Source organism: Urocitellus parryii, chromosome 9 (genome assembly GCF_045843805.1).
Source record: "Urocitellus parryii isolate mUroPar1 chromosome 9, mUroPar1.hap1, whole genome shotgun sequence".
NCBI classification, from domain to species: domain Eukaryota; kingdom Metazoa; phylum Chordata; class Mammalia; order Rodentia; family Sciuridae; genus Urocitellus; species Urocitellus parryii.
The window spans coordinates 18,928,049-19,069,234 of record NC_135539.1 but is presented as its reverse complement, the minus strand read 5'-3'; the positions used below and the strand labels follow the sequence as shown (position 1 = coordinate 19,069,234).

At 53.1% G+C, this 141,186-nt stretch overlaps 2 protein-coding genes across 4 annotated transcripts; one reads left to right on the top strand and one right to left on the bottom strand.

The window, feature by feature from the left end:
• The first annotated feature begins 19,762 nt into the window (after positions 1-19,762).
• On the top strand, positions 19,763-49,271 carry Nsmce1 (NSE1 component of SMC5/6 complex). 2 transcript variants are annotated; one of them, XM_077802520.1, is made up of 9 exons: positions 19,785-19,813; positions 26,460-26,505; positions 26,928-27,074; positions 42,491-42,612; positions 42,805-42,882; positions 43,930-44,076; positions 47,649-47,765; positions 48,560-48,680; positions 49,071-49,271. In XM_077802520.1, exons 3-9 carry the CDS (start codon positions 26,939-26,941, stop codon positions 49,148-49,150), a joined length of 801 nt encoding a protein of 266 aa, XP_077658646.1. In that variant the 5' UTR covers positions 19,785-19,813; positions 26,460-26,505; positions 26,928-26,938; the 3' UTR covers positions 49,151-49,271. The 2 variants fall into 2 exon arrangements, with proteins under 2 accessions (XP_026247968.2, XP_077658646.1); XM_026392183.2 differs by lacking the exon at positions 26,460-26,505 and having other exon boundaries at positions 19,763-19,813.
• Positions 49,272-53,828: 4,557 nt separating this feature from the next.
• On the bottom strand, positions 53,829-73,823 carry Kdm8 (lysine demethylase 8). 2 transcript variants are annotated; one of them, XM_026392173.2, is made up of 8 exons: positions 71,989-73,823; positions 64,626-65,153; positions 63,053-63,222; positions 61,405-61,537; positions 58,744-58,788; positions 55,972-56,121; positions 55,217-55,309; positions 53,829-55,131 (listed from the first exon to the last, which is right to left on the bottom strand). In XM_026392173.2, the coding sequence occupies exons 2-8, from the start codon at positions 65,130-65,132 to the stop codon at positions 54,967-54,969; spliced, it is 1,263 nt and encodes a 420-aa protein (XP_026247958.2). In that variant the 5' UTR covers positions 65,133-65,153; positions 71,989-73,823; the 3' UTR covers positions 53,829-54,966. The 2 variants fall into 2 exon arrangements, with proteins under 2 accessions (XP_026247958.2, XP_026247959.2); XM_026392174.2 differs by having other exon boundaries at positions 63,053-63,219.
• Between the last annotated feature and the right edge of the window lie 67,363 nt (positions 73,824-141,186).

The following is a 141,186-nucleotide window of genomic DNA, read 5'->3' as shown; positions in this document are numbered from 1 at the left end:
GATAAGCCGGAAACCATTGAGTTTAAAGGCTTTTATGCTTTACAGGACTCGGCCATGGTGGGTGTGGTTTTCCCTGGGCTTCATATGTTGGAGGTTTGACTCGCAGTGTGGTAGTGCTCAGTGGTGGGAACTTTGTTTTATTTTTGGTACCAGGGCTTGAACCCAGGAGTGCCTCACCACTGAGCCACATCCCAGCCCTTTTATATTTTATTTTGAAACAGGGTCTCACTAAGTGACTCTGGGCCTGGCTAAGTTGCTGAGGCTGGCCTCCAACTTGTGATCCTCCTGCTTCAGCCTCCTGAGCCCCTGGAATGGTTTGTGCCTCCATGCCTGGCCAGTGGTAGACCTTCAAAAGACAGGGTCTAGTGGAAGGTCCATAGGTCACAGGGATATGCCCTTGGAAAGGATTAAGGCAGTTCTTCTGGAGCCCTGAGTTAGTTCTTCCCAGAGTGGGGTATTATATAAGTGTTCCTCCTCACCCTGGCTTCCTGTCTCACCTTGCGATCACTTCCTGCCATGATACCATCTATCATGATATTTGAGGAGAATCTGGCACCATGTCCTTGAACTTCCAGAACAATGAGTTAAATAAGCTTCTTTTCTTTATAAGTTACCCAGCCTCAGTTATTTTATGGTAGTAATAGAAAATGGACAAATACAGACACCATCAAAGTGAAAAGAAAATCCATGGAACAGGAAAAACTATTTTTGTAAATCACATATGGAATAAAGGACTTATATCTAGAATATAGAAACTGCTGTAATTCAATAATAACAATGCAAACCACTGATTTTAAAAGGGGCAAAGAACTTGAATAGTTCTCCAAAGAAGAATAGCTCTCCAAAGAAGATACCAAAGGGGTCCAGGAAAAAAATGCAAAAATGCTTAACCTCATCAGAGAAATGCAAATGAAAGCCACAATGAGATCATATGGCACATCCATGAGGATGGCTATTAAAAACAAAACAAACAAAAAAACAGGTAATAACAAATGTTGGTGGGGAAGTGGAGAAATGACCACTGGGATTGGAAAGGGTCTGGCAAGTGCTCACGTGGTTCATCCTGTAGTCCTGTGCTCCTAGGTCTAAACCAGGAGAAATGAAAACATACGCCCACACAAAGTTCTAAATACAAATGGCCTAGCAGCTTGACAGCAGGCGGAAGGGGAAAGGACCTGGATGTTCACCAACAATAAATAAAAGGTGATCTACACACAACAGAGATAGCATTTGTTGATAAAAAGACACATGTCATACGATGAATCCTTAAAACATCATACTGGGTGAAAGAGGCCAGGGTAAAGGGCCACCAGTTCTATGATTTTTTTTTTATGCAAAATGTCCAGAACGGGCAAATCTATACCAACAGCTAGTAAGTTTGTGGTTACTTGGGCCTGGGAGAGTAGGAGACCAAGGGCGAGAGGTCCAGGACTTCTTCTTGGGGTATGAAAATGTTCCAGCTGGCCGCAGTGGTGCACGCCTGTCATCCCAGCAGTTTGGGAGGCTGAAGCAGGAGGATCACAGATTCAACTCCAGCCTCAGCAAAAGTGAGGTCATAAGCAACTCAGTGAGATCCTGTCACTAAATAAAATACAAAACAGGGCTGGGGATGGGGCTCAGTGGCTGAGTGCCCCTGAGTTCAATCCCCAGTACCCACCCCACACCCCACCCGCCCAAAAAAGAAAAAAAATGTTCTAAAATTGGTGGTGATGATGTGGACACACCAAGGCCATTGAACAACCTTCAAAAATCAGTAAGAAGCGTCTAGTGTGGTGGCACACGCCTGTAAATCTCTGCAATTTGGGAGGCTAAGGCATGAGGATTGTGAGTTCAAGGCCAGCCTCAGCAATTTAGCATGGCCCTAAGCAACTTAGAGAGACCCTGACTCAAAATAAAAAGGTCTGGGCGTGGCTCAGTGGTGAAGCACCCCTGGGTTCAATCCCTGGCACCAAACAAACAAACAAACAAACACCTCAAAACTCAATAAGCAGAAAACAAAAACTCACTTTTTAAATGGGCAGAACTTGTAAGCCCAGACATACAAACATGGACATACAGCAAATAAACACACAAACAAAGGCTCCACATCATCAGCCATTAGGGACATTAAAAACACAGCAACAGGGCCTGAGCTGGGGCTGGGGCTGGGGCTGGGGCTGGGGCTGGGGCTGGGGCTGGGGCTGGGGCTGGGGCTTGGAGGCAGAGCTGGCACCTAATATGTGTGAGGCACTGGGTTCGAAACTCAGCACCACATAAAGTAAAATAAAGACGCTGTGTCCACCTCTAGCTAAAGAAAATTTTTTAAAAATACAATAAGATACCATTGCACAAATATTCGAATGGCTAAAGACTTTTAAAATAGTGACAACACCAGGCAACAGTAAAGGACTGGCGGAACCCGAATTCCCATCCAGCGCTGATGCTGGTGCAAACTGATCCAGTTGTTAGGAAAAGTTTCTTACGTAGTAAAATACGAGACCCTTGCCCCCTTCTAGGACTTACCCTGGAGAAAGGAAGACTTAGGCCCCTACACAAACTCTTATCTGCAAAGGTGCACAGGGATTTTAACTGTGAAGAAACGGGAACAATTCAGATGTCCCTTAGCTAGCAACCGGGACAGAGAAAACGATCCATGCACCCAAGGGCATGCGACATGGCAATATAAGGACATTTGTGGTACAGAGGACACCCCACACGCACTCATCTCGGATGCTTGATGCATTACGCAATCCCCGGGAAGCCGGACTCACTTGCTCCATACCATGTGGCTCTATTTATAGGGCCAAGTATAGGGACACAAAATAGGCCAGCAGCCGGGGGGTCAGGGGTGGGAGGCAGGGTCGGCTGCACAGGGCATGGGAGAACTTTCCGGATGCAGTCAACTCTTCTGGGTGGCTTACGTGGCAGCTGCTGCCCTGGGTTTCTCAAGACCCATAGAAAGCACCGTGCGTAAGAGGACGCGTCCCACTTCAATTGCACAAATGCGCACTCACGGTGGGGAGTCTCCGGGGAGGGGACACGGGGACTCACTGGACAACTCTCTTGACGTCTTAGTGGGTCTGAACACGTTCATAATCATAGGTTTGGTGGGAAAAAAAAAAAAACAAAACATCAAAAAGGTGTTGGGTGTCGGATGAGCATGGAGAAATGCCCGAGGACGCACTGGAGACTGGGAGTCACTCCGCCTTTCCCAGTCGTGGCCGTGACTTTGAAACGACTGCTTGAGACCAGATGGTGGCCTCTGACCTTCCCCTGGGCTCCTGGTCGGTGCACTGCACAGGGCCGAGGACGTCCCCCTCTCCAGGCCCCCGGATGGTGGAGGTCCCGTGGGAGGCTGGGACGCGTGCCCGGCTCCTTCCCATCCTCCGAGGGGCGCACCTTAGAGCAAAATGCCACATCCTTCCTCCACGTCAGCCTGGGTGGAGCGCAGAGGGCAGGGATGTCCCCGGAAGTCACCAGTGTGGATGACAAGGGCGCGCCCTGTCCCATCAGCTAGGTCAGATTTGGGTGTCTCCCCTTCTCTCTGGGTGGACAGAGGGTCCCTTTCTCCCCAGCCTTATCTCAGGGGACACAGGGCCAGGCTTACTTTGATGTATTGATGGAACCCGTCCCTGTATGTGCCACCTTATTGGAGTGGTGGGTAATGTCAACTGATAAGGGGGACGTGAGCCAGGAGGTGTTCCCATTGGGGAGGCCCCCAGTGGGTCGATTTCTGCCTTTGTTTTGTTTTGGGGGTGGGGGTGCTGGGGGTGGGACCCAGGGCCTTGCACAGGGCTAGGCCGATGCTCTGCCATCTCGTTCCATCTTCAGCCCTATTTTTTCTTTTTATTTAGGGCCAGGGCCTCCCTGAGCTGCTTAGCGCCTGGCTGTGGCTGAGGCTGGCTTTGAACCCACGATCCTCCTGTTTTTCTCAGCCTCCCCAGCCGCTGGGCAGCCCTATTTTTAAAAGCTGGTCTTCCTGCCAAGGATTTGCATGCCCTCCTCACCCGGCTCATCCCTGCACACTCCAGCTCTGAGGAGGCGCCGTACCTCTTCCCCTTCCCATAGACCTTTTCTCTGTCCCCACCCCCGCCCTGGAGAACTCCTATGCACCCTCCAGTGGCCCTGCTCAAATGGCCCTCCCCGTGGCATCTGGCTGGACTTCCTCTCAGGGCGGCGGCAACGATCCTTTTTCTCGGCATCTCCACCAACCTGCCCTGGCGGCTCGGGGTTGGGCTGGGTTTCTCTCTAAATTCAGGAAACGCCCTAGGAACTTATGGCTCCAAATCAAATCAAGTCTGCAGCTAAGCCCGGGAGCTCAGAGTATAATAAATTACTCTCCGTGCCTGGCTGGGCTCCCCGGTGTCACCAGGGTGAAACGGGGTGGGGGCAGGGCGTCATATTATTGAAACCCTTGGGTGGGGGCCCTCTGGCCACTGATCTGCCAAGGACACGGCTGCTGCGACTCTCTGCAGTTTGGGGCCTGCTCCCCCCAGCGGAGGCCCTGCATGTCCCCTCCCCCCCCCTTTCCTCCCTGGGAGGTTTCCCTAGAAACAGACCTTGGCCTGGCTGCCCAGGGCAGGGGGCCGGGTCGCCGAGGCCCACACCCTGCTCCTGTGGCCCAGCGCTGACCTCACCACGTCCCTTGTCACCCTGCCTGGCCTTCTGCTGAACTGTGAGTCTTTTGAGGTCCAGGACGACTCATTGGTCTTGGTCTCCAAAAAGTCTTTCTCCCTGTGGGACAAGGACACGTTTCCGTGAGGCTCTCTGGATGTCCCCTTCCTCGTGGTCAACCTGGGGAGAACAATAACTCCCTGATATCGTCGGGACGGGCCGAGCGAGCCCTCAGAACTGCACAGCTCACACTAGTTTACACCACGGCTTTTTCTTTCCATGATTGTGACTCGCCGTGACCTGTAGCTGCCCACAGAGCAGCCATTCCCTCCCCCTTTTCCAGTATAGAGGCTAAAAATGCAGGGTGCTTACCTTCCCAGCCTCCCTGGCAGCTCGGGCACTAGCAGGTGACCTCCATCTTGGGCCATCGGGACTTGAATGAGACTGTGTGGGAGACTTCTAGGAAAGATTTTCCTCCCTGGTTAAAAAGAGACAGAGATAGAAAGAGAGACTTTGGGCATTGTTATGGAGGAAGGAAAAGCTTGGTGCTGTGGCATCCATTTTGTGACCAGGAGGGCAGAGGGCCCTTGGGACACTGTTGAATTTCTGCCCCAACCCCAGAACTTCCTACCTTAGAACGTTTTGTTTTGGTTAAAAATGATCTGAAATGTCTTTATGATGAAGGCCCAAAGCATTCTTTGGAGCACATTGTCGTAGAAATTTATACTCACAAATGGTTGAAAGAAAGTGGTAGCACCAGGATGGAAATCTTGGACTCCTCAGGCCCAGTCTCCGTGGGTCAGGGAGGGCCCCTGCACCCAGCCCCGCTCTCCAATTCAGGTTCCGAGCAGCACAGAGCCGGCTGCCCAGGAGTCAAGGCTAACACTTCTTGGTCCACAGACTCCTGCTTGGCCTCATGGGAAGTTCTGCAGTTTCTTCATATGAAAAGAGGGTGAATACCCCCAAAAAATAAAGTATACAGCTGGTAGGGCGCTTGCCTAGCATGCAGGAGGCCCAGAGTTCAATCTCTAGGACTACAAAACATATATTTAAGAACAAGAGGCTGGGCACAGTGGCACACGCCAGTCATCCCAAAGGCTCGGGAGGCTGAGGCAGGAGGATGGCGAGTTCAAAGCCAGCCTCAGCAACTGAAGGCGCTAAGCAACTCAGTGAGATCCTGTCTCTAAATAAAATACAAAATAGGGCTGGGGACGGGGCCGAGTGCCCCTGAGTTCAATCCCTGGTACTTCAAACAAGAAAAAGGAAGAATAAAAGACACAGGAGACACAGAGACAAGCACCGTGAACCATCTGAAATCCTCGGGCTGTGTTTCCATCCAGTTCCGCTGGGCCACCTGGAACCTGCGTCGAGCCCTGGTGACAGTCTGCTCTTGGCCCACAAAGAAACCCCTGTCTGTCCCTGACCCTTGCTTGTCCTTCCTCTCTGCTGCAGACCCTGTCCCCGTGTGGCTGCGGAGGGGCTGCTGGGCTCTGCTTGGCTTGTTTCTGGTTAACTCTGTGGCGAGGAGGCATTTCACGGGAAAGACCCTCCAGGCATCTTTTTACCACAACAGCTGCTGGTCCCACGAGGGGCAGGGGGTTCCAGGAAGAGCCCACGGGCTCCCGCACAGGTGAGTGAGGCTGACGGTCAAAAACAAGCTGGAAAGTGAGGAGTGTTTGGATGTGGTTTGAGAGTCTTGGTTGGTCTCCACCAGACCAAGGAGCAAGGGTCTGGGAGTGCGAGAACTACTTGCCTGGCAAGTTCAAAGCCCTGGGTTCCATCCCCTACACCAGAAAACAAAACCCAACCCTGACCCCTGAGTCCCTCTAGCTTCTCCCTCTTGCATATGCCATCTGCCATATTTTGATGCAAACAGGAAGGCCCTCACCAGAGGCTGAACAGATGGGGCTGCCCAGTCTTGGACTTACAAAATTGAAACAAATCTCTTTTCTTTATAAAGTACTCAGCCTCGGGTATTTTGTTATAGCAACAGAAAACAGACTATAACAAATGGTGTCATAATACATTGAGAGCATCTGATGGGCCTCCTGGAATCAAGAAATGTCATTTCTCTGTTCTAAAATTTTCAGTGGCTGGTGTCCTCTCTTTTATGTCATCACACTTCTGTACCATGTGACCATAGTTCATCTCCTACACTGATGGCTGCCTTCCTGTCACCTCTCCTCCTGGACCATTCTACTCCAGCTGTACTTTCTGTAGTCAATAGTGACAAGCATCACCAGATTTATTTTCAAATTCTCATCCAACCTCCTTCCCTCTGCACCCATTCATTTTTCATGAGACGGTCTCTTCTACTAATTCACACAATATGGCCTCTCTCTCTCTCTCTCTCTCTCTCTCTCTCTTTGATGGAGGGTACTGGGGATTGAACTCAGGGGTCAATGCCTCTGAGCCCCATCCCCAGCCCTATTTTGTATTTTATTTAGAGACAGGGTCTCCCTGAGTTGCTTAGTGCCTCACTGTTGCCAAGGCTGGCTTTGAACTCGCGATCCTCCTGCCTCAGCCTCCTGAGCCGCTATGATCACAGGTGTGCGCCACCGCACCAGGCCCCCACTCCTGACCTCTCTAATCAACTCTTCCTCTGACTTCCCGTCTGTCTTCTAAATCTCATCATTCGCCACATCCTTTTCTTTTCCCTATAACATTCTCCTTGTTCTGCTCCTCTGTAGGTTTACTTTTCCCGTCTTGGACACACAACCACTATCAAAGCCATCGCAACACACAGGAGATGGAGTCAGCGAGTGTCCCCCCCAGATCCACCCGCCCCGGCTCCTCTTCCCAGAATGAACCTCGGTGAGTGTTGGCTGACCTTGTTCTCCCAGGGCACGATTTGATGCTGTGGTGTTTGTCACGACAGCTCTGTGGGTCGTTTCCTGGGCATTTCCCGTTGGCGTCTCTCCAGCCCCCTCAACCTCAAACCTGCCTCAGGCCAAAGTCGGTGTCTTCGCAGGCTCAGTTCTTTGTGCCAAGCCTCAGTGCAGTGTCACCATCCCATTGAGCAAGCTGGAGATAATGTTGTCATCTTTGACTTCCTTCTCTTCCTCTTCCGTGTTCTCTCTCATGGAAGACAGTCATGGTTCCTCAGGGCCTGTCCATGATTTCCCCACCCTGCAGCCATGTCCTGGTCTAGTCCTTCACCATCTCTCACCGGCACTGGAGTGAGGTCCTCCCACCTGCTTTCCCTACTTTTCATTGTTTTTGGCAGCCTCTGTCAGATTCCTATGCAGTACCACGACTTAGACATAATGATTTGGGGGATGTTTGTTAGAGCGACATTACCTAGCCTATCCTGACTAACAGATACCCAATACATTCAAATAAATTTTGGCTTAAATGATAAACTTTACCAGCACTGAACGGTTTTGTTCTTGAATCACAGTGACTCATGGCTTCTCTCCTTCTCTCACACTCCATTCAGGCTACAGTGGTGCCTGGGCACCTAGAGGTCCTCCTGCCTCAGCCTCCTGAGCCACCGGCGTGACACTGTGCCCGGCAGAAGTTTCAGTTCTGTTAACATCAGTAAATCCGCCTTCTCACCCACACTCATGCTGGGACAGGGGTAGGAGCCTGGGAGCTAACTCAGGCACAACATTCACAGTAGCTGCCCTGCCTGCCACCGTGGCCCCAGGTGAGTCTGGCGCCCAGGATTCACCCTCTTGGGCCGCCTCCCCTTACTGTGAACCTGCACTGAGATACTTTAACGGATAGAATGCGAAGGAAATGCAGCTGCTGATCTGGACCTAAGCCTTCAGCAGGCCTGGTGGGTTCTGATTTCATATTCTCTCCGGTACAAGACACCCAGCCACCTTGAGGTTACCACGCGATGGGGAAGTGCACACTGGCCGCAGCAGCCTTGGGGAGGAGAACCGAGAGTCCTGGCCAGCGCTGTGGGCAGAGGCTCCAGCTCCATGAGGTCATCTGAGCCATGCCCATGGGTCCCACCCACTGGTGTCCCGACACCCAGAGGAGCCAGAGCCCCTGAGTGAGTCAGGGTGAAAGAACAACCGCAGGTCACCGATCCTGGTCCAGTCCAAGAGCCTTCTCCTCCCCGCCCATGATGGCCATTCCTCTGCAGCCGCACTTGGTGCACACTGCCCTCAGCCGGGGTCAGCTCTCCTCCTCACCAAACAGATCCTGTTCTTCAGGGACTCATCTTGGCTGCCACTTCTTCTGGGGAACAGTCTGGATTCTGTCCACACTGAATGCTGGGTATTTTGACCTGTTTGGGAATAGTGGGTGTTTTCGGGCACAATCCACTAGCTCGCCCTTTCTTATTTTAACAGCTCATCAATTTTGTTTGGATGAACTCTCTCTTAAAATACATATATATATATATTAGTGGAACTGTCAATCAAGTAGTTCGTTTTAGGCCCTTGGGGTGGGACCTAAAGCCTGGCTGGGCCAATCAGCTGCTTTCTCTCCCTCTCTCTGGAGCAAATCCTAAGAAGAGGGGACAGAGAACTGAAGACGGATGCCAAGCCTGAGCTGACCTCCGTGGGCTGCTGCTGGCGGGCCTCCCAGGCTCCTCTGACCTGTGGCCTTCCCTATGAGCCCGTGAAGCGGTCTGGAACAGACAAGGGTGCTCCCCACGCACCCCATTTATTCCTCTGCATTTCCCAGGCCCTGGCTGTTAGGTCGGGCCATGTGACCAGTTCTGACCCATGACATCTAGCTTTCAGGCTGAGGCTGTTAAAAACAAACAAACCAACCCGGTGCAAACCTGCCGTCTCCCTTGCCCCTGCTGCACTCACGTGGGGCTGCATGCCTGCGGTGGCGTGTCTGCAAGGTGGTGGACTGTCCATGGGTGTGGGCCAGAGCCTCCTGGCTCTAGTTCCGAAGGCCTGGTCTCCACCGCGGTGCTCTCAGGAGGTGAGGGGAACTGTCGGCTGTGGGCCTCGTGGGAGATCACTAGGCATCACTAGGGGTATGTCCTGGAAGGCACAGGGGGACCCCACTCTCTTCCTCTTCCTCTCTTTTGCTGTCTGGACAGGATTCAGTGGTTTTGCTTCACTATGTGCTTCTGCCAGCTCTTATGCCTCACCATAAGTTCAAAGGTTATGGGGTCCAGAAATCATGGGTTGGGCTTCCAGAAATGTGAGCCAAAGTAAAATGTTTCTCTTTATAAGTTGATTATCTCAGGTATTTGTTACAGTGAAGGTAAGCTGACCCACATGGGCTATGTACCATGACTTACATATAATGATTCGGGGGATTTTTGTTAGAGCAGCATTACTTAGTCTATCCTGACTAATAGATACTCAATACCCTTCCAATAAATTCTTTTAGCTTAACTTATCTGGAGGCAGTTTCTTGAACCTAAAACAACAAATAAACTCTAGCAGCACTTCACAGTTTCTTTCCTGATCTCACTTACTAAAGTGCATCTATTTAGTTTTTGCTTATCAGCTGAAAACGACTTGACCACAGAGGCTATTAAAGTCCATCCTCACAGGGCGGGGGATATTGGTCAGTGGTAGAGCACCTGTCTAGCATGGGCAAGGCCCTTTGTTCAGTCTGTGTATTGTAAATAGTTCTTCTTTGCACCTAACCAAGCTGCTGTAGACTTACAAGGCTCTTGGTAAATATTTATTGTGAAGAAGGCAAAAAGTGAATGAAAATGAAAAATTTGATGAGTCAACTAGATACTTCCCTTTCAACTGTGGTTTCTTAATCCATTTTCAAGTGAGTTTTAATTAAAAGAGATTTAAAAATATGATTGTACTTCTACTTGTGTTATGATAAATGGCATACATAATAAATTAACAATAATTTTTTTAGTTGTCAGTGGACCTTTATTTTACTTATTTACATGTGCTGCTAAGAATCGAACCCAGTGCCTCATGCGTGCTAGGCAAGTGCTCTACCACTGAGCTACAGCCTCAGTTCCCATAATAATTTTTTTGTGGGTGCAGGTACTAGGAGATGAACTCAGGGTCACTGAACCACTGAGCCCCATCCCCAGCCCTATTTTGTATTTTATTTAGAGACAGGGTCTCACTGAATTGCTTGGTGCCTTGCTTTTGCTGAGGCTGGCTTTGAACTCACAATCCTCCTGCCTCAGCCTCCTGAGCCTCTGGGATTACAGGCGTGCACCACCTTGCCTGGTCATAATGAATATTTTTAATCATTTTATAATTTTAAAGATTTTGTAAGAGATTACAACTCTATTATTATGAGAGCAGCATTCATACATATATATGTATATGTATATATGTATGTATATATATATATATACATATTTGATCACATATAGTCATAACTTCAAAAAACTTTAAGTGCCAAAAGAGTAAAATGCTTTGAAACATCAGAACAAAATTCACTGAGCTCTTAAATCTGTTGGACACAATATAGAGGGTTTTTACTCTTCCATCTTCCAACCCAATCCAACTCCTAATCCTGATGACTATCTTCTAATTATTGGCAAAAGGAAAAGTTTTGTTTTGTTTTTGTTTTTTTTTGTTTTGTTTTTTTTGGGGGGAAAAACTTTGAAAATCATGATTAAATCAGGAAACAAAACCCAGGACACTGAAACCATGAAGATAAACCCTGGAGAAGAGGAAATTCTACATTTTTGTCCTTTTAAAAAGAAACACATGTAAAGAGGGAATGATTAACAACCTGCTCCCAGTGAGGGAAGAAGAGCGGAAAGAGACCTGGCTCGGCTAGAATAAGCTTTAAGAGCACGGGACTCCCGTCTAAGGGATGGGTGTAGGTGTGTTGAGATCAGTGCTTCCCCAGCCTTCACCGGCGTGTCATTCACCTGCAGAGCCTGTTGAAACAGAGCAGGGAGCCAGGAGCAGTGGTGCACGCCTATAATCCCAGGGGCTCAGGAGGCTGAGGCAGGAGGATCTCAAGTTCACAGCCAACCTCAGCAAAAGTGAGTCAATAAGCAACTCAGTGAGACTCTGTCTCTAAATAAAATGCAAAATAGGGCTGGGGATGGGGTTCAGTGATTGAGTGCCCCTGAGTTCCATCCCTGGTACTACCCCCAAAATAAAATAAAGCTAAAAACAGAGCAGAGCCTCAGATTCACCTTGCTAGAAGTCTCTCAAGGTCACAGGTGAAACCAATGCTGCTGGCCCATGGACCATACTTGGAAATTAAAAGCAGAAAACTCTTGGGATTATGGACACTGCATTCCAAGAGCTCTTCCAGGGCCTGATCCGGGCTCTTGATCAGCTTGCCCTAATTCAACCTTCAATCGCTTTCTTCAGGTTGCTTAGGAAATCACCGATACCTTGTGTCTTATCTGCAAATTGATTCTCTGGAAACTTCATCTTTTTTAGATAAGAGGCAAGAACACGGAAGTGGGCGAAACAGAGGTCTGAGAAGTCAAAGCAGACTTAACGAATTTTCTGTACTAAAACGTGTGCCCTTGACTGATATTGAGCTTTATTTTTTTGGCCACTTTTCTAAAAAGACCTGCCATTGGTTTGTTTCGTCCATACAGCATGAAAAGCAGGCAGATTAGTGGTGCCCCTCCCGGGGCTGAGGCCGGAGGCAGGAATCTCACTGCAGCCCAGGCGTTCAGGGCCGGCCTGGGCCACATAGTGAGACCCCACTTAATAATAATAATAAAAACGTCCTCAATCATAAGGAGAGACCAGGGCCACTGCTAGCTGGCGGAAGGAAAGAGATGGAATATTATCAGAAACTGACCCCAGAATTAAAAAGTCAGGTAATTTGGGGTATTCCCTGAGCCACTGTTCGGATCTGGAATGTCCCTCAAAGCCCCAAGTATTAAAGACTTGTTCCTCAGAGTGCTGCTATTAGGGGACCGCGACACTTTCACAGGTGGGGCCTCCTGGAGGTCTTCAGGTCACTGGGGTCATGACCCTGAAGACCATAGTGGCACTCTTCCTCTCTTTCTTTTTCACTTCCAGCTAAAGAGGTGAAGGGCCATGGGCTCTCACCAAGATGGGCTGCAGCCCCTACGTCCACCAGCAGAGGCATAAAACCAGTAAGACCACCCAAACAAACCTTTTATCTTCGTAAGTTGATTATCTCAGGTATTTGCTATAGTAACGGAAAGCTGACTAGGACAACCTGTAAAGGCAAAATACTCTAGTTGTTTGTTCTCATCACGAAGAGATATTGTGTATTGACGTATACGTTTTAGACTTATTAACACAGACCATTAAAAAGCTTTTTAAAATGTTGGGGCTTATAAGGGTATATGGAAAATTCACTTATGTTAACACTCAGAGGATACTAGGTAAATATGGCTGTAACATTATCCCAAATATACCTGTATCTATTCATCTATCCATCATCCATTTATCTGTGTTTATATGTATATGTACACATATAGTATCAATTTCTTGAAATTAAAATATATATGATCACTGACTCAATTACTTTAAAATAACATATCTTATGATTATAAAATGAGACATGTTCTTGGAGAACAGTTAGACAATATAAAAAGGTAACAAAACATTTTGACCTAAGTTACTCTCAATCAGATAGTTGGCCTATAATATTTTGATGTATGCCCTTCTAATTTTCTTTCTCTCTTTAAGTTGCTTTTTTCTGACATCGTGTTTTTCTGAAACACAATTTTTCGTCTACACAGTGTTCCACAAGAATTTGACTCACGCCAACCATTCTCCTTTCTGGACATTCTCCCAGGGAGACATTTCCACTTCTGCCTGAAGTGGCTAAGACGCGACGCACTTCCTTAGACACCAAACTCTGTGGGCATCTCTGATTACTCGGATTCCCAGAAGTGAAATCACGGGGTCAAAGAACATGGGCGCATCTGGGCTCTTGATGAGCACAGCCCTGCAGAAACAGGGACCCTCTAAGCTGCCTCTAGCAGTGTGCTTGCTTCCGAGCCCAGGGTTGAGCCTTCACCGACTCTCAACTCAGGAAGTGTGCTAACAGTTGACCTTGGGCCACTGTCACCATCCTTCTGAGATGTTAAGATAGGTTTAAACCAGAGGAAGTCATTGTGCTTGAGCCCTTCTGTAGAAAGGGCTTCTGCAGCCTGGTGTGGTACCTAACCTGGCAGAACCCTCTGGAAGCAAATGGCTGAGTCTAGCAGCCCAGCCCCGGCAACAGGCAGGCAGGAGGGCTGATTCAAATGAGCCCATCACCCCAACCTAACCCGGGAGCTGCCTCTGGATCTGGTTTTCATCTTCTGTCCGTCCTTGGTCTGACCTATGACCTTGGAGTTCTTTGAACCTGTTCTGCTTCAGAGGGCAGCTCGCTTTAGATCTGTGAATTCAGAGGCCCAGCAGGATCTTCAAATCAATTTTTTTTGACTTTTGGAAAAGACGGCAGAGCATACCCAGGGGATAATTTCCCCTTCTTCCCATCAATTTGGATCCGTCACTTCTGCTGGATCAAATTTAAAATGTGCTGAATCCAAAATCATGTGAGTTACAGGTACTGACCAGGATCGTCCTGGGGAGGGTGGCCCAGGCTGCAGCGAGAGCTGCTCTCCAGTCTTTCCGTTCCCATTTGCTTCTCTACTATTGGGCGCTTAGAAAATAAAAAAATAAAAATTTTCATTCTTCCTATTAGAAATTTACAACAAACGACAGAAGAGTAGAAATGGGGGGGGGGACTGAGCCTCCATTTTCTACCCCCAACACCAACTGCTGTTGACATGTTGGCCTATCGGCCTACATCCCCTTCCTAAATGCAAACTTGGAAAAATTACACAGACACGGTAAGAATAGTTTTATTACTTTAATTTAAAACTAGAAATTACAGATAAGACAGAAGATATTTTATTCTTTATTCCGACTCGCAATTCCCCTAAGAGCCTTTTAGTTTGAATTCTATAACCATCTTTTCAAGCCTTGAACCTCATTTCATGTGTATGCACAAATCCACTGAAAATACCTAAAATCACTATTTTGCATTTTACCAAATTTGCATGAACGGTAACACTGCTTTATCATTTCTGTATTGTTCTGCCTCTCCACTCTGTGCTTCCAAGATTCCTTCAGGTAGATATCTGTGAGTTAACTCATTCTGTCAGGCATGCACATTTGGCTTTTTCGTTTCCTTACTAATGGGATGTAGAAGGCCCCATTTCCCCCTCCATGGCAGATATCATGGCAGCAAGTCTGGAGTGCGTGAGAAAGATTTTTCTCTCATTAAATTCCTAGAAATGAAATTGCTAGATGAGCCTTTTCAATTTCAATAACCCTGGATTGCAATTCAGAGTGGTTCTAAGAAATACTTACCACCCCAGTAGGTGCATATGAGAACATTGGTCCCACCTCACCACCATGACATCGTGCCATTCTCATGGGGGAAACATCGGTATCTTTGTTTCCTTGTTTTATTTCCAACTAACAGGAAGGTTTGTTAGCACAAAAGGACCAGGCTGGACACAAATTTTTTTATTTAGCAAATGGAGTCACAACTCTGACGGACCCACTTTCCTTGTGGAAAAGGAGCCACCAGCCGAAGGGGGAGTTTATGCTTATGCAGGTTACACTGAGGGGTGACTTTATTTATGAGCACGTCAGTTTGGGCTCTCAGGAATTTGAGATCTGTTCCTACTGGGCGAGATGGGGGTCTGGGGTCAGTGGTCAGCATCTGAAAAGGATTTGTTTGGGGAAGAATCAATGCTTTGGCCTCTTCCCAGAGACTCATTCCAGGCTTGGTGGACATCTCCTCCGGGGGCCGTCTTGTCACTGCCAAAGGTATTGGGAGAGGATCATGTATGGCCTTCTCCCTCCTCCACACAGCTCCCCAGGCCACACTATCTGGGGGTCTGTCACTTTCCATATCCAATAAAGTTTAACAACCTTTCATAAATATATATTATTAGCCACTTGAAGTTCCTCTTCTGCAAGAGATTCTTTTGATACACTCGTCGACTCAATTTTTGCCTGAGTTTGTGATATCAATGGACCTGCCATTTCCCTTAACTTTGCTGTTGCTTGATCTTTGCAGCTTCAGGACTAGACTAGCCTCATAGAACGTACTGGAACGCTTCTCCTCACCACTCCAGGGCAGTGTGCACAGTGCCATCTCTGTGTTCGTGGATCACTGCTGTAAAACCTGACCGGGGCATTTTAGGAGTTGGAGCAGATCCTGGAAGATCATTTCAGTTTCGTCAAAGATTATGAAGTCTGCTTTTCTTCAAGTTTTGAAGTTGGTCTTTTGGTCAAACAATGACCTCTTTAGGGCTGGGGTTGTGGCTCAGCGGTAGAGCACTCACCTTGCACGTGCGAGATCCTGGGTTCAATCCTCAGCACCACATAAAAAAATAAACAAGTGAAATAAAGGTGTTGTGTCCAACACCTTTATTTTACAACTAAAAAATAATTTTTTAAAAAATTACCTCTTTATGGCTGGGGATGTGGCTCAAGCGGTAGCGCGCTTGCCTGGCATGCATGCGGCCCGGGTTCGATCCTCAGCACCACAAACAAACAAAGATGTTGTGTCTGCCGAGAACTAAAAAAATAAATTTTAAAAAATTACCTCTTTAGTCTAATTTGTCAAATATGTTAGCATAAAGTTGCTCATAGTATACGCTCACATTTTCTAAAATTCTTACTTTATCTGGAATGTTCTCTTTGTCCTCTATAATATTGTTTGTTATTTTTTTGATCAATCTTATAAGAGGTTTTTCATAGGCTTATTAGTCTCTAATAGAATACCAGCTTTTGGTTTCTATAATTAACTTCAGTTTTTTTTTTTTAAACTTATTTTTGCTTAGTTGTTCTTACATCCTTCCTTCTGCTTTCCTTGGGTTTATTTAGTTATTTTTCTGACCCTTTACATTTTTTTTTTTCTGTAATAAGTACACTTCAGGCTCTAAATTCCCCTTTCATTATTGTTTTAGTTGAATCTTACAATTTTGGTGTGTTATGTCAGACTTTCATTGTTCTTCATTTCTGAATATTTTGAAATTTCCATAATTTTGGTTTTCTTTTTAATCTGTATTTCTCAGTTTCCAGAGTATTCTATTTCTTTTTAAAATGGATGATGAGATCTTCCAACTTTCAGCAAAGTAGAAAAATTAATATACTGAACCCTCGTATGCACACCCCTGTACTTATTACCTAGCTTAAGAAGGAAAACTCAAATGTATGCTGACAGTTTTTAGCCTTATTTTTCACAAGTTATAGATGTGCATAGAAAAATAAATCATCCTGACTTCCTGGCCCCTTCTTGAGAAGCAACTGCAGTTACTAATTTAAGGTGTGTTTTCTGTGTGGTGTGGGTTTCTCTTTGGATCTCGTCTTGTTGTTGATTTTTAACTTGGCTGTGTTGTGGTTCATGAGTGTGGTCGACGGATTCTTTGGAATTTACCAAAGCTTCTCCTGTGGCCCAACATGCAGTCAATTTCTGTGCATGTTCCAAGAATGTTTGAAACTAGATACACCAAGTTCTTGCTCTAATATACGAATCCAATTTCATTATTTCTTCTCCGATAGGATAGTTTCTATGGTCCCAGGAGAAGGAACAACCCTCTTGGCGTATTATATGACCCTGACCTTCCTCTCCAGCCGGAGCCTTGGCCACTTCCCCAACGTACAGCAAATTTATGTGCACGTGGCTCTGATGTTAGGGCCAGCTTTCAGAAGAACATTTAAACTATCAAGAGTTGTCCAGAAGCCGGGTGTGGTGGCGCATGACTGCCACCAGCAGCTCGGGAGGCTGAGCCAGGAGGATTGCAGGTTTGAGGCCAGCTTCAGCAATTTAGTGAGGCTCTGAGCAACTTAGTGAGACCCTGTCTCAAAATAAAAGATGGAAAAGGGCCGGGGGCGTGGCTCAGTGGTTAAGTGCCCCGGGATTCAATCCCTGCCACAAACAAACGAACAAAAAGAGTTGTCCAGGAGCAGGTGGATGATCTCAGGCCTGGCAGGTCAAAGCTCCTGTACATACTCACTGAGGCCACAAGAGTCACCGGGAGGCAGGACGGTCACCCTGCTGGAGCCCCCTGCATTAGGAACTCCAATCCCTTCCCACCACCTCTTCCCACTGAGCTGGAGCCACCTCTTGGAGACCTCTGGCTGCACTGTCCCTTCTGGCTGTTTCTGCCTTCCCGTGTCCTGGGGGATCACTTCAAAAAGACATCCTCTAGCTGCTCTGCCTTCTGGAGTCAGCTGACACCCCACCGCAGTCCTTTATTCAGCAGAATATGCCTGGCTCCTCTGTGGAGAAAACACAAGACACTGGGTGTGAGCCTTTATTTAATCGTTTTTACCTACCTTCCTCTTTTCTCAGAAGTGTGTCTCTCTCTCTTTTTTTGGTACCAGGGATTGAACCCAGGGTCACTTAACCACTGAGCCACACCCCCAGCCCTTTTTATATTTTATTTAGAGACAAGGTCTCGCTGAGTTGCTGAGGCTGCTTTGAACTCGCGATCCTCCTGCCTCAGCCTCCTGAGCCACTGGGATGACAGGAGTGCACCAATGCACCTAGCTTAGAGGTGTCCCTCTTGCTCTTTAGGACAGGAATAATCCTGTGTCCATACACCCTTCAACCTGTCACTTTTCATTGTATCCATTTTCCCCTCTTTAGAAAGATAAGACTCTTATCTTCCTAAACCCTAGGAGTAGGCCGCACTCTCCCCCAGTTCCACTCTTCATTCCTCTTGGACTCCAGTCTAGCTCCCTCCCCTCTCTATTAACGCTGCTCTTATTGATATCAAACTCTAGATCAGTGACATTTTTTTCTAGAACTCTCCAGAGCATTGACAATCCTGACCACACCCTACCTGGGTGTCTCTGGAACCAGAACTGATTCTCTGGCTTCTCTCTTTACCTTTCTCTGGCCCTTGGATCCCGAAATGTCACTGTTCCCAGCTTTCCCTAGTCTTGATCTCAACTAGCCTCTCTCTATACACCGAGAAAGCACAGGCTTTGAAATAAAGAAGGCAGCTTCTCCCACGCTCTGAACTAAGGCGGCCAAGGGAGGACGGTGGCCCACTGTTACCAGATTTCCCTGTTCTTTAAGAGCAGTCAGATCTCTCCAGGTTTTATGTGAAACACCTCAACTTTAAATACTGATCCTTGGCAAACAAAACACACGTGTTCCTCCTTAGGCCCAGAGGGCAACTGGTAAAGTGCTCTCTTGGTAAAGATAGTTCACACTTATTCAGGGGTCACCATGCTCCGGACACCTAAGTGGTTTGTGGTTAATCTTCAGAACAACCTGATCAACAGGCCGCCGTGGTCATCCCTGCTTTACAGATGAACAAACCGGCCCGGGCTTGAGGGCTTTCTCCGGAGTTAGACATTTTGACTTCAAAGACCAGGATTCCATCTGGACCATCCAGCTCAGAGTTCCAGCTTTTAATCCCACTCAGCAGATGAGGAACGAAGGTCCAGAGGGGCGAGGGGGTTGTTGTCCCCACCACTGGGGTGGTAAGTGCCAAGTAACAATTGTTGAGCCATCCTCAGTGAGACAGATCCTGCACTTACTACTATTGTATAGAACACAGCGCTAGGCTGCTGTGTTCCCGGCTCTCAGACTAGGGTCTGGAATACATTTATAAAAATGAATACCTTGGAAATTCAAAGCAGCTCCTTCACTTCCCTTTACAACCTCATTTACTTATTGCAACAGCCCCCAGGTAAGATGCTAGCTGACGTTTAACCAGCACTTGCTGACAACACTTTCCAAGTGTGCGCTAACCACGGGCCACTAACCACGGGCCACGCAGTAAATCTTCAACCTCGGGGGCATCTTCAATAGGGACTGTTATTCCATTCAACAGAAGAAGAGCCTGAGGTTCAGAGTGGCTCGGTGACTTGGCAACCAGCAAGTGGCAGCGCTGGGATTCTAGCGCAGGCTGCACGACCACAGGGCCCTCAGGCTTTGCGACGAGGCCAGTGGGTCCCCAGATGAGGAAACGGAGGTCAGTTCAGCTGCGGAATCGCGGCTTTGAGGGGAAGCACAGGCAGCGAGCCTGCTTTTCCCGGCTCTCGGTCGGGGATGCCTCTGTGGTGCCGCAGGGCGATCAGCGGAAGCCTTTTCCCGTAAGTACCGGGAGCCGAGCGGGAAAGCGCGTAACTCCGGACCCAACCCACTGCTCTGCGAAGCCAGGCCAGCGGCGCGGGCGGGAGAACCGGAAATGCGTCACCCAACGGGCGGGGCACGTTTGCCAGGGTCCACCAATGGGAGCGCGGCGTTCGCGTCAGCCCCGCCTCATAGGCGTGCCCGAGCCCGCCTTCCGGCCAGAGCCGCCGGCGTAGTTGGGCTGCCTGGGGTGCTGTGGCGGGTAATTCGGGGCGCGCGAGCGGGCGGCCCGCGGGGAAGGAAGAGGGGAGGACGGAAGGTGGGGCTGGGCGGGTCCGGCGGCGGGGTCGGTCCCGGTGTGCCGTGACGGAGCGCGGGGCTGGGGACGGGAGGGGCGGGGGCTTCTGTGCTGCTGAGGAAGCCGCCCGAGCGGGGCCGCCGACGCGGGGAGACCGGCCCCGGTGACAGGTCGGTCCACGCCGGCCCCACCTGTGGCGCACCCGGCCGGGCCGTCCCCGCCCCGCCCCGGGCCCCGCTCCTGCGTGCAGAGCTGCTGCCGGGCCGCGAGTGCGCAGCCCCCGCCAGAAAGCCCCGCGGCTGGGCGTGTTCCGAATCCAGAGCTCCCCGGGGGCGGCCGAGGGCCGTGGTGCACGTGCGTTTCCCCGTCGTGTCCCACCCGCCGGCCGCAGCCGCGTCCCCGCGCCCCACACCGCAGTCCTTCCCGTGGCCAAGGACCTTGCGTGTTCACGTGGTGGGGACAGAACCCTCCAGAGCCCCTCTTCAGGTCCGCTCAGGTTTTCACACAGAAGAAAGTGCTGCTCTCAGGCTCCCTGAGGTCAGACACTTGCAGATAAGGGACCTAGGACACGGTTTTATTGTTCACGCGTTCACCCGTAACGTTCACCTGGACTTGCAAACCTCCAGCGCCCTCCCTGTCACCTGGGCCTCAGTCTCCTTATCTGTGAAATGGGGTCAGTCATGCTTCCCTAAGGTTCCAGGGAGGAGTGAAGGAGGCTAGTCGAGCACAGCGCTTTGTCCAGCACGCTTTGTGGCACACAAGCATTTTGATTTTTAAATTGTTTGGCCCTGTCACAGTCTTTCATAGAGGCCGCTGACATGCGTGAACACGCATGTCTCTCCCGCTCCCACTTTGCCACCCCTTTCCCCCAGATGATAACATTTGAGCCCCGTCTCTGCTTCATTCTTCTCATGAACGTTTGTGTTGGCTGTTAACATAGTCACACGGTTTTCTTTATTATTCTATGTAACCATCTATAAAAGCACGTGGGAATGTCAGCTTGAAGAACAAAAATGAAATGAACACCCATATACCAGATAAGGAAATATGGTATCACACCCCCCTAAACCCCGTTAAGTCCTTTTCTCCCCATCCCCAAAGAAAGCCACCGCCATAAATATTTTGTTACTCATTCTCTTGCTTTTCGTGTTAGTTTGTGTTTCTCTAAGGAGTGCAGTATGTGGCTTTGCTGGTTGGGGGGTTTTATGTAATGGGATCCTGATACACAGATTGGTGTGAGTAGTTCTTCATTCACCTGCATTGCTGCTTTGAATATCATGATATAATGATTTTATGTAGCCATTCTTCAGTGGGCAGCATTCATCCTGCTTGCTGTCAGGCTTTGGTTGTTACATAGTGCTTCTAGAAACATATTTCCTGGGGCACAGGTGAAAGTTTCTTTCAGGTGTATACCTAATAGCGGATTCCTGGGGATATAGCAGATTGTTAATTAAGTGGCTATAAGAATTTGTAATCAGCCAGTAGTGGATGAAAGTTTGACCCTCAACCATTCTTTAAAATTTTTACCCAGTTGTTGGTGGGTGAGACGTTACTCGGCTCTGATTTTAGTGCTCATTGGTGCGTTAGCCTTGAGATGGAGCATCTCTTAATGTGCTTACTTATCACTTGTGCATGTTCTTTCTGTGAATTTTTTGTTGCTCATTTTTCTCTTATAAGATTTTCTTTCCCATTCTGATTTGTGGGAGTCTTTTATATATGCTGAGTATAAATCTTTGTGGATTACATGTATTTTATATATCTTCTAGTTTGTGACCGTCCCCTGCCCTTTTCTTCCTCTCTCTCCTACCCTTTGGTGTTTTGGTGAACAGAGGTTCTTAATTTTAACAAAATAAAAAATTTTAATTTGTTTTTAGATATACATGACAGTAAGGGTGTATGTTGACATATTATACACACACGGGGTGCGACCCATTACAGTTTTGATCCCATTCTCGTGGGTGTGTAGGATGTGGAGTTTCACTGGTCGTGTATTCATATGTGAGCAGAGGAAAGTAATGTCCCATTCATTCCATTCCACGGCTTTCTTCTTCCTACCCCCCATCCCTTCCCTTCATTCTTCTTTGTCTAATCCAGTGAACTTCTATACTGGCCCTCCCTACCCTCCCTTGCTATGGGTTAGTATCCTCTTATTAGAGGGAACATTCAAGTTTATCAGCATATTTGTTTCTGGTTTGTACCTTTTCAAAGAAAATTGTCAAGAAATTCTTTCCTATTCTTGGGGCTGGGATTGTGGCTCATTGGTAGAGTGCCCGAATATCATGCAGGGACACTGGGTTCGATCCTCAGCACCACATAATTGTAAAATAAAGATATGTGTCCACCTAAAACTAAAAAATAAATATTAAAAAAAAGAAATTCTTTCCTACTCTTGAAACGTAAAAGATATTCTCCTATATTGTTAGCTAAAAAGTTTTATAGCTTTTCCTTAGTTTTTAATTTTCCAGAATCAATTTTTATATATAGTATGAGATCATATTTAATTTTTTTTAAACATGGATGACCAGTTGTCCTGACATTCCATACCATTGCCATCTCTATTCATTACTCCAGTCTTGATATCTTGATATCCATACAGTAACTATTGTATTGATACAATAAGTCTTGATATCTAGTAGGACAGGTCCTCCCACCTTCTTCCCCAAGAATGTCTGCTGTTTTGCCTCCAGGTGTTCCATGTACATTTTAGAATCATCTTGTCAAATCATATACTGACATATACACCGAGCCTGCTGGGATTCTGATTGGAATTTCATTGATTGAATTGTAGTGGATTAGTTTGGATTTTTAAATGTTTTCAACATTTTATGTTTACTGTAGGTTTTTTTTGTAGATGTCATTCAGTATATAAAAGAAGTTTCCCTCTATTCCAAATTTGTTGTTTTTAGTATGAATAAATGTTGAAATTTGTCAATTATTTCTGCATCTATTAAGATAATTGTATGCTTTTCCCCTTATAATGTGGTGACTCACAGTGATTGATTTTCAAATGATAATCATTGCTGGAATAAACCCAAATAAATAATAATGTTTCATTTTCATGTTGCTGGAGTTAGGTTTAACATTTTTGCTTAGGACTATTGCAGCTGTGATCCTGAAAGATATTGGCTATTTATGTTTTCAAATTTTTTTCATCACTTTTTAATGAGTTTCCTATGACTTTGTACTTATTTAAAATTTCAGATTGTTATAAATTGTTTTTCTTTTAAAATCTTTGTGTCATCTGCAATTAGTTTTTCTTTTCTCATTCCAAATACTGCTTATTTATTTGTAAGTGTTCTCTTGGGAAATCTCATCAGAGTCTGTTCACTATGTTGGTTTTTTAAAGAATATTTTTGGTTTTGTCTTAGGTATAGCTTTATTTTTTTTATTTTATTAATTTTTGCTGTGCATTATTTTCCTTTAACACTTATTGTTCTTTTTATAGCTTATTTAGATGGATTTCTAACTCATTAATTTTTTAGCCCCCCTTTTATTAGTGCATTACACATGTTTTCATAGTGACATATTTGTAAATAATTATACACAATAGAGGTGTTCATAGTGACATTTGTGTATACACATAACATAATTTGTTTTATTTCATTTCCTCCTTTTAAAAAGAACACAAATACTTAATGCTGTTTATTTTCTATTTGATTTGTTTCCCATCACTTTTTATTGTGTAATGTTTTGTGATTGTTCAGTTCAAAATATTTCCTGATCCTCACTAATAATTCCTCTTTGATAATGGATTGTTTAGAGTGTGTTTCTTAAATTCTAAACAAATGAGGGTCTTTGTGGTTTCCAGCTTCCTTCCTTTAGGGTCAGAGCCGCAGTCAGTAGGAGGCCCATTGAGATTTGCCAAGGCCTGTTTTCTGGCCTCCTGTTGGGCAGTTGGCATGATTACTTTGGGTGTGCTGGTGAGTGTATTCTAGCTGTCAGGGCCAGTGTTTCATGCTCGCCTGTCAGCTTGAGCTGTACTGTGTCCTGCAGATCTCCTCTCTGTGCTGGTTGTTCTGTCCACTTTCATCTGGGGCTGTGTTGACATCTCCCACTGTGCACTTCTAAGTTTAGCTTTGTAGTTGGACAGTTTTATCTAGAGTGTTTTTGAGGCTCATTAATTAACTGCCTAAACGTTTTAGATTGTTATGTCTTCTTCTTTTTTTTTTTTTTTTTTTTTGAGAGAGAGAGAGAGAGAATTTTATAGTTTTCATCGGACACAACATCTTTGTTGGTATGTGGTGCTGAGGATCGAACCCGGGCCCCACGCATGCCAGGCGCTTGAGCCACATCCCCAGCCCATTGTTATGTCTTCTTGATGAAACTTTTTATCACTTTGTGATGACCTTCTTTATCGCTAGTAATCTTTTTTTTACCTTTAAATCGATTTTGTCTCATCTTAAAAATCACACCAACTCTGTCAGTTTGCAGAGTATATCTTTCTCGACTGTTTTGCCTTTGGTTTTTCAGCATTCTTATATTTTGCAAGTAGCTTGTAATATATAGCTAGATTTTATTTATTATTAACTTTAAAAGTTTTAAAATTGGTCTGATGGTCCTTTTCTTTAAATCAGAATATGTAGTCGATTTTTGTTCATTGTGATTACTAATCTAATTGGATTTATTTTGTCTATTTTTAATGGTTATTATGTGTGCCTGTTCTCTGTTCTTTACTTCTTTGTTGTATTCCTTAGGATTAATTATATTTTTCTCCAATTATTTTCCTAATTTTGAAAATGTATGCTACTTCTGGTTTTTAAAATAGTTATGCTAGAAATTGTAAAATGCAAGTGTACAATTCATAAGTATTTTGATTCTTCTCACAATCATCATAAGGAACAGAAATTCTAGTGGCCAGTTACCTCCCAATTTATATGATATTATTTTCATTTATCTTAATTTAAAAAGATCTCAAATCCTCTTTTTACTGTTTTATACACTTAACAAATCAGCTAGAACGTGGTCATACATTTACCACTTTCACTCTGTCCTGCATTTTAGACCTTTCAGCTGGTATCCATTTCTTCCTGAAATTTGTACTTTGACATTTCCCATAGGGAGGGTCTGTTGGTCACTTACTCTTTCTGGTTTTTTTTTTTTTGGGTATTTGGAGATGTTTTTATTTCACCCTCAGTGTTTAGCTGGGTATCAGATGGTCTGTTGAAGGACACACCCTCCCAGCACATTGAAGATGTGACACACTCCATTTTTACTGTTGTGAAGTCAGCTGTCAAGTCTCCTTGTTGCTCTTTTGAAAGTAACCTTGCCTACTCTTTGGTTGTTTTTAATCTTTGTTCTTCTGTACTTTTACTAGGATGTGCCTCGCTAGGTATTTTAAAATTCATCCTGTTTGGATTTGATGGCGATGTCATGGTTGTGATCATGATTCCTATTCTTTGTCCCCTCTGTCAAACTTCATTGATACCCTCGTCCCCAATTGCTGGATGTGTTGGGCAGGTTGCTTACTGGGCTCTGTGTCTTCCCTGCTGGTCCACCTCCACAGGGTGGCTCAGTCGTCTTCCTCCTCGAAGACCCTTAGTCTGGAAGGCCTCAGTTCCACGGTTTCCAGGATAAAAGCCCAAGTCCCCTGGCCTGGCACATCGAATTCCCGTGTGCCCTGCAGGCCAGAAGGTGCTGAACTCATGAAATCAGTACAGGTGGACGAAGGCTCCTGACCCTCTTGGTGGGTGATGCACCTGAGGACTGCTGGGTTCTGAGGCTGGGGGAAAGGAGGACAGGAGTCTGAGTTGAGGTCAGTGGACTCTAGGGCTGCGTGGCTGGGACCTTCCAGGTCAGATGATTGACAGAGAAACTCAGCAGGGAGAGGGGCTGAGGTGCTATGAGGAAAGGATGGTCCAGTTCATTTGAGGCGGAGATGCTGGTGAGGTATTCTGGAAGCCATCTGGCAGGCAGGCAGGCAGGCAGAGACGCTGGACCTGGGCTGGAGGTCCAGCTGATGATGGAGCATTTTTGTGTATCTGTCACGTGCTAGATTCTTGGCAAGCCTTTGCTAGTCACCTCCCTCTTGAACCTCATCTTACGCCTTGAAAGTACTTAACTCTACTCCCTGCTTTATAGCTGAGTAGACTTAGCCTCAGGGATACTGGGCACTTAGCTGAAAATGTCTCTGTGCTGTGGATTCCCTGAAGTCACAGCGGATCTCTTGTCCTGAGTCATGGTCTCACCCAAGGTGACTGTTAACACCTTAGAATTTTGAGTTCCACCGCAATCACACCCTCCAGGACTGGGCCCTGGAATCTGCATTTGAATAGCATTTGAATACACAAGTTAGATGATTCTTCCTATCTGGCGGGGCCTGGCCAACCCAGGTCCCAGGGCTGCCTGTCTGGTTCCAAGTCCTTGCTCTTGGTCCCTGCACTGTGCTGCCTCTTTGTGGTGGGAGCAGATGTTTAGATCAGGCCTTGTGTCATTTGTTCTCTGTGGTTTGTGGAAAGCCCATTTTATTGGCGAGCAGGGATGTTAAGAATAGCCCACAGTCCGACTGTGACAGGTGATTTATTGGAGGTTTGTGGAGAGGAAAAGGAAGCTAACTTTTATTAAGTGTTTACTAGCAGTTTTCTAAGCAATGAATGTTATTATAATTTTATAGGAAGAAAACAAGGCCTCTGCTAAGTTTCTCCAAGGCCATAAATCTGGTAAGTGGCTGAGCCAAGGGTCAGATTCAGAATTATAGTAAAAATGGCTCGCAGTGATTTAGTGCGTACTGTGTTCCCAGACTGTTATGTGTATGAACTCATTGTGTCTTTGTAGCAGTTCTTTGGCGGCTGTTTCTGACATGATTCCCACTTTGTAGATTGGAATGGAACCCGGGGAGACTCTAAATGGCCTAACTGCACACCCTAATAAGTGGCGGAGCCGGCTCTGGACCCAGGCCTCTGGCTCCAGAATCCCTGCCCGCTCCCCACCTTAGGACCCAGCCCCTGCCCCTTGTGTAGTAGTTGGCGTGCAAAACTTAATTTCCAAAACCATAGTAAAGTTATATTAACATGAATTAATACAAACCCGGACAGTGCTTGTGGTGTGCTTAGGGTGACTGGGTTCATTCGTTTCTTTCCAGCTCCTCCACACATGCAGGGAAGCACGAAGAGAATGGGCGTCATGACCGACGTCCATCGACGCTTCCTGCAGCTGCTCATGACTCACGGTGTGCTGGAAGAGTGGGACGTCAGGCGCTTGCAGAAGCACTGCTACAGGGTCCATGACAGTAAGTGTCGCCTCCCTGTTCCCAGCACGTCCTGGTTCTGTGTCAGTTGGGACTGATAATACTGGTATAATGCCAGGTGACGAGTTGCCAGTAAGTCTGCCGAGAGCATTCAGGTCTCTTCCATCAGCTGTCTCTCTAATCTCCTCGCCCACTTCTCCGCAGCCCCCCAAGTCAGTCTGACATTCAGCTCAACAGAGGAGAACTTTTGGACTCTGAAGCCGTAAAGTCGTGGTTCACACCAAGGCACCAGCATGTGCTCGGTCTCAGTTTCCTGGACTCTTAAATGGGGATAGTAATGCTATGCAGCTCGTAGGGTGGTTCAGAGCGCCAGGAGAGGTGATGCGTACAGAGCACCACGGGAAAGTCCTCAGTGCTCTCTTTAGCAAGAGGGGAGCGTAGCACAGGCACCGGGCACAGCCTTACACCCAACAAGACCTGAAACGAGTGCCGTCCTTGCCCTGTGCCAGCTGGGAGCACGCCTTCTCAGTGGGTCTTTGGGAGGAGTCGGAGGGCAACGTGTGGCATTCTGGAGACAGGGCTTGGTTCATGTTCTCAGGACCTGGAGAGAGCAGTCAACCATCAGGGTGGATCCTGAGGGATCAGTAGAATCAATATTGGCAGATCTCAGCCAGCTGTTCGGAAGGCTGAGGCAGGAGGATAACAGGTTCAAGGCCAGACTCAGCAACTTGGTGAGACTCAGCGCCTTAGTGAGATCCTGTCTCAAAATGAACAATTAAAAACAAAGGGCTGGCGAAGTTGCAGAAGGACTGTGAAGCACCCCTGGGTTCAATCCCAGCACCAAAACAAAACAACCAAACAAATGCAAGATCTGGCTGAGTGTCAGTATGAGTAGATCTTGTTAAAAAGGAAGTCGAGGAGTTAAACTGATTGTGTGCTGTCAATTTGTTACATTTTTTTGTAAAGTACAAAATAATTTTTGTTGTTTTGGAATTCATCCACAAGGGAAGTGAAGCAGAGACCAGGAGGGTGAGCGGCCGTCAGGAGGGTGAGTGGGCATCGGGGAGGGTGAGAAGGCGTTGGAGAGAGTGAGCAGGCATTGGGGAGCCACTTGCTTTTGATGAGAGGAGGGAGTGAGTGGGCAGTGGAAGTCGGAGGACTCTTCATCTTCATCCTATTGTGTCTTTTATTAAAAAGAACACTTGAGGACAACGTGCCATCCTAGCACAGTCTAATGGCTGCCACTTCTGATTTGTGAGAATTAAGAGATCTTTCTTCTGCATTTTTGTCTTTCTGCATCTCTACTTTTCAAGAGAAAAGTAGAAAAATAACAGCGGTGAGTCAAGGCAGGAGGAGTGAGAAAAAGGGGCTGGGGCGTGGGGTGCACAGCACACAGGTCCCTGCCCCGTGGCAGAGGGCGCCAGGCTTCCAGAACTGAGTCGGTGCAGCATGATGGAGTCAGAAGGCGGGTCCCAGGTGGCTGATCAGTGCGGGGTCAGCAGGGGAGCGGGCCGGCGGGCAGGCACAGAGACTGTTCCTGCAAATTGTGCAGAAGGAGGAGGAGTGTAAGGAGGTGGCGGAAGGTGTGTTATCCAGAGCTCTGGTCCCGCTGAGCCTCTCTGGGGGCCTCCTGGAGCTCAGCGATGCACAGGAACACGTGAGAGACCTGGAGGGTCCTGCAGTAAGGAGCCCTGCTTAGCTGTGCTCACTTGTGTGTACCCAGATGTCGTTGACCCACTAAAAACATGCCTTGGGACCTGAAGAGCAGTTGTGACCTGTGGGGAGGGAGTGCGCGCTCCTCAAGTGCAGGTGAAGCCGTGAGAGCCCGGAGCCAGGTAGTGGGCTGTGGCTTAATTCCTGGGGCAGTGCAGACCTCTTGGGGAACTTGAGGGAGGAAGAGGCATAACCCACGCTGAGGTAGAGAACTGTCCCCATGAGGATCTATGCTGAATGCTGTGTCTGTCTGAACTGTGGGGGGCAGGGATTTTAAATGTGAAACTTTTATACTGAAAGAGAATATGATACTTGTCAATCTGGCTTCTCCTTCTCTTCAAAAGCACAATAGGATTTTAAAGTGGCCTCTCGGTCCTCCAGAGATAGCATGAGACTGACTCTTAACTCTTTGACAATTCATTTCTCTCCCTTTTAGTTTCTTACACAAGTCCGTTTGTGAGCTTCACTGTCGATGGGGAAGTTTCACAGTTCAGTGCAAGGAGCAACAGAGGCCTGAGTAGTCAGAATGAAAGTGTTTTTGCCTTTTCTTGACCTTTAAAATAGTTATGATCTAATTTAGGAAAGTCCTATAGACTGTGTCTAGGAACTGATTTATGGTTTGTTTCCCCCCTTATCAACAGGGGATACGGTGCACGATCCACAGTGGTGGATGCCGGAAACTAGGTGTCGTGCTGAACTGTGTGTGTGAGTGTGATGGCTTCTCCTATACTGACATACACATACACCTGTGGTAACATAAGTCAGACAGTAGTGATGGACAACTGATGATAAAGACAGCAACTTGAACAGTACACTCCAGGGGCTGGGGCTGGGGCTCAAGAGAGAGAGCCTCGCCTAGCATGAGGCGCTGGGTTCGATCCTCAGCACCACATACAAATAAAATAAAGATAATGTGTTCCCCTCAAAACACTAAAAAATAAATATTAAAAAACAAAAACAAAACAAAAAACAGTACACTTCAGTAAAGTTATGTCAATGTAGCGTCTCTTTCTCTTTCTCATGATACCTGTTGTTTGTACTGACCCTGACTGTGGTTGACCTCAGGTGAATAAGACTGTGGAAAGTGAAACTGTGGATTGGAGGTGAGGGCTGGGCTACTGTATTTTTCATACTTTATGTTTGATTTCTCTGCCCCAAATGTGGTCATGGCGGGGTGAGCAGGACATAGCAACAGTCTGTCTTCTCCTGTCCCTCATTAAATATTTATTCCCATGTGGTTTTGTTACTAGAGAGATTTTAAAACAAGTAATGATGAGAGGAAGCTATTTAAAATCAAGTCAATATGTCCCAGACTCAGTCTCATTGCAGGACTCTCCTGTGTTGTGAAGAGACGCCCTGGAAAATCCCTTCCAATCAAATGGGAAAACATCTCCCCTCTAGGAGAGCCGTGAGGCCGCGGAGTGATTGAACCTGCAGGCTCATCTAAGCACTATTGCCCGGGGTGCATCCAGCTGTCAAAGCACTTCTTTTTTTTTTTTTTTTTTTTTTTTTAATATTTATTTATTTTTTAGTTCCCGGCGGACACAACATCTTTGTTGGTATGTGGTGCTGAGGATCGAACCCGGGCCGCACGCATGCCAGGCGAGCGCGCTACCGCTGAGCCACATCTCCAGCCCCTGTCAAAGCACTTCTAGTTCTGGGATTTTGTAGGGGCTTTCTTCTTCCTGTCTTTCAGGGGAAACATTCCCAGATTCTTCGGGCCAGCGAAGAGTTTAGATTCTTTTCTGAAGTTCCAATGCAAAGCTTTGGGCCTGACCTTTCAGAACGGTGCTGAGGGCCTGTGTTCCTAGAGACTTTTGATTTTGAGCCAGAGCTAGCTTCTGTGCATGTGTCCCCTTAGCCAGCAAAGCTGTGTGAGAGCCTCATGTATCTGCTAGTTTTTGTTTCTCCTTGGGTCTCCTGAGTCACCAGACAAGGGGGTCAGAGGGTTCCAGCAGAAGCCCTTGGTGGTAGCAGGCCCAGGAGGTAGAGAGCAGTGGGTAAGAAGACTCAGGCTTGGGCTGGGGATGTGGCTCAAGCAGTAGCGCGCTCGCCTGGCATGTGTGCGGCCTGGGTTCGATCCTCAGCACCACATACCAACAAAGATGTTGTGTCCGCCGAAAACTGAAAAATAAATATTAAAATTCTCTCTCCTCCCTCCCTCCCTCTCTCTCTCTCTCTCTCTTAAAAAAAAAAAAAAAAAAAAAAAAAGACTCAGGCTTGAGGATTTCCACTTTTGGCCCAGAGGGAATACAGGGACCAGTGTACTTACCTGCCTGAAACAATCCAGAAGTGGGCAAATGTATGGAATCCTGGACGTTAGTCAATGAAGGACAGTGGTCCCTTGAGAGACGGGCAGTTTTCCCTCTTGACCTTAAACACACGATACCTTTTGTAACACCACTTCTCCTGTTCTCCAGATACCAGCTGAGTATCCAGCAGTTTATTTTACTGTCCACCCAGAGTTACCACCAGAGTCCCCAAGTTAAAAGGATTCAGTCTGTAGATTGCCACAACCTCAGGTGGCAAGTCCTGGGCCATCTGTTCTTGTGGCTGACAATCTGTGAAGCTTGGGTTTCCACAGCCCCTCTCCTTGTGTTTGATAATTTGTTGGAATGACTCACAAGACTCAGGAGGACAGGCAGCATCTATTTATTGGGTCATTATGAAGAATTCAATTCAGAAAGCTTGGAGGACTGGCACCACTGATTTCAAGACTCGGGTAGCTCCTGTGTCGTAACAATGGGACAGTGGTACAAAGAGACACATAGGTCAGTAGAACAAAATACAGAGTCTAGAAATGGTCACACGTAGTTTTTGAAGAAGTGCGAAGGCGAGTCAGTGGAAACAGTCTTTTCCATGATGGTGCTGGAGTAATGGGATCTCCAGATTTAAAAAATGAATTTGAGCCATGCTTTACCCGCTGTACAAAAATTAACTTAAAATGAACCAGAGGCCTAAAAGTAAAACCTAGAACTGAAACTTCTAGAAAGAGTCTTTGTGACATGGTGTTAGGCAAAGATTTCTTAGACTCAGCACCAAAAATATGATCCATAAAGGACAAATTAGAGGGCTGGGATTGTGGCTCAGTGGCAGAGTACTTGCCTCACAAGTGTGAGGCACTGGATTCGATCCTCAGCACCATATGAAACTAAATAAATAAAAGTTTTGTGTCCATCTACAACAACAACAAAAAAAAAAATGTAAAAAAAAGAACAAATAGGGGCTGGGGTGGTGGCTCAGCAGTACCGCACTTACCTGGCATGTGGGAGGCACTGGGTTTGATTCTCAGCACCACATATAAATAAATGAAATAAACGTCTATCAACAACTAAAAAAAAAATTTAAAAAAGAACAGATAAGATTTTGATGTAAAAACTCATGTTCTTTAAAATATACTGTTTAGTGGATGAAAAGAGAAGCAAAATACTGGGAGAAAACCTTTACAAATTCTGTATTTGATAAATGACTTACATGCAGAAAATCTGGAGAACTCTCCAAACTCAGTAATAAAACATGCAACCCAATAAAAAATGGGCAGAAGATTTGAAGAGACACTTCTAGTAAGTTATACAGGTGGCCTGTGAGCACATGAAAAGATGCTCAGCATTAGGCATCAGGGGGTGCAAACACAGAGGGAGACCCCGCTGTGCACCTGTGAGAGGGGTTGAAGTTGAATACTAAGAATTGGCAAGGAAGAACTCAACTTTCCATATACCACTATGAGGAGTGTAAAATGTGACAGCCATTTGGGGAAACACAGTTTCATATGCTCCAGCCATTCCTCTCTTAGGTATTTACTCAGAGAAATGAAGATACATGTCTGTGCAAAGTCTTTTTTATTTTTAATTTTTGGTACTGGGATTGAATCCAGGTGCAGTTAACCACTGAGCCACATCCCCACCCCCTTTTTATATTTTATATTTTATTTATAAAGGGTCTTGCTGAATTGCTTAGGGCCTTGCTAAGTTGCTGAGCCTGGCTTTGAACTCGCCATCCTCCTGTCTCAGCTTCTCAAGCTGCTGGGATTACAGGCATGTGCCACTGCACTCAGCGCATACACAGAAATATTCAGAATAGGTTTACTTGTAATGGCCCCAGAGAAACACTAGTTGCCCATCAGTGGGTGAATAGATGACAGATTATGGTATGTACATCCAATGGTGTGCTACTTAGCAATAAAAAGCTACATGGTACCATGTGAAAGAATCCCAAAGTGGTTTTGCTAAGTGGAAGAAACCAGGAAAAAAAAAAACATACCATATGAAACCCATTATGTATAATTCTAGGCAACGCATAAGGCTACAGAACAAAAAATAATTCAGTGATTGCCTGGGATGGTGGAGGGAGGGTGGAGGGAGGTGGGAGAGAGGGGTTACAGAGAGGCCCAAGGAAACTTGGGTGGTGACAGGTATGTGTTATCTTGACTGTGGTGTGGTTTCATGTATATATGTCAGACTTTATTGTACATTTTAAATGTGGACAGTTTATTTTGTGTCAGTTGTACCTCAACAAAACCCAAAAATCTGAGCTTAAACTCAGTCTGCTACTTGGTGTCTGTATAGTGTTGGTCAAGCCCCCATACATGGGTGCTTCAAGTCCCCAACTGTAAAGCAGGCAGGAACTGTCACTGGCTAGTTATGCTGTGGACAGCACTGACTGATAGAAATATAATGTGAGCCACGTATGTAAGTTTCCAGTAAAAAGAAACAGGTGAAATGAATTTCCAAAAGAATACTATTTCTATATATTATCAACATAAAAGGTTACTGATGAATTATTTCACATTTAAAAAAATATGTCTTTGGAATCCAGTGTGTATTTTATACTTCAGATCATGTCTGAATTTAGATAGGGCACATTTTAAGTGCTCAGTAACCACATGGGATAATTCTAGAATGTCAAGCCCTATGCTGTCTGCATGGGACTCCAGGAGGACAGGTGACTTATCAGGAAATGGCTTTGTGCAGGCCCTGACCCAGGCCACCTGCAAGAAGCACCTTCCTGAAGTCTGCTCAGAAGAGAGCCAGTAGGTACAGTAGTTACCGGAAGTGCCTTCTGTTCTGTTTTCTAAGCATAAGAGACACGGAGAGCCTGGACTCTGGGGCCTTCCCAGGGGCCAAAGCTCCTCGGGGAGCAGGTGCTCAGGCCTGCCCATTCTTTGGTAGAATGTCCCTGCAGTGAGCCGTGTGGTGTGTCCCTGTGTGGGGTTTGAGTGTGCCCTCAAGCCTGAGCCCCACTCTTGATTGGAGTCTCTACTCCGTTTATCACGTGTGTTTACTGAGGGGCAGAGGCACAGAGTCACCACAACCCACAACTGGTAACAGCTCCCTCTGAGTTATTTGCCTTAAGATGTTTGGGAGCTGATCTTCCTGTTCTTTGATAGAACAGCTTGGGCAGCCAGAATTTTGTGGTGGGCATCATCAGGTCCAGTTCCCTCACCTTGCAAATCAGGAAGCAGAAATTCTCAGGGTTTGGTGTGCCAGCCAGTGGGTTCACAGGTGCCAGGCTTACCACAAGTGTTGCTTCCTGCCTCCTGGTCCAGTTCTTGGGGGGCCCCCTTGCCTGATCCCTGGTGTGCTCCTCAGCTTAGGTTTGTCTGACGCTTCCTCCTGATTAGATTCAGGCTTTGCCTTAGGAGTCTGCAGAGTGGTGTGCTTTCCCTGCCCGGGGCGCGATGCTGAGGAGGATGTGCCTGCCAGGGTCCTCCACTGCAAAGCTCTTTCTCTGGGGGTCAGTGTTTTGCAGGATGGTATTTTGAGACAAGGTCAAGTATTCCATTCCCAACTTGACCCACTAGTTTTAGCATCTGTTGGTATTTCTTCCTTTTAAGACGTGTTGCCACCTGCTATGAGGTGCCTGTCCATATTCTCCAGCCCAATGTTTTGTGACTGGTTTTGCTATATTGTTACATTTCATGTTAATTTTAGTGACTTTTTTGAATTATCTAGTGTTCTAAAGACAAATTAGGTACCATATCTAAAAGTTTAGAGTAAAAAAATTAGGATCTGGAATTTTTCCAATGAGTGTAATATGTTTGGACAAACCCAGCCACCTGAAGTGCGTGTGCACAAGAGTAGGTCAGTGAGGACAGTGTCACCGGAACATGTACGTCTGCAGATCTTTCTGGTCTCTGTGGGATCTTCCATCTGCTCCGCCCAGGCCACAGATGCTCACTCGCCTGCCTGCGTTGGCTCCAGTGTCCTCGCGTGATTTTAGGCCTGTGAGCATCATCAGGCTGTATGTGGTCGTGGTGGTGATGGTGCTGGTGACGTGCAGTTTACCGCGTCTGCCATCACATTTATAAGCACCTTCTCTTACCAAGAAAGACTCAGTCATGATTAGAAGCTCTGTCCAAATAAAACCACCTTGTGTTTCATGATTCCATCGTTCATTTCCCCTTTTGGCCACGAAGAACACAGCTCGCTACCGTCAGTGCCAGCTGCTTCTCTAGTTAATCGGGATCAAATCCAGGACCACAACTGAAAAGTGGCAAATAATGAGCATGAAGAGTGACATCTGTGACTTGAATTTTTTAAATGCCCAATTTACAGCAGGCAATCGTTACGTGTTGAGACGGGATCCTTTGGGTCTAGGAAGCCCTGTAAGCATGGGAGATGGGGGGTCCCATATCCCCAAGGCCCCGGTGACTTGGCTCTGCCAGCCCCACCACCTACAGGTCCCACATCTCCCACGTTCTGGGGATCAGGCCTTCAGCAGTGGACCTTTGGGGGGCGTTCAAGACCCAAGCATGGGACTCGGTTGGTGAGCACGTCAGACCTTGGCTGTGCCCCGGTGTTCTCCAGGTCAGGGAGACCAAGACGGCAGCCCAGCCTCAGAGCCCTCATCACAGAGAGCAGAGTGGGCGGAGGGTGAGGGCTCTGGAGAGCAGGGAGGGCGCAGGTGGCCAGTGCTGGCAGAAGGCACTGGTGGTGCGGGGAGTGCGCCTGGGTGTGGCCACTGGTGGGCCTCCTGTGGAGGTGCCCTGGGGAGTGCCTGGTGACCAGGAGCAGCCCTGCAGATCCAGGGAGACCCTGTACCCCGGAAGGACACATGCAGAGGGGCTGAGATGGGGGGGGACCTCAGGCAAAAGTGACTAAAAGGTCAGTGTGGCAGTGGGAGAGGGACCCTGTGAGGGAGCGGTTGGGGCAGGTCGCGCAGCAGTGTGCAGGGCTCAGGGAGCCACCTCGGCTTGTAGGCGGGATGCTGGCATCTGTCTCTGCTTAGGCTGCCTGCGGAGGACAGATGGAGGGGACACCCAGAGACCAGAGGAGGCTGTTGCACACTTTGGGCTCAAGGTGGGGACTCAGAAGAGGGCTGGGTACAGGGGCTGGCATGGAAGTGGCAGGCTGGTGCCATCTCTCTGACAGGACCACACAGCTGCACTCGCAGGTCACTGTCCCTCCTGGGAACGGGCCTGAACTGGGTCCTGCATGTAGACCGTGATTGAAGACAAGCAGAGGCCACCATCCTGAGCCTTCTCCAGCGGGAGCCAGCGCACTCCTGTATTTCAGTGGTGACATGGTCAGGCGGCAGATCGGGGAGGCCTCCTAAGGGAAGCAAGGCTTTGGGCTGCTCTGACGCTGGAGGCAGGTGGGTGACCAGTGGCCGTCCTGTGGGACTGGTTAGGGGTGGGCATTTACCTTTGTCTGGTGGTCCTAGGTTGGGAACAGGGAAACGGTGAGTTATTCATCCAGTTATTATCGGGGCTCTCGTGGGGCTCCCTGGACTGGTTGCTGGAGGTGGTGGTCTGACTCCCAGTCGTCTGGCCTGGCGTGGGGAGCTGGCCCCCCCGACAAGCACTGCAGCCATGGTGGGTTCCTAGGCTGGTGCTGCGGATCGTGGGTCAGAGTTCTGTTTCTATGTGATCTGGCCGTTTGCCATCTGCCGTCTGCCTGTGTGTCAGTCCCTCCAGGGAATGAGTGCGGTCAGTCTGTCCTTTGAGGTGCTCACCTTCCGGCCTGAGAAACAGCCGGCTTGCCTGGGGGCCAGGGAGCTTCTCTGACCACCTCCGCTCCTCAGCGCAGGGCCGGCCCACACCAGGACTGGGAAGCTGGTGAGGCGCGGTACTGGAGTCTGGCCAGGGCATGGCTGGTTTGCCCTAGGGGGTTTCACATTTTCAAAAACTACTCGCTGTGTTAAAAACAACCAAGCACCAGGTTTCCTAAAAGCCTCCTGGAGAACCTGGGGGCAGAGCAGCCCTGTCTTTTGGGTGGGACTTGTGGCCGCTCGCTGTGCTTCCTGTCTGGCGCGGTGGCGGGGTTGTTAATTTCAGCAAGTTTGGCGCCACTGGGATCTGAGGAGGAGCTGCGCTGCTCTGCTTTCAGCTGTCGGGGCAGCCAGGAAGCTTCTGACCCTTCACCTGTGGAGTCCTCTCATCAGCTCCTTGAAGGCTCAGGGGTGGGCAGGGGCAGAGCATCACAGAAGGCGCCCAGGTGGGTTTACATTCAGAGACAGCAGGTGTGTCCCTTCACCAGCCAAGCCAGGGGTGCTCTCCTAGGGGCCCTTAATCCAGGCCGCCAGGATGCAGGAGCCCTGCTGCGTGCTGCACGAAGTTCATGCCCCGCTGCAGCCGGCAGAGAGCGGACTTTCCTACTGAAATGAGCTCTTGATTTTTCAAATAATGGTCTGTGTGCTGGGCTCGGAGCTCAGAGCGCTACCTCTGCAACAGGGCAGCCTGTAGGGTCCGCCCCTCCAGAGCTGTGGGCCCGAGCACGGCCACCTGGGCCCTGGTGCTCATCCTTCTCTCCTTTGACTGATTCCTGAGGGCTCGGAGTCAGCTTATGTGGCTGGTGGCACCAGGATCTTTTTTTTTTTAAGTATGTACTATAGAGAACAGTAGAGAGAACAGTACCGAGAGCCCTGTCTCCACCTCCCAGTCAGAGCCATGGCTGACCTGCCCTCCTCTGTACCCCTGCGGCTCACACCCTGGAAGTGATTCACCATTTTGCAGAAATTCCGGCATCATTGCTCATCTAAGAAAGATTTTTTTTTAATGAGGGCCCAAGTCTTTGTCATTGCATTAAACCAGTGGCCAGTCATCTGGTCAGGACTGTTACTTTGTGGCTTTGTGATCTTGGGTGAGTTCTTCACCTCTCTGACACTTGTCCCCCACCTGCCGTGCTGGTGTCCCTGGGGGTCTGCTCCGAAAGTGAGGGCAGTGCTCATGTGTGGTGAGGCGCCTGCTTCTACAGAGGGTTTGCCAGTGCTCAATTATTTGCCACACAGGAAGTGGCCCTCCCTCCAGCCCTGCCGCCTATCACTGTGCACTAGCTCTGCTCTAAAAGTGCCAGTGGGTGGGACGCTTGCCTGCTCAGTGGGCCCAGAGTGCTCCCGCCAGCCTCTCTTCGAAGCCAGGGCTCTGCATCTTGGGGCCAGTTCTGCCCAGTACCTGAGTCCCGTGTAGGATGTGGCTTGCTCCATCCTTAGTGTGGAACTCAGCAGGGCCACCTGTCTGTCCAGTCAGATGAGAGGGCTGTCATAGCACCAAGTTGGCCTGCGCGCGGTTCGGGCCCCTGGGGCTTATTATTTGCTCTTATTTTCTCTGCCTAAAAATAGCATTTTCCATTTTGGTGCCTGGTTGAGAACAGAGCCATTTTGGGGTCAGAGGTTAGGCCAGCCGGCCTCCTGATGCCTGCTCGAGTGGACGGCGAGCCCTAGGGAAGCAGGGCCCTGTTTTAACAAGTGGTTCACTGCTAACGTTAAAGTAAGGTTTGATTTTAAAAGAAAAGGAGAAAATATGTTCATAGCCAGAAAAAGCAGTGTGTCGGAGTGAGCGGAGCTGGTGCCCCTCCTGGAGGGCGCTGCTGGCACCACCCATCAGCTGCCTGGACCCTGCGTTCACTGCCCACTGCCAGGCATTTCCCGGTCAGGCCAGTACCGCTGTACTCTGCTGGTGTGTGCTGACCACATGGGGGTTCTGACCCAGGGCTCCAGGCTGGACCCAGGGGAAGAGGATGTCACAGGGCTTGGTTTCTGGCAAGTCTCCCATCAAGTGCTGCCTCCTCCTTCCGAAGCCCTGGGGTGTCTGACCTTGCTGCTCCCGCCCCCCGCCTTTCCGTCTCCCAGCTGGAGTTATAGGAACCGGCTGGTGAAATGCGCCGCTAATGAGTAACACCTGGCCCATGGCGAGGCAGGGCACGTCCCGTGCTGCAGGTGCTGCAGGCCTGCCCACTCCAGCCTGGTGCTGCTGCCCTCCAGGTGGTACCCCAGTCCCACAGACCCCGTGCTTGGCTCGGGCCCAGTGCTGGCTGCCCTAGTTTGGGTGTCTGCTCCCTGAGAAGAGAGACACAGTGCTCTTCTCTCCTCAGCTGGACCTGCAGGACGCTAGGTATTTTGGTACTTCCTGAAGCCTGGGTGTGTGTGCACTTTTGTGTGTGTGTTTTGATTTGGGATTCTGAAGAGAGGAGCAGTGTTACTAATTAATTCTCTTAAATCCCTCAAAGTGGCGTTTCTAGGACTGGAAGCAGTTGCCCCAGGTCACGTGACGTTGTCTTTGTCTCGTGCGCTTGACATCTCCGTGGACTCATAGGATATCAGGGCCAGATGCCGTTAGCCCTGTGTGTCCTTGCAGATCTGTACCCTGTAGCTTCTCCACCAAGGCCTCCAGGGACAAGGAAGCAGTGGGGGCCAAGCAGGGGACATTGGCTGGTCTAGAGACTGGAGGTTGGGCAGTGCCGACCTGGTGTGGCCTTGACATTTGTGGGCATGCCAGGGATCTTGCTCACAGCAAGAGACCCCAATTCTGGCCAACTTAGAAAGGAATTTGCTGGGGAGGCTATTGGGCAAAGGACATAGGGCTGATTGGCACCTGGGTGACGGGCTGAGGATGGACAGGAAGCATAGTGACATCTCTTTCCTCTCTAGCTTTGAGGCTGGAAGCAGCTCCAGGCAGCACTTTGTCCCTTGCTTAGGGTGACCTGGTTCGGAGCCCATTCCTGGCTGATGCTGGCTCTGTTCTTCTCAGCTCCAGCTTTCTGGGACCCAGGTGTGGGCGCTGGGGATTGCTCTCCCAGCCCATGGGTTGGGGGGAGTTCAAAACAAACCCAAGAAAAGCAGCCGGGTTTGTTAGGGCGGGAGCTGGCTGTCAGGCACCTGGATACTGACCGCCATGTGGGACACTGACACGGGGGCCCTGGAGTGCCTGTGATGAGAAGGTGCTTGCCACCAGGGGAGGGCAGAGCTGGTCTGGGCAGGAAGGCCCTGGACAGGAGGAGGCTGAGGATTGGGAGGTTGGGGTTGGGGTTCAGGGAAGAGGTTTAGACCCAGTTGAGGTTGGAGGTAGTGAGTTTGTGGCCTTCAGAGGTGACACGGGAGACTTTTCCAGGGCCCACAGAGAGAGGGCAAGACCAGGCTGTGCCACAGGCTGCTAGAGTTGCCACCAGAAAGCCATCCAGGTGAGGGGTTGGGGGCTGCATGGAGGAGCTCGTGCCTGGGCAGGGTCAAGGGGCAGTGTGGGGCACCAGGGCCTCTTTGAAGAGCCTCCACGGGTCACCAGCTGAGGAGGACACGGTGGGCTGCGGCTCTGGTGTGGAAGGAGGGGCTGGAGCTGGAGGAAGGGGGCCTCTGCTTCTGCGGGTCTTGTGCAGGGCCCAGCCCAGAGCTGCCGTTTCTTCTCTCTCTAATGAAGACGCAGTAAGACCCTTCATGTGGCAGACCTGGGGCTGGTCGTGAGCCAGAGGCGGAGGGCAGGGGCGAGGCCTGCGGCTCCTCTGCACGCAGACGCCGAAAGCCCAGTGCCTTAGGTGCCTCTGATCTGCCCACGGAGCACACGTTTCTGCCCGCACCCCGGAGGGACCTCTTGGGTGGAAAATGTGAATTGCCACTCAGGATTTGCCACTGTGTCATACTGGGTGGACACGGGTGCTTCCTGCCTTGTGTCCAGTCTAGGTGGGTTGTGAATGCCTGGCTGCCTCCCTCCTGAGTTTCCAGAGCTGGGCGCTCTGTGGCCTTCTGCTCACCGAGGGGTGGAAGCTGTGTGGAAGGCTGCTCCAAGGAACCGCTGGGCACTGTGACCCGGACAGAAGAGCCACTTCCTGGACAAAGAGCCATTTGCGTGGCTTGTGATGAGGAGCAGGAATGGGCGCTGGAGGGGAGGACAGCCCAAAGGAAGGAGCCAGAAAGCAAGGCGCGCGAGGGAGGCGGGAGGCGCGGCATGTGCCTCCGTCCCAGCAGTGTCCAGCTGTGGGTCCAGGGGGTGTCCTCATGCTTCCTGCTCAACTTTGCTACATCCACGTCCCACCTGTTTATTACTATCACCTTGAAAACAAAAACAGCAAAACAAAATCAAGGCTTAGCAACTGTGCTGGGTGGGGCAGGTGAACTCCGGTTGGGAGCTGCAGTCCTAGACTGTGGGGAGCCGCAGTCGGCCTGTGCTGGGGCGTCTCGGCCTGGGCTGGTCCACTCCTCTACATGGCTGCGCCCTCTGCCACCAACATGGTCTTTTATTTTTTAAACTTAATTCACTTTAGGTACGTAGGTAGCTTAGAGACCCCTTCTCTCTGTAAGTAGCCAGATACGGACAGTGCTCAGGGTCCCTGTGAGGACCCCCATCGCAGACCCTCCCCCATGGTGGCCCAGTCATGGCTGCCCGCAGCTGCTGTGTTGGCGGTCCCTGTTGTGGCGGGAATGGGAGACGTCTGCTTTGTCCTGCGGTTGTTTTCAGAGGATCTTTTACACACAGATCTTTTTAAATGGCTTTAATACATGAAAACAGTAACGCATTCAGTAATGCGCCCAGTGTAACAGGGAGTCCTGCGCCAAGGGGGACTCCACGACAGAGCTGGCCAGCCCCCTCCTCTGCTGAGTCTTAAAGCGGCCTTCTGCCTGCAAGAGGAAGGGCACCTGTCCCGTGGCCCTCCGCAGCCTCCCTGTCCTTCCTCTCCAGCTGATGTCCATCCCCCTCATACTGGGTGCTGGGGACCCCCTTCTCAGGCACGTGGGCCCCGCTGGCTCTTGCTCCTGCAGGCAGAGGCGTGGGCAGGCCAGGGCTGGGTCCAGACTCTCTGCGCTCCCTGCTGGCTCTGCGGGCCTGGTGGTGTGACTCTGGACTCGTGTCTCCATCTCAGCCTCGTCACCTGTACTCAGGAGGTGCCAAGGCCTACCTGGAAGGGCTGGTGGGACCCATCGGTCACTGCATATGAGAGACGTCTAGAACAGGCACCCGTGCGAGCCTTCTCCTCACTTGGCAGCTGCTCTTTACAGTTGCACCCCAGGACGCAGCTCAGGCCCGGCCTGCAAGTGCTCTATGCATGTTTGGATGTTGAAGGAGGGGACAAAGGGATAAGGAGGTGCCTACCATGCGTGTGAGAATGTGCAGCGACACAGGCTTTGTGTGGGGACACGGTGATGATCTGAACACGATGCTGTGTGCAGTGGGAGCTCACTGCAGGCTCTGCACACACTGAGCAATGTCTTGAAGGTGTGCATTGGGGACAGTAATTGGGATCAGGGGACTGTGAGGGGATCACAGCTGTTGGCTGTGAGCAGAGACAGGAAGACCCCAGCAGTTGCGGAGGTCTCAGATACCAACTCCAGGCCCTTCTGCCTTCCTGCAGCCACCGTCCGGCCTCTACTTATCTGAATACTCCAGGAAGACAGAAACCGCAAGGTGTGGGCGTCCACCCCGCAGGGCGGGGCCTACACTCTTGTCTGCTGGGCCGCCTGTGTGTTCAGGTGCCATGGAATGGCGGAGATGGGCCACACATTTTGATGAAGCCCTCCACCTCTTGCGTGTTGATTCCCAGGCAGTGCCACCGTCGAGAAGCTGGAGGACTTCATCAACAACATCAACAGTGTCTTGGAGTCCTTGTATATTGAGATCAAGAAAGGAGTCACTGAAGATGACGGGAGACCCATTTATGCCCTGGTAAGTGCAAGGCGGTGCCCTCTGGTGGCGCTTCGAGGAGCTGGAATGGCCGGCTGGACAGGCTGCGTCCCCTGGGCGGTGGAGAGCTCCCTGCTTGACGGGGCTCAGGGGGAGGGACACGGGAAGAACTGACAACACGTCGCCCCTCAGGTGATGGGCACAGCCTGATCATCGTGCTGACTTATTTTTTAGGTCAATCTTGCTACAACTTCGATTTCAAAAATGGCCACAGATTTTGCAGAGAATGAACTCGATCTGTTTAGGAAGGCTGTAAGTACAGCGGCTCTGTTGCCTGTGCTGCTCATGGGAAACTCCACCTCCACCTCTAGAAAGGGGACGACAGTCTTTGAGGGTCACCGGGGGACGCCACAGGCCACCGCAGCTGCCTGGGAAGGAAGCACTGGCCTGCGTGAGCAGGGCCTCGCGGGAGTGACAAGTGCCGCCATCTGGGTGCTGTCCAGGGATGGCAGCACCTACACCCGGGGGCTTGGTGGGGACTCTAGACCCCTGGCCCACTCACACTGACAAACCTGAATTTGCCTGGTAACCAGTGCCCATGGAGCCACCTGCACAGCCACACTTGGGAGGTGACATTCTCCAGGCCGTGGAGCTGCTGGCTCAGCCCTCTAGTCACACGCCTGGGTGGGCACCTGGCTGAGACAGTGGTTCTCAGCCTCGAGCCATGGCGGTCACTGGGGAGGTGAACAAGGCCACAGTCACCTCCCTCCAGCTCTGTGGAGTCCGACTCTCTGAGGATGGGGCCTGGAGCCAGTCCTTTACAGACCCGGGGGCCGGGGGGGGGGGGGTTTGCCAGTGGCCATGGTTGAGAGCCAGGCTCTAGGACAAGAGGCACACAGCTGCGTGCGTGGGAAGCCACTTTCCTGTTGGCTTCTGTCCTGCTGTGTGCAGGAGTTTCACAGTGCTTGCCTGGCCCCGAGTCCAGGTGGCCAGTGGGCTCCTGCGTGGCCTCTTGCCCTGGCCAGCTGTGGCCCGCTTTCCTGCCCACACACCTTTAGTGAGGAGAGGCGCTGCCCCATCCAGCACTCCTCCTTTCCTGCCTTTTCTCCTTCAGGGAGGTGGGTGGGGCGTGAGAAGGAGGCGACGCTCCTGGGTTTCTGGACACGGAGATCACTGATTTGGGATGTTATAGGAGTGGCCCTGAGTCCGCAGGACTGGACCTGCTTCAAGCTTTGGATATTATGGAACTGCCTTCCTGAGGGCTGTGTGCAGGTGGCAGGGACGGAGCGGTTGTCCTTCCAGAACTGAGAGTTGTTCTTCCAATTGAATTGGTGACTGAGGTGCCTGGCTCTCTTCCAGCTGGAGCTGATTATTGACTCGGAAACTGGTTTTGCATCTTCTACAAACATCTTGAACCTGGTTGATCAACTGAAAGGCAAGAAGATGAGGAAGAAGGAGGCGGAGCACGTGCTGCAGAAGTTTGTGCAGAGCAAGTGGCTGATCGAGGTACTGCCCGTGGCCTCCACCTGGGCACTTTCTACACTAAATGACGGTTTTTTCTTTAAAACCATATTTGTGTCCAGCTGATGTCTGTTGAGCCTGGCCCTTTTGGGTCCCTTGTTGCTCTAATGCCCTCGGGGGCCCTGTGGGAGGGACTTGGGCCCCTCATGTTCTCTTGATGCCACAGCCAGAAGTGCTGGAGCTGGGAACTGCACCCAGGGTTTGGGATCCAGGGTTCATTTGAGTTTCTGGTCCACGGACAGTGAAGTGGGTAGGTCAGGGACAGTGAGGTGGGTAGGTCAGCGGGGACAGTGAGGTGGGTAGGTCAGCGGGGACAGTGAGGTGGGTAGGCCAGCAGGTGTGAGCACAGTTGTGGCGTCTGACCTGAGCCTGACCTCTGGTCCAGGTGACTTACTTTACCACTTGTGACTGGGTGTGGTACAGTCCCCTCCTGGGAGGACAGGAGCGAGGAACAACGAGAAGGAGGGGCAAGAGTAAAGGGCGTGGCGCTGGGAGCAGGTGCAGGGTCCTGTTAGTGTCATCGTTGGCGTGTGCAGGGCCGGGGCTCTTGGCGCTTTTATTGAAGCCGGTGGCTCTGAAGGAGCGGAGAGGAAGTGTGGGCACGCTTTTGGAGGTGACTGGACACCTGGGAGCGGACGAGTCTGGTACTGAGGCCCCCTGGGGAGAGCTTGCCCACGTGTCACTTCTTTTTCTAGGAAGGCAGCACCGTTTCCCAGGTCACCTGAGGGGCTCAGTGGCCAGCTGCCACAGCTCTGTCACGCATGGCCTGCCCCGCGTCTGGGGGACTGAGCCCACGCAGGCCCCGCTTCCTGTCTGGTGGGAACTGTGGCTGGAGGCTGCCGTGGCCTCCGCAGTCCTCCAGTTCCTTCCCACAGAGCCGCCCGTCCCGTCCGAGTGCCTCACTTCTTCGTGGGGAGTGGCCACCCTCGCAGTCTGAGCTGATTCCATCTCTCTGGTGCCTCTGGAGAACAGGGCAGGGGAGGCCCAGGGGCCGAGGGCAGGGCTGAGGGTTCCTGGAGAGTGTCTGGGTCTGCTGGGCACGTCCTGTGCATGGCCCCGAGAGTCCTGCTGCCCCGACAGGCTCGTGAGCTCAGTGCTCGCGGCTGCAGCTCTGGGCTGGTTGCGCTGGCACCCTGCCAACAGCAGCCGTGTTCAGGCCTGGCCTGGCGGGTGCAGCGCTGTGTCACAGTCTTCCTTCCTCTCTGGGTGGATTTGGCAATCAGAGATTGTCACGGGTGGCTGGCTTGTGACCAGCGGTTGTGTCTGGTGTGGTTTCTTTTCTGGTCAAGCACTGTAGGGGCAGGGCTGGGCGTCTTCGTTCCCGCCATGGCAGAATGCACTGCAGACACTCAGGAACTGCTGCTGAGTGGGCGAGGGGACAGGTGGTGAAGTTCCAGAGGCACAGAGTTGTTTAAAACTCACAAACCTGGTAGGCAGGTGCCCGCTCGCTGTGTGCAGCTCTGCCCTGGCCTGTCGCCTGGCAGCCTGTGGGCGGGAGCAGAGGCGTTGGGGCCGCACTCTGGACCGGGCTCCTGCTCTTCCTGTGCCTTCCCCCGTTGAGTGGAGGTGGCTCCGAGCTGGGGCGGGCAGACGGGGAATTCTGTGAGCTTCCAGGCGGGGCCTTGGCCCTGGTGCGCCCCCCCCCCCCAGCCCTGGCACCCTCCTGGCATCTCAGCTCCTTCTTGTCACCCTGGCACTGGACAGTCCAGGTGGGGCTCTGCTTGTTCACCGTCTGACCTGCAAAGAAAGCTCCAGACCCGGGGATGGACGGGCTTGTAAGGGACCCTCCATGTTCCTCTGCCGCCTCTGGGCCTGTGCTCTCACTTGGACGGCCTGGCCAGGGGCCTGGGGTTCTATGGGGACAGCTGAGGGGCCTTCATGGGGCCACGTTGGTCAGAGGGACCACGCTTCACAGCCTGATCCTCAGCCTCAGAACTGGGACTCCCCCCAGGAGTAGCCTGGCCGGCGCTGACTGGAGTCCTCCTGTGGGGGACGTCTCTCCAGGGACACTTTATCCTTGGTGACTGGAGGCTCTGTCCAGTGCCAGGAGAGTGCTGTCCTGTGTGGAGGCCGCAGCAGCCGGGCGGTTGAGCAGGCATCTGGAGCAGGGGGAGCCCTGGGAGGAGGCCCTGGGGGTGAGCTTGGCCCACGGACCGGCTGCGTCTCTGAGTCCCCGGAGCCCCCCATCTTGAGGTGTTCTGAGGCCGGGGAGGTCACTTGGAGTTCGGGCATCAGCTTATGTCCGGGGCCTTGGGAGAGGCTCCTGGGGTCCAGGCGAGGTTCACTTAACCTTCTGCAGGTGTTCCTCATCCCAACTCGGCTGTGGCCCTCAACATGGCCCCTGCCAGGTGCCCGGTGCCAGGAGTGAGCAAAACCAGACCGGGCCATGGCGCTCAGGGGACTGTCTGGCGAGGACCCCAGAGACGCTCGCTGATTGCCTCACTGAAGTAGTGACAGGTGGAAGGGGGATAGGATTTCTCTGACAACTCTATCTGGAACTGGCCCTCAACTGAGGAGTGACACCAGTGCTGAAGTCGCTGGAGTTCCCTGTGGGGCGCCTTGCCAGCCTGTGCCAAGGCCCTGGGGTGGGGGGTGGTGGGCCTGTCTGAGCCTAAAGACTGGGGGATGGGCTCGGTAGGGACTGGGCTCTTCAGCCTGAGCATGGAGGGCAGCTCTGGGAGGCAGAGTAGGGCTGCTGCGGGGTGGACAGGGGCGCTGTGCCCCTCCAGGTGTGGGGGAGCTACTGACTGACCCCCAGGCCTCCTCAGTCACAGGCTCTTCTCTCCTCAAACACCCACCCACAACGCCACCACCCTCTGCTGCCCCCTCCTGCCATCTGCAGCAGCCTGTCGCTGGGGCATAGGCCCTCCCTCAGGTTCTGCCCACCCAGGGCTGCCCTTGTGCTCAGGCTGAAGAGCCAGCTCCCTGCAGCGCCCGCCCCAGCTCGCCTCGGCCCCCTGCAGGGCTCCCTCCACCTGGCCTCTTCCTCGGGCTGTGCTGTGTCACTGTGCCCAGGCGTGGGGCCCAGGCAGCCTGCCTTCTTTGGAGGTGCTGCCATTGTGCTTGGGGCCTGGATTCCTTCCAGCTGCATTTGTAAAGTGACACGGCTGGGAGTGAGCCCAGACGTCTCTGAAGCGGTCCTACTTTCAGAGCGCGAGGCAGGTGCTGGTGCGAGGGTGGGGGCAGCAGGTGCTTGGCAGGGCTGGTCTGTGTCCATCCCGGGGAGACTCGTCCCCCTGCCCAGCCCTGTCCTCCCCTGCCGGAGGTTGCCAAGACTCTTGTCATAGGGCTGCTGTGCGGATGGAGCAGTTGTGTCTGAGCACAGCAGCACGGGGACCACACTCCCATTGTCTTGTGGGTTCTTGGCCTCAGTTTGCCTTTCCTGTCGAAAAGGACACCACTGACCCTGGCCGGCTGGGCTGGTGAAAAGCTGCCGTGGCCACGGGTGTCTGACCTTGGTGTCTTCCTGGGCTGCAGGCTGTGGGCAGCAGAAGGACAGAGACACTGAGCCAGGCGAGCCCTGGCTGAGGTGGCCGCCACCCCCTCTGTCCCTGCAGAAAGAAGGGGAGTTCACGCTGCACGGCCGGGCCATCCTGGAGATGGAGCAGTACATCCGGGAGACGTACCCCGACACCGTGAAGGTCTGCGACATCTGCCACGGCCTCCTCATCCAGGTACCAGCGGCTCCAGGCCCACCCCAGGCCCTCCTGTCCTCCTGGTGCCGGCTCTGGCACTGCTGGACGTCCTCCCTCAGGAGTGCCCGGAGCTGAGGGAGGCCGCCTCCTGGACAGGGCGTGGTGGCCGTCTCTGCTGCCCGTGGGAACACAGCTCCTCCCCTGTCCCTCGCTCTAGCCCAAGGGCTCCTGCTTAGGTTTCTTTCTCCAGAAAGGCCGTCACGATTCTTGGGTGACAGGTGCCTCTTGGCAGGCTTTTGGCAAATGCCTTTCTGTGTCAGCGTCGTTTTCTGAGTTGTCTGTTCCCGCTGTGTGCGCTGCAGGGCTGTCCCGCCATGGAGCCAGGCTGGACGTCCGTGCTTCCTGCCCTGTCCTCCAGCATCGTTCTCAGTGCAGTCTGTGTGCCGCCTGCTGTCTGTCCACGGCCCTGGGGACACTGCCAGAGCTCTGACTCCTGCAGTGTCGTCTCTGGGACAGCGCATTCTTGTGTTTTGGCTGTGGACGCACATCGCCAATTTGCAGAGCTGAGGGGACAGTCCTCCCCTGCGGGATCTGCGAGCAGGAAGCCCAAGTGCCGCAGGTGGCCTGCAGGGACCTCAGCCCTCTGCCTGGGTGTATGTGCTCAGAGTTCCCCCGTGGAACCCCGGCAGGACTGGGGTTATTTTCAGTATTCTTTTGGGGCCTGGACGCTCAGACTGGACAGCCTGCTAGCCATTTGCACACAGCCTCCTGAGGTTGGTGAGACTGGAGGTCTGGGGGGCCTGGGCTACATGGAGGCTGGCCTTCTGTTGCAGGGTCAGAGCTGTGAGACCTGTGGCATCAGGATGCACCTGCCTTGCGTGGCCAAGTATTTCCAGTCGATCTCTGAACCGCACTGTCCCCACTGTAATGACTACTGGCCCCATGAGATTCCAGGTTCGCAGCCCGGAGGGCTGGGCAGGCAGGGCTGACCTGGCGCTGTAGGCCTGGCACCAGGGGAGCCCTGGGAGGGCATGTGCAGGTCAGGGTGAGCGGTGGGCGGAGGCAGCAGGTGGAGGCCCCTGGGCACGCGTGTCTCTGGGCCAGGCCTGCTGCCTGCAGCCACCTCAGGCAGGGATGTGACAGCAGTGTCTGCAGCTCCCCGAGGCGGTTGTTCTGTGAACGGGGCTAATGCCAGCCTGCCCCTGGGCAGGGGGAGGGACGCAGGGAAGTGCTTTGGAGAAACAGGCAGCGTCCTTGGCGTGGGAAGCGCAGTGTAGCCGCCGCTGGTGGTGATCGCGGCCAGCGTTGCCGTTCACCGTGCCTTCTGGTCTCTTCTGTGCACAGAGGTCTTCAACCCTGAGAAGGAGAGGGAAGCTGGCGTCTCCAAGTCCAACAAAAAGTCCCTGCGGTCCAGGCAGCATTAGCTGGCACGTCCTGCTGGAGGTCCCTTCAAGGCCCGGGTCCATGGAGGGCATCAGCGTTTCCCCGGCTTCTCTGTTTTTTATGTTTGTTGGTGACAGGTTTGGAATAAAATTGTTCCCAGGAGTTGCTGCCGCCTTGCCTGCGGCTCGGCCTCGGTGCGTGGGTCCTGCGTCCTGGCCTGTCCTCTCTCAGAGCTCACCTGCCCTGGGTTTGCATTCCAGCTGGTGAGGATGGCCAGCTTCCCCGCCTGGTGGCGCACTGTCCAGGGCCACCCCTGCCTGGCAGCTCTGTCCTTGCTTGGGTGGCTTTGCCTTCAGCCCCCGGCTTTGGCCAGTCACCCCTGCCGGACTGGCCAGCCCCTGGTCTGCACTTGAGTCTTGGCAACCCTGTTCCCCAGTTTGGACCGTCCTCTGACCTGGGGTGTGAGGCCTGCGGCCTGGCTGGACTCGCTCTTCCCCTGGGGCTCCTTTGTCCCCTCTTGGTGACTGGTGTCTGCCCTTCCTGCGCTCTGAGTCGGCCCACACGCCCCTCCTGCGTCCGGCCCCTCGCCCCACCTCAGCAGCTGCTCTCCCCACCCGCTCTGCTGGAGCCTGTGCTCCTGTCCCCTGCGCCAGACCAGCGTGGTCTCCCCGAATGACAGGAGGGCAGCTGGAGGCTCCAAGGTGGCCTCTGTACCTTCCTCCCTGTGCCTGTCCCCGGCCTGCTGTTCAGGGTGTGCCTCCCGCCTTCTGGGTGCCCCTCTGCTCCCCTCCTTGCCTCCACCCTTGGGTCTCAGTTCTCCTCACCACCGTGATGCTTTGTCCCCTTCCCTGCGTTTCCTTGGTCACCACACTGGCCACGCTGCTGTGACTTCCTGTCCACCTGCCTCTTTCCCACCCCAGCAGGCCAGGACCCTTCAGACCAGCTCCAACTAGGAAGGGCTTGGCCATGGCAGCCCTTCAGGGGAGGCTTGGTCTGTGGCCTCACTCTGGTGGCCCAGTGGCCTCACCTGGCCCCTTATTTCTACTTCTGCTCTGTGAGCTGGCCTCGTGCTGAGGGCCTGCAAGGTGCTCTCCCAGAGCAGAACACGGCCACTTCATGGTGGCAAAGTGCGCGCCGTGCTCTGCCCTCCCACCTCAGTGCCCCAGTGCCAGGAGGGGGAGTGAGGGTCCCATTCAGTGGCTCTGCGCCTCTGCACATGTCCTGGCTCCCGTGTGGACACTGCTCAGCTGGGATGAGTTCCAGCCCTTGGGCGTGGGAAAATCCAGGCTCAACCTTGGGCCATGGGAGGGTGTCCTGCCAAGCCTGGGACAGAGTGGGAGGGGCTCCCTCAGCCAACGACAGGTGCTCTGCCAGACCAGGGGAGAGGACGAGGACATGGTGTACAGGTGGCCTCCCCCAAGGCAGAGGGAAGCTCCGCCTTCTCCCTCCACAGAGCAGGCACCTGGACCCAGTGGGCAAATGACATGTGGTGGGAGAGGCTCGCGCTTCAAGCGCCAAGTTCTGTCTCCTGGGCCCTGTGTCCCCTTCTTGTCAAGAGGGAGCTGGCCTTAGTGGTGCCTCAGGCAGCAGGGGGGGGGCCACTTAACCAGCAGGGGGAGAGGCTGGGGGAGACGGGGCTGGTCTAGAGAGAAAGGCCTTGGCCTGGCCCCTGGGGGGAGGGGGCCGAAGCCAGGGGGTCACAGCCTGCCACAGAGGCGGGGACGGCACCCAACATGCATTGGCAGGAGTTTGTCTGGTCACACGGTTCCAGTGGTCACATTCCTGTGACAAGGATCTTGGCCTGGGTCGCTGGCCGCCTGGTTCGCTGGCCCTCTGGTACCCTGCCTGCAGCCTCCCCCATGACGCATACCTGCCAATGTGCCCGTCCCCATCCACGAGGCACTCCCTGGCCAAGCCCTCAGTGACTCCCAGCTCCTGGCTGGCGTCCCAGGCCCCGCCCCACCCCGCCCTTCGCTGCCCTCTGCTCCCATGGCGCCCTGACTCACTCCAGGAGTCACGGACAGGACCAGAGTGACTCACGGCTCTCCTGGTCCCCAGCCTCCCCCTCCGGGCCTTTGTGAGGTGCCGCACGATCAGGCTGTGGCGCCAGCTTGGCACTAGCACTTCCCCGCTGGGCCTTCCCAGCCCCTCCCGTCACCGTCACCGGGGCTGGGCTTTCCTTCCCACTGTGGCTCCCTGCTGCGCCCACAGGCCTGGGTCTCTGCCCACTCCAGCTGCTTCCTGCTCCCTGTCAGCCACCAGTAAACCTGTCGCCCAGTGCCCGCCTCGTGCCGTGTTCTCCGCTGCCCTCTGCTCTGAGGTCTTCGTGGACCTTACCACCGACACTCTTGATCTCTGTGGCCACTGTCCCTGTGGTGGGCAAAACCTCCACTCACTCGTCGCTGTGTCAGTGTGGTCCTGGGCAGCCCGCCGGGATGGGTGATGGTGGGAGGCCAGTCCCTGTGCCTCATGCTCTGTGGCACTCTGCTTCCCGGCCAGCCTGGGGCCCTCTTTCTCAGAGCTGAAGCTCGCCCCACGTGACTCCAGCCACCCTGCGACCTCTGCCCCAGGCAGGGCTTCCTCTCCCAGCCCGCTGTCCACCATCCCCCATCCCCGCACATTTGCCCCGGCAGCCCCCACCTGCGGCATCCACTGGCCTCCGGCGCCCGACTTTGAGTCCCACTATTACAGGCTGCTCGTCCTAGCAGGGGCTCGGGACAGCCACAGGCCGTCCAGCCGCAATAGGGGACGCCGCAGGTTGGGCCACTGGTGGGAGCTGGAGTCCAGGCCTGGGTTCCTCGGCTAGGAGAGGGAGCCAGGTGGCCACACTGCTGCCACCAAGCAACCACTGTCCCTCGAAATGGTGGCTTTCCTGCCTCATTCCTCACGACCTTCAGTGGCCACGTTTGGTGTAAATTTCATACGAAAACATAAAGAACTTCCTAAGTAAGTCCCAGGTAGGGGACGAAGAGTCTCCTTGGGAGCAGCTCATCAGAGCTGTGCCAGTGTCACCTGAGGTCAGGTCGCATGCCTCCCCTCCCCCACGCCCACTCTGCCTGCCCGCATGACTGTGTGTCCCCCTCGCGGTTCCCACGGCCTCGGAGGCCTCTGCCTGCTCCCCTGTTTCTGGTTTCTAAAATGCATATTCTGATGGCCTCTGCTCAGAGCTCTGGGGCCCAGGACCTGCTGACAAAGTTCAGGTCCCTTAACCCTCACTGTCCGGTTTCCCATTTCTCCTAGTGGCCACCTGCGAGCTGGGCCAACCAGTCAGCGGACATCCTGTGGCTCGGGGTTGTGCCAGGGTGGGGTGGATCCCGGGCCTGGCACAGCTTCTTCCCTGGGTCTCCTGGTTAGCAGGAGCAGCTGCTGAGCCTGGCGTCTCAGTGCAGAAGGGTCAGGGTGTCCACCCTGCTAGGGCCACCCTCCCCATCGAAAGGGAAGAATGGCACCGAGGAGAGAGCCCGAGAGCCAGGTGGGTGGAGGCCTTGCGCCCGGCCTGTTCCCAGGCGCCCTGCTGGTCCATTTTTCTTTGTTTTTGCCTAAACCAGTTCCAGTTGGGTTCCATCCCGACCAGATGGGTTCCAGACCCCCTGGCGCGCGCCCGGCCTCGCCATCTACACTTACTGGACCTTTAATTGCTTTTGTGTTTATTTTTCAGTCCTGGGAACACTGCACTTTCCCACAGAGCCGCGTCCCAGCCCTTTTTATTCTGAGACAGAATCTTGCTAATTTGCCCAGGCTGGTCCCGGACTCCTGATCCTCCTGCCTCAGCCTCGAGCTGCACCCCTCACCATTTCCATCACCCTGTCCTGGGCTCCCTGGTCTTGACCCACCCGTCATTCCCTCGGCACTCCCTGCCCTGGCCCTGCTTCCCGCCTTCCTCCCTCTGTGGGGCTCTCCTATGGCTCCCCACCCAGCACTGGGGGCCACAGACATGCGGGGCTCCCACGCCACGCGCCCCCTGGTGGCTGGGACGGGCTGCCGCTCTTCCCTCCTGGGGCCTCCTACACTGCCCACTCGGGAATTTGGTTGAACAAATGATTTTTAAAATATATTTTTCTTGTTTATATTATTGAAAAAAACTGAAATCACTGAGAAATGTTATAAAAGGTAAACACCCACAGCCTTCCTGCCGGCCCCGACGTGCCCACAGTTCACCTGGAGCCTTTCCCTTGGGACACGCGCACACGCACACTGTCATGCCCGCAGGCGCACGCCTAGACAGGTGTGCACGTGAGGTCGCTAGCTAAAAATGAAGAACGCTGCATCTCACTTAACATGACGCCTCTCTCCATGGCCTTAAAAATTCTAACTGTTCAGAACAAAAAGCAAAAATCAAAACAAAACCAAAAAAACCAAAAATGGGAAGAAAAAAAAAAAAAGGACTAACAAAATTAAAAAGATAAGAAAAACTGCCCTAGGTCCCAGGGGTGAGCAACACTCCTTCCCTGAAGGCCACTCTCTACCCCATGATGTCAGGCGTCTCACGTCACCGCAGGACGTACACCTCCATCCTCCTGCTGCTTCCTCAGGGTAGGTTCCCGGCGCCGGGTGGGCCTGAGTGTTGGAGGCGCTCGCTTTTGCTGACCTGCTAAGGCCCACCATGGGCGCTGTTCCCTCCCAGCACTGAGCGCGAGGTGCTGATTTAGTCTGTTTTAATTTGCCTGAGTATTAGTTGTATTTCTGTAAAATACTTTTTTTAGATGTATGGACCTTTATTTATTTGTATGTGGTGCCGAGAATCGAACCCAGTGCCTCACACGGGCTAGGCATGTGCTCCACCACTCAGTCACAACCAGCCCTGTATTTTTTTAACTCCCCCCCACATATTGCCACCAAAAACTGAATATGATTAACATGTTGGCATAACACCTGGAGGTTTTTAGTTGAAGGAATGAGATGTTTTACATAAAGGTTCGTTGGCTTTTAAGTTTCTTCTTACGATTGGTTTGGAGCGGATCCTCCACCTCACGGTCACCTGGTGGACGGATGCTGTCCAGATCCAGACCCTGCTGCGAGACGCCCACCCTCGGCCCTTCTCCTGTCTGCAGCCGGAGGCAGGAAGTTGGCGGTGGAAGGAGTCGGGCATCGGCACACACAGGTGGGAGGCCCGGCTCTGCTGACCTGCTGGCCCGAGGGAGAGCAGGTTCTCCTAGGGGTGTGGCCCTGTCCTTCCCTGGGCACCTGTCCTGGGTGTGGCCCTGTCCTTCGCTGGGCACCTGTCCTGGCTGTGTGCTCAGGAACACCCTCCACTAGCACTGAACTGGCAGCAGTCTGTGCTTCAGTAAGGAGGACAGAAGTCTCCCACTGGGTTTAGGCTGCTATGCAGGTGACAAGGACCCTCCCCTGTACCCAGGGCCTCGCCCACCTCTCCAGAGCCTGCAGGCTGTGGTGCTCCCCAGGCCTGGCCATGATGAAGCCCACATCACAGCTGAGTGCCAGAAGCTCTGGACACGGTATGAGCCTCTGCGGCCTCTGGAGGAGGCCAGCGCCACTCTGTGTTCTAGAGGGGTGGGCACCGGGGCCAAGTGTCTTGGCCACCACGCAGGTGCAGCAGTGGGACCAGCTGGGACCCTACAGCCACGCTCACCCCCACGCTTTCCACCGGACACACTGCCTGCCCTTTCCCAGACGTGTCCAGCTTTCCAACATGGGCAGCTCCGTGTGGGTGGACAGCCCAGAATGTCCTCCTGGGCTCCTCCCGCCTCCTGCTGCCACAGTGGGCCCGGGGCACAGCCGCTCATCCCAGGTTCCCGCAGCTGGGCGCCCTCTGCTCGTCCAGAGCCCTGGGCTGGAACCACACCAGGCCCAGGCCCGGGAGCGAGCGAGCGGTCAGCGGACGCCGAGTGGCTCCTGGCTACGACCACCAGAAGCTGACGGAGAAGCTCAGGTCCAGGGCCCGCACGTAGTGCCAGTGTTTGGCGGGGATGAAGAGCATCTCTCCAGGGGACAGGGTGCAGGCCAGGAAGGGCGCCTCGGCAAACCGGGGGAACCTCTCCAGGTCGGGATCCTCCACGTCCACCTGAAGAAAGCAAGAGATGTCATTCTGCTGGAGTCTGGGGACCGCAGCAGGGACCGCCACATCACCCCGGTGCCCGCGCGCCCACCTGGCTGGTGTTGTGAAGAAGGTGCGTTTCGTGTGGGTACAAAGCCGCCGAGTCCCGTGGGGAGTAGAGCTGGATGTACTTCCTCCCCATCACCTGGAAGAGACCCAGGGCTGCTGGATGGCCTCACAGCGCTGCAGGCCCCTTGGTCCCTGTCCCCTGACCCTCCCGCACTGCTCCCTGGGCCTGCACTGCCCCTCCTGACCCGCACCTGCTTAGGTGCCCAGAGGCCAAGAGCTGTTGTCCTCGGAGCATACGGTGGGTGGCAGCTCGTGGCTGTGGCTCAAGCCTGGCTGCTGCTCACAGCGCGTCACCTTGGCTAGCCCACACAGGCCTCAGGGGTTATTCTGCGCCCCCGATTTCCAGGTGAGGAAAATGAAGCACTGAGAGATTAAACCAACAGCCCAAGGTCACAAAGCCACCTGCCTGGGGATGGCGCTGGTGGCTGCTGGGCAGGCTGTCCACCTCCCCTGGGCAATGCCAACCTTCCCACCCATTCAGCCAGTCAGAGCCAGGGGGCTTCCTGGGCAGCACCGTGTGCCCCTCCCCTCGCAGGACCTCCCAGGACCAGCCCCTCCACCAAGGCTCCAGGTGGAGGCCATCCTCCCTGGAGGGGACCCTCCTCAGGCCTGCGGCTCTCGACCCTTTCAGGGTCCCTACAACTCTTTGAGGATCTGGAGTTTGAAGGTGGACCCTGAGGTCAGCCCCATGCCTGGGCCAGCAGGAGGTAGAGCCACTGGTCTGGTGGCAGCTCCTACCTGCACCAGGAAGTTCTGCTGCGGGTCTTGGTGCAGTGGGGACACGGTTCCTTGGGGACCGAACCAGGCGTTGATGGTGATCTCATCCTCCTCCCCGTCGCCCAGGCAGCAGTAATCAGGGATGCCGATGTCCTGTTTCAGCTCCGGGATCTGCGGGTGTCAGAGCAGAGATGGGGGGTCGAGGAGAGGCCGGCACCTACAGCCGGAAGTGACTGACAGGTGGGCACACGCCACTCCTAGCTAGGGCCATATTTTAAAGGAAAAGAATTTTAAAACAATGAAAAAACAAATATGTAATCAGCAGATAATAGTTGTAGTCTTATTTTCATATCTTTTGCCATGTCTATGGATTTCTTATTTATTTCTTTTTTAAAAACCTGATGTTAATGCTTTATACTAAAAACAAAAAAACACACAACAGCTTGAAATACTCTAGCATTAAAGTAAAAAAAAAAAAGGAAAACAAAAAGAAAATAGTTTTTAGGAAATCCAGAGAGGATTTCCTAAAATTCACTACTGGTAAACAAATCCCTATTGGCTAGGTGCGGTGGTGCCTGCCTGTAATCTCAGCTATTCAGGAGGCTGAGGCAAGAGGATTACAAATTTAAGGCCAGCCTCAGCAACTTGGTGAGACCCTTTCTTAAAATAAAAAGGGCTGGGGATGCAGCTCATTAGTAAAGTACCTCAAACAAACAAAAACCCTATGTTACATTTTATAAATTAACAGCCCTAAAGACTGAAGCGCCCGAGCCCCTCCCTGCTGGCTGAGGTGGGAGGTCAGGACACGGTGCAGAAGACATGAAGACCTCAGTACATATGTCACACAAATAAACCAAAAGCCAGAAGCAGATGGACACAGACATGACAGAGGGCTTCTGTCTCAGCAAATAAATCCAAGTGAAACCAAGAATGAGTCATCGTTCCTCGTTAATCAAATAAGAAAGATTGAAAGCAGGATAACCCAGCCGTGGCGGGACATGGTGTCTGGCGTGTGGGCAGGGCGCGGGCACAGAGTGGAAGGAGTGGTAAACCTGTGTGACGGGGACAGGCTCGTGATCAGGGCTAAGAGCGTCTGCATCTGACCAGTGGGAGTAGCTTGGTGCCCGGCCCCTCGTGGCCAGCGGGACCTGGAGGAGCCTGTGATGGGAGGGCTTCCAGGTGGACGGGGCCACACTGTCAGTGCACCTGCCTGGTGGCCCCAGGACAGGCAGTGCTGAACATGTCCCAGGCAGAGCTGGCAAAGGCCACACGCTGTCTCTGTGGTGCTTCCTCATGAACCCTGTCCCCCCCAGTCCCTGCGCCCTCTGGGACAGCGAAGCGCCCCCAGCAGAGGCCTGGCCTCCGGGGAAACGGGCCTGGGGTGAGCACAGCGCCGTCGGGGTGGACCTCCCAGAGCCCCAGAGGACTGTCACCAGCACACGGGGCCACCTCGCAGGCCCAGGGTCTCAGAGTGAAAAGCCACTTGCTCAGAGGCAACCGCAGCCTGACCAGCCCTCAGCAGGCACTGGGCCAGCTCAGGGCAGGGCCCAAGGGAGAGGCCAGCCGTCCCTGGAGGCTCCCACCCCAGACCCCGTGGGAGCTGCTGGTATTTTTCCCGCTTGAGAGGAATGAAGCAGGGCCGGGCCTGGGCCTCGGCCTCTCCAGGGAGCAAGGCGTCACCTGCCACTTCGCCAGCAGCACCTGGGAAGGCGGGAATGGCCCCCTGCAGGGAGCTGGGCCCAGACGCTGCCCTCTGTCCTGTAAGGGCCCATCTCCCGGGGCCAGCGTAGAGACGAGGAGTAGTGGTGTCCCATGCTTTGAGCTAAGACCCAGATTCATGGACTGAGGCCCCCCAGTGCCACAGGGGGGTCTCGGGCCATTTGCAGGATTCTCAAATGCTTCCAGTAACCTCAGGCTCCCTGTCACATCACACTGCTGCTTCTGCCTGGGGTGCCATCTGCCCTGACCCTGTGGACACTCAGCAGAACTCTGATTGGTTCCTGATGACATCATCAGGATTTCTGAGAGGTGATTGGTTGAACCCATCCTGCAATCCGAATCACTGACCAAAGACTCGGAGACCCCTCGAGAACCAAGCAGTTGGAGACAGGCCTGCAGCGGGGGCCAAGCTTAGAAACCAGTCCCTGCGAGGAAACCAGTGAAAGGTCCTGAGGCAGGAACCTGGGGGGCGCTGGAGGCCGAGAGGTTCCAGAACAGTCTGCGCCACTCTGCTTGCCCCGGGCCTGTGCTGCTGGACTGCCAGACACCTCTCAGCTGGCTACTGCTGGCGCTGGGCCCCGCTGCCCCCACGTGGGGGGCACCTGTCACTGGGAACGTCCTGCCCTCCTCTGGTCTTCAGCAAGTCTGCGCTCAGGGTCTACCTGGCCTGTCAGGGCTGGACCCAGAAGCAGCAGGCCAGGTGCGGGCAGATGGCCACAATCAGACACCTGAGGTGGGGACGGATGAAGGCGGCAACTCGCCCCCTCCTGGTGGGCTCAGGTCCCGTGGCCTTGTGGCCTCGCTGGTCCTTTGGGATGTGTTCCTCGGCTCTGGCCGCACCTGGACTTGTGACAGCGTCCCACCCCCGGGGACTGCCAGTGGCTTCCCTCTCCCCTTGCTGCAAGCTGGAATCCCTCCTCACTGGGGTCCTGGGACTCAGGCCTGCGGCCTCACTGCCTCCTGCTGGCCCTGGTGAGGAGGGGCAAGAAGCGGCACGAGTGGGCAGCAGTGAGCCAGCAGGCTTCCCTGGGGGGACGGGGAGAGGGTGAAGGACAAGAGCGCAGCCTCACTCACCTGGTCAAAGAGCTGGTGCTGCGCGAGGTACCCGATGTCACTCGCCTGGGCAGACACGGAGGAAGAGAAAGCACTGTAAGCACGAGCCTGGCGGCTTCTTCCAGAGGCTGCCATTGCTTCTAGAAGGCTCCGCCCCGCCCCACGAGGCTCCGCCCTGCCCCACGAGGCTCCGCCCCGCCTGAGCGCCTGGTCCCCAGGGCGGCTGCTGGTGGGTAAATGGAGGCAACCATGTATATAACGATTTTTGTTTTTCTGTTTAAAAAATCATTTTAAAAAACTGATAAATACACATAATTTCCTATTTTAATCTCTTTAAGGCCCAGGGCCTGGTGTTCAGCACACCCACATGGCTGCACAGCCATGGCCACCACCCACCTCTGAACCTTCTCCACCCTGCCAGGTGGAACCGCATCCAGGAAACACTGGAGGAGTCACTTTGACTTCTTTTTTTTTTTGTTGTTCTGGGATAGAACTCAGGGGCACTAGACCACGCGCGGAGCCCCATCCCCAGCCCTACTAGCCCTACTGTGTGTTTTAGAGTCAGGGTCTTGCTGAGTTGCCTAGTGCCTCATTAAATTGCTGAGGCTGGCTTTGAACTCGTGATCCTCCTGCCTCAGCCTCCTGACCTTGACGTTTCCTTTTTACAAGTTTTTTGGTCTGCTGATGAGAAGCTGGGGCCCCCACCTGAATCTCTCCCAGGTCAATACGCAGGCAACTGCTCCTGCTCTTAAGGACTCCACGATGTTCTATAAACAGGATTTGAGGTCATGAATTCGGGGACATCCAGGGTGTTTTGCTACAGCATTTCGACTAACAGCCCCAAACACTGTGCTTATGTTTATGGGACATGCGCTTCCAAAACTACCGTGAGTCACGCGTACGTGTATTTAAATTTTCACACTTCTGCCAGGTACTTTCCGGAGTTAGACCCTTCCTGCTCCTGTCGCCCTCCAGTCGGCCCACGCTGGGGGCATCACACTGTGACAGTTTTGCCAATGAGCTGGAGATGAGGGCTTCACAGCCTGGGCCCCCAGGGCTCGGGTTCTGCTCAGATGCCAAGCTCTCCAGGGGTCCCACGGCAGGGGAGGGACGGGACTCAGGGCACCTCTCACCCCCCTGCAGGCAGGGCGGAGCCGGCGGGCGCTGGCAGCTGAGGCCAGGCAGTGCAGCAGGGAGGCCCCTCTCCAGGAGGCCCAGGGAGCCTCGTCCTTCCGTCCTTCCACCCTCTGCTGCATCTGTCCTCTCCACAACAAGCCAGACCCAGGCTGAGCACACACAGCAGCCCTGACACCATCTCCATCCTGGACAGCGGGTCAGGAGGACACCGGGTGAGTGCTGGCCACGCACTGTGCTCTAATCCCCACGGGGACACGGGCATCGCCACCCACAGCCCTGAGTCACCCACCACACTAAAGCCGAGCTTCCCAAAGTCGGGCCCTGAGGACAGGCGAGGCCCAGGACACCGCCAAGGCCCAGGCCAGCGAGGGGCAGCCTGTCTAACCCTGCGCCGGTGCTGCCTCTGCCCTGGGCCTAGCCACGGCCTTCCCGGCCAGGCTGACGCTGAAACACAGATGGCCACGGTGTCACGGGACTCTTCTAGATGCTCCCTCCCAGGCCTCAGGGATAGCAGGAGGCGGGCTGCCGAGGCGGCCGAGCCCCCGAGTGCCCACGGAGGAGGCTGGGCCCCGGTTGAGGAGATGGGGCAGGAAGGGCACCGAGGAGGGGCGCTGGGGTCCCCCAGGAGTTCACAGTGAGCAGCGGACATGGACAGCAGGGACGGGGACGGGCCACCACAGGTCTGCAGACTTCTCTGAGAGGATCCACGATCCAGTCTGCTCGGAGGTAGAGGCTGGGCCCGGGCTGCTGGGGACGGGGCGGGTGGCACGTGAAGCACAGCCCGAGGCCCACAGCCCACAGCTGTCCCCTCACTCTAAGGGTCTCGGCCCTGATCTCGGCCACATGAGGCCACAGTCACACTCTCTGCCACCCACGGGCCTCACTGCCACGAATCTCTAGTGGGAACTGGGGACAGCTGGCTGGGAAAGCTGACTGGTCCCTGTGCGAAACGTCACCTGAGGGATTCACTGCGGGAGCCTCAACTCCCCTCCTAGTGCAGGACGGGGATGGAAGGGACAACCCACAGGAATTCGCATGTGAATGAGGAGGGGACCCGGCCCGGAGCCACCAGTGGGCGGAAGGCGAACCCAACGTGGCTCACACGATGGGACTCCCAGCCGCTCACAGGGACCACGGCTGGGAATGGCACGGCCCGAGGGCCTTGAGGAGTGAAGGAGAGGGACAGAGGCCACCCCAGCGGCCATGCGCTGTGCCATCCCTTGGTGTGAAGTGCAGAGAATGGACGCGTGCACAGGGACAGGGAGCTGACTGGAGGTCACGGGGGTGGGGGAAGGGAGACGGGAAAGGACACCGATGTGCAGGGGCGTCCCCAGGGCGGGAGACTTCTGGAAGGGGACTGGGGGAGTGGGGGGGGCACCATCACGCACCTCCTCAAAACCCCCAGGGCACCAGCAGGACAAATCGGCCTGGAAAGAGGAGCCCTGGTGCAGCCACCCGCCTGCCCGCCCGCCCACTCTGGCCAGCCGCCGCCACAGCCCAGGGACGCTCCTCCCACCACTGCGCCCCAGGGAGAGCCCTGCACACCTCGCTCACGACGTGCTTGCTGATGAAGTCCCCCACGGTCATGAGCCTCTGGGACCATTCCTCGTCTGTGTACCGGGAGCCGACTTCCACGGGCACCGTCCGGCAGCCAGCCACCTCCTGGATGTATTCCAAACTGTCAGAGACACAAGCATCGTCCTCGTCAGGGTCGCTACCGCCCGCTGGGCATGGAGAAGAGCGAGCTTCACCTGTGGTTTCCTTTAGTTCCCACAAAACCTCATGAGGCAGAGACTACTCAGGCACAGAGAGGCGAGGTTACTTGCCCAAGGTCACACAGCCAATGCACAGAGCCGGGTCTGCTGGGCTGCTCCGCTCCCTGTGGGCTGTGGTCCCTCTGAATCTCCCTCTGCTCATCTCGTCACTGAGCTAACAAATGGTGGGCAGTATGAGGTGCTGAGGGGGTGAGGTGCCCGGCTCTGAACTCTGGTGGCCTGAGATGGAGTCCGGGCCTCACCAGCGATAGACCAGGGGACCTTTGGCAAGTTGCCCAGCCTCTCTGAGTCCCTGTGCCCGTGCAAAGTGGAGGTGACAACAGTGCCTGACCCACAGGGAATGAGACGAGGCAAAACACACCACATGCCTGACACAGGGACAGAGGGACTGCACGAGGGAGGCCTGCTGTGCGACGGCTCCGGCAGCCCAGCGCTCCCACAGGCCCAGAAACAACAGAGACAAGTGACCACGGACTGGAATCATAAAAAAATTTTTTTTTCTCCTTTAGGTTGATTTTCTCGGCTATTTTGTCACAGTGATGAAAAGCTGCTCCAATCAGCTTCCCTTGAGCTACATAGTTGGACCTGTGCACCACAGGGGATTGGTTCCAGGTCCCCTGCAGATGCCAAAAATCCAGTGATGCTCAAGTTCCTTATTTAAAAAACAAAAACAGTGTAATCCCAGCAGTTTGGGAGGCTGAGGCAGGAGGATGGAAAGTTCAAAGCCAGCCTCAGCAAAAGGGAGAGTGAGACCCTGTCTCTAAATAAAATACAAACCAGAGCTGGGGTGTGGCTCAGTGGTCAAGTGCCCCTGAGTTCAATCCCTGGCCCCCCAAAAAACAAAACAACAACCCAGCATACACCTGCCCGCGTAAGTCACTTCCTCACTACTCAAGACACGGCATGCGCTGTAAAACCTGTCGGTAGTTGTCCCACTGCCTGGCTTGGGGAACAGTGACAAGAAAATAAGTCTGTGTGTGATCGGCACAGAGGTGACACGGTAGCTCTGCATCCAGTCCTGACCCGTGGTTGGTGGACACCCGCGGCCATGAAGGCCCACTGTGCCACCTCATTCCCAGGGTAGGCCCAGCCAGGGCGCGTGGTCACTGCCCAGCGCCTGAGTCTGGGGAGCGGCTGTCTCTGGGCTCTTCTGGGCTGGGCCTCGGGGCCCTGAGGAGGCTGCGGGACTCCTGGACCCTGCGGGAGGACAGAGTGGACCTATCTGGAGACCGCCACCCAGACCCTGTGGAACTCGGCTCAGGGCAGAGCGAGCTGTCACAGGGCCGTGGCCCGGGGCTGCTAGTGAGTGTCTGTGGGGACTCTGGTGACGTGTGGGTGGCTGGAGGAGTGACTCAGGGAGGCCTGGGGACACTGGGTGGAGGGAGGGGAGTCCCCGTGGTGCCGCGGTGACCACCCACCTCCACTTCTTCATGCACGGCCAGTGGTCAGCCACGCCTTCCAGGACCACCGGCCTCTCGGGAACCAAGAACTGCTCCCGGAAGTGCTGCAGGGACGGGCGGCGCAGCCGGGGCACTGCCCTCTCGGGCTCCAGCTCTGGAGTGGGGACGCGGTGGCGCCTGGCTCTCTGCTCAAAGTCAGAACACAAGGCACCAGCTCAGGCGGCGGCCGGGGACCCACACCGTGGCAGCGGCTGAGGTGGCCTTGGTGACACCACAGCCACACAGCCCTGATCGCTGCTGCTGCTGTGGTCACCAGGAGACCCGGCGCCACGGTCCCCCGCATCTCAGGACAAACGTCTGTGGACTCGCAGGCAGTGCTGCCTGCATGGACGCCACCTCAACCACCGTGTCCCCTCCTCACAGCCACCCCTGGGAACCGCATGGTGACAGCATGATGAAGAGTCCCCTGTCACCAGCACTGGTCACTAGCGTGTGGCCACGCAGCTTCCCTTGGCCTCTCCCACCTGGGGACCCGACAGGAGTGCTGGGTCCCTGGGCTCTGTCCACACGTGCTGGGCAAGGTCACAGTGCCCAGACCCGGGACCAGCCGGGGCACACTCGGCTCCCGGCTCCTTCCGCCACACACCGCCCCCCACCCAGGACGACCTTGGGCAAGGCCACCTCCACGTTCTCGTGGGACACGAGGTGGGCTGGGGGCTGCACCCGGGGTCAAGGGGACAGACACTGGTTCCTGATCTGTGCGCCTGTCCTGCTGTCTCGAGGCCGGGTGCCATGCCCGGCCCTTGGCCCCTGGAACCCTTGGGGACACTGGGACCTGCGTGGCCTTGCGGCTGAGGAAGGGCCCGCGGCTGCCTGGCTGCTGTGCCGACCGCGTCTCTCTCCTCTTTAACCAGAGGCGGAGTCGACCCCTTCCTGGAGCGTGGTCCCACGGCTTCGGTCCTGCCGTCAGCAGCGTCCCTGGCTGGAGTCCCACAGGCTCCCAGGCCCTGCTGACCTAACTTGGCAGGTGACAGGGACGGTCCCTCTCTCTTCCCAGTGGGATCTCCTTTTCGTTGGGCTGTGTGACAAGGACATCCATTCACTTACCTGGTGTAAAACCCTGCTCACGTGGGGAGTGTCCAGGCCACAGGGCCAGCCACGAGGCCACTGCTGGTGCCTGACAAGCTGGCCTTTCCCTTCTGGGGCTCAGGACCCTAAGTGCCCCTTCACAACCAGGAGGGGACGGAGGCTGGGAGCGGAGCCGTCCTGGCTCACCCAAGGTGGCCCGGGGTCTGGGACGGGCTGGGCTCTGACGCCTGCTGCGTCAACTCAACCGCGTGGGCCTGTGGGACGTCGCCCAGCCCCCCTCGGCCCCCTCAGCTGCTTCTCCGACCACAGGGTCCCCACCCCGGCTCCACGGGGCGCTGCTCTCGCAGAAATGGGAAAAAGAGGGTTTTTGACAAAACAAACCCGGGGCTCGTTCCCATCAGCCGAGAGGCTACTGTCAGGGCGCCCAGGTCCCCGTGGGGGGGGCCCTCACCCAGGGGCAGAAGCGGACAGGGAGAGCGGGGCAGGGCGGACGTCCCTGTACCTTGGCTCCGGGCGGCTCCGGGCCGGGGCGGGCGGGCCTCTTTCCAGAGCCGAGGTGCGCCTGGAGGACCGTGGCAGCCCTAAGGAGGACGTCCCCCAGGATGGCCGCCCCCATCAGCAGGCCCATGTCGCACACCCGCAGAGCCTCAGTGACCACGGTGGCCTCGCGGGGCGCCCGGCACAGGCACAGGGCCTTCAGGAGGCAGCCGAAGGCGTAGACCCGCCGCCAGTCCTTGTGCACGTCCTGCCAGGGCCCCGTGTTGAGCCTCTCCCAGGCGACGTCCAGGAGCGCCTCGCTGTCCTGCAGGCACTCGGCCAGCCGGTCCCCGTAGAAGTGCTCGGTGGCCTGCCGCAGCAGCAGCACCACGCTCCTGTCCACCGTGTCCCCGAGCTCCAGCCTCAGCTCCTCCCGGGTGCCCGGCAGCAGAGCCCTGAGGGCTTCCCAGAGCGCACCAGCTGGCACCCCGGGGCCTCCGTGACTCTGGGTGCCTTCTGTCATCTGGGCCATCCAGCGGGGTCAGATCAGCGCCTGACAGGGACAAACAAGCGTTAGGGACCAGGAGGGGCCTGGACGCAGCCCACAGGGGCCCTCTTCAGAGCGGCCTTCTCTGCAGCCATGGCCCTGCAGCCCCCGTCCAGGTCTGCGATTTCCAGGGCCCAGTACACAGTCAGCACTGCATAAGTGCATGCTCGGGGAGGGAGGGTGCGGCGGGGCCTGGATCCCCAGCCCCCCCCCAAACCCCCACCCACCTCAGGCCCACCTCCACGACCCCTGTTAGGCCTGCAGGACCCTCCAGGTCCCCGGTCCCCACTGCCCTTGCGCTTGCTTACACCCCCGCCACCGCCAGGCCTTGAGCCCCCCGGGGCGCTAGCACAAGACCCCCCGGGACTGCAGTCCTCCCTCAGTTCATGTGCGTGATTGGCACGTGTCCACCTCCCAGAAGTCCCCTGCTGGCAGCGTGGTCCCTGCGTGTCGATGCTCAGGTGGTGGACCTTTAAGAGGCGGGGCTCCGTGGGAGGTGACAAGGTCACTGGGGACTCCCATTGCAAGGTGGGCCCATCACCACGGGGCAGGTTGTTAAGTGAGGTCCCCTGCGTTTGGCCCCTTGTACCTGCTTCCCCTCCACTTGTCCACCATGCTGTGATGCAGCCAGGGACCCTCACCAGATGCTGGCACCATGTTGTTTGGACACAGAGTCACCAGCATCATGAGCCAAATGAAAACTTTTTTCTTCATACATTCCCTGGTGTCAGGTATTCTGTTACAGCAACACAAAACAGAACGAGACGCATCCCTCATCTCATTTGAGCTAAGTGACAGGGGCCATGATGCTCTTTGCAGAGAATGTTTTAGGCTAGGGGTGCCATGCACTGTTGCTGCTCCTCTGCACAGCAGCATATAAATGGCCATACACCATTTATGAACCAATAGGCATCACTGTGTTCCAATAAAACTTTATTTGCAAAAGCAGATGGTGGGCTAGACTTGGCTTGCCAACCCCTCCTGTATGCTGCAAAGTCCTTCATCTTCTTCAGGCACAGAGTTAGGCTGTGTCTCCCAGGCTTACTTGCAATTAGTTGTCACCTGCTGTGTGCTGGTGACTGTGAATGCAGGGATGTGTGCCGCTCCCAGGCCTGGCCCAGAAACAGGTCCCACAGGATCCCACACACTTTACCTGTCCTCTGGCTGCAAGTGAAGTTCCCTGAGAGAGCCACAGGATGGCAGGAAATTGGCACTTTAAGAAAAGAAGCCTGGGAAGGCCACCCAGCCAGGAACAGACAGGCTGGAATGGTTCGTGAGCAAAAAATGAACTTGTTTAGGCACAAAGGTGCTGGTGATGCTTGTTACAACAGCAACCCTGCCCTGATACAGGCTTATCATTTCTGAAAATGGCCCCCTGCAGATGTCCACACCCACCTCCCTAGAACCCACAATGGCCTGTAGGTGATTAAGAATAATGACCTGGAGATGGGGCAACTGTTCTGGGTTATTTGGATGAGGCCATCCCAATACCTGAGGCCTTAAGGAATGGTTTCTTTAACTGTGATTTTGGAAACATGCTCAGGGTCTCTACAGGGGTACCTAGCAGCACTGGCTGTGGACACAGGAAGAGGCCACTCCCCACAGGAACGTGAGCAACTTTCAGATGCTGGGAAAATCAAAGAAATGGATTGTCCCCTGGGGCCTGCAGAAGGGAGGTCCTGCTGAGTCCTTGACCTTAGCCCAGTGAGACCCACGGCACACTTCTAACCCCCAGGTGTGACAGGTGATGAATCTTGTGGTGATCTGCCCAGCAGTCGTGGAGAGTACGACTCGTTTTAACCAGCAGGACTGGGTGAAGCTGGGGCACCACTTCCGTGATGAGTTCCATGAGACTGAGGGGCACCCTGTCAGCAGACCGTCTGCCCACCGGCTTGCACACGTTGATGACACAAGAGGCCACGATGCAGGGGCCTGGGTGGCCACAACTGGGGGAACCTGTGGTCAACAGTGAGGCGCTGAGGCCTCTGCCCAGCAGCCCTGCAGGAACGGCACAGACTGGGAGCTGGACCCCTGTCCAGTTGAGCCTTTGGGTGGGAACTGGCCTTGACTGACAGATGACCATGGCTCTGCCAGCGCTCCCGTGCAGAGGACCTCGCTGACCATGCCACACTCCCGACCCACACACTGAGGTCCCGATGGTTGCTGTTTCAGGCCACCCAGTTATGACTTGCTGCGCAGCGACAGAGCTGGTCCAGATCTCAGGGACACCTGGTCTTCGTGTTCTGTCGCGGTGACTGAACACACGGTGGGGCATTTAGAACTAGGGGTGCATTTAGCTCATGGCTTCGGTGGTTAGAAGGTCCAGGAGCAGGGCCCAGCACCTGCAGAGGGCTGTCCTGCCGCTGGAGACTTCCTCCACATTGGAGAAGGACAAGGCCACCAGCCACAGCCAACTGGCTTTTGTAGCAAACCCGCCCTGGAGGTGACTGCCCGCTCCCTCCCTGACCCGTTCACCCCAGGGTCCACGAGTGGGTCCCTCTGTCCCCGAGTGCAGAGCTTCTGTGCGCCAGCCTCCAGGAGAGGCCCTCACCTCCACACCGCGTCTCCAACACGTGGACTTTCAGAGACATTTTTTTCCCTGTGGTGCTGGGGACAGAACCCAGGGCCTTGTGCACCCGGGGAGCGCTCGCCCACGGCGCTGCGGCACCCAGCCCAGCCACACCCCTCCGCAGCAGCCCGGGCCTCGTGGGCCACTCACAGAAGCTCGGGAAGGCATGGCCCCCTTCAGCCCACACGTGCCTGGTGCACCCAGCAGCCCACGGGGAGCAAGGGCAGTGAGGGCGCTGCAGAGGTCCCAGAAGGTGCCCCCCCCCCCCCGCTCCTCCTCAGCTCGCTCCCCAGCCCCAGCTCAGGAGCAGCCCCCGCGGGCAGGGTTCTGAGAGCAGCAGACGCCCTCGTTCAGCCTCACTGTGACCCCCTCACCGTGACCCCTCACCGTGACCCCAGCTGATGACACACACAAGGCCAGGGACTCGGAGCAGTCGCTGAAGCCCTGGGGAGAATGATCGTCCCCACGTCCCAGATCAGCTGAGGCGGAGGAGGACCACAGGGGCCGCAGAGACTCCACACAGGTGGCACGTCCCCTGGACCCGCGACCTGGCGGATGAGGAAACCGAGTCGTGGAATCTGAGGCGCGGGGGTCAGCTGCACACAGGGCACCCCGCTCCTCACCGCAAGGCCTCCGTGCTCTGCAGTCCCTCCTCCTGTCCCAGTCACAGGTGGCGTCAGGTTGCTGGGCTTCTGCGCCCACACCTGCAGCAGGGCCTGTCGCCGTCCTGGGCTCGCAGTGGACGGGCCTCCAGCTGGCGTGGCTGGATGGGGGACTTGGGGAGCCCCGCTGGCCTGGCCAAGCCGCCAGGATGGGTCTTACTGCCAGGCCCCTAGGAAGTTCCTGGGGGTCTAGTGCTGGCCCCATTCAGCTTTCTTGGGGAGAGTCACACCCAAACCTCCAATGTGGTGTCCCCTGGCAGGACAAGGGGACCCACCAGCTGGCCTCCCCAAGGCCTCCTGGCTCACGGCCTGAGCGCCCCACACAAGTCTCACCTTGGGCCCAGGAACCCAGAGGCCTCACCCCCAGCTTCTCCTACGCGTCTGTGAGAAGGTCCCCAGGAGACCCCGCCTGACTACAAAATCGGCCCCCACTGGGGACGTCCCTGGCAGCTCTGTGAGCTGCTCTGCAGAGCCACCGTGAATGGTCCCCGGAGGGTTTCCCATGGGCTAGGACGAGTCCCCTGGGCGCAGACTAGGGGCTTTATATACTGGTGTCACGGTGGCTTTCTGCAATGGCCCCTTACAGGGTCACATGGGCCTTACAAAGCCAGCTTCCCAGGGGCCCGTGTGTCTTCTCACTGGTCCTCCCCAGGTGTCCTGTGCCCTTTGCCTCTGGGAGGACCTTGCAGACCACATGAACTGCCCTCTGGGACAGGGGCCCCGAGCTGGCCATACAGGTCTCCTCTGGACCAAGTAAAACAGTCTTTCTCTTGTAAATGTGGAGACGCATAGGGGGTGTCTGCCAGCGGTCAGCCCTGATGGGCATGAGCCCAGAGCTCCAGGCCAGGTGAGTCGGTTTCAAAATGGCTTTCAGAGCACCTCTGTGGCTACCCGGAATGGTCTCCCAACAGGCCTCACGGCTGACGGTACCCTTGGCCCCCAGCCAGGGCTGTATGGTGGCAGCACGAGGAGACGGTCACAGTCAAGTGGCACGCTGCACCTGCCAGTCTGCTCCCAGGGCCTTCCCACAACCTCTCACACTGCCACATCAAGAGGGGCCACAGCCTGGTCAGTGGAACTCCTCCGAAGTGGCCTTGTGACCTGTTTTTAAAACTAGCCTCCTTACAGATTGAGGCTTGAGGACAAAATCGGATTTTGTCTTCACTTTACAAATCACTCTTTCATGGTTGCTTTATAATCAAACACCTGAAATGTTCCATTTGATTTCATCTATTGAATCTCCAGTCAGCTTAGCGAATGGCCTTACAAGAGGAGGAGCCCGACGGGCAAGGTGGCACACATCTGTGATCCCCACAGCTTGGGAGACTGAGGCAAGAGGATCGCAAGTTCAAAGCCAGCCTCGGCAAAAGTGAGGCGCTAAGCAACTCAGTGAGACCCTGTCTCTAGATAAAATACAAAATAGGACGGGGGGTGTGGCTCAGGGGTTGAGTGCCCCTGAGTTCAATCCCTGGTACCACCCCCAAAAAAGGAGGAGCCTTAGACTATAGGTTCAACACTTTCTTGTTGGCTCTGAGAGTCTCCCAGAGGAGCCGGCCCCATGGGGCTGCAAGAAGCAGGCTCTGCACAGGCAGCTGCTTGGACTGGCCCCACAGGGCAGGGCAGGGCAGGGCAGGGCAGTCCAGGCTCAGTGGAGCTGCCGTTCTGAACGGTCTTTTGTGCAGGCTTCAGAAACAAACTCTGAGCAGTCACCATGTGTGGATCTCGTAAAAAGATTTCTTGATGGTTGAAGCCGTTTTCCAGAAGGCACCAGCCTGAGTAGCCTGGTGAGCTGGCCTCATGGATCTTCTCAGTGAGATCCTTTTAGAAGAGGTCATAGTCACCCTTCCCAGGGGGGAGACAAGGTAAGATGTGGAAGTCGTTTTAGAATGGCAGTGCGGACTGGTTCCCAGAGCTTCCCATCAAAGGGTTTACTGTGAGCTGCACAAAGAGCCAGGTGCACACTAACTCTACATACCACTTATCATCTAAACCAGGATGTTATTAATTTAAGTGTCTGGAAAAGGAAAGAGCTGCGGTTACTCCAGGCAAAATGATACCTCCATCACCCAAGAATGTAACCTATGAAAAAGCATCAGTGTCCCATGTCCTCGCTTAACAAGCGGTCTCCCAGAACTCAACAGGTATTGGCCTTGAATACCTCGAGTTTTTTTTTTTTTTTTTTTTGGCAGTGGTGGTGTCTGTTATAGAGATAACCTGAGTGGTCCTGTGTCCTGGCTTTGCACACTGGCCTGCAGGTGCCACGTGTAATGGGGAAAGGTCAGGTACAGGCTGCATCAACAATTTTTCTCAATAGACTTAATAATTCAGCTCTAAAAGGCCTTAAATAGAGGCTTGTTGGCGTTCGAACCTTTTTGTTAAGAGGGTCAGATAAAGATGGTGTGAGCTGGCCGGAGTGGTTTTACTGGGCTTTATAAACAGTGGGGCTTTGTATTAAACCAAGGAGCCAAGGGCAGGTCTCGGCTTCCTAAATCCGCCATCCAGAGTTCACGGTGCTGCTGGAACACAGTCAAAGCAAGTTCCGGTTGATTATAAGGCACAGCCTTCTAGGAAACCACTGGGGCCATGATTTTTAAAACCCCACTGCTCTGGAGCACCCCCCCCCCCGCCCCAGCAGCCTTGAAGCAGGCTGGTGAGACGGCCTGGGTGGGGGTGCGGGGAGAAGCCCACCAAGGCTCCGGAGGTCTCAAGCCGGCCTTATGCAATAGCCAGCACCACTAGGCCATGAGGAAGCCTCCCAAGGGGGACTTCCAGATCTCGCAGCCTCCGTCTGGCTTTCCAGGGGCCGGGCGGCTTGGTGACGTCTTCAGTTCCAGGCAGCATGGCACAGGGAGAGCCCTGTGACACCCTGCAGGGAGGTCTGCACGGCACGGGGCACCTCCGGCTCTCTAAGGGCCACGCAGACGTCTCGGGTGTGCAACGTCGTCGTCCTGGCCCTAACACCTGCCTTGACCTTGCTACCTGACACTCGGGGGCAGGGGCCTCCCTTGGCTGGGTCTTGAGTGGGCAGGGCGACACGATGCTGAATTAACCCATCAAGTGACAGACTGTTGTCTTTCCTCCCGGGGCTGCGGGCGGGCTCCACAGCAACCGTCCGCCTCCCGCTCCCCAGCGCCTTCCAGCGGCTGCACTGCTCGTGGCTAGTACTCGGGGCCGAGCGCAGGGTCTTCAGTGGGCCTATCTCCACGCGGACAACCACCGCCCAGCACCGCAAGACCCGTTTCTAGAGACGCTAACAAACAGCCGCGCAGGCGCACTGGCGTTCCACTAAGGCCACCCACACCGCTTCAAGAACAGCGCAGGCGCACAACAATGCAGTCGCGAGGCCGGTCTGGCGCATGCGCAATTAGACTGCCACGGGACGCACACTGCGCACGCCTAGGTTTTTCCCCAATCCTCCCGCAGCTCAGGACAGCGGGATGAGCAAGCTAAACTGCGTTCTCAGAACGCACGCGCTGCGTCCAGAGGCTTCGCGTGCGTAATGCCGTACCTCTACCCCCTTCGGTTCCTTATCTGGACGCCTGCGCAGTCTTTCCCGACCCCATTTCTTAGAAGCCGGAGGTTCCGGCGCTTCCCAATGGCTCAAACTCACCCCTCTCGCAGGTGAACGATGTCTTGTCCTCCTCGGTCCGGACACTGCGGCCCTCTCCCGGTGGTCAGGCCGGCACACGGACTATCGATCGCTCACTGCTCCTCTAATCACGACCGACTGCCTAGGAGCGCCGAGCAATGGATGCGGCGGCCCCGCCCTCCCTACGGAAGGCGGGAGGGCGCCTTCGGGCCTGAGGTGCGGCGTCGGACCGCCAGGTCACGCCCTCCGTTTACTCTGACTCCCGCAACGAGGAGTATTCTCCATTTTATAGAAAAGTAAACAGGCTGGGTGAAATAAAGTGGCCACAGCGCCAGAATTTGAGCCCTCAGTGGGGCTGCGTCCGCGGCGGTTCCGCGGGAAGGACCCGGCAGATGGCCAGGGACAGGAGCCCCGCTCGGCCTCGGGTGCGCTCCCTGGGAGCAGAGGCGGCTCGAAGCGCGGCCCGCCCTGGGTCGGGGCCGGTCCGCACGGGGGACCCGTGCCGGCTTCCCACCCGGGAGGTGGGTTACCGGGCCTTAAGTAGCAACGGGGAGCCGAGGCTCCAGGCCAGCGCAGCCGCCACCGCCGCAGGACACCTCGGAAGTGTCCAAATCAGCCGGGACGGTGGCGCACACCCGCCGTCCAGGGGCTTCGGAGGCGGAGGCAGGAGGAGTTCAAGTTCAGAGCCAGCCTCGGAAATTAGGGAGACCTTGTCCGAGAACAGGCCGGGAGGTGGCCGGGTGGTGTGTGTGTCTGTTTACACACAGAGAGCTGTTGTCATCAGGGCCTCCCGAAGCACGTCGTCCCCATAACCTGTCAGGCTCACTGGGAGCTGGGGACTGATTCCAGGGTCATGCATCCAGAGTCCCCGGGGATGACCCCACCATTGAGCGGCGCAGTGTTGCTCGTTGTCCCTGGAAAACTGCAGGCAAAGAGGAAGTGCTCTCGGCCATCTGCGAGCCAGAGGAGACTCACTGAAAGCACAACATTGTTCCTGGTAGGATTTTGGTGATAATCGGGGAAGCCCAGCTCTGGGCTAACCTTCCTGCGTCAAGGGCAGACACAGACCATCCCCATCACCACTCTTCGGTTTTTAGTTGGCTTTTCTTGTTACTGTGAGCAGAAGACCTGGCAAGAGCGATGCAGAGGAGGGAAAGTTCATCTTTGGCTCATGGGTTTTCAGAGGTTCAGTCCACTGTTGGCTGACTGCATGGCCCTGGCCCAAGGGGAGGCAGATCACGGCAGAAAGGTGTGATGGTGGGAAGCACAGGACGTGACAGCCAGAACGCAGAGCGAGCTCAGCTTGCCAGGAATTAAATATAAATTTATACCCCAGGGACCTGCCTCCTCTGGCTATACCCTACCTGCCTACAATCACCACCCAGTTAATCCATATCCATGGATTAATCCAGTGATTTAGGTTACAGCCCCCATAACCTGATCACTTCTGAACCTTCTTGCATTGTCTCACCCGTGAGCTTTTGGGGGACACCTCACATCCAAACCATAACACTGTATCTCACAAGTGATGCACAGAACTACTTGTCCCCACAAGTCAGAACAAAGTGCTTGTGCACCAAACTCTGGTTTAGCTCCTCTCCTTCCTCCAGACCCCTGGACATTGGCCCACCCTCAGCCTGGGACAGCAAGCAGCCCCAAATGTTTTAGCTCTCAGGATAAAATACTTAATGGCCTTCTAGCCCACAGCTCTTTACGTCTCCTGTTCTTCTGTTTAATCCCACTAGCCTGTTCCCTATAAAAGCAAAGTTCTTTTTGCCTAAGTCCCAGGGTGCTTGCAGACCCAATGGCCACAATAGTGTCGCTATTCCAAGTTTCCCTCCCCCAAAGCATAGACCCTTTCCTCCTCGTAATAATCCTCTCAAATAGAAATCTCTCTTTGCTGAGTCTGAATTTGGTGTGTACTGGACAGTTCAGGGCTTTTACTTTACAAGGATTACCCAGTCGGGTGCACATTGGCCCCCAAGTTGCCAAGAAAGGCCTCATGATGGGGGCCATAGGAGGTTTGTTTCCAGGGCCTCCTTCCACAGTGCTCAGGAATGGAGCCCAGCTGTTTACAGAGACAAGCCCTTTTGCAGATTTCTTTTGTGTTTTTGTTTTGTTTTCTGGTGCTGGGGACTGAGCCTGCCCCACCACCGAGCTCCGCCCCCAGGTTTGCTTGTTTCCAAGAGTGGCTTGGTGAGATGAATCATGGGCATGAGTGAAATGTTTTCTTAATAGAAAAGAACCACGATTTTTCACGGTTGGGTTTCACTTCCCACAGTCTTGTTGCCACCCCCACCCCACCCCTTCCCCTCATTCCTGGTGGCTTTGGAATTGGCCATGAAGCTCACGGACCCATTTGAGTGCTGTGGAAGGCACCACACACACAAAGAGCCATCGCTTTGGCCCATATTTGTGATTTTTCTCCATTAGATCAAAAGCTTGTAATTTAAATATATGCAAGTGTGCTGGGAGCATGCGTGGCTTAATTATCAAATTTATTCAAAATATACAAACAAGGCTCCAGACTGGAAAACAACATTTAGCTTGCCACGGAAGAGACATTGGATTCATTCCAATTGCTTAAAGAGGAGAGTGAGACCTCCCACTTCTGGGATCCTCCAGCTACTCCACCCAGACCTTCCATTGCACACGGCAAGGCGTGGCTCACCTATTATGTGCCTTAATTCCTCTATGGCATGTGACCATCCCTGCTTGAGCTAGGACCTGGTGACCTAAAATGACCTTTGTTGTTTATTACACAAGGTACCATATTGTGTGGATTCCTCTAGGGTGCAAGCAAGACCTTCCAAATGGGATACTTGCTTTGTCTCTGGGGCTCAGTATCTTCCTGAAATGGGTGTGACCACTACCTTCCTAAGGACGTTGTGAAGGTTAGATAAGACAAGCTCTTCTCCTTGCTCTGTCTGTCCCAGAATGCACATGATCCAAGCCTCCATTTACCTGCTGGTAGCGGCAGTCTGCCTTTCCTGTTCCAAGTTCAAGGACCCCCCAAGCAAGTGCAGAACTTCCTAAAATACAGGTTCTTGGGCATCTCCTCTGGAGATTTTGATTCAGGAGCTCTAAAGTCAGACCCAGGATTCTGAATTTTCACTAACATTTTAGGAAGCTCAGAGAGAGATGGCAACCATATCTTGAGAAATAGTCCTGGGGATTATAGAGGTCCAGAGACAGGGAGTCAGAAGGTCTAGAGGGTCTGGCAACTGCATCAAACTGACCTGAGGTTCAGGGCCTGGAGCCTTGTGGCCAGGGCTGGCTCCTAGCTCTTCCTGTTTCGAAAACTTCTCAGGTAGTACCTCTTCGTGTTGCACACAGAGCCCTTACCTGGGCCACAGCCGGCCCAAAGCTCCTGGTCAGACAGGCGCAAGCATTAGTTCCCTTCTAGATGAATGATACTGCCTTTCCCGCTCAGATACTATTTTAAGCCCTTGAAAGACAAATCTTCTTTGATCTCTCTCATCCCCACCCCACCCCACAGTAGAACCCTGGAATCATTCTCTACTCATTCATTCAACAAATATTTATCAAAGACTGTATATGGAGTTGGAGTAATAACGACCAATAAGGTGAATGTATTCCTTCTCCTCATTCATTGATTCATCTGTGTTGCAAATTTTTATTGAGCATGATTCTATACCAGGAATGGGGCTAAGTGTTTGTATCAGTTATCTAGGACCACAGGTGATGCTGCGTAACAAACCATTCCCAAACTCAATGGTTTAAAACAATAAATCTACAGATCACCTTTGTGGCAGGCTTGGCTGATCTTGGTGGGACTTGCTCACATGAGTGGCCAGCTAGTCGTTGGCTAAGGCGATGAGTCATGAGCCTGTTATCATCCGTTATCAATCCTGTTCACATGAATGTGGCAGGATTTCAAAGAAGGAACAGGTGCTGTATGCCTCTTAACTCATCCATGACTTGAACTACTTCTGTTGGCTAAATCAAATCACATTCTCCTGGAAGGACAAGTCACAAGGGTGTGTCAGCCAACTTTCCACCACTGTGCAAATACCTGAAATGAATCAACTTTTAGAAAGAAAGGTTTGTTTTGGCTTACATTTTGAGAGGTTCAAGTCCATGGTCAGTCAGCCCTGTTGCCTTGGGCCCTGTGGTGAGGGAGCACGCTATGGCGGGGAAGAAATTGGTGCAGCAGCGATGCTCACGTCAGGCCAGCCAGGAAGTCAAGAGAAAGAAAGAGGAAGAGCTGGGGTTCCAGCATCCCTTTTGAGGACACGCCCCTCCCCAGTAACTCAAAGATGTCCCTCTAGGCCCCACCTCCTAACTATTCCACCGACTCTCAGTAGCCCAAACTAGAACTAACCCTTTAACACATGTGCCACTAGGAATATTCAGGATCCAAACTCTAGCACAATGTTAAAAGAGAATCCACTGCTGGAGAGCAGAGACGCGAAGTCACAACGCAAGAATCTTGGCTACAGAGAAGTTGAAGAGTCATAACTATGATCACAGTGAGCAAACAGACACATCCCTGCCCACATTCTGGCAATGGGAAACAAAGTTTAAAAAAAATTTTTTTAGTTGTCAATGGAACTTTATTTTATTTATTTACTTATATGTGGTGCTGAGGATGGAACCCAGTGCCTCTCACAAGCCAGGCAAGCGCTCTACCACTGAGCTACAGCTGCAGCCCGGGAAACAGAATTTTTAAAAAAATCATAATTATATGTATAATTATCTACACAGTCATCTCTTGGTATCTGTGGGAGATTGATTCCAGGGACCCCCTTTACCAGATACCAAAATCCATGTTGCCCTAGTTCTTTATATAAAATGGTGTAAGACTTGCATACTCCTTATACACCCATCCAGTATATTTTAAATCGTTTCTAGATTACTTAAAACACCCAATGCAGTGTAAATGTTATGCAAAGAGCTATTATTCTACATTGCTCAGGGAATAACAACAAGAAAAGAATTTGTTCAGTATGGATGCAATTATTTTCCCCTTGAAAACCTCCTTCATGAGGTTTTCTACCTGAGGTTGGTTGAATCTGTGCACGCAGAACCCATAGATAGGGGGCGTGGTGACACATGCCTGTAATCCCAGGAATTTGGGAGGCTGAGGCAGGAGGATCACGAGTTCAAAGCCAGCCTCAGCAACTTAGCAAGGCCCTAAGCAACTAAGTGAGACCCTGTCTCAAAATAAGATATAAAAAGAGTTGAGGATGTGGCTCAGTGGTTAAGTGCCCCTGGGTTCAATCCCTGGTACCAAAACCAAACAGAACCCTTAGATAATGGAGGCTGGCCATATTATAAATAAAGTGGGAAGGGAGGTCAGTAGTGTCAGGTGGGTCGGGGAACTGCACTCACCACACAGGACGCTCAAAACCTCTCTGATAAGGTGACACCTGAGCAGAGACTGAGGCAGGGAGAGCCTGAGCCACGTGCTCATCTGTGGGAAGAAAGACTCCGGCCAAGGGAACAGAAGGACATTCACGGGGCGTCTAAAGGCACAGCGCAGAGGCTACGAAGGCTGGAAGAGGGCCTGGGGGAGCCCTGGGGATGGCGGGGAAGCTGAGGCCACGTGGAGTTTGGGAGAGAAGAGCAACATCCCCGCAGGAGTGAGGAGTTCACAGTGTGGAGGCGAAGCCAGGTACAGAAATATTTAATAAAAGAGTCATAAATAGCAATACCTGCGAGCAGTTGTTCCGGCAGGTGACGTAAAGGGAATGTCTACAGACAACATCAGAACAAATGTCGTTTAAAGACCTTCGTTGGCTTCATCTGCCATTTAGAATTGGGCCACTCTTCCTTCCCTAAGATAGAACACGTGTTCTGAAGAGGAGTTTGGTTTTATAGACAGAAAGGCCGGAGAAAGCAGAAGCAAATAGCAAAGAGTGGTTGGTCACTGCGTGTCAAAGCCGCTGTCCCGCAAGCTGGGACGGGGAGAGGAGACCACAGCCGCTGGTTGGTGGACATCAGGATTAAAGCAGAGGGGACCTCATCATCCTGCCCGTGAAACTGGGCTGTGGGGAACCTTGATTCTCATGAGATCAGAGGAGAGCTTCGTTTCAGCCTAGAGGGCTGAACTGGAGCGTGCGTGGCTCCATGTTGATTCTTAGCCAGTGGGTCAGTGCCTGGTGAAGAACTTAGTCCAGATCATGCCTCCTGCGATTTTTTTTTTCCCCAGCAGGAACCATGAGCTCACATCACAGGTTCAGCGCAGAGTTAAAGATGGCCAGGAACCCTGGACAGGGTCTCCCCGTGAGAGGTGCAGTCTCCGTGCCTCCCCTGAGCTCGGCAGGCTTGCGGCTGCTTCAGCCAACAGAACATGCAGAGGTGATGCGTGGGACCTCGGAGCTGGACCATGGGAGGAAATTCAGCTTCTGCTTTGGTCACAGGTCACAGTTAACAAACCAGTATGGAGACAGAGTCACACCACAGGCGTGCTTTCTTCAGCCCTCCTTGGTTTTTACCTGTTGTCCAGGACCCCATGTATGGCATTTGTCCCTCCAGTCCCTTAGGAAGGCTGTGACAGTCTCTTAGATACCCTTTGTTTTGTAAAATGTCCCTCAGTAGGAAACTTTTGGAACGTTTTTCTCCCGATTAGACTGGAATGATGGGGAGGAAGGGCACAGAGAGGGAAGCCATCTTCTCACAGCAGCACAGCACATCCGCCGAGGCTTCCGTTTTGCTGCAGAGACACTCTTTCCCTGGTTGGGGTTTTCTGGAAGGTATTTTTAAACTGAATCAGGGACACACATTAAATCACCCTGAGTCACACGGTGAGGAAGTCATTTCCGTTTTGATGCTTTCCTAAATCCTTTCACAGCGGGTAAGGAGAAAGTTTCAGCTTGGGGCTAAGCACGTCTTGAACGTATTTGTGTCTCTTGCTATTTCTTCTTTTTTAATGTTCTGGCCCAGAGCGTTCTCATAAAGCTTTCTGGGGAGAACTTAGTCACATTGTCTGATTGACTCTGTGGTCACCCCCTGCAGCACAGACATCTGCTGTGCACCTCCACATCTCCTGGTTCTGGTGCCCTTAGGCAGGATCATGTGACTAATCTTGGCCATTGGATTCTGGGTCCAGGATTTAAAAACCAGTGAATCACCCTCTAGTGTTCCCATCTGCTGTTCAGTGACCAAGGAGGCCACATGTCCTAAAATGGCCTCACCTCCCTCTACCCAACTCTCTAAGTGGACACTGAATATGAAATATTGATTATATATTAAACCTCTGAACTCTTGGGACTGGTCGTTATTGCAGCATTGCTTAGCCTTTCCTGACTAACACATTTTCTAAATAAGGCAAGTGATACTAGATTTATTCATTTATGTAATGATGCCAAATTTGCCAAAAAATTAAAAAGTGAGTTGATTTAAAAGAAAAAAAAACCCTAGGGGCATAATTTGATAGGCGATATTCAGACATGGTGGAAATACTGAGCCCAAAGACCCACATGACCAATATTTTGGAAAATAACTACCATCCTGTTCTCATCTTACTCTCTGTAGGAGAACTCTGGACTTTTTCAGAATTGCTCAGAAAATAAATCTCTTCTCATTCCCATGTGTTCACCGTACATTCAGTGGGTTAAACAACAATCACCAAAATCTCTTTATTAAAGCTGATCAGTCAGAGGTTACATTAAGAGATTCAGATTTTCTATTTGATTTTATTGCCCAATAACGTGCGGTTGCCTATAGTGTTCCACAGACATCAATCAAGGGCATAAACCTGGCGAGAAGGGGCTTTTCAAATTTTTCTGAGCACGGGGTGCTCTTGAAAGGCAGCACAAATGACAAGGGACTTAGAACGAAAGCCCATGGAACACTGCAGCCATGAGGGAGCCGTGGGGCATGGTTCCCACCTGATGTAGCAAAGCTGGGCGTGTGCTGATGAGCAAGCAATTGGGGCTTGGCTCAGTGATTTGCAGGTTGGAAACTGCTAAAATATTCATGTACTTGACTGTGTCTCTTCCAATTAGATGTAATAAATGCAGATGTGGATGACCATATGCTTTATTTTGATGGAATGGTTTTAACCTTTATGAAGTGTGTGTGTGTGTGTGTGTGTGTGTGTGTGTGTGGTTTGAGTTCTCTAAGGCTGCCTATTTTGAGATGAGCTGGTATTTTAAGATGCAAGGTAATTAACTTTTTATTAGAGACTCCTTTTTGGGGTCAAAAGAGCAAGTAGTCTTAACTTTGTAGTTGCTCAGCTAAATTTTATTTATTATTTAATAATTAATTAATTAATCAATCTTTGTGGTATTAGGGATTGAATCCAGGGATAGTCTACCACTGAGCTACATCCCCAGCCCTTTTTATTATCATTTATGATTATTTATATATATATATAAATATATATATAAATATATATATATATTTTTTTAGTTGTTGATAGACATTTATTTATTTAAATGTGGTGCTAAGAATCGAACCTTGAAGTGGGCGACAGCGAATCCGATGGCTGATGAGACTCACAGAATAATAATGAGTGGATCTGATTTGATGTCATTGTCAAGTGGAGGAGAAGGGGAGGGCAGGTGCGAGGGCAGGCTCTGTGGTCCTGGAGGCCGGGAGTCCCCGCCTTGTCCTTGTCCACTGCTCCTTTGGACCCCCCCAGCCGGCTCCGTCAGTGTTTTCCCGATTTCATTAACATGCCACCAAGACACCCGCTCTGCGGCGTGCCATTTCAGTCCTAAGTGGGGCATTTTGCGAGATGAATCGGTCCTTTAAACGGAGCATCTGTCTGTGCGCGGTTACCTCCAATTCTTCCCTGGGCGACTGCGACAGGGGCGTCGCGGGCGCCGACCGGCTGTCGGGATCGGCGGGGCGGGAGGGGGCGACTCGATCTGGGAAGGGGCACCGAGGCCAGCCGGAGGCAGTAAAGGGGACAGCTGCCCACCCCCCACACAACCCGGGAGAGGCTGGCGAGTCACCAGCGCTGCCGCTGCTGGCCCAGAGAGAGGCCCACAGGCGTGTGGCTCCCAAGCCCCCAGGGACCTAAGGGCCCCTCTGCACCCAGGGAGGCAGCCGCTGAGGGCAGGGGGCCCTGGTTAGGTGGCCCCCTGATGAGTCCCAGTGTCACCCAGGGTGAAAGCCAGAGTCCTCCCCATGGTGCAGGGGGCCCTGTCCTCTCTCCTGGTCCTGGCTCCTGCTCCCTCCCTGTTCCTGTCCCAGGGTTTCTGTGGCTCCTGGATCAGGCCGGGCAGGACCCCTCCTCAGGGCGCCCGATGTCCCTCTCCTGTGCCGCTCACACCCTCACCCCCTTTCAAATCCAGACTCAATGCACTCGCAGCCTTTCTCACAATACACAACTTTTCCCCCTGGATGATTTGGTGTCTCGTGGAAGCCTCACGATGGGGGTCTCCTCTGTCCTGCTTGCTGTGGAACCTGGCTTGGCCCACAGTAGGTGCTTCACTACTTACTGAATCAGTGCGTGGATTTTTCTTTTGGGGAATACACTGCCCCATTTTTGTCCCTCTTCTGAAACTTGGGGGTCATAGAAAGCCCAGGTTCTTGAGGGTAGCTGCCTGGACACCACCCCATTTCCTAATTGCTGTAGCTCCCCAGGACTTATCCCAGTGACTGGCACAGAGTAGGTGCTCAATCAAGAGAAGACTGAAGGACCCGAATTGACACGCAACCGTGTTCAAGGTGGGGCACTGGGGGGAGTGGCTCTAAGGTATAGTTTTTGTATCGGGGAGTGGAGTCTCTGCTTCCTGACCATCATGTGACCCGCTTCCCTCCAACGCACTCTGGGCCATGATGTCCTGTCTCACCTTGAGCCCTGAGGAATGGAGCCGGCTGTCTGTGGACTGAGACCTCTGAAACCAGGAGCCCCCAAATAGCTCTTCCTCCTCTACATTCCACAGTGAGAAAGCTGACTAAAACAACGTGCAGGGCTGTGGCCGAACATCACTGTGGCAGCCAGGCTGAAGGATTTCGCATTCGTTTTCCCTGAGTGGCGAGGCTCTGGCCGTCACTACATCTCAGAGTGACCTGGACACTGCCCCAGTCCCGGAGGTTGAGGACGCATCTTCAGACATAGGCGTGTGGCCCCATGGATTGAGCTGCGCTCACCTGTTCCTTTGTGATATTACCCCTTTGCTCAGTTTGGAATAGAATGTTCTATGGAAACGCCTTTTGTGTGTCCCCTTCTCTTGCTCTGCCCTTGGGTGTGGCCTCCCTAGATGTCAGTCAACCTGCTGACAGTGGACATCATGAAGCTAGACTCAGCCCCTGAAACCTGACCCCTTGCCTCATTTGGATAGCTTCTCCCCAGTAAAAGGGTTCAGCAGTGTGAGTCTCTCTCTCTCTCTTTCTGTAGACCCTTAAGGTCAGAGGAACCGTCACAGGACCCCAAAGAAAAAGGTCTCTCTGCCTCTTTATGGTTATTTCGTGCAGCCCAGTTCCCCTGGAGTGACCCTGAGGGTTTTAGAAGATCGCAACAATGACTCATTCTTCAGGGTCAGTGCACCCCTGTCAAACTATACCTTTCCAGGAGGGCTTGTCACAGAACAAGCACAATGGCCTGCCGGGCGCTTCCCCAGAATCCTTTCACCAGTGTGCAGATGGCAAAGCCCAACCCCAGGTTTGGATGCTCCCAAGAATCTGCATTTTCCACAAGTTCCCAGGGAAGGCTGGTCTGCGGACCACACTTTGAGAAACACTCTTTTATAGAGAATCCTCTTAGTTTTTCTACTCTTCTTATGCAAAATTGGTCATTGTTAAGAAGAAAAAAGCCAAAAAGGTTAACTTGCTCAAAGTCGCAGAGCCCTGAGTGGCCGAGCAGGTTTGGATGTGGGTCTGTCCACCCGCCCCCCTTCCTAACCACAGCCCATTCCCTGTGCCTTTCCAGCGAGGCCCGGCCCAGCCACCAGCAGAGCACATCCCTGACCTCACAGCCCTGAGCAGAGAACAGAGGGAGCGTTTGCATTTTTACGGTGCTCATGAGGTGGCATGCGCTAAGTCCTCCTTGTAGGGACCCTCACAGCCCTCTCTACCCCATTGCAACAGCAGCAGGGGAGACAGGAGCCTCCTCATCCGGGAGGTTTCAGTGGGCGGGGCCGGGAGATGGTGACATCACTTCTGCTCACTCCCATTGGCCAGAACTCAGTCACAGGAGCATAGCTAACCGCAAGGGACGCTGGGAGGTGTTCCCAGTGGAAACCGGAAGTGGGGCTTGTGGGCCACACCACGGCCTCTCCTTAGGGTTTTCGAGAGCCGGGTTGTCATTAAACCTCATGGAGGTGTTAGCATGACGGCTGGATTGCTGAGCGGGGTGCGCCCGGGCCTCCTGGCCCCGAGCATGACGCTTCCCAGCCTCCCGGGGAAGGGCAGGGAAATCAAGGGCAGGAAGGCGGATGGTGTCAAAGGGCCCAGGTCGGGGAGCAGCTTTGGATGGCGGCCGGCCCTGGACCAGGCTCTGCGGCCCTGGACTGGGGGCTGCCACGTCGGCCGCACGACCTGGGCAATCCCTTATCTCCGAGCCTTGGTTTCTACTAATCCCAAGATGGTGACATGGGTCTTGCAGGTTGTTTGTAGGAGAAAGTCATCTACCCCGTGGGGCGAGCAGGGTCAGTCTGAAGTAGCGTCCGAGTCCGGGCTTCGCACCCACCGCTGCACCCGGGGACGTGTCAGGTCTCCATCCTAAGGGTCTGATTCATTTGATGGAGGTGAAGTCCGAGCACAGGTGGGTATTTTACGCAGATTTCCACCTCACTCTAATGTGCTGCCAATCTTGAGATCCACCCTCGATGACCTTGACTTTCAATCAGAATGGACCCATGATGCCAGCCACTCGGGAGGCGGAGACGGGAGGATTGCAAGTTCACAGCCAGCCTCAGCAACCTAATGAGGTCCCAAGCAACTTAGTGAGACCCTGTCTCCAAAAAAAAAAAAACAAAGTGCTGGGGAGTGGCTAAGTGGTTAAGCACCCAGGGTTCCACGTCTAGCACCAAAACAAACAAAACAAAGAAAACCAACCAATTAGTAAGAATGCACCAATGAAGAGCTTCTCCTTTATTTTGAGGGAAGGGATCCAGGGTCTCTAATGTGGGAGGAGGCTTTCAGGGGGCTAGGACTGCGGTTGACCTTGAGCCCCTTCCTGGGTCACCCCCTACCCCTCCCATTGCATCCGTGGTCCTAAGCAGGGAAGGCTCCATACACTTCGGGTGCATCTCAGGGAAAAGTGTCGCTGTACAGAAGGCCTGCTCTTCACCAGCCTGCCCGGTCCTGCAGTTTTGTCTCTGCTCTGCCAAGAGTGGACGGCGCCAAAGCTGACAGATAGCCCTGGCCCCCGCCTCCATGCAGAACAGGGAAGCATGATCATTTCTGAGTGATTATCAGGTGGAACAACTTTCTGCCAGCTAAGGTGACATGTGGCAGTTGGCATTTGAACAGGTCGCTTTACAGGAACAGCAAGAGACAGTAACTGCCACCTTGGGGCTATTACTTTCAGAGAGAGAAGGAAAGCTACAAGCTGATGACTCTGGTTATTCATGCGGTGTTTCCCTGGAGGTGAGGAGAGACTGGGCTTTGCCGCAGCAAGAAGAAGCTGGGGACCATCTATTTATTTAACAGGATATTCACTGTGAGTCAGGCACAGTTCTAAGTGTTTTACAGATTTTAACTCAATTAAATCCTTGCCACAACCCGATAAGGTAGTCTTATCTCCATGTTACAGATGGGGAAACTGAGGCACAGAGGAGGCTAAACCAAATGCTCAAGACCCCACGGCTGGTGTGGGGCAGAGCTGGGATTCAGATCCAGGTGATCTGGCTTTAAGGTCACTGTGCAATGCCTAGGGAGACCACCAGTCCCCTGTCCCCACTTGTTAGGGTGTATGAAATGGAAGTTCATATGCCCTCTGTTCATATTTAGAAGTCATAATTCAAGCTAGCAATGCTATTCAAAGAAACATGTTCTGCTGGGCGCGGTGGCGCACACCTGTCATCCCAGAAGCTCTGGAGGCTAAGGCAGGAGGATCGAGAGTTCAAAGCCAGCCTCAGCAAAAATCAAGGTGCTAAGCAACTCAGTGAGACCCTGTCTCTAAATAAAATACAAAATAGGGCTGGGGATGCGGCTCCGTGGTCGAGTGCCCCTGAGTTCAATCCCTGGTGCCCCCTCACTCCCCACAAAATAAACACGTTCTGTTATACTGACCTGGCGGGTATCTCTTTGTAGTGACCCAGAAGGCCAGCCTCGCATCAGGGGTCAGAGGAGAACTGTGCACGTCTCTAAGGGGTGAGCCCCAATTGCCTGGACCCAGGAGCTGTACTGTGAGGGGAAGGGAGCCACCAGGCTTCAGCACGCTCCCCTTCTCGTAAAGGTGGCCTTGTTCCTGAACTTGGCCAGTGGATGGTGGGCATAAGCGATTCCACAACTTCCTGCTAAGTCACTGGGTACGTCCTCAGGCGTGAGCTGCTTCTTCTCACTCCCTGTCTGCTGGCTGCGTGGAGGATCGGCACAGGCCTTGACACCCTAGACAGGGGCTGGAAAACTGTGGCCCCTGGGCTGGATCCCGCCCCCACTTGTGTTTGTAAACTAAGTTTCACGGGAACGTAGTCACGCCCAGTCCTTCCTGTTGCTCTTGCTGCCATCAAACAACACAGAGCTAGACAACTGTGACAGAGACCACAGAGGCAAACATATTCACCATGTGACTCTGCAGGAAAAATGTGCCCTGGAAGATAGAGGAGCTGGTTCTGAGTAACACCCAGAAGGCTGCGTGGCAACCAGGCGTCTCCAGCTGCAAGAAGTCCATGTTTTTTTCATGTAAATCTATGATGTCTTGTGGTTTACTTACTAAGGCAACCGGTATTATTTATGGCAGTGAATATAACGCCTGGCAGGTTGTGAGCAAGCAGATGGTAACTCCTTCCCCGTCGCTGTAGTTTTACACTCACAGTATGCTCTCGTGGTATTAGTCAGCTTTCTGTTACTATGACAAATGGCTGAGATGATGATAAACTTATAAAGAGAAAAGGTTTCTTTGGGCTCATGGTTTGGAAATTTCAGGCCATTTTCGGTTGGCTCATATACTGTTGGGCCTGTGGTGAGACAGCACATCATGGAGGGAACGTGGGGTGAAGGAAGCTTTGCCCCATGGCAGCCAGGAAGCCAAGTGAGAGACAGAAAGGGGGATGACTCCCATCATGTCTTTGGGGGGCATACCCCCAGTGACCTCTGACCTCCTTAGCCCTGTCTCGCAGACCACACCACCTTCCAGTTGTATGAGCTGAGGACTGAGAGGGTTTTGTGTGGTGCTTTGAGCGGGGTCTTGCTAAGTTGCCCAGGCTGGCCTTGACCCTCCTCCTCCTGCCTCAGCCCCCGGGGGTGCGCTGGGACGCATGGCCCAGGACCAAGCCTTTACCGCGTGGCCTAGGGTGACATCCAGATGCAAACCGTCGCAGTCCCACTCGGAGTGGCTCAGGGCTGCCTGGGTCCCACACCCACGCCTCGCACACAGCCGCGGTTTCTTCCGCCGAGAACATTCTTCCCTTTCTCTTGGGTTCACTGACCCCTGGGGCTCTTGGGGGCCTCGGGGGTGGCCAACTCCCCTTCCTCTCTGTCCCTCAACACGGGGTGTTCTGTTCTTCGTCCCCAAATAGCCTTGGACGGCAGAGTTCCGTGGACAGAGCTGAGCTTGGGTCAGGCTGTGAGGCTTCAAGTCCTGGTTGAGTGACCCCCTGGAAGTGGTCAGTGCCGCACTCCTCTCTGCCTCAGTTCCTCATCTGTGAAATGGGCATCAGGGTCTGGTGCCCCCCTTGGTGTGGGGTGGGAGTCAGGTGAATCAGGAGACTTCGGAAGGGCACCCGCCGCAGGCGGCGCTCAACAAGGTCACATGACGCCATCCTCAGGGCCTCCCTGTCCCTCTGTCCTTTTTGGTGTGCCAGTCGAGTGCTCGGCCCCCGAGCTGCACCCCAACCCTGGCCTCCCTGTCCGGTCACTGCTCTGGTCACAGCTTGTGTGACACGTGGCCGTGGAAGCCCCTCTCCAGCGCTGGGCCGGGCCCTCGAGGACCCGGCTCTTGGGAAGTTCTGGATGAAGCGCTGCCCGGGCCCATCCTCTGTCCTGGGCGGTGCCTGGGGAGGGTCCAGGGCTAAGGGGCAGCCCTATGGCCTGGACCAGGCCAGCCACTGGTCCGAGGAGACCGACGTGGGGGCCCAGGGTGCCCTGTGAACCCCGCGCGGCCAGCTCCCTCCGGAAGAGGGATGACAACGGCTGGGCAGGTGGCCGGGTTCTAGAGCGCTGCAGCCAGACCGGGGCTGTCCAGGCAGGTGGCCTGCCGCCACATGCTCAGGTGGACCCTGTTCCCACCCTCCGCAACCAGGGGCCACCCAGCCGGCTCACGGGGTCTCCTGACCTGTGGGGCGTGTTCCCACCGACAGGGGGCGGCGAGGAGCACAGGGGTGGGGGGGGAGAGCCGGTGGCCAACGCCCTTACCCCCCAGAACCTGGAGTCTGGCCCTGGGTCCAGGCCCAGCTCTGCTTGTCTAGCAGCGCTGGTGAATAATAATAATTATAATAATGGTGACCAACACTGTTGAATCCCCCAAGGGGCACCGAGGACAGGCCACCTAGGTCTCTCCTCATCCCATGACAATCCTGGGAGGTAGGGGCAATTATGAGCTTTATTTTACATATGAAGAAACCAAGTCTCAGAGAGGTTAATTAGCTCATCCTAGGTCACACAGCACCACCAAAGATTCAAATCCATGTGGACTGCAGAGCCCAGACTCTTTAACTGAGCTCTTTACCCTGTGGGCACTTGCTGATTTAGACACTGGACAGAGGGAGGGCACCTGGGCATTCATGACACTCGATTTGGCCCAATCTTCCTATTAGGAAGTGTATTGTCTCAGGCAGGTGTCAAGGTTGTGCATCCCAGCTGAAGTGGTGGCATCGGAGAGATCCCTGGCCTGGAGAATACCAGCTTTTTCTCTCTAGTGATCAAAGGGAAAGAAACAGAACTGAGCTCCTGTCCACAGGCTGAGGAAAGAGCCCGGCAGAGTGGCGCTCACTTGTGATCCAGCGGCTTGGGAGGCTGAGGCAGGAGGATCGAAAGTTTGAGGTCAGCCTCAGCAACTTAGGGAGGCCCCATGCACCTCAGTGAGACCCTGTCTCTAAATAAAAATCAAAGGGGCTGAGGAGGGGGCTCAGTGGTTAAGTGCCCCTGGGTTCAATCCCTGGTACTAAGGGGAAAAATAAAACACAAGGCTGGTGAGACACGTCCCCTCCCCCTCTGGCACCCTCCTTATTTGTTTTGCTTATTGTGGTCATGGCTGCATCCCACCCCGTCCTTTATGACCTCCTGCTCACCATGGTCCCCGTGGTGACCGCTGGCTCACCATCCTTACGTCATGACCAGGACGCTGCCCATCAATGACCCTGGGCAGCACCACCAGCAGCCCCAAGCCATGGCCAGGCTGTCAGTGCCACTGTGACCCCTCACACCACTCCGTGTCCCCAGGAGCCCTGCACACGGCCCTCACTGTCCCTCACAGCACCAACCCGCGTGCCCTTCACAGCGCTGCCCGTCTGCTCTGCCCATGGTCACTGCGGCCACCTCGGCTGCTAGGGTTTGGATCTGGACGGTCCCCAGAGGCTCCCGTGTGGAAGGCCTGGTCCCTGGTGCCGCGGGGCTAGAGGTGGCCTTTGGAGGGCGACCTCAGCAGCGGTTAATCCACTGGAGGGCTCCTGTGGGAGGGGGCGGGAGGGAGGGTGTCCCTGGGGACACCCAGGTGGCCTGGGATGGCGTTTCCTGTTCCTGGTCCTTTCCCTTCCCTCCCCTCCCCCAGCAGGGAGCTGACCAGCCTCCTGTGCCCTGGCTCCTGCCTCCGCCGTCATGTCCTCCTTCACTTGGGCCCAGGAACAAGGGAGCCCCCGAGCAGGGACGGAACCTCCGCAGCCCTGAGCCAGCCCACCTTCCTGCTCTGGGGGGCTTTTCTCAGGCATTTTGTCACAGCAACAGAACCTGACCGGCCCACCCCCTCTGCCACCCCAGGCCACGCCACCATGGCTGGGATCTGATCGTCACCAAAACAACTCGGTTCCAGTGGGAGTTTTGAGTCTCTTCTGCAACTCGAGGCTGGTGCTCAGTGTCCAGTGTGTGAATGGAGCCTGGGACTGGGCCGCCATCATTCCCAAGGCCACTTGCTGGTGGCCCTCTTCCATGACGTATTCGTGGACACTCCCTGCTGGTGGCTTTGGGTGGCACAGCAGCCTGTGAGATGTCCGAGTCACTCAACACCCAGACACGCCACAGGGCCCTGGGATCGAGGCCTGCAGACAGACCCTTGGGCTCTGCCGGGGTCAGCACGTCCCGGCCCCTTCCTTCCCAGACCTTTGAAGCCTGTCTTTGGCTGTCCTGCTCCTGGCTTGGGGCCTCCCTGCCCAGCTCGGTGCTGTCACTGATCACTAGCACATGTGTGTGGGGTATGCGCCTTAATTAAATAAACGCCTCTTGGCTCCAAACAGAAGATGGGAGGAGTGTGCTTCCCACGGCCAGGTTGGGGGGCCTCTGGACGGCCACTGTCTTTGGGGGACTGGGTGGGGATTCGGAGGAGAGCAACTGACCTCCCGCCCGGGCTTCAGGGGGGAGAGGAGCCGAGCCCAGCCCGCGCCTGAGCCCGCGCCATCTCAAGAGCTTGCAGCTGTGGGTTGGGGGCGCGCGGTGGACCCTTCTTGGCCTTCTCCCCTCTCGTCCCTGCCCTATGCCTCTGCCCACCGCTGGGTACTGATCTGCTTTCCCACTACCCAGCTGCAGAGCTGACTCTGGTGCCTCGGTTTCCCCAATCTGCTCCCAGTCCTGGTAACCGTGACTGCACCAGCACCAGCACCCCAACGCTAGTCGTGACAATCATCAGCGGATGCGGGGGCGGGATTCAGTGGCCCTGTGGCCATTCTGACACATCTTGAAGAATGAGTTAACGAAGGTCCTTTCCACCGCTCCCAGAGCTCTGGGAGGGCCTGACAGGGCAGTGGGGAGACTGAGGTCCAAATCCTAGCTTTGCTGCTTACTAGCTGTGTGACCTTGGGCAAGACGTACAACCTCTCTGTGCTGGGAAAACCAGGGGCACCACAGGAAGCAGGGCCTGGAGCAGGGAGAGGCAACTGAGGCAGAAAAGGGGACAGCACTGTCACCAACCCGAGGGTGAAGGCCTCCTTACAGTTTGTGTCCTGAGGGGCTCTTCTGTGTCACTTTGGTTCCTAAGAAGCCAGGAGTGTCCAGGCTGCTCCAGGGGTGACAGGCCGAGCAGTCCCATCCCAGGACCCTGTGGGGGCCCTGGGAGGGGTGAGCAGCATGTCAGTGCTGTGCGTTTATTTTATTTCTTTCTTTATTTGTTTGGTGCCCGGGACACAGCCCAGGGCTCTCCCCTGCTGGGCAAGGGCTCCACCTGAGCTCCACCCTTGACGCGAGTTCCCTGAACCCCTCCTTCTCCTTGGAACCCCGCTTCCCTCCCATCTAGAGGCAGCAGGCTGCTCAGCGCTTCCCCCCCGCTGGGGTGCAGGACCTGGACCCCAGGCACGGGGTGAGGGGGGGCCTGGCAGTGACCAGTGGTGGTGGCCTGGGTGGGAATACTCTCCTTGCAGTGGAATTTGGGGACCGTTCCTGGTGTCGGGGCCGCCAACCTCGATGCCTGGGCTCTCCTGGACACTCCGGGGACGTCTTTGGTGCATGAACGTCGTGGTGGATCCCGTGGCTGGCCACCAAGAATCTTATCCGCACAGGCGACATGAGGGGCCTCTCGGGGCAGGGATGTCCCCGAGCCGCGAGCCGGGGCGGCAGTGGGTAAGTGGAGGCCATCCGTGAGCTGGCCCTGGACCCCCCAGGTCTGCTCGACCCTCAAATGGCTCTCTTGGGGTTTTTATGAGACCCCGCCCCCGCGGCTCCGGTTCCAGACCCTGCGGAAAGGAGCCGTCTCTTGACTTGGTACCAACTTCCTCAGTCCATGGGCTGAGCCCAACTTGGGACGCGTCAGGTCCCGTCACTGGGTCCCGGGAGGAGTGCCGTGGGTCCCCTCCTGTCCCCTGGGTGGTTCCCAGGAAGGGTTCGTGGCCAGCTGGGCGGACAGGCCCCGCGTCAGCCCTGGCCACACACGTTTCTCTCTCTCTGGTGGCTCCAGCCGGTGTCTGGAAAGGGCCCAAAGGGAAGATCCTGACCCGTGTGCGCTGGGCCCACGTGGCTCTGATCGAGGGCACAGGGACCGCGGATTCAAGGGAGAATCAGCTTTCCTTCTCGGCGCTCCCCTCGCCATCCCAGCGCACCTCTCACCGGTGACCTCGGGGTCTGAGGGGGCCTGTGCCTGGGGAGGTCCCGGCTGCTCCCGGGGACTCTGGGGGGTCTTGGGGTTGCCGCGAGCACCCGGAGAGACCCCAGGGTGCCTCTGGCGGGAAGCAGGAGAACTCCGGAGGCCAAAGGTTCTTTTAAGAGAGTACATTGGAGTCCCGGCTGCTGGTCAGTCACTAGGGCTGGGGACTCCAGGGCACATGGCCATTGACTCTACATCCAACCAGGTGGGGGCTGGAGAAGCCCCACTGTCCCCAAATGCCAGATCAGGGCAGACGGCCACCTTTCTTGACCCTCAATGGTGTCCTGGGCTCTAGGTGCGTGGAGAGTCCCAAGCGGGAACTTGCAGAACGAATGAGGCTTTTCACAGTTTCCTGAGGGAGAGGCCACATGCTCTGATGGAGAGGAGGCTTGACCGTGCCTCACTGGCCCGGGGACGGCCCTGACCCAGCACCCTCCCTCTCCACGAAGCATCTACTCGCTCTGGACCACGCTGAGGTGCAGGCGCTGGTAGGAGCAGTCACGTGGGCGTGCAAGGAGAGCCCTGGGCTGGCTTCCCTCCCTCTCCAGCCCCCGCCTGATGGGAAGGGGAGTGTCCCCTAAGGATTCCTTAGAGAGCTGCCCAAGACCCTGAGCTTCCGGTCCTTCCTGTGGTCTGGCCTGCAGCCTGCAGTCACCCTCTTCCTTTTCTGGATCTCCAAAGTCACCAGATGCCTTCTCGTGCTTCTCAGCACCCTTTGGTCTTTCCCACGCCCTTGTCCATCTGGAACATTCCAGCACATCCTTCCTCTCTGGCAGCCCCTCTGGGGTGCCTCTCCAGGGTCCATTTCCGCTTCTGATGCCAGAGTGCTGGGGGGGGGGGGAGGGAAGTGGGCGAGATGCTCAGAGGAACCTGCCCGAGCTCTGGGGGAGGGAAGGCCACGTGACGCAGACCCGGCCAATGAGACCCGAGCTCGGCTGCCCCTTCCCCTCCCGCCCTGGAACCGTCTGGAGCCAGGAGACGCCTGGGGCAGAGGGGAGGGGTTGGGGTCAGGATCTGGTTTCCTCCTCCCCCTGCAGATGGGGCTTTGGATTCAGGCAACCTGGGTTCAAGCTGGGCTCTTGCACAAAAAAATATAGGCTGGAGGTGTGACCTCGAGCCTGGGAACAGAACAGCAAAGTCCTGGACTCCGTAACCAGAGCCCCGCGGACCTGCCCCGGGCAGAACTTGCTGATCCTTCTCCTGCCTCACAGTGAGGGCACACAGTAGGCGCTTAACAGATCTGTATGCAGTGAACAGTTGTACAGGTTTTAGCAGTGACACGTCCAGGAAATCTGGCTTAAAAAATAGAATGAACACCCCGCACAGTGGCGCACACCTGTACTCTCAGTGGCTGGGGAGGCCGCGGCAGGAGGATCGCGAGTTCAAAGCCAGCCTCAGCCACTTCAGGAGGCCCTCAGCAACTCAGGGAGACCCTGTCTCTAAATAAAATACCAAATAGGGCTGGGGATGGGGCTCCGTGGTCGAGTGCCCCTGAGTTCAATCCCCGGTACCCACCACCCCCTACCCCCTAAATGGAAGGGACAGCCCAGCAGTGTTCAGGGTCCAGCTTCCTGTGGGACAGTGAGGCAGCAGGGGACAGAGACGTCTCCCCACGAAGCAGATCAGCTGTTATCAAATTTACGCCGGGGCTTCCTTCTTGAGGCTCTGCATTATTTAAGACTACATTTCCCAGGGGCACGAATGTAAAGCAAGATCTGTATTATTTAAAAATCTGAGCGCACAGAGACTCTCTGTGAATATCTTTAAATCGCCCCATTTCCAAATCACATCAGGGAAATTGGCCTAGACCGGGACGTGCGGTCCTGGAGGGGGCCGTAGAGACGCTTGGGTGGACGGGAAGGTTTCTGAGATTTAAAAAAAAAAACAAAAACAAAAACTTGCAGCCTCGTACCTGCCTCCCAAGTCTGCGGTGAGGCTGCACCAGAGGTGCGGCTGGTCACGGTCATTAGGTGTTAAAAGTGGTCAATGTGTCAACATTGAAGAACGATTTGCTTTAACAAAATTGCAGCTGATTTCAGGGTCATTCCAGGGACCGGCCTGAATTACTGAAAAATCGACTGGGGTCTGTTTTCCCTTTTTCTCTCTTGGGCGTGGGATCCTTCCAGGAAAGGGTCCTGGGGTCTGGCTCTGGGAAGACCAAAGGGCGTTTGCTGTCGGGGGCATTGTACATGGATGTGAGCACATCCGTAGAGACAGGTCCCCAATTGCTCACTTGAAACTACTCTCACTTGTTATGGACCCTGTTTGACAGATGAGGAAGCAGAAGCACAGAGACGTTTAGCAACTTGTTCAATGTCACACAGCCAGTGACAGGCAGAGGCAGGCTTTGGGTGCAGGCAGGGAGCTCTCAGTCTGTTCTTGGCTCTGTGCCTCTCTACAGCCTCAGGCAGAAACGGGAAGGAGGCTGAAGCCTGAGCCCTTTCTAATGAGTTTGGACCAAATCCTGGGATGCGTGGGAGATCCACAGAGAGGAGAGAACTCGGAGCAGGCCGGATTGCCTTCACTGCCTGCACTCACGGGGCTGTGAGTCGATGTAGAAATATAAGAAAACGGGGCCTCTCTGGCTCCCCAGGAGCTCTAGGGCCATCCCCGTGGCCCCATAAGAATGTCCAGGGCTCCTGACTGTATTTTGATATTCGTTCTTTTTAATTTAGTTTTATTGGAACAAGCGCGAGGCTGCATGTGCATAGTTTGAAAATCAAAATACCCACGGACGCGTCTATAGAAGCACGACCGCTCGCTCCTTTTTCTTCATCTGTTGTCCTCCTCCCTCTTCTTCTCTCCCCACTTTTTTTTGGGGGGGTTAGCAGGGACTGAATTTATGGGTGCTTAGCCACTGAGCCACATCCACAGCTTTCTTTTATTTATTTATTTTTAAAATTTGAGACAGGGTCTCGATGAGTTGTTTAGGACCTTGCTAAGTTGCTGAGGCCAGCTTCGAACTCGAGATCCTCCTGCCTCAGCCTCCCGAGCTGCTGGGACGATAGGCATGCACCACCCCGCCCGGCTCACAGGCAATGCCTTTTGTATTTTCTTCCAGGGGCTCTTTATGCAAATGCGAGCAATAGACATCACCGTTCTGTCCTTTACTGCCAGGGCTGGCTCTGGGCCATACTCAATGCATTTTTGACTTAAGATGTTTACAACTATGGGTTGATCAGGGGGTAACCCTAGGGTACGTCAGAGAGCCTCTGCACTAGGGTTTTACCCGCGAGTTCTACAGTTGACTGAAATATATACGCACATGTGTATATTTATATAAATGGGTCGTCTTCAGTGCATCACTAAAGGGAAAGGAAATGGATACTGTCGCAGCCACCAGGATGGAAACTGCACATAAGTCCCCACCCTGGACCCATCCAGCGTCTCAGGCCCCACACCTCAGAGGAGAGGCGTCTCTGTGACTCTTCAAGGTCCTGTCACCCAGTGGAGGGGAGGCAGCCTCCAGGGACAGTTCGTGGGAAAAGAGTCACTTGGCCCCTCGCTGTCACTCATCCCAAAGGGCGTTGGCTGTCAGGGGCGTGGTACGTGGATGTGAGCACATCAGTAGAGACATGTCACCCATTTGCTCACTTGAAACTAGTCTCGCTTTTGAAAAATACAAAGTCACCCACCCCACGATGCCCCAAAGCAGGGGACCCAGGCTACCTCTTAGCAAGCTGGTCTAGGATCCAGGACTTGAAAGAGTCAGGACTGGGAGAGGAGGAGGCAGGGTGGGTGTGTGTGTGTGGCGAGGAGCGGGATGGGAGGCCGGTTTTATGGAAGGGGAAGGTTGCATCCTGTGGTCCACAGTCCCCTGGGCTGTGGCCCACAGTCCCCTGGGCTGTGGCCCACAGTCCCCTGGGCTGTGGCCCACAGTCCCCTGGGCTGTGGCCCAGCGCCTGGCTGGGAGGGAGAGGACGCGGAGCCGCGGCGCCCCCTGGTGGCCAACCTGGGTACTGAGTAGAAAGGCGCTTGGGTTGCAGGGGTGACCCAGGAAATAAGGAGATAATTGCAGGCTGCGGAGGGGCTACATACCACCCCCCAACTGCCCCCAACCCACCCCCGCACACACACACATGCAGACGCCCATGCATGCAGACCCTGCCCCAAGTGACCTGTTCTTTAGCCAAGGCCACACCCATGTGGGGCCCCAGAGCAGAGGCACATGTGACTTATTTGCCATGACTTCCCCTGGGCAGTGATGGTTTTGGAACCAGATTCTCCCAGGTCATCGTCACTTGGGGAAGAGAGCAGAGCCAGCCTCTGGGTTCCCACTTGCTGAAGTCCACCTCTAACAGTTAACACTTATGGGGCACTTATTGTGTACCGGAAACTGACTTTGCTTTCTCTCTTGATTTGATCCGCACAACAACCCTCCGTCTGACGGAGAAGCCTCTGAACTGGGCATCATCATCGTAGTCTGTACTTACCTGCAGGAGACACTTCCCCAGTCCCCAGTGGATGCCCGAAACAGTGGCATCAAACTCCATGTCGACCCTTCTATTGTCACAGAGTGCTACGTTTCCTCTGCCTGTTTTATACTCTGGTGCCTCCTTGGCATACTACTCTTTCACTTTGGGGTCATTATTAAGTAAAATAAGGGTTATTAAACATGAGCAATGTGACACCACAGCAGTTGCTCTAAAAAATGTGACTTCATCTGAGATGTTCCTTAGTGACTAACGGGTGGGTGCCATATACAGCATGGATACATTGAACAAAGGGAGGATTCTTGTCCTGGGCAGGATGGGGCGTGATGGAGTGAGATTTCTTTATGCTTCTCAGAATGCCACGTGACCGAAAAGGTGTGAATTGTTTATTTCTAGAATATTATCTTCTGTATTTTCAGACTGCAGCTGACCATGGGTAACTGAGACTGTGGATAGCGAAACCACGTATAAAGGTTGAGGACTATATTTCCCTCTTAGCTTTCTGCCTTCATTTCTTTCTAGTGTCCCAGATCACCGTGCTGCAGGCACACCATATGGGGCACTTATTGTGTATTCGGTGGGGACCATTCCAGGCATTCTTCTGCCTCAGGACCTTTGCACGTTCCCTTGACCTGGACACTCTTAACCCAGATACTTTGTGACTTGCTGCTTCCCTTTCCTTCAGGACTCTTCTTTAACCTGCCTTCTCAGTGAGACCTTCCCTGAACATCTTATTTAAAATCATAATATGCCTCCTTCCTTATTCCCTTTCCCTATTTTATTTTCCCCAAAGCATTAATTATCTTCTCCTGTTCTGTTCTCATTACTTCCTGATCTTGTTTATTATTCATCTCTCCTACTGGTATATACACTCCTACAGGCAAGGACTACAGGAAATCCTGCCTGTAGGAGTGTATATACCAGTAGGCTGGATGAATAATGAACAAGATCAGGAAGTAATGAGTACAGAACAGGAGAATAATGAACAAGGTCAAGCTGGTTCACTGCGATCTCCCAGGTACAAGGCTTCCCTGAGGGCAGGTGCTTGGTACCCGTCAATTGATATCGAGTTCCCTTTTCACAGAGGTTCAGAGAAACGAGCCAGTCACCTGTCTAGGGTCACAGTGCAAATAAACGGCTGATGTGGGATCCAGCCTGGAGGGCAGGGTTGCCTGGTCTTTCTAAGTGGATCTCACAGTGCACTGATTTGGGGCAGAAGTCGACCACTGCAGTCCCCACAAGCAGGTGCGAAGAGGCTCCTGTCACCCTGCCACCCTGCCGTGGAGTGGAGGTGGCTGAAGGTGGCCACAGGCAGTGGGGAGAATCGCTGGGACGTGGCTTGCCTGGCTATAGCCTTTGTCATGATTGTGTGGGACGGGAGCTTCCTTCCTGAGCCGTCCGCGGGACATCTGCACAAGTCCCCGTCCAGCAATCCCCTCCCACCCGGACCCCAAGGTCTGAACCCCAGAACCCCAGGAGCCAGCCTGGGGCTGTGTCTGGGGCAGGGCCATGAGGGGTTAATTGCGTCGCTGTGTCCATTAGCGGAAGCCATCGGGAGGGATCCACTTCTGCTTTTCTGGCTATATTTTAAAGGCATTTAAAAAAGGCTTTCTTTTTCTTTTTTTTGAGCCTATGCACTCTTCAGAAATTAAATTTAGACTGTGATTTTATTACCCTTTTTATTTAATTTATCCTAACGGTGGCATTCAAGCTGTGAACCAGCTGTTGACTTTGAAAAAACATTGTTCAATTTGAAGGGAACATTTTAAAACTTAATGTAACGGCTGTGGGTGATCGACGGCGGCGACACCCAGCACCCACCTCCCGGGGCGGAGGGGAGCCGGGCAGGAGCCGGGCAGTGCGCCTCTAGGCAGAGGGACCGGGTGACCCCGCTGGCTCCGTGGCCTCTCTGGTCTCCCCGGGGCGGGCCTCGGGGAAGAGTTCCCCAGGGTCCAAGTTCAATGGAGCCCATGGGCCTCCCAGCTTCCAGCCTCTGCTGACTTCTTTCTGGTCACTTAGTCTCATTTTTTGGGGGGTGGGGTGGGTGTTGGGGATTGCACTCAGGGGCACTCGACCACTGAGCCCCATCCCCAGCCCTATTTTGTGTTTTATTTAGAGACAGGGTCTCACTGAGTTGCTTAGAGCCTCACTTTTGCTGAGGCTGGCTTTGAACTTGGGATCCTCCTGCCTCAGCCTCCTGAGCTGCTGGGGTTATAGGCCTGCACCACTGCACCCTGTTGCCAGGGACAGAGGGTTGGTGGTCTCTCTCTCTCTCTCTCTCTCTCTCTCTCTCTCTCTCTCTCTCTCTCTCTGGTGGTAAGAGAGGTTCTGAGGTCACACAGAACTCAAGGGCTCACCTTGACGTCACCCTCCGGTCACTTCCTTTCCGCCTTGGCTGCTTCAGCGACCCCTTTACTCCGTCCCCCAGATGGGCACAGACTCGCCCCCAGGCTGGGTGCCGCCCTCTTTCCTCCCCCCCTCCCCCCAGGAAGTAGAGTTTGGTTTTCCAAATGGTAATTTCGGCCGAGTGACAGGTCACCCCTGGGCCCACGGGATGTGGCAAACCCCACGGTGGGGAGTGAAGTCCCAGGTGTCCTGTCTGTGGACGCCCCCCACAGGACGGCGGGATCCAGGGGCAGGACGTGCAAAGTCCTCACCTGCCCCTGGACACTGGTGCCCTCTGCCCCCCGGGCCTCTGTGTGAGGAGCCTGCGGGTGACACAGGACCTGTGTCCCCGCCGATGGCCCCTGGAACCTCCAGCCCAGGAGCCAGCCCAGCAAACCCGTGGACCCGTCGTGAGCCACCTGCGGAGCCCTGGATGGAAGCCGCCGTATTCTGGGTGACCCGCCGTGCGGTGGGCAGTGCGTCCACACGTCTGAGCCCACGTGCCCCAGGGCTGCGCGTGGCCTGGGTGCGTGGCAAGGGCTGGGCCTGAGGTCCAGGCCTGTCCTCCTGGTCCCCGCTTCCTGCTGGCTGCGTGGCCCCTGCTCGGCTGGACCATCCTCGCCTCAAAGGTGGGGACATTTGGTGGACAATGGCGCCAGACCAACAGGGCGTTGGAGTCCTGGCTTCTCTCCTCCGGCACTTAGTGCTGCGAACCCGCGATGCCCGTGGGGGGATGCTGTGTCCCCACCACGTCACGCGGTGAAGCCCTCAGACCTCATGTTGAGCTGTCGGAGCTGGACTTTAGGAGGTGGTTAGGCAACGTGGAGGGTGAGTCCTGGTGAAGGAGATCACCGACCTGGTAGGAAGAGACATGGAGAGATGATCTCTCTAAGTCCCAAGTTTCCTCTCCGGAGACTGGAGGCGAGGCACCCCATCCATAGTGACAGGACACGTAAATCCTTCCTGCAGGAGCTCCCTGTCACAAACACTCACTCACTGTGACGGAGTAGCGTCACTCCTGGCTGTGTGATGTTGGGAAAATCACTTGACCTCTCTGTGTCTCGGTTCTCTCCATCTTGGAAATGGGCAGACCTTATGCCACCTAAAGCTCACAGCCACTTCAGGAGGGTGTAAGAATAAGGCACGATAAACGTGTTCCAGCACTGGCCGGCACACATGGGAGGTGCCCTACAGACACGGTCTGGATTTACAGTGTTCCCCACCCCAAGATGCTCATGGGAGACGGTAGAACCTTTAACGAGGTCATTGGGGGTGTTCCCTGGAAGGGCATAGCAGGACTCCGCCCCTTCCTCTTCCTCTTGTTTTCACTTCCTGTTCAGGAAGCGAGGGAGGGTGCTCTTCCACGTGTTCCCACCATGATGTGCCGCCACAGGTCCAACGCCAAGGGGCTAACTGATCATGGACTGAAACCTCCCAAACTGTGAGCCGACATAAACCTTTTCTCTTAATAAGTCTTCAGCATTTGTTATAGTAACAGGAAACTGACTGACACTCTTGTAAATGGCAAACGTCATTGCTTTTCGTCATTAATATTCTTACCAACCAGTCAAGTTGGATGGCCTGGGCAGGCTTCTGGGATAAGGTTAGCTTTCTCCCTCTTGGCAGTGAGCACCCTGGGGTTTTGGGTAAATTTCCCTCTGCTCTGCCTACACCTATGTCTGTACCACAAGGTCAGTTGTGTGGCCAAACAGACTGACCAGGTGGCCTCTATGATTTTCTTCTTTGGCCTCACTTTTTTTCCATCTGTAAAACCACGGGTTTCAGAATGGCAAATGGTTTTCAAGACCTGCATCTTCTCCGTTTGGTCATGTCTGTCCGGAGCTGTGGATTGAGATTCTTGCGCGGCCCAGGCTCATCAGGAGAAAGAGCCATGATTTACTAAAGGCGTGGGGATGTGGCGTAGAGCTGGGTGAGACGCAGCTCTTCAGTGGGGGGCGAGTCCAGGAGGGGGAGGATGGCCGGGGCCTGGGGTTGGCTGCCCTCAGCCCAGGGGAGCAGGTTATCAAATGCTGGGCACTCTGTGATCCAGCCACTAAATACGGCCACCATGAAAACCTGGAAGATGTAAAGCAAAGGAAAACAAATACCCCAAACCCATCACTTGCTCATTGTTCTGCTGACCTTTCCCCCTAACTTGTGTCCTTGAGCTTATTTAGGGCCACCAGATCCTGGGGGTGGGTCCCACTCCTTTCTAGCTCTGCTTGCAGGGATCTTCACAGCTTGCAGTTCACCACCATGAAGCATTTACACCTCGGCAATTGGCACGTGCTACAACTAAGCTATTTGGATGGTTGTACAGACCTGAGAAAGAAATGGAAAAAGGACACATTACACGGAGGAGTGCCATACTGGAACCTGTTACGCTGTGACAGACAAAAAGTGATTTGTTGGGCCAGAGTTGAACTGCAGCTCTGCATGGACTATGGCTGCAGGAGTTCAGTGCAAACCAACGAGAGCATTTTGTAAAAACGCTTTGGTTGTATTGAATGTACGATGAAGACTATTGTTTATTTTACTACGTATAATCTATGCGCTATGCATCCTTTAAATCAGTAAAATGTATATTAAACACACACACACACACACACACACACACACACACACACCAGAGAGTTTTCCCCTAGACGATTGTTATCAACAGTTTCCAGCCATGGAATAGACCAGATCCTTCAATCTTTCAGGGGTTTCCTCAGTGGTGGAGAACAGTGGCCATTGAAGCAGCTCAGTGGAACAGTCCCTGCCAGCCCTCCACAGAGTATGAGAGTTAATCTTCTGCCTTCTCTGTTTTATGCCACCAAGATATCTGGGGTTGTTTGTCGCTGCAGCATGACCTAGCTTATACTGACTGATACACCTGGGCAAAGGCACTTAGTTCTCTGAGTTGTGGTTTCCTTCCCACAATATCTCCTTGTAGAGACTCAGAGAGAACCAGAAATGATGTCTGTGCGTTTTCTTTGGCACATGGTAGGCATTTAACAATTTAACAATTGTAACAGTCTCAATCCATGATTTATTTATTTGATAGAAAATGATCTTGAACCAGTTCACACATATCATCTTCATATAGTTTGGATATGGGTTGTCTCCCAAAGATTCATGTGCTGGAAACTTGATCCTCAGGGTAGCAGTGTCAAGGTGGTGGAACTTTTACAAGGTGGGACCTGGTAATTAGGTCTTGGGGGCTTTACCCTCATGAATGGATTAATGCTGTCTGGTGGGAGTGGGTCAGGTCTCCTGTAGCTGGATTAGTTCTTGAAAGAGCAGATTGTTAGAACACTATCCCTGGGCCCCTTTTGCATGGGACCCGTTCCTTTTCTGTTTCTTTGTTGTGTTGTGACACACACCATTGCTAGGGAGCCATGCAATGGTGTTTGCACCTCCGGCCATCAGAATTGTGAGTTGAATAAACCTCTTTACTTTATAAGTTACCTAGCCTGAGGTATTTTGTTATAGCAGCACAAAATAGACAAAGGCACTTGGGGATGAGGGCATAGCACCCTTTTCTATTTCTTTCCCTCTTCTCTCTGTTTTTCTCAGTACGAGTCTCCATTCCCTCTATCCTTTTCTGCATTTGTGACCAGCTTCAGGTCACAGTCTTGGGGCTGAACCCAAAGCCGCCAGTCCCTCTGGGAAGGCTAGCCCTTTGTGGGCCCTGGAGTTTTAACAGCCCAGTTACTCTTGCGGTAGCAGCCGCGTCCCCAGGTCCTACGAGCGGGGTCAAATACAGTCCTGAGGGATGGTGGCAGATGAAGACCATAAAGGTTAATGTCCTGAGAAATGGCCCGGAGGTAGTGGTGGCCGTCAGGGACCGAGACTTTAACACAAATCAGAAACTCGCCGGTGGGTCCTTCAAAACCCGGTGGTGCCTTCCGCAGGCTCTGAGCTGCTTAGGCGGCCGCTGAGGCCACTGCGAGGGGGAGGCTGTCACTCTGATGCACCTCGAGGGCGGGGGGTGCAGCCTGGCTCCCTGGGGCATTTTAGGGTTCAGCCAGGATGAAGGGTCCCCACTCCCAGTCCCCTCACTGTAGGTGGCACCACGGTGGGAGGGACAGGTGTGTCCGGGGGCTGCCGTGGAGGCTAGGCATGGCGTTCGGTGACTCGGGATAGGCCCATCACGAAGGAGACCCGTTAAACCCGCCGTGAGCCACCTGTGATTCCAAAAAGTGGCGAGACAGGTTTACACAGGTCACGGGGGTTGAGTCTGCAATAAGTGTTCAGGGGGGTGAGTCCTCGTGGTGTCTGTTGGAGGAGGGGAGGTGGGGGACAGGAACATGCAGGCCCGTACGGCTGCCCCTCGATGGGTCACATCCCATAAATCCATGAGATATTAAAAATATCACAGGTGGGAAATGCGTTCCACACACCCGGTCTCCTGAGACCCAGGGCTCAGCCGATCTCGCTTAAGCAGGCCCAGAGTGCTGACGGCGGAGAAGGATCGTCCCACACACAGGACGCTTATCTTGTAATGAAGAATTGAATATTTCATGTTGTTTATTGGCTCTTGTATGGAAATCGGAAAACAGAATGTACATGGACACGTTCACACCACCATAAAGTAAAAAAAAAAGAAAAACAACCAGTCTCAGTTTGGACCATCTTTAAGTCCTTCTCAGGACTCTCTCTAGAAGGGATTCCCCTAAAAACTGTCACGGTGGGGCCTGGGAATGAGGCTGAACCAGGTGGAAGTGAGTTTTTGAGTCTCTGCCCTCTGATACCGCTTTAATTTACTGCTGGACGTCTCTGATCGATACTGTGTTTGTTGATAACAGAAAAGAAAAAAATACGACTGAGCGATTCGGAGGCACCCCCAGGTTCTGAACCACCACCCTCACCCCCGTCACCAGCTCAGTCAGCTTCAGGGTTGAGTCGCCCCCATATGGAGGCAGCTGGGTTCCAGCAGAGGACTCCGAGACCTGCGGGTGGGAGTGACCTGGGGAGACAGGAGGTTGGTTGGGCCCCAGAGGGTCCAGAGGAAACGCGGGGTGCAATTCTAAGACTCCCGAAGCTCCCCTGCCTGGAGAAGATGTCAGAGAGTGAGCAGCGGGGTGCAAAGAGGTCGGAGTGGCCTCTGGCCTTGGTCCGCCATGTTCACTCCCATTCCCTGACCTCGAGGCCTCCTGTGGTTAATGCTGGGCGTCGACCCCATGAACTAGTCCAGGTTCCTTCTCGGCAGACCCCTGCAGCTGACTGGAGGCCGTCCCAAGTGGGTGCTCCAGGGTCCTGGGTTCCTGGCACAGCTGGCTCTCTGTATCCTTAGGTGCCACATCCAGGGTCGCCACCCACCACTCACAGAAAATGGTGGACAACGTGCCCGTTCTGGGCGCCAAACAGCACTACGTAACAACCAGGTACACGGCATGTGCATTGTCGGATGTCGTAAGTAATCCAGACACGATTTAAAACACACGGGAGGGTGGGTAGGTTCTCTGTGGATACTACGTGCATTTCACATAAGGAACCGGGGCATCCATGGATTCTGTTATCCATGAGGCATCCTGGAACCAATTTGCTGTGGATACTGAGGGAGGGCTCCCTTTGAGTGCCCTGATCTTCACCGGCCTCGTAGTTGAGAGGATTGGAGTAAGCATGGCGGACCACGGCAGAAGTCCATTCCAATCTCTTGGAGCTACGTTGAGCTGGCCTGAGACGACGTGTGGAGGAACTCCCTGGGATGTATCTCCGTGGCCCATTTCTGGCCTTGGCTCTCACCTTCCCTCAGTCTCTTCTCCTGACCTCAGGCGCCATCTTTCTGTTTCCTCCTGATTCCAACAACTTCATCCCAAGAGGTGTATCTGGGAGCTTCCATACTGTGTTCCTGAAAGAGCCTCAGGGATCCCTGGGAGAAATGGTGCAGAGGATTCTGGGATTGGCACTCCAGCTCCATGCGCCAGGGCCAAAGTCTCCCCTCAGGAATTAAGGAAGCATCTGGAGGGAGAGGGAAACTTTCTGGATCTTGTCTTGTTATGTCACTAGCTGTCTTCTGGGTGGGTGTTTGGCCTGTGTCTTTATAAGCTAATTGCCTCAGTCGTTTTATTACAGTAACAGAAAGCTGACTCAGACAGAGACAGAGAAGGGCTGTAAAATCCAACTCCTGTGACCCCAAGCCTGCATTCTCTCTCCATTCCTCAAGGCACAGGATGTTGCTCCCAGGCCACTGGGGTAAGGAAACCATGCAGACCATGGGGACAGTGGGCACTGGGAGTACTATAACACAGAGAAGAACAGAATGCTGTGGAGTCTCAAAGGAGGACGATCTGCCTCCTGGACTCCAGGGAATGGCTGGGCTATGGAGGATGAAGGGTCGCGGTGGAGGCTGGGGGATGGTGCACTAAGAGTCTTGGCAGCATCTGGCACATTCAGAAAACGGAAGAGGGTTGATGGCATCCAAGAATGGGGGGCTGGGGCTGGGGCTGGACGGGAGGAGGGGTCCCTCTTGAATGGCCTCAAATACCAGGGTGAAAATTGACGGGGTAGTTTAGCGGGAGAGATCATAAACAAAGACCAGATTTTGAGAAATATATTAGAGAATAGGACAAAGTGGATCTCTCCGAAGGGATTTCTTTTGGGGATTGGCTCATGTCTTCTGCTATGGGCTGTCTTCAAGCTGGAGAATGGAGGCCAGGGGTGCCACTGAGTTGGAGACCAAAGACCTGAGAGCCCGGTGCCGGGGAGGGGGAGGTGACCCCAGAGGGTGCTGTGAAGGGTAAACAGGCGGAAGGTGAATGTGGAGTCCAAGAGTCCAGTTAGGAAGCTGCTCTGGTCACTCAAGTCAAAGAGGAGGTTGACTGGAGTCAGATGGTAGCAGTGAGGGTCAGAGTGTGGAGACCAAATCAAGGGGACTGGGCGATCCGAGGTTGGGGAGAAGCGGGTGGAGCCCAGGAGAGCCCCGGGTGGTCTTTGGGCAACTGAGTGGACAAGGTGGGGAACCGGGGAGAAGCTAGTGAAAGTCAACAGAAGATCGTGAGGTTGGTTGAACCCAGGGGACCTTCAGGTAGAGGTGACCAGTGGGCAGCCATATGTAAAGTTCAGGGGAGAGAGGGGCTTAAGGGATCATTGTAGTCAATGACCAAAGGAACCTCCCCAGTTGAGGCTGTAGAGGCTATCGGGAGAACGACCTTCGCTGAGAACTGCTTCTATACCAGGTGGACACAGGGGGCTCAGGACGGTGGGACATGTCCATGATAACCCTCATGAGCCCAAGGATTCCACCAGGCGCATCGCTGAAGAAATCAGACAGAGACAATGGCCCACAGCTTCAGATCTTGGAGGCCACTCTACCCCACCAGGTTCCTTAGCCTCCCTAAGCTCCTTTGCTCTGGCCACAGGTTGTGGGTCAGCTTCCTTGGAGCGTGCCACTCACGTTCTTGTTGACCTCATGACAAACACGTCGGACCTCAGGGTGGCCCTCAGAAATTTCTGGAAATGAGCACGTCTTGGCCCCTTCCTGGGCTCAGATGTCAGGGTGGACTCAAAGCTCATTGTCTTCTTTCTAGTTCCTTCTATCTCCACCATCCCCAGGACTTTCACAACACGTGGGTGTGAAGAAATTCCCAAACAGAAAAACCACCACCCAGACTTATGTGCTGAATCGTATCGACTTGACCTAGAAGGGCGTATCTGGAAGAGCTCAGGGTAGGGCCCCATTGGAGGCAGGTCCTAGGGTCCTATTTTTAAAAAGTTTGTGGGGCTGAGACCAGAATTGAGTAACCTCCCCTTTGTCTCCTCCTCCGGCAGCAGGAGAGAGAGTGTCGCGCCCAGCAGGAGCCACCTCATTTACATGCATCAGAAACATTTTTTTTCGAATTTAATTAATCACAGTTTACATGCTAATAACCCTTGAAATATTTTTATGGGTAAATAATGGGAATTTCCTGCTGTGGGGTGGGGGAGTCCATTGATTTCAGCATTCGCCTCTAATTTAGTTTCCATCAAGTGATTAGAGTGACAACCAGAGTCCTGATAGGAAGGAGGGGGAGATGCGTTTCCGGGACGAGGCCTCGAGGTGGTAGGATGTACCCTAGCAGGTGCCTCATGACGAGGTCGGTCCTGGGTGGCTAGCTCTGTTCTAGGCCTCCTGGTTAAAATAGGGTGATCACTCGACTGTTGTCATTATCCTCATTAATTCCACCAAAAACAGCACCACCACCACCGATATCTTATCAATACTCGAGACAGTTATATTGCCACCACACCATGCAGCATTATCAGCACCACCATCACCATCACCACCGTTAGCACCACTATTACCATTGCCACCATCACTACCGCCATCGTCACACCATTACCACTACCACATCACTGTGATATGTGCTTACGTGACCATATGACCACCATTATCCCCACCACCATCACTGCTTCAACCAATATCACCACTGTCACCATCACCATCATTACCACTACCTCTATCACCATGATATATACTTACGTGACCCATTATTGCCACCAGTATCATCACCACCAATACCAGCATCACTACCACCATTTCCAGCATCAAAACCATCATCCATTGTCACCACCGTTGCTACCTCAGCTATTATCTCCACATCACCACCATTACTACTACCACCATCACCACTGTATATGCTTATATGACCCATCATTACCACCATTATGATCACCAGCATCACCACCACCACCACCATCACCATCATCTTCACCCTCATCACCACAATTGCTACCTCAACCATGATCACCACCACCATCATCACCACCATTTCCATTACTACCATCACCATGGTATATGCTTTCACGGTTCATTGTTACCACCTTCATCACCACCTCCATCACCTCCTTCATCACCACCATCACCACCACCTCCATCACCACCATCACCACCTCCATCACCACCATCACCACCACCACCACCACCACAACCACCACCACCACCACCATCACCACCATCACCACCTCCATCACCACCTCCATCACCACCACCTCCATCACCACCACCACCATCACCACCACCACCATCACCACCACCACCACCTCCATCACCACCTCCATCACCACCTCCATCACCACCTCCATCACCACCACCACCACCATCACCATCATCACCACAACCACCACCACCATCACCATCACCATCACCACCACCACCACCATCACCACCTCCATCACCACCATCATCACCACCATCACCACAACCACCACCACCACCACCACCACCACCACCATCATCACCACAACCACCACCACCACCTCCACCATCATCACCACAACCACCACCACCACCATCACCACAACCACCACCACCACCACCACCACCACCATCACCACCACCACCACCATCACCACCTCCATCACCACCATCTCCACCTACATCACCACCATCACCACCATCACTACCTCCATCACCACCAACAACAACCACCATCACCACCTCCATCACCATCATCACCACCTCCATCATCACCATCACCACCACCATCACCACCACCACCACCACCACCACCATCATCACCACCATCACCACCTCCATCACCACCATCACCACCACCACCATCACCACCTCCATCATCACCACCACCATCATCACCACCACCATCACCACCATCACCACCACCACCATCACCACCTCCATCACCACCACCACCACCACCACTTTCAGTACCTGTCTCATTGCTGGGACCATCATGGCCACACCACACCACCTCAACCTTCGTCACCCTTCTGTGCCTTGGGGACGCTGCTCCCTCCATCTCTGTGTCCCTGTAGGTTCTGTCCTCATCTTCCCTGTATTTTCTCCAGTTAGACCCTCACAATTCCTCACTCGGTCTACTGCAAACTCGTCCTTGTTTCAGTCCAAAATAGCGCTAGAGCATCTGAGTGACAAGACCTTCTGTCCACGTCACGTCTGTGATGGAGCCTCATTGCCTCGCTATCATCAGGGACACCCCGACTTCACAGTGTGATAGAGAGAGTTTTGGTGGAAAGCATCCTGTGGACCCGCATGTTGACTTAAACATCTTTAATTTCAATGTCACTTATTCACAAAAAATAGATATTGACTCATTTTGTGCACACTCCAAATCTACAATGCCATCGATGGTAAGACGCATTATTATTGTAGGTGCATTAAGAGGGCTCCAGTGCTGTCGGGTGTAATGGTAAGAGGCTGTGTATATTACATGCATGCCAATTCCAGGGTCAAATGTGAAAAAATTGTTTAGTATCAAGGACAAGAGTTCATCAGCCACTATAAGACTAAAACAAGTAGAAATGAAGCAACGAGAAGTAATTAAATTCAAATTAGCGTTCTTTTTTTAAGGTGACAGACGATGTTGGTTTGCTAAACCGTAACTGCCCCTGACTCCAGGTGCATTGCTGCTCCAGCCCAGGGTGGCGCTCCATTGCCTTTGTTTCTGGGGGGGTGGGGAGCCTCAGTTTCCCCCTTCCTTTCTGAGAACTGTAACTGGCCTGGTTAGCCATGAATCAACTGGCTTTGGTGTGGCACAGACACATCGTCATGTCTCACATGTACCCACCATCACCACCACCATGGCACTATCCCCACCACCGCCATCTTGTTTTCCCCCTGTCCTGGGACAACTGACACCTTTCCCCGTGACCCCAAAGTGATGGCCCACATGAACATCACATGGATTCCATTGCTGCTGGCCAACGGGACTCTGGTCTTCAACCCAGGAACCATCTCCAGCCCGACCTGTTTCTGGTCCTGTCCTGTCTCAAGGCAGCTTCAACCCAGCTCCATGACGTCCCTAAACCCTGCCCACTCTCTTAGCGTCCCACGGCCTTGCACGGGCCGCCCCCTTTGTCTAGATTCCTGCCCCCCAGGTCCACACGGGGAAGTGTTGCTCCCTCTCGGTCCCCCACCCACAGCTGGAGGAAGACCCATCTGATGTCCAGGGACCTTGGATCCTCCACATCAGAGCACTGCTCCTGTACATGCCGCAGAGGTCATATTTCAGCTGTGCCATGTTTGGGACAGAGATGGGGCAGATTAGAACCGAGTTCCTCTAACAAAGCAGTTTAACGTCTCCTTCTACCTTAAGTCGCGCATCTTCACACCCCAGGTGCCTCCTTCCCTCCTCCTCTGTCTCCCTCGCCATGGCGACCGGCCCTTTCCCTCTCTCTCCCCTGTTCCGTCCAAGTCCTCCTGGTTCCTCCTATTCCCCCGTCTCTGTGCCTTCTCTTTGCCGCTGCGAAGCCTGGAGGCACGATTGGAGCCCATTCGTCTCGGCTCTGGGATGGGAGCCTCTTTGAGAGCCCTGGAGCGTGCCCAGACTCCGCTGCCTGGGAAATGAAGGGCAGGCTCCGCAGTGTCTCCCGAGACGGGGTGACAGTGTGACGGGGAGGCTCACCATCCCTGCTGAGCGGGGAGCTCAGCTCCTGGAGAAGAGCCAGGCTCCTCCTTATGCTGAGCCTCTTCAGAGAGGGAAATGTGCCTCACCTTTTTACGCATCCATTTCTCTCCTACTAAAGTAGGGCGATATCACAGCAGCCCCGTGGAACTCGGCGGAGGATTGAATGAGTTGTTCCCTGTGCCAGGGCTGAGCACCATGCCTGGCTGTAATAAGTGTGCAGTGAACATAAATTCCTATCTCTTTTTGACTACTGTTTTTGCAAACAAAAGGTCTTTGTGGTGAAAGCAGCAGGAGTGGGAACTATGGGGAAGCAGGAAATCTGAGCTGTAAGTCCTTGTTCCACCATAATGTTACCTGGGGCATGTGTTAGTCCGTGTTTTGATGCTACAACAAAATACCCGAGGCTGAGTGCTTTATAAAGAAAAAAAGTTTTATGTAGTTCATAGTTTGGGGGGATGAAAGTTCAAGATTGGGTGGCATCATCTGTCTGGACTCTGGTTACATCACAACGTGGCGGATAAGTGGGAGGGAAAAGGTCATGGGCAGAGGAGGCCACACATGTAGGGTGGGCTCACTTTACAACAAGCCACTCTGGTGAGAACTGACAGGGGTCCCGAGAGATTGCATTAATCTCTTCCAACGGCAGCATCCACAGTGACGTAATCACCTCCCACTGAGCCCTCACTCAAAACCATCACACGGGGGACAAAGCCTCCTGCAAAGGAACACGTGGGGGACAAACCTTAGCAAGACCTATTCACTTTCTGAACCTTTATTTTTTTTTTAAATAATAAATAATGTGGGAATGAAAAGCAATAAAGCAATGCTATCTGTCTCACAGGATTTCTGAAAGGACTGAATCACATGCAAGCTTTCTTGGAGCAGAAGATGATCATGCTACCTGGAAAGAAACAGCCCAACAGCATTCACTACCTATCAGAAATGGTTCCCAGGAGCTCGCGACCCTGGTCTTCATCTATGAGCCCACAAACTCGAAGCGTCAATAAAGCTGAAGCCCTTCCGTTTTTCTGATAGATTGCTTTGGCACCTCCTGCCTTACTAGGCCATTGATTACCTGTCTCCCAATGCTCTCCCCTCGCACCCTGGGGTGATGTGTGGAGCTTGAATTGTCTCTGAGGCTTTCTGAGTCAGGAGGGAGTCTGTCTGTCTACCCAGAGCCCAGATACAGCCGAGAGGTGGAGTCTGTGGCGTCCACGGCTGCAGTGGCTTCTGGTTGCCAAAGGGGTCGCTGTGGCAGCTCAGTTCTGCGCAGTCTTGTGAACGCCTGATTCTGTGCTGGTCCGGTTTCTGGCTCTCGGTTGAGAGAGGCTGTGCCGACTCCTTCAGGGCTGAGCTTGGCCGGAGGGATGCACATTTGGCCTCCGATCTAAGTTTCCTCCATTCGCTCTGTCCGTCTACAAGCCCAGTCACTCCCTGGCTGTGAGCGGCACCCAGGAGCACGGTTCTGGGGTCAGTTCCAAGGTCAGGCGACAGGACAGGCGGACACCTACTGCTTCCTGCCTTCCTCGTGGCCCAGTTTTTGGACAATGGGACAAATGATTCCACAAACCTGAAAGCACTTGTGACTTCCGTCAGCCATCATGGAGTAAATCCCGGGCCACTTGCTTTGACCTGTCCTGAGGCTAAGTGCCATCTGTCCCCAGTTATGTGCTGCTGTGGTTGACAGATCCTTTTAATAAAGCGGAGGGAGGAACCCACAAGTTGGATATTCCGCAGGGAAATTGGATGATCCTATTCTACTCTCAACAACGGGGCACAGAGGGCCTTGCTGTACCCACAAGTCTAAGAGTGGGGTCAGGAGATGATGTGGGGAGAGCAGGTCCTGGAAACAGGCAGAAGGCCTTCATATCTGTGGTGGATATTGACCTGATTTTTCATTGAGCTCTAACAGAACCTAGATCATTTGGGGGGGATCACCTCACCCCACCTCTCAGTCTTACTCTTTGGGTAGGGATTGTCCTGTTCTAAAGGGGAGGGTCTCTGATCCAGGTCTAGCCAATCAGTGGATTGAAACACCCTGGCTACAGCGATTGGTTCAAGGATCAGCACATGACCTGAGCAGGGCCAATGAGAGGCTGGCCTGAGATGTTTGCTGGAACTTTGGCAGAAGAATCACTTCCTTTCTGTTGGGAATGCTAATCTGGTAGAGTGTAAGCAGCTTGGATTCTGTCTGAGGCACTGGGTAGAGAAAGTGTTACTAGAAACAGAGTCAACTCTGTGGATATCAGAGCCAAGGGACAGAGATTCTACATGATATTGAGCACCTGGATACAACTGTGCCTGAAGCTAGTGCTATTGATGACCAGAACTGACCCATTTTACACTTAAGTCAGTTTGAGTTGGGTTGAGTGTGGGTCTCTTGTCGTCATATGAGGATAAGAAGTTCTCACTGGAGAAAGACGTCAAACAAAAAGACAGATGTCGGGGGCTGGGGCTGTACTCAGTGGTAGAGCACTTGCCTGGCATGTGTGAGGCCCTGGGTTTGATCCTCAGCACCACATAAAAATAAATAAAGAAACTGTGTCCATCTACAACTAAAAATAAAATAAAATAAAAGACAGATGCTCTCTGAGAGTTGGGAACTTTGTGCCACCTCTTCACAGGACCCAGCCACCGACCCCTCCCCTCCGGAGGCGCCCAGGCAGGGTGCCAATAAAGACAGGCTGTGAATGTTACCAAACAGCGTTGTCTGGGGAAGCCGCCTTTTCCCGATTTATGATTTCGCTCTCCCTCCCGTTCTCTGCATTCTCCTTTATATTTAAGGCCGTGTTCAACGTCGTAATTACTTTTTTAATCGGTGGCGTCTGTGTCTGGGGCACGCGGTCCCCCTGCCGCGGCGGGCTGGGCACATCAACAAGCCCTGGCACTTTAGCTGGGAGGCCACTGCTGAAATATTGCCCCAAATAAATAAGAGGCAAATTAGGTGTCGGAAAATAACTTTCAATTACATTTGAATTCTCGGGGAATGACATCGGCGTTAGGGACAAATGAGTTGTCTGTGGATGATGTCTCTGGAGTGAGCGCCAAGGGACAATGGAGGAGTCGGCAGCGCCTGGGAGGAGGGACAGGGCTGGGTCTGTCTAGGGGGAGTGAGAAACAGGAGCACTTTTAAGGCAGAACCACGGGAGTGAGTCAGGGTGGGGACAGGTGTAAATCCTGAGACCGCGGCTCTGTCTGCTGGTTGACCTGGGACACCTGCAAAGAAACGTCAGTTGACTCGGCTCATTTTCCTGGGGAGAGGATGTGTTGCCATGATCATGTCCCTACCATGTACCAGGTGCCTGGGAAACACAGAGGCCACGTCATCGCCAGCTTTGGTGAGGGGGACCTGGGTATAGATGTTGATACATCTGGTACAGATGTCGCTCCTCCCAGCCGCTGGCCGACTCTGCCACTGTCCCTTGGCGCTCACTCCAGAGACATCATCCACAGACAACTCATTTGTCCCTAATGCCGATGTCATTCCCTGAGAATTCAAATGTAATTGAAAGTTATCTCCCTACAACTGCTGACCAGCCAGTGGACAGGGGATGTCGGGGGCCTCCAGCTGTGTCACTTTGCTGTGAGTAGGGAGGTACCTTTGTCCCTTTCTGTGGCTAAAATGGAGCCTTTCTGTGGGCCAGTCATGTACCTCTCTGACCCTCAGTATCTTCATCTGTAACATGGAGATCATAACCACACTGACTTGTCTCTAAGAGTCACCGTGGAGATCACATGCGATCATGAGCATTATTTTCCTAGCACAGTGTAACGCATGAGATGATAATTAATATGATTCAATCTCATTATCGGCACAACAGTCTTGTGCAACAGGATGTTTAAATTGAAGTTTCAATTAAGTGCCAAGATAAGAGATGTGAAATTTCAGAGGAGGATGCCAATTCACTCACTGGATGCGGATTTTTAAATGAAGTACTTGGAAACGTGTACCACCTCTCTCACTGCCCTTCCACCGGCTGCAGAAATACAAAACGTTAAGAATAAAGAGGAGGACAGAAGATTTGTGAGGAAAGCATCTTTACAAAATGACTGTCCTGAGAGCCTTATCCTCTCTCTCTGTCTTCGAGAACCAAGAGTATCTGCATTCTTCAGCTCAAATCTAAAGATGAGGGTGGAGCTCAACCTTAGGACTGGAATATGGAGTGTATTAGTTAGGATAAGACAGTCTTTGCTTCAATAACAGGTAAACCCAGAAACTTCAGTGGCTTAATCCAACAATGAAGGATTTCCTGCTCAAGTTGATGTCTGGGTGTCCTCTTCTATCTCAGAATCATACTTCCATGGAATACATTACCTTCATGGGTGATGGGATCAAGAATGGCGGTATCTGGCTCTTTACTGCCTTTGTCCGGAAGGAACACATGGCCATTCCATTTACTCCATGGGCCAGAACTTGATACATGGCCTCATTCTAGCTGCAAGGGAAATTGGGAAACAGAGGGCCACATAGATATCTGGTGAGCATGATCAATTCAATTCCTAGCGACTCTTCTGCTAGGGGAACTTGGAGTTGAGTGGCTTTCTGGGTCCAGTGCCTGACTCCTCTCCTCCCGGGTGAAGCAGCCCTGGGTGAGTCTGCACTCCTGGAGTTCCTCAGGGCACACGAGGCGGGCACCTTTCCCAGGGGGCAGCCAGGGGAGGGAGAGCCGGGGTGGGATCACTGCGGGTCCATCCCAGAGGCCTCCTGGGCCAGAGATGCATGCAGTAGGGTCCGGGGAAACCGTTTTAGGTGGAGAGACCCCATCAGGGAACTCCAAAGAGCTAACGAGTCCCCCACGAGAGAGTCAGCGTCCAGCACCTGCCAGCCCCGGAGCGGGTGATTCTAGGTGACACATTTACCGAGGGGCTGGGGGGATAGCTCAGCGGTAGGACGGCTGGCCCAGCGTCGGTGGGACCCTGGGTTCCATCCCCAGTCACACCAAGAAGTTTCTGGAGCATCGCTGTGTGCCGGTCCCTGGTTCTGTCATCAGACCAGACAGACGCCTGCTCTTCTGGGCAGGCGTTTCCCACGGGGGTGTCCTGGGGGGATCTGGAGCCATAGAGCCTTGGGGGTCCAGGGGGGAGTTTTCAACCCGGGCAGGAGAAGAGGGCCTCCGTAAAGGAAGCTCAAAGGCCCAGGGAAGCTTCAGCCCCATCCTGAGCCACTGGAGCTGCAGGTACCAATTCCACTTGTTCGGAGGCCTCAGAGGAGAGAACGAGGTCCCTCAAGGTCACAAAGCCAGAAAGTGGCAGAGCCAGGATTCCAGGTCCAGGTCTGCCCGGCTCCCACGGCAGCACAAGCCAACGGCTTGCAGAGGCAGAGTTCCATGGGGTCTCTGGTGGCCGCTGCCCTGGGAGTGCGGAGACCCCAGACCACACTCTTCCCTGCAGGACAGTTCCCAGGTGGCCGTGGACTGACCCAGGTCTCTTCCCGTCTCCCTGGCAGGTCTCAAGAAATAATGGTGGAATGAGATAAGGAGGGACTGGCCCGGATAGTTGGGGCTCTGCTCCTGCCCTTTCTAGAATAGGGTGTCCACCAATGCTTTTGTCCAGGGGGGTCTGTGATAGCCAGGACATGAGATCTAGGGTGGACTGCCTTCTAGGGTCCCTCGTCTGCTTGGACAAGGTCCCACCCCATCCCTGGCAGCTCCCCTTGGGGACCTGTCAGTAATAAACTGTTTTGTATAATTTGCAGTGACAGGAACTGGCACAGGCACGGTACAGTGGGTGACAGCTTCAGAGTCCTCCCCTGGGACGACACTGCTGCACAGTGACCCTGTTTGGCACCACCCCATCACAGAGTCTTAGCACTTGAGGACAGGGGACAGGTGTGTCTGCTGGACCCAGACAGGCATCTGAGTGACAGGCCTGTGAGATCTTTCCCCCGACTTAGAGCTGGCAGAGGGTCCCGAGCACCGCCGAGGGGCTCCCGAGAGGGCAGCATCACGGCTGCTCCCCGTCTCCTTGCTGGGTGGACCCAGAGTCCTGAACCCCCGCCTCCCATTCACATTCATCTCTGTGAGTGGCGCCATGTCATCCGCCTGGATAGGATAAGTTCTGCTGCTGTAACAAATGTTCCCGAATCTCAGTCCTCCATGAGAGAAAGGCTTTGAATGTTCCCTGTGATTTTGTGGCCACTGTGGGTTGGCTGTGACTCTGCTTGTGTCCTCCCCACTTGGGGACCCAGGCTGAAGGGACGGCCTCTATCTGAACAATCCCGGGAGAGAGAAGACAGGAAACAGTGAGCCATGTGCTCATCTTTACGCCCCTCTGTCCAGATGGCTGTCAGGGGACAGCACTGTGTCCTCACCCCCAGGGGAGGGCAGCCAGGGGGCTCCAGTGACAATGCTGCCTGCCACACGGCGTTGTGCAAAGGGACTTCCTCTTTCACGTCAATAAGTTCTTATAAATGTCGAGCCTGGGTCCACCTGCCGGGAACAGAAGGGAAACATGACAGTAAATGAATACTGTCACACAACCAATGTGACCAATGATACAACAGCAGCCCGAGTCTCACAGGATGTCCTGGAAGGGCATCGTGATCCAAATCAAAGGCTTTTCCAGGATAGCCACCTGGTGTCAGAATCCAGCTTCCTCTCGCGGCCACCTGTGTGGCGTTGAACATTCCTGAGCCGTTTCCTCATCAATAAATTACCAATAACAGGGCCAGGTGTGGGGGCACACGCCTGTAATCCCGGTGACTCAGGAGACTGAGGCAGGAGGATCGCGAAGTAGGAGGCCAGCCTCAGCAATTTAGCGAGATCCTGTCTTAAAATACAAAGGGCTGGGGATGCAGCTCAGGGGCAGAGGACTCTGGGTTCAATCCTCAGTACCCCTTCCCCAAGTCCTTGTAATGAGACCCGCCCCCCAGGTTCTTGTAACACCTTGGTGCTATTGAAAAGAAAGATGTATACACAGCCCAAATAGAAAGTAGGGTGATGCTATTTTCCTTTCTCTGTGGCACTGGGGACAGAACCAGAGTCCTGTGCATGTGGGGTGTGCTCTACCTCTGAGCCACATCCGCGGTCCCCAGGACAATGCTAGTGAGACCTCACATCTGCTGAGCTTTCCCACCCACCTGTTCACCATCGAAGTGTTCAATCATCTGACCTTCAGAACAACTCAGAGAAGCGGGCCTCGTTGATTGCTTATTAGTCACTGGTCTAAAGCCACTCATAGCCAGGGAGGGACAGAGCTGGATGAAGCCACTCAAGGTCACAGCCAGGGAGGGACAGAGCTGGATGAAGCAGGCAGTCTCCACGCTTCTAAACGTTCTGTCCTTCACCTGCCCCTCTGTGAACGGGAGCAGCGATGGACATAGACCAGGAAAAAATGGATATCCGCATGCCAAAGAAGGAAGCCAGACCCCGGACATAACACCAGATACAAAAGTGAACTCCAGACAGGCGCGGTGGTGCACACCTGTCATCCCAGGGGCTCGGGAGGCTGAGGCAGGAGGATGGCGAGTTCCAAGCCAGCCTCAGCAAAAGCGAGGCGGTAAGCAACTCCGTGAGACCCTGTCTCTAAATAAAATCCAAAATAGGGCTGGGGAGGGGGCTCAGTGGTAGAGCGCTCACCTGGAATGCATGAAGCCCTGGGTTCGATCCTCAGCACCACACAAAAGAAACAAAGTTAAAAAAAAAAAAAAACTGAAAACATAAAAGTCCTAGAAGAAATCAGCAGAAAGCTCCTTGGCGTTGGTCTCGGGAGTGACTTTCACATACGACACCAAGAGCCCAGGCGGCCACAGCAGAAATGAACGAGTCAGAAGACATGCAGCAAAAAACAAAACAACAAGAACCCTTTTGCACAGTGAAGGAAACAATCCGTGGAATGAAATGGGAGAAAATATCTGCAAACCATATCTCCAGCAAGGAGCCAGCAGCCCAGTACGTGATGAACTCTCACAGCCCAACAGCAGAAAGCAAGACAAAGCTCAAGTCCCCAACCAAAACCCAATGACCCCATTCAAAATATCTAAGAATCTGGATAAACTTTTTTTCCCCCTAAAGAAGAGACACCCTGGCTGAGAGGTGTGTGAAAGGTGCCGGCCTCGCTGATCCCAGAGGAGCGCAGATCAAGGCTGCAGGGACTCGGAGCCTCACACCTGCTGGGACAGCCACTGGGCAAGAGATGGAGTTGGCAGGGTCTGGGCAGGGGCCTGGGGACAGTGGAGTTAGAGGGAAGCAGGACGGGGCCACTCAAAGGGTCACCGTGCAAGGGCCGTACACACTGACACACACACCACAGCACACACACACACACACACACACACAATGACGACTTTTTGTCTTTTTGCTGTGGTAGGCTTTGAACCCAGGACCTGGGACATGCAGTCAAGGGCTTTACCACTGAGCTGCACCCCCAGACCTTTTTAAGTCAGTCGCCCCAAGTTGCCCAGGCTGGTCTGCAACTCCTGGGCCCAAGGGCCCCTCCTGCTGGGGCCTCCCTAGAACCCGGGGTACAGGCCTCTGGAGCCGGGCCCAGCTCACAGGTGAGCTTGTGTGACGAACATCACCAGCCACCGAAAGAAGGAGGTCCTGCCCCTTGTGACAGGCCTGGAGCCCAGCAGGCCAAGTGGAACAGGCCAGGCCCAGAAAGACGGGCTCCGTGTGATCTGGCCTTTAGGTGGGATCTAAAGAAGTCTACTCCGCAGAGATAGAGGCTTCCAGAGGCTGAGGAGTGGAGGCACAGCATCTGGGGTGGGGACAGAGGTAGTGATTAATCCGATTGTGGCCATCATGATACAGTACATGTTGTGTGCATCAGCTGATCACATTGCGTATTTTAAACATTCATAATCGCTTTTGGCAATTGAATATCAGACAAATGAACAAACAATCCCAATATATGTGAGGCAGTTTGACTTGGAGCAGAATTTCCCAGGCTCAGTCCTTCACACTCCATTCCCAACATTTTGTTATATGCGTGGGTCACCTAGACTATTATTAACTTAACATTCTTCTTAAAATAAATTCCATTTAATTAAACAAATAGATGGATTTAAAATGAAACTTTGCCGTCCTGTCTAGAAAGCTGATGTCATATGCCCTAAAGAGGAGGTGATCCAGAAAATTAAATCCCAGTGTGGTGGCTCACCCCTGTAAACCTAGCGACTCGGGAGGCTGAGGCAGGAGGATGGCAAGTTGGAGGCCAGTCTGGGCATCTTAGTGAGACACTGTCTTCAAATAAAATAAAAAGGGGCTAAGGGTGTATCTCAGAGGTGACACACCCCTGGGCTCAGTCCCTAGTATTAGAAAGAGGGAAGAAAAAAGACTGATGGGAACAAGGAGAGTTTTGTAGGCTTAGCAAGACACTCATTCTTCTCTTGAAAGTTCTGGATCTAAGGCCAACTGTGTGTCTCTTTATCTGCTGACAAAGGAGATGAGTGATACTAGAAGGCTGGGTGTTAAAGACGTCACCAAGCTGAGACTTTCTCATTGTTATAAGGCTTTTGAGATAAGGGATTTGGGAACACTTTTCTCATTATGCAAATCAATGTCCTTAACTGCCCCTCCCACATTCACCAAAATTATTCAGGAAGCCGTCTACAAGTACTCTTCTGTTCCCTTATTGGTCTGTGTCCCTGGGAGAAAAAGATGAGTGCTCTCCAAATATCTGTGCACCCCTCCACATTTCCCAGCTTTCTCTGCAGACGGTTGGGATTGTGGAACCAGTTCTGGGAAGTGGCCTGGAGCAGGCGTGCTGTGTGTCCCTTGGGGGCTGTGGCAGTCAGTGCTGGGGTCCTTGGTCCATTTCCCTTCTCTCTGGAGGCCATGCATTCCAGATACCATGGCTCAGGCACGTCCAGGCGTTGTAGGAGTGGGAACTAAGCCGATTGTCAAGGCACTGAGATTCCAGGGTTCTTTTGTCACTGAAGCATAGCTTTGGCTATACTGACTGTGGTGGCCATGGGGCCCATCCCTGGGGAAATGCAGATGCTTGCTGACTTAGGATGGTATGGCTTACAATTTTTCAGCTTCACCATGGTGCTTAAGTGATAAGTACTCAGTAGAGACTGTACATTGAATTTTGAGTTTGGGTCTTGCGCTACCCTTTGGGGTACACCTGGCATCCTGTTGTCCGAAAGATGTGGTGCTTTGTGTTTTGGCGTCCCGTCGTGTCTCCAAAACACTCACCTGCACAGGTCCACAGGATATTCCATACTTTATATAAAACAAGTTTGCGTTAGATGAGTTTGCTCTAATGGGCACTAATGGGAGTGTTTCAAGCACATTTAGGGTCATTTGAGCTATTACGTATGGTGGCTTAGGTGTCCGGAGTGCATTTTTGAGTTAAAATATTCACAAAGGGTTTATTGGAACATAATCCCTCATGAGTCAAGGAGCATCGGTGCCAACCTTGAAGTCTTTATCCACGTTGACCTTGCAGAATCACACCACCTTCCCGGCAAGTCCCTAGTTATCTCTCCTTCTCCTCCTCCTTCTCCTCCTCCTCCTCCCTCTCCTCCTCCCTCTCCTCCTCCTTCTCCTCCTCCTCCTGCTCCTCCTCCTCCTCCTCCCTCTCCTCCTCCTCCTCCTTCTCCTCCTCCTCCCTCTCTTCCTCCTCCTCCTTCTCCTCCTCCTCCTCCTCCTCCTCCTGTTCCTCCTCCTCTCCTCCTTCTCCTCCTCCTTCTCCTCCTCCTTCTCCTCCTCCTCCTCCTCTCCTCCTCCTCCCTCTCCTCCTCCTCCTTCTCCTCCTCCTCCCTCTTCTTCTTCTCTTCCTCCTCCTCCCTCTTCATCCTCTTCCTCCTCCTCCTCCTCCTCCCTCTCCCTCCCTCTCTCTCCTACTCCCTCTTCCTTCTCTTCCTCCTCCCTTTCCCATGCATTTAACCAACTCATCCCTGACTCTGATTATCCACCATCAACATGGACTTTGCATATGTACCCAAGGCCTATCAAGCTTCAAAGAGGGCTCTATGTTACTCTATTCTTATTTGATTCTAGGAATTTAAAAAAATTCTTTCTTTCATTTTTCTTTGACACATTCCTCATTTACAAGGGTGTTATTCAATCTCCATGTGCTAATGTGGTTTCTCTTAATTTTTCTTGTGGTTAATTTCTAATTTCATTCCATTATGACCTGATAAGATGCAAGGGGTTGTGCTTATTTTTTTTTTTTATTTGCTAAGGCTTTCTTTGTGACCTAAAACATGGTCTATTTTGGAAAAAGTTTCCATGATCTGCTGAGAAGAATGTGAAGAAAGTGGCCCTTTACCATTATGTAAATGGAGAGCATCTACATTCAACCTTATAATGTAGAGAGGTTTATTATTGCCTACCATTTTGGTTTGTTTCATATATTTAATTTTGTCTCAAATTTTTTACTTGTTTGGTTGCTCTTCTAGTGAGCTTCCTCCATTTTAAGACTCTGGGGTTGGTTTTTGAGGTCTTCTGTGTGTAGCAATTCTTTAAGTACTTTCTGTAATGCTGTAAAGTCCCGAGTTCTTTTCGTTTATCCTTATTGTGGAAAAGTTCTCTTTTTTTTCCTTGGATTCTGAGTGATAGCTTTGTGGAATATAACAATCTTGGTTGGAAATCATTTTCTTTCAGACCTTGGGTTTTTTCATTCCAAGCCCTCCTGGATTTTAGAGTCTGAGCTGAAGTCAGAAGTTGGCGTTATTGGTTTAAGTCTAAATGCAGCCTGACATTTTTCTCTTGGGTGTCTACATATTCTATCCTTATTCTCTGTGTTAGGAATCAAAAGCTTCTCTTTTGATCCTGTCTATCTGGGGTTCTATGTGCTGCATGTTTGTGGATGTTCATCTTTATTACTAAGTTTATAAAACCTTCCATTTCACTGAAGAGGTTCTTGCCATTAGTGTATCTCCAGGTCCTCTTCTCTCCCTATAACTTTTTTTTTTTTTTTTTGGCATGGGGGATTGAACCCCATCCCCAGCCATATTTTGTATTTTGTTTAGAGACAGGGTCTCACTGAGTTGCTTAGTGCCTCGCCATTGCTGAGGCTGGCTTTGAACTCGCCATCCTCCTGCCTCAGCCTCCTGAGCTGCAGGGAGGACAGGCGTGGGCCACCAGCTGATGCTTTGCTTTGACTGGAATTCCAGGACCTTGTCGGGTGGTGTCTGCTCCAGAGAGCTTTAGATGACCACGCTCCAGGGCTGGACAGATGCTGATCTCCGCTGGGCATCTGGATCGCAGGGGCCCCCGAGAACTCACCTGTAGGGCAGGTAATCAACCCTCCGTGGGTCTCGAACACACCACCACCCAAAAGTGATCAGTCCCAGGTGCAATCGCGCCTGCCTGACCAGCTTCTGGACTCTGCCTGGCTGGTCCTGTGAGCCTCCAGACCCAAGGAAAGCCAGCCACACCCCTCTGCATGTCCCCTACCCGAGTCTTTTCTCTGCCTATTTTGGTTGCACCCCACCAGGGACACTCTAGGCCCTGCAGCAGGTGCTTGCTGGGACAGTCTGGCAAGCTTCCCACAACCTTCAAGCTCTGGCCGCAGAGAGCCAGGGTGCACCGCCTCTAGGATGCCTCCACACCAGGTCAGTGCTGGCAGCCAGGGCCCTTGTCCAACGCCAGCCTGCTGTGCAGCCTCTGGCTCAGTCACGATCCCATGGCCTCTCTGGTCCCTGGTTCTCCCATGCCACGGGCCTGGCTCTAAGTACTATTCTTGTGAACCCCCTCTGTCATCCACCTCGATGAGAACCCAGTCCTGCTGCTCGAGTCCTGAGCCACAGAGTGGCTGGAAGATGCCCCTTCCTCTAGTCTGCCATCTTTCCTTCTCACAGTGGAACTTTTTTTTTTTTTTTGGTACTGGGGATGGAACACAGTTAAATCCTGAGCCACGTCCTGAACACTTTTTATTTTTCATTTTGAGACAGGGTCTTGCTAAGTTGCTAAGAACCTCACTAAGTTGCTGAGGCTGGCCTTGAACTTGAGATCCTCCTGCCTCAGCCTCCTGAGCCACTGGGATCACAGGCGTGCACCACCGCTCCCAGCCTCATAATGGACCCTTTAAGAGGTGGGACCTGGTGGGAGGAAGTGAGGTCACTGGGGGCATGGCCTTGAAGGGGATCTTAGAACCCTTGCCCCCTCCTCTTCCTCTTTGCTCCCCAGTTGCCATGAGGTGAACAGGTACCCTTCACCCTACCCTCCTGCCATGATGTACCGGGCCACCACAGACCCAAAGGAACAATGGACTGAAACCTCTGAAACCATGAGCTAAAATAAACCTTTTTGTATATTAATCTTGCCTTAGATTTGAGCCACAGCTGGTGCTTATACTGCCTGTTGAGCTCAGCTCTAGAGACAGGCTGCAAGTGCATGTGGCTTGTGGCCAGGGTTGGGGATGGTCACCGAGACATGCAAGGTAGGGGCAGAGCTGGAGCCCAGCAGAAGTTTTCATTTTTGCATCATTAAAGAATTAGAGGACTACATTTTTTGGACTCATCTATTTATTCTTTAATTAAGCAACCCATTCCTGAATTCCAGGCTTCTTGCTGGGAAGGCAAGTTATTTGCATTATCTCATTTAATTCTCCCAGTGACTCCGCTAAGGTAGACAAACAGTTTCACCCAACTGGAGGGGAAGTGACTGGCTCAAGGTCACAGACCCGTGTCCCTTCTTCCTTGAAACACTTCCTCCAGGTGTAAGGTGGGCTGCTGGACTGTGTAGAAGCACAGGGCTGAACTCAGACTCTCTGTTCAAGTCTTGGTTTTCCTTTAATAGGGGTGTGACCTTAGCGCCCACACCTGTGACACGCATTAGTAACAGGATCTACTTCAAAGACCTGTTGCAGAGATGAATGGAGAGGAGGCCAACAAATAAATGCCTGGGCAGGGCAAGGCCTCAGAGCTGGGGACGGTTCACTAGGATCTCCCTCCTGAAACCAGGGTCAAGTTCAATGCCTAGAGGGAGAGGCAGCGGCCATTCCTGGGCTCCCATAGGCGGCAGGCACCAGGTCAACTGTGCTTCCTTCCCTGCGCTGCTGGACCGGGAGGCCACCGGGTCCTAGGAGTCAAGGCACAAGGATGGGAAGATGGCTCTAGCAGCTGTCACACCTGGGGGTGGCACTCACAGGAGGCAATAGGCGAACCCTGTCCCCTGGGCCCTGACACAGCCAGGATCATAGAGGATGCTGGCAGGAGCCGCAGCCCTGGGCCATTTTGGAGGCTGACGCCCAACACTACGCACCAGCGCTGGCGTCTGTCTGAGGTCCCTTCCTGCAGGTCAAGGGACAGCTTGGGGGTGAGGGTGGGGTGGAGGGTCTGACGAGTGTCTGGGGAGCCCCCGCGGCTTTACTTGGAGAACTAGAGAGGTCAGCACCATTCCTGGCAGTGGAGCCCCGAGGTCTGCGAGCTCTGGATGGACCTGAGCGTTTAAAAGCCCAGCATGGGTCACTGTCACTGTCTCTGCGTCCTTCATTCCTGGGGGACCTCAGTTTCCTATCTGCAAAGTCAGGGTCCATGCTTCCAACCTCAGGGATCACCAGGGAAAAGTGCCTGGCAAAGAGCGAGCCCCAGTCGGTACTGGCCACGCTGTCCCCAGGGCTCCCCGGGCACCTGGGGACCTGGGATGCCCTCTGGCCGCGCTGCCTGGGCCGTTCCGAGCAGCTTCCCGGCTGCTCCTTCAGCGGCCGCTGGGCGGCAGCAAAGAGCTTCCCCGCTTCCTCGAGGCTCGAAGAGAAAAGAAAAGGGAAACCTTCCTCGGTGGCCGCCCGCGGCGGACGGAGTTTAAATTAACTTAAACCATCGCCTTCCCCGCCCCCACCGGGATCCTGTTTCACGGAGGAGGGAAGAGAAGCCCTTTCCAGGAAAAAGCCCCGGCGAGCGCTCTCCTCCCCCTCCTCCCCCTCCCCTCGTCCCTGCGGCGGCGGCCAGGCCCGCGGGCGCTCAAGTTGGCAGCGGGCGCGCCGCCGCGGGAGCGAGGGAGGGGCCTGGAGGGGTTGCTAGGCAACGCGCGGCGGCGCGCCCTGGCCCCGGGGGAGGGACCACCCCGTCCCGCCGCGCCGCAGCTGCAGTGCTGCACGCCGCCGCCAGGGGGCAGCCGCGACCCGCGGCCGCCGCCCGCCCGCCCGCTCGCGCCCAGCGGTGGATGCAGCCCACGTCCCCGGGGGGCGGCGGCCCGCGGCTGGGAGGCCACAAGGCGAGGCTCGCCGACCCCGCGCTCCGCGGTGGCTGCTGTGCGACCCCAGCTCCCCCAGGGCTGCAGCTGGCGCTCCTCATCCTCCCCTTTCATGCCACCGGTGGTCGGTCCGTCCGCCCTTCCTTTTCCTGCCTTCTGTCCGTCACGCGCTACCTTCCTGACGTTAGTGGGGCCCCACGCTCAGCCCCTGGCACCGCCCTCACCCTGGCCCTCTGTCTGGCTGCACCTCGGAGTCACCAAGTCTTGGCCGGGGGTGGGGCTGGAGGGGGACCCTTGCTTAGCACCCAGGAGCCCTGGGTCGCTGCCTGGGCACTGCGCAACAAGCCTCCAGACTTTTAAAAATCATTCTGATGGACAGCCAGAGGTGGACAGCCGCTGTGGCTGGGAAGGTTTTTCTTGATTGATGCTAACTAGTGCCAGGGGCAGGGGACGGGGGACTTAACTCTGCCCTCTGCCCACTGTCCTAGGAACCGGGAGACTTGTCTGCAGTGCACCTGTCTCAGGGCTGCGCGTGCACCCTCAGGCCTCCTCCACCAGAGCAGCTCCCTGTCTGTCGGGTGGGGCTTAAAGATGCCTGCAAAGCACCTGCTCTGCAGCATCCCGGTCCCTGAGTTCCAAGGGCACATCCCCAGCCCACCCCCTCTCCTGCCTTGTGTGCAGGAGTCCCCCCACCCCCAGTCCCCCAGTGCAGGGCTTGGATTTGATTCCTCACAGTCTCCCAGGTCTGGATTTTTAAAACATTTTTATGGGTGCCAGGAACTGAATTCAGGGGCACTGGACCACTGAGTCCCATCCCCAGCCCTACTTTGTATTTGATTTAGAGACAGGGTCTCACCGAGTTGCTTAGCACTTCACCATAGCTGAGGCTGGATTTGAACTCACAATCCTCCAGCCTTGGCCTCTTGCACCACTGAGCAGGGCTGGTGGCTTTTGCTCATAGACATTTGTACTGTTAGGACTGGCTTTAGATCAAACCCGCGGATCGGATCACAACCATATCCAGTGTCTTGCCTCCTGCCTGGGTCCTCCAGGACCAGCCCCTCCAGCTGCCTAGTGACCCTTCTGGGTGAGATTGTTTCCTGAGGTGTGGCATGTCGTCTTCTGAGAGGGACCCAGGAAGGCCTTTGGACCCAGAATCAGAGTTATTAAAAGAGAAAATGTCCCTAGGCCCCACTTCTCAAGGACTCCGGAGCTTGTAAACCCGCCAGACCTTCCTCATTAACATATTTTTGGTTGGCAGGCAGAGAATCACTTTTAACAGTAGCAAATTTCACATAAAAATGGGGATTTTCACTTTCTTTTTAAACACCAAAAGCTCTGGCAATGATGACTAGAGGCAGAGAATCACTTTTAAACAGTAGCAAATTTCACATAAAAATGGGGATTTTCACTTTCTTTTTAAACACCAAAAGCTCTGGCAATGATGACTAGAGGCTGGAATGAGGAGTGACCTTCCCTTTAGAGAAAGGGAGAGGCTTCTCCAGTTAGCATGGACTTGCCTGGACCAGTCCACTCACTGATGCTCCCTTCTGGCCCAGGCAATTGACGATGGAGGATTCTGCCCAGAGAGGACTGTGGGATTGGCAAGGGTCACACAGCAAGTGTCTGGCATAGTTGGGGTTAGAACTGAGGACTATGAGAAACCAGAGACACAGAGAGGGAAAGGTGAATTCATAGGAGGGTCCCATCTGGGAAAAGAACTGAATGTCTAAAAGGGTGGAGAAGGGAGGATCGGAAAGAGAAGAAGCAGATGGAGGAGTTGGGACTATTTTGATGGCAGAAAACAGGGGAGGACTGAATAGCCATTTCCAGGTGGGAAGGGGCGAGGACGCTCACCATTCGACGCACCATTCACAGTGCTGTGTGTGTACCATCTATGTGGCCCGTGAAGCCGGCATGTCCACACCCCTTCTTTACAAGAACCAAAGCCTCAGGGAGGTTCAGCCAATTTTTTTAAGGTCACTGTGCCGGATTTTACTATTGGCACGACTGTTTTCTCTTTCCTGAGGACACAGGAAAGTCCAATTCCCAGCTCTTTGCAGATAGGAAATGTGGGTGGAAGGACTGGGTGTCGGCTTCCAGGCTGACAGCAGGCAAGGCCCTTCTGCAATTACCCAGTTTCTTTTCCCGCCTGGTGGCGGTGGATGAGGCTTTGTGAAATTGATGGAAACCGAACTCAGCACACGAAGAACAGCTGTGCTGACAAATGGCCTGTCCTTCAGCAGATTTGCACGAAGACAAACTTTTATGGTGGTCGGCGGCTTCTGAGGTTTGGGGGTTGTTGTTACTGCAGCAGATCTCAGCCCACCTTGCTTAATGCATCAATCATACAGCTAGGAAGGGGTGTGGCTGGGACTTGAACTCAGACCTTTCTGACCCCAGATTCTTTTCTCTTGCATTTGATGGAGAAGGTGGGCGAGGTTTCATATTCATTCAAGGACTCACATTTTTCTCTCCGTATTTTAACATTTTTGTAATCAGGTTTCACCTCATAATCAATGGCATCTCATAACCATTGTTAACCTGTCAGCACCGTGACACAGTTGTCATTACTTTGGCAAGATTTTAAAATGCCAGCGTCAATCATCAAGAATACAAGTAATTATAAGTGACAGCAAGGATTTGGGGGAAAAAGTACACTTTTACACTCTAGGTGGGATTGTAAATTGGTACGATCAGTGTGGAAATAAGTTTGGAGGTTTGGTCAAAAGACTAGGCATCATGTGACCCAGCTATACCACTTCTGGTATTTTCTCCGAAAGAATTAAGGTCATGTGGTGTGCAGTGGTGCACGCCCATAATCCCAGCAGCTCTGGAGGCTGAGGCAGGAGGATCTCGAGTTCAAAGCAACCTCGAGGTGCTAAGCAACTGATACCCTGTCTCTAAATAAAATAGAAAATAGGGCCGGGGATGTGGCTCAGTGGTTGAGTGTCCCTGAGGCCCAGGGAGGGGGGAGAGGAGGTGAAGGGGAAGTCGGGGGAAGGACCTTGGTGACGGCATTGTGTTGTGTGCCTGTGACAATAGTCGCAATGAATCCCTTCTTTTTATAATCATAATGCAATAAAACTAAGTTAATTTTAGAAACATGAAAATAAAGTTGCAGCTTCAAAACTTTATGCAGTCTGTTTGAAATAAAGCCTGCGAGATAACAGTAGAGCGTTCTTTCAAAAAATATTTCATCATTGACCATCTTCTCTTTCCATTTGGTTGGAGGGGTTACTGGGCATTGAACCCAGGAGTGCTCTGAGCTAGTCTACAGCCCACCCTCACCCCCTGTTTTGGGCATCAAGGACTGAACACAGGGGCACTTAACCGCTGAGCCACATCCCCAGACCCCGCCTCCCCCCTCTTTTTACAGTTTATTTAGAGACAGGGTCTTGCTGAGTTGCTGAGGCTGGCTCTGAACGAGTGATCCTCCTGCCTCAGCCTCCCAAGCCACTGGGATGACAGGCGTGCGCCACCACCCTTTTTGTTTTGAGACAGGGTCTCATTAAATTGCACAGTCTGGCCTTGAACTTGAGATCCTCCTGCCTCAGCCTCCTGAGTAGCTGGGATTATAGATGTGGGCCCCCGAGCTCAGCTTTCCTACCCTCTTGATGCCCCAGAAGAGGCCACTGTGTGAAAAACGCAAACATCAATAACCGGGTTGAAAGGAGATTCACAAGAGTCTTTGCTGATATCTTCCGTTTTCTGCATGCGCACAGTGATAGATAATAAAAATACGTCCCCCCAGGTTGAAGAGAGCCCTTTCAATACATATAAAATAAAAATTCTGAGTAATCATAAAGCATCGTGTCTTGGTTTAATTGGTAGCATTTTCTCTTTCTTAGTGGGACATAAAGGGGCCCCCGAAATCAGTGGCATCTTGGGTTTGCTGAAATGCGATCTCCATAAATCCGGGTTGCCACTGTCAGAGCCGCTGGAGAGGCCGTGGCGAGGGGCAGTGGGCACCCCGGGGGTCTCCGCTCTCAGAGGGCCCTCCTGTGCCCGAGCACCTGGCTTTGTCTTTCTCCTCAGCAGAGTCTCTTTCTGACATCTCCTGGTTTACAGCTGCTCAGGAGCTCACAGAGCTCAGGACAAATGCAGGCTCCATGGAGGGGAGGGGGAATCCTCAGAACGTAATAGAGAGAGAGACGGAGAGCGCTCCCCAGGCCCCTTCCAGCCAAATCAGGCAAAATTTGTGGAATAAAGATGAAGACAACTGCTGTCTTTTCCTGTCTGTCTCCCTTCGTGTTGGGAGCCTGGGTGTGGCTGTGGCTCCGACAGCAGCTCTGTCTGCAGGGCCAGGGTGAAATGGAAAGGGGAGGGAACTGCCAAGTCTCAGGCCTTCTCCATCTTGACCAAGGGCTGTCCCTGATCCCATCCCCACCCTCCTCTTTCTCCTTCCTCTGCCTCTTCCCCTTCCCCTCCTGCTCCTCCTCCTCCTCCTCCTCCTCCTCCATCTTTTCTCTTTCACACCCAGGTCCTCACACATGCTAGAGAAGTGCTCTACCACTGAGCAGACCCCATGCTTCATCCTCATCCCTGAGTGTATCAGTCAGGGCGGATGGTGTTATGCTGCGGTAACAAACAACCCCAAATCTCAGTGGATTAAACCTGCAAAGATTCCCTTCTCCCATGCACTTCCCATGCCTCAGGAGTTCTGATGGGGGCTCACTCAAATCTTCCTCAGGCAGGGACTCTGGTGGACGGAGCCTATCCCAGCTGGGCATGTGCTGTCACTTCTGCTGACACATCATGGCTGAAACAAGTCACATAGCTCCATCTAAGGTAAAGACAGTGATCCTACTGGACAGCCAGAAGGAGGAGCAACAATATTCCCGAACAACCTACCGACCTTCACACGGACCACATTCCATTTCCAGACACGGTGTCCCTTGCCTGTCATTGCCCTGGCCAGGCCTCTTCCCCCAGAGTCTCTGCCACCCTGATCCCATCCCCCCGTGGCGAGGCCTGGGATTTGCTTCTGAGAACGTCGACCTGTGTCCATTCTTCTCCTCTGGCACTGACCACGGGCTGTAAGGCTGCTTCTGTCCACGGCTGATTTTCCTGTGGTGCTGTGAGTTCTCACTCCTCGGGATGGTGGTCATTCATTCTGTGTCCCCTGTACCCAGCACAGAGGACATGTGCATTAGGAAGAAGAATGGGACATTAAACAGGAAAACAGGAAGAGCCAGGGAGAGAATGAAGGGCTCCCTGCCCTGGAGATCCACATGGTGTGACCTGGGCTGCGTCCTCATCCCAGGACAGCACTGTGTCCCCAGAGAGGGACAGGGGAGTGGGGAGAGGGAGGGAAGGAGAGAGGAGGAGAGAGAGAACGGGGTGTGTGGAGACCCCAGTGCCGTTAGGGCTGAGCCATGGCATGGGTGACAGGAGGCTGGTTTGGGTGGGTGAAGCTCAAAGGCGTCCCCTCAGTCTCCCGTGCTGTCCCCTGCTCTCCTTCCCTACACAAGGAAATGCATCTGAGAACTAGTAAGTGAGCAGAGTGCTTTCCTGTGTGAGGAGATGAATCTTCGGGGAAGTGAGAAGAAGGTTTTAAAGGAGTTTTTGTCAGATGCCTTGTGATGCCAGTGTCGCAGCACGAGTTAAAACAGGCCATGAAAATAAAAGGGAGTTCATTCATCCAAAAAGTCCAGGGTAAATAACTTCAGGCCTGGCTGCATCCAGGGGCTCAAAGGCTGTGGCCATGTGTCTGTTGATGAGGGCTGCTCTCTGTTCAGAGGAGCAAACTGACATTTATTATTTGCTCTGTCCTAGACTCTGAGTTAATACTTTACATTATGTCCCATCACGTTTAATCCTCACAACGCTATGGGGCAGGTTCTACTGTTAATTACATTTGCAGCTGAGGAAAGGAAGGGTCAGAGAGGTTTAGTAATTTGCCCGAGGACACCCAGCTATTAAGTGGCGGATCACTGTTTGCTGTCTCTATGAGCCTGCACTTTTAATTATTGTCTTGTTCATTTTTTCTAACTCTGAGATACGGATTATCTAAAAGACATTCATGCTGATCACCACATCCCTGACCCTCTGCTCTGATACCAGGAGCAGGTTCCCCACGAATAACGAAGACTAGAGGTGAAAAAGACTAGAGATACTAATTATCACCTGCCATCCTCCGACTTCTGTGGGACACTTCCCTGCTTACAGCCCTGGCCACCTTGAACCACTATCATGAGTGACAGGAGACGCCTTCTCTGCCTGGCCCTATCTGATTGGAGCAGAGTGGTCATGTGACTGGAAGACAGCCCAGCCATTGGCTGGCCCTCCACCTATCCCTTGTGTGGGCTGGGCTTATGAAGCTGGGCTCGGCCAATCAGATTCTGCCCTGGGACTTGATCTAGACTTAGGTAGAACCTCCCCCCTTGGTGGTGCCAGTTGAACTTGGATGTCAGGGAGACTGGGGGTGGGGGCAGCCCTTTTGGAATCACAGAGCAAATCCAGAGAGAGGAAGTCATGGAGGAGGAGAGAGTCACAGGGAGTGGCTTTATCTAGAGGTGAGCAGCTTCAGGTGGGGCCCGGGGAGCTCTCAGCTCTGCGCCCCCAGATAGTTCTCATGTCCTTTCATCCAGCACTTTCCTTAATTCTGGGATGATCTCCACCTCCCTCTGTGGACTTAGCCAATTCCTGTTCCCTTTCTTTGGTTTAAGCAAACAGGGAGTTTAGCTGTTTGGTTGCAGTAAACGGTGGCAGGTTTTCTGGAGCCGACTGGGGTCTATCAGGGACACTTGGATTCTTGCTTCCTTCCTTCCTTCCCACCTTGATCTTTTATTGGGTCTTGGTTTCCTCATCTGGAAAGCAAACAGGAGGGATTGGACGTTTCTGAAGTCCTTTCTAGAGGAAGGGGAAGGCCGTGAGCATCCTTCTTCACCCAAAACCCACAACGGCTGAGGTTTCAGCGGAGAGACCAGGGCCTGGACTCTGTCCTCAGGGATCCCCTTGGGAGTGTCCTGTGCTTGTTCCTGCTGCCGTGACATGCTGGCTCTTGGGGTGTCTGGCCGTCCTGCAGACTTTTCTATGTGGATCCAGAAAGTTTTGCTTTCTTGGGCTTCTCTAGGGTACTCACTTAGCAATAGCTAAAAGGGGCTTCTCACTTCAAAATCTTAACAGACACGATCACCCTGTGTTCCCCAAGGTGGCTATTTATCATCTTCAGCGCCGGTACCGAAAGTGCCCCTTTCCCACTGTCACCTGGACACTCTGGGTCCACGCGCTGCCTGTTTGATAGGTCCCAAGGGGATTCTCATGGTTTGCGTTCTGTCCCCGGGACCTTTCAGCACAGGAGCTGGCCCTCAGTCTTTGTTCTACACCTTGTCCCCCTGACCATTTTGCTTTCTCTCGTTGACTAGTAGCTATTAACTTTTCGAGAGCTGTATCTGTGGACAGCATCTTCTCCACCAAATGGAATTTCGGGCACGACCTTTTACCTAGTTGACCTTCGTGCAGTCATCTCCCACAGGGCCTGTTTCTGAGCAGAGGTGCATGCTGATGGCTTTCAGAAGCTGCGAGCCCTGGCCCGTGGGTGCTCCTGTGTTTCCGTAGTCTCTCCCCAAGGCTCCCCTCCCTAGTCCTGCAGCGGCCAGTGTCACTCCTCCTATGGCTAATATCACCAACAAGTGTTGCTCCTATTACTACTATTGCTACAGGGGAGGATGGTTTGTTCTCTCTGACGGCCACGTTGATGTTCCATCATCAATAGGAGGCACCGGGCTGGGGTGGTGGCTCAGTGGTAGAGCTCTTGCCTAGCATGTGGGAGGCACTGGGTTCGACGCTCAGCACCACATATGAATGAGCAAAGAAAATAAAATTCTATCAATAATTAAAATTTAAAAATTTTTTTTAAATGTATGAGGTGCCAGGAGGTGGGACCTCTAAGAGGTGACTGGGGTCTTGCCCTCATGAATGGATGAGTCCGTTCATGAATTCATGGGGCCCAAGAGGCCACCTGCCCAGGTTCAGACTAGCAAGATCCTGCCTGGGGACTCCGTCTGCCTCCCTGATATGAGAGGTCCCTGCTTACCGAGCTGTCTGAACCTCTCAGGGCCAGGGAGAATTGGGGAAAATAAAATTTGAAATTTTGGCCCGTGGAAATCTGAGCCGGGCCCAGCAGATGACTTTTGTGAGCGGGGGTCCCCCGGGTGCCCTGCTGCGGTGGGAGGCTCTGAACTGTGGACTTGGCTTCAGACACATGGAATTTTCTGCTCACATGTCCCATCCCCTGCCTAGAACATTCCCCCATCTCATGCCCACTTACTTCACCTGGAAAACGTGTAATCGTTTTTTTGGGGGGATCTCAGTTTAAATGTTTAGAGAAGCCTCCGGGGCTCAGGACTGGGGACGTTCTGATGTGCTCCTGGGGTCCTGTTCTTTCTCGGGGACAAGCCACACTGCAGCAGAGGGAAGTACTGCTTGTGGGCACTGCGGCTGTGGCAGCCAGCTCCATGCCTGGCACAGAGGAGGTGCTTGTTGGCATCCGATGCCTCTGACCCACCCCACGGCCACTCAGGACCTGCCTATGGGGGTGCATCCTGCCTGGCAGAGGTGACCGTGATCCCTTTTGCTCTTCTGCATCTCTGAGCCATTTATCCTCAGCCATTCTGTAATGGACTGAATTGTGTCCTTTCCCCAGATTCATATGTTGATGCTCTAACCCTCAATGTGACTGCATTTGGAAACAGGGCCTTTCAGGAGGTAACAGGGCCTTTCAGGAGGTCATTAAAATTAAATGAGGTCAGGGAGTGGGCTCCTAATCTGGCACAGTTAGTGTCCTTGTAGGAAGAGGAGGAGATTTTGATCCATGGAAATCTAGAAAGCTCTTTCTCTTTTCACTCACACCCAGAGGGAAGGCAAGCCCAGGAGACAGTCCTCACCAGAAATGGAATTTCCCGGGACCTTGAACTTGGACTTTCAGTTTCCAGAACTGTAAGAACAAGTCTCTGTGGCTCAAGCCAACCAATCTGCAGTACTCTGCTGCGTCCGCCTAGGCAGACCTCAAGGCTGGTCATCTCCCCTGGGGACGACCGAGGTAGTCCCCGACTCCTGGCTCCAGGCCTGGCGCCTTGGCTCTTCTCTAGGGCTGGCGAGAGTGGGCTGCGAGCCTGTGGCCAAGGGGAGCCAGGCCACCAGCACTTCCCAGCTTTGGAGCCCTTGGGGTCTGGTGGGTGCATTTCCTGTAAAACCTCATTAGGGCCAGATCCACAGCAGCTGCCATTAGTATTTTTAGCGAACTCTTTAATGGGGCCATTGGCAACGGCTTCAAAGGAGTCAGGTTGAATAGCGACCCAGTGCATGTCACTACCAAGAAATGATACTGTGCCGCTGTGCTGGCCCGTGAGGGCGCTGCCGGGTCTGTTAGCATCAGGGGGCTTCCGAACCGCTTTCCCTAGGTGGGGACCCTGTTTTGCTTTTTCCAAAAAGAAAAAAAAATGCTGCTTTTAGTTCTGTTCAGCTGAACAGCAAGATGAAATACCAACGGGACCCAGAGTCCACCGCGCCTTCTGCCCTAAGCTCTCCCACGCTCTGCCATTTGCAAGGGAGGCTGAGTCCTGCCTGGAAGAGCCGGTGGGGACCATCTGGGGCTTCTCTGGACCTTTTCCCAGAGTGGGCATCAGGGTCCCTGGTGCACCCCATGGCACCCATCAGCTTAGACTCTGGGACATCTCCTGCTTGGTCATTGGCCATCTCTGTCACAGCCTGTGCTGTGGCTTGAATGCGCGTGTCCCCTTCCAAAACGCACATAGAGATCGACCATGGAGTTGTATCAAGAAGTCGGGGTGGTGGCTCGGGACATAGCTCAGTGGGTAGAGTGCTTGCCTGGCATGCACAAGGCCCTGGGTTCCATCCCCAGCACCACCAAAACCAAACCAAAACAAAACAAAACAAAAAGTCAGGCTTTCAGGAGCTGAACCTTGAGGATGGAGTCCTTGAAAATAGGATTCAGTGCTCTTCTAAAGGATTTTCCTGAAGGATTTCAGTCTTCTGCCCTGTGAGGTCACAGTATTTGTCCCTCCCCTCTGGAGATGCAGCCTTAGGGTGCCATCTTGGAAGTGGAGAGTGGCCTTCACTAGGAGACTGAACCAGCTGGCACCTTGAGCTTGGCCTTCCCAGCCTCCCTATGAGAAAATTCGTGACTATTCTTTACAAATTACCCAGACTCGGGGATCTTTGTTATAGCAGCACAAAACCGACTAAGACACACTACCTGGAGCCATTTGCCCTCACATCTAATTAAATACCAAGTCTCGTGGATTTGACCTCTCTCTGTGGCGGACAGGCTACTTCCCATCTCCTCAACCTGCCAGGATCAGCACAGCTGTGGTGGTGGGCAGTTCCCTGCACATTCTAAGTGCACTTTGAGGGCTCTACATTGTTTTTTTCCAAAGCTGCATGGTGCAAGATGGCGGCCACTATCACCGAGGATCATATAAATTGAAGTTAGTTAAAATGGAACAAAATTTAAAATTTCATCCCTCAGTGGCACTGGCCACTCTGCAAATGCTGAGTAGCCACACAGGGCTAGTGGTGATTGTACTGGACGACACATTTGCAGAATGAGATCCGTCATCACAGAAAGTTCTAGAAGACAGAGGTGCTGCAGAGCCTCGAGGCACTCAGCGGCATGTATAGGCAGCCTGGACTTTCTTGGGAGCTTGCACCCCAGGGGCTCCCTTCAGCCAGTTAGGGGTGGGAGACAGTGGATGAACTCCTCAGGCTCTCTGTTCTGATGTCCTTCTATTGGGTCCTCTGCTGGCCCCCGTGGGACAGGCCCCAGGCTGCTGCAGGGGGACTGCTCCTTGGCACACCCTTTACAGGTTCATCTCCCCTCCCATCTCCCTTTCCATGTCCTGAGGCTACCTCCCACATTCGCCCCCTGAACCCAAGTCCTTGTCTGGGGTCTGTTTTGAGGGGATCCCCACTGAGACACCTTGAATTTGTAAGCTCCTGCCTCAGTGTGGATCCTCACCTTCTTTTACCTGGGAAGTGGTGACAGGCTCCCGGCAGATCCCCCTGCCCCCTCTCTTGGGTCCAATCAGTTTCCATATGACGTCAGAGGGGAGCTAACACCACAAACACAAACCACCTCCCAGTCCTGCGCTTTCACCCTTCCATACCTTCCTGTTATGAACTGAACCTATTTATACTTCTATGAATCTCCCATTGATTGATTTCCCAAGGTCAGATCAGTCTCTCATCCCTGGAATGAACTACACCTGGTTGACTCGTGTCCTTCCTTCTCTATGGCTGAATTTTATGTGCCGATGTTGTATTAAGGATCCTGCCCCTGTGTTCATGCGGGCCACCGATCTGTGGCTTTCTCTGGCTGCGCTGCCTTTGTCTGCTACTGGTAGCCGGGAGGTGCTGTCTTCATAAAATGCAGTGGGAAGTACCTTTTTCTGTTTTCTGGAAGAGATTATGTACAATTGTTACTAACTTTTCTTTGTCCATTTAATAGAGTTCTACATTGAAACCCTTTACGCCTAGAGACATCTTTTGGGGAGAGTTTTGAAATTACACATTCCATTACCTTCATAGTTACAGGGCTATTTAAATTACCTCTTTCATTTGGGGTGAGTTATGGTAGCTCGGATAAATGTGCAGGGAATTGGTTCATTTGATGTAGGTTCTGCTCCCCACATTCGTGGTCATCCTCGGATGTTGGCGGGGTCTGTAGTGATGCCCCGTTGTCCCTCCTGATGTTGATGATCTGTGTCTTTTTTTTTTTTTTTTTTTTTAGCTTTTAGCTTTCCTCTGACTTCCCAGGAGTTTGTCAAATTTAGTAAACTTTTTGAAGGATCAACACTTCAAACCATCTTTCTGTTTTCGATTTCATTGCCTCCTTCTGTTTTCTTTGGGCTTATTTGAATCGTTTTCTCTAGATTCTCGAGATGCTGGTCTAGTTTATTATTTGGGAGTTTTGCTCTCTTCTCTTGTAAGCATTACCTTGTGCTGAAAATATCCTTTTCAACACTGTGGTTGCTGTCTGCACAAATTTTGTTAGATTGGGTCTTTGTTTTCATCCAGGTCAGTGTATTTTAAATTTTTCCTGGAGATTTCTTTGACCTGTGGATTTTTTTAAGAAGTGTGTTATTTCGTTTCCAAATATTTGTCAGTTTTGTGTCTTCTTTGTGATTGCTTTCTAGTTTCATTCTATTGCAGTCTTTGAACACAGGCTGTGGGATCTCATCTCATATGGAGGTTTGTTTTTTGACTAAGGATAGAGTCTATTTGGATCTGTGTTTTGTGGGCTCTTGAAAAAAACAGGTATTTTGCTGATGTTTCGTATTGTGTCCTACAAATGTCATCTGAGTCCTGTTGGTTGGTGGCATTGTTGTGCTCTTCTACATCTTTTCAAATGTCCTGGCTTCTTGTTTGATCGATTGTTAAGAGGGGGTATGGATACTTCCAGCTATGATTGTGTATTTATCTATGTCTGCTTTAAGTTCTACTAGTGTTTGTCTCTGATAGTGATTTTTGCTCTGAAATTTGCTTCCTTTGATGAATAAATCTTGCTTTTTTTGTGTGTGATTTCAGGACACATATCTTTCCAACCCCTCAACTTCAACCTACCCTATATTGTTCTCCTTGATGGGAATTTCTTGTGAAGGGGATGTGGTGGGGTCACTCCACTAATCTCTGTCTTTTAATCCATGTATTTAAGCTATTTATATTTAACATAATTGCTTATACGTGAAGGCTAAGATTTGCCTTTTTATTTTTTGTTTTATGTTTGTTGTCTCTGTTTTTTTTTCCCCCAAGCCTTCCTGTTGGACAGTTTTTAGAATTCTGCTCTGATTTACCTACAGTTCTTTGGGGTGCATCTCTGCTAAGCTTTGGATCTCTGGCATCCCCCCAAGACCCGTGTGCACAAAGTCTTATTCCCCAAAGCAGCTCTATTGAGAGGGGGCAGGGTCCGTAAGAGGTGGGACCTGGGAAGAGGTCTTCCAGTTAGTGGGATGTGCTCTTGAGGGGGATAGAGGGACCCTGGCCTTATCTCCTCCATGTTTTTGCTTCCTGGCCATGACAGGGGTGGCTTTTCTCCACCACACGCTCCTGCCATGGTGTGCTGCTTTGCCACAGGCCCAAGGCAGCAGGGACAGAGACCCCCCAACATGAGCCAGACCCCCCTTGTCATCCTCAGGTATCTGTCACAGTAATGGGGAGCTGACCAGCTCAGCTCTCTGTCTGGCTTTAGTGGTTGACTTGGACGTTATGCAAACATCCATTCCAACGGGAAATATTTTGCTGTGGTAAACATTCTGCCCGTGAAGGGAAGTGGGGAACCTTGCTCTTTTTACATCCCTCCACCCACCTCTTTTACAATATAATTGTTTTAACTGTGTTTCTGCTCGGCTTTAGAAAATGCATTTAGAGATGCATCAGATGGTGGTATAATTTTCGAATCAAACACAAACACAGTTTAGAAAGCTCAAAAGAAGAAAAATATGCGCTTCCCATTTTTTTTCTTCTTCTTACTATTTGTTTCTATTTTTTTTTTCCTTCTCCAATTCCAAGTTTCCTGCTTTTACCCATCCCTTTCTGTTCCGAGAAGGTCCATTAGCGGTTCTTTTAAAGTTGATCGGCTGGTGACAAATTCCCTTAGTTTCCTTTCACCTAAAAATATCCCGGTTTCCCTGCATCCCTGAAGGACATGTTTGCTATAGCATTTTCAACATGGAGTTTTGGCTTGACAGGTTTTTTTTTTTTTCTTTCTTTCTTTACAGCATTAGAAAAATGTGCTACTTCCTCCCGGTTTTCATGGCTCCTGATGAGAAATCCAGGGCTATTCAAATCTTTTTTCCCCCAGAGGTAAAGTGTTGTTTCTCTGAGGTTTCAAGATTTTTCTTTTCTTTCTCTTTAGATTTCTGGAGTTGGCTGCAGGCATCTGGGTGGATTTCTTTGGTTTGATTCTGTTTGGGATTTGCTAAGTTTCTTGATTCTGCAGGTTTACGACCTGTGCCAAATCTGGGAAGTTTTCTGCCCCCCACTCTTTGAGTGGCCTATCAGCCCCACCCTCTTTGTCCCCTTCTGAGACACCAAGGTCTAGAGCTCTGTGAAACACTCGGAGTCTGTTTTCTGTCTGCTGTCGAGGTCCTTCCCGCCACGCTGTGGTCAGGTTGACTGATCCTCTCCTCTGTCCCTCCCTTCACGTGGCTGAAGACGACTGATGAATCTTCAAGTCAAAATTATTTCATTCTTCAGCTCTAGACTTTCTGGTTGGTTCTCCTTTGTATCTTCTGTATCTTTGTTCTGACTTTTGTTTCTTTGCTGAGAATGTCTAGGTACTTATTTGTTTCAGGTGTGTTTGTAATTGTGCTTGGAAGCATTTTGTGAGGTTTGTCTTACAATTTTTGCCTGGTAATTCTCCTCTCTCTTTCCTATCAGGATTCTTGACATCTCGTGTCTTCTTATTTTTTAATTCAGGTTGAGATCTTCCTAGTTCTTGGTGTGATGAGTGATTCTTTTCTTCCTTTTGTAACCTGGGCATTTTGGAATTACGATCATTATGAGACTCTGAATCCTAGATCTTCTGTCTTGGCTGGCTTCCTCTGACACTGTCCCAGCAGAGGATGGGAGGGTCCCTGCCGGCGGCTGCCAGGTAGTGGGGAGTCTGGGTGCCCTTCCTTCCATCTTTCCTGGCCTCTTGACCTTGACTGACACCTGTGTGGGGGGTTCTGAGTCCAGCTCCTGCCTAGGCCTCCACGGAGGGCTCCCTGACTGGAGGGGGTGGGAAGGCTGCAGGTCTGCCCCCAGGTGGCCTCTAGTGACACTGACCTGGTGGCCTCACAGTATAGTGGTGAAATTCTGACCTGGGGGAAGTCCAGGGTCACCATGTGGTCTCCGTCGATTCTGTGGGTGACGGGTTGGGGGTGGGGTGGGGCTCTTCTCCACACCTTGGGGACAAGGCTCCGTCCCTGTCCCTGTGACTCTGACTGGGGATGGACTTTCACTGGGATTCTTTCCATCTCTGACCCGTGGTGTTTCCGGATGGCTCTTCAGCTCCAGGTCGAGCTGCCCAAGCAGAGAGGCCCCTGGAGGACTCACGGCCATGGCACCCCTTGGGCCCAGGGTCCCCCGCCTGCCAGCCTCTCTCCGCCCTCAGAACCTTTTGATTATTTTATGTGTAACGAGCAGGTTTGCCACGTGCTGGGGGAAGAGTGGGAGAAGCCTGCCCGCTTTACCTTCCTGGAGGCAGAAATCAATCGATGTTTTAATGCAATATTTTTAGGAGTCGAAATTCATGCAAAAAAAAAAAATCTAGGGTGAACAAAAGACAAATATTTAAAATAAAGCCAGGATCAGTATTTTGGATTTTTCCTTTTGTCTCTGGCTCCCACCAGGCTTGTCACCGTGTGGTCATCCATCCTGTCTCTGTTGAGAATGTGATTTTTATAAATCGTGGACATTCGCATCAATTCTGATTTTTTAAAATATTGCATTTAAAGTGTTCATCATGATTCTTAAGGTTTTGGGTGTCTCCTTAGAAAGCGGGGTCCTGTTTCAGGTGGCCTCTGAAACTATCCAGAGCGGCATGACAGTGGCCCTCTGGCTGGATGCTATGATGCCAGCTCAGGTAGGTGCTGGCAGGGGCTGGGGGTGCTCCCAGCTGCTGGGAGGGCAGAAGCAGAGCATGTGGGGCTGGTGCAGGGACATCCTCCCTCTGGCTACACCGAGATCCAGGCTTAAAAACCCAAACACACACACACACACACACACACACACACACCCCAAAAAAAAATAGAAGAAGAAAAACAACTTCAGAGACATCCAGGGTGACTTGAGGACACAGACTGAGAGGAAAATTGATTTGTGAGTGACCCTCGAGGACCTAAGGCGCCTCCCGGGTGCACCCCTGAGCCTCCTTTGTCCAGCCCAGGAAGAGCAGGTGGGGGAGAGCTGGGGGGGTGGGGACCAACTGCCCTGGGTGGAGTTCCAGGGACAGATAAGGAATAAAATCAGGTGGAAAATGAACATACGATGGGTCAGGTGTCAATTGCGCAGAGGGAGACTGAATCAGGGAAAGGAATGTGACTTACAGTAGGCGGGTCAGGGAGAGCCTCCGGAGGCCATAGTATTCCAATGGAGACCTGAAGGAGCTGAGAGGGGGAAAGTTTTTTCCAGGTTGGATGAACAGCAGGTGCAAGGGTCCTGGGGCAGAGGTCTGCTGGGTGAATTTGCATGAAGTGAATGTGATGGGAGCAGAATTGATACTGAGTAAGGCTTGCTGCCCGGCACACACAGAAACCAAGATTAAGGCAAAATGAATGAGCTCCACAGAGGCTGATGGACAAGGAGACAGGAGGCCAATTTGGGACTGGGTCAGTAGCAAGGGAATTTAGGTGGCCTTGGGGGGAAGGGAAACAGAGTCCTCAGGGTTGCCACCAGAGGCTTGGTGGAATATTTCACTCCTTCTTCCTGTGCAGGTGGGACTTACGGACACTTTGTAACTGGGGACTGTCCCCCTCTCCAGTGCTGGGCTCCATCCTGCCCCTGTTGACCGCACCCCTTGCTTCTGGTCCACCCCAGCCCCCACCCATCAGAGACCTCTGGGTCCAGCTTGCTCTCAGGCTCATTTCAGGTGAACAGCCTTGTGCACCTGCTTCCTGAAAAACAGCTTCAACAGATTTGGGGAGCAGGGACGC

Bases quoted from the DNA above. Each gene is read 5' to 3' on its own strand.
- Nsmce1 (XM_026392183.2), top strand. From the start codon at position 26,939: ATGCAGGGAAGCACGAAGAGAATGGGCGTCATGACCGACGTCCATCGA. The intron at 27,075-42,490 runs GTAAGTGTCGCC...GTTGATTCCCAG, and splicing joins CTGCTACAGGGTCCATGACA to GCAGTGCCACCGTCGAGAAG. The intron at 42,883-43,929 runs GTAAGTACAGCG...GCTCTCTTCCAG, and splicing joins TCGATCTGTTTAGGAAGGCT to CTGGAGCTGATTATTGACTC.
- Kdm8 (XM_026392173.2), bottom strand. From the start codon at position 65,132: ATGGCCCAGATGACAGAAGGCACCCAGAGTCACGGAGGCCCCGGGGTG. The intron at 55,310-55,971 runs GTAGGAGCTGCC...GGTCTCTTCCAG, and splicing joins AGCAGAACTTCCTGGTGCAG to GTGATGGGGAGGAAGTACAT. The intron at 55,132-55,216 runs GTGGGCGCGCGG...TGCTTTCTTCAG, and splicing joins TTCTTCACAACACCAGCCAG to GTGGACGTGGAGGATCCCGA.